Raw genomic sequence first — 144,179 nt, 5'->3', positions numbered from 1 at the left:
AGACGCATATCATGTATCTTTTGAGGGTGCAGGCTGATTTGGACACCCTGGCAGTTTCGGACCAAAATTATTCTGCCCAATTTACTGTCTAACGGCCAGATTGATTCGAATCATATTTCGGGAGAATCGGACCATGTGAAATATTATTAAGTTTCGTCTTCGACTTCATGCGGCATTTATAAATAATTAAAATATGATATTTCACATTATTTCTCATATTCGTTAAAAGTTATAAAAAAAAACTGTGCTCAAGGAAACAAAACCCTGGTTTAAGTGGAGTAATATAAATAAAATGTCTTGCACTGGCAATTAAATATAGAAATATTTTCAGAGCAACCCAATCATCTTTCCGCAAAATTATAAATAGTAAGAGAATTAGTAACAATGAAAAAATTCGTGTAAAGCCGTCCATACGGTAACTGTTATGTATATTATTTAATTGTCTGTTAGTTTTACATTTTTTATTCCATTACATGCTATTGTAAAGTAACATTGTATGATGGACTTGACCTTGTCTAAAACGGTGTTCATTTCTGCTTGACCTGATTTACTTTTTTATTTCATTTATGTAAACAACTTATAACAGCTTCATTATTCTCTACGTGTATGAGTTTTTTTATCGGATTATTATTCAGGTAAGCAAGAAGGAGTAAATATGTTGATCAGGGTCAGGGGTTTCGAGATTCCTAAGTGAATTTTGTAGGTTAGTGTATTGTAAATAAACATCGCTCGTTAGATTATTCTATAAGGTTATTTTCCATTAGGTAATGGTTCTTTTTAGAAAATGCTAATTGTGACCTGAGCTCAAGCAGAGAACTTTATTATCTTGTGACCCTGAGGATTCAAGGGATTATTTTCTTTGGAAATACAAAAGTGCTCTGATAAATTCTTGGATAAAGACATTCACTGAAGTTATTACTGAATTCAAACCTGGAATAATATTTGTGTGATTCAACAAGAGACTGTTAACACATTCTCGCCTTCAATTTTGGATCTCTTGGGACTTGAACTGAGTTTTATTCAGGACTTTTTATTACCAGGTCATGTGTCTTTAATTCTTGGATTATTTTTGGATTTAATTCGCATTACCGTAAGTTCTTTTTTCTCATTTTTTTACTTTGTATTCCTGGGAAATAAATAATTTGTTAAATTTTACCAAGCTTGTTGTCTTCACTCTTTTCTGTTACTTATTTTAAGAACACAGACTCGTAACAGTAACATTTAGTTGACACACACACACACACACACACACACATACCTTACTATGCGTGTAAAAGCAGTAATAACTACTAAAAGAAATCAGGTGTGTGTGTGTGTGTGTGTGTGTGTGTTGTTACATGTTTAGACTCTTACAAAACGTAACAAGAAAAAAGTGAAGACAACAAGCTTTCTAAAATTTAACATATAATTTATTGCCCTAGAAAAACCAGAATTAAAAAATAGAAGTCCTAGAAACAAAGAGTCCTAATGAAACTGAGTTCACATCCCGATGAAATCCAAAATGGAAGGCAATGACGTATGTTGTGGTCAGCGTCGTACTGATGTGTTAACAGCTCTTTGTTGAATCACAGAAAATAATATTCCAGTGTTTGAATTCTTTGTAAATTTCGATAACTGTCATTGTTCAAGAATTAATTTAGAGCAATAGTATTTCCAGGGAAAACAAAATTGTTATCCAAATAAATTAAATTAAACATAATAGTCAGCCCAAAAATGGTCACAATATAAAACACTTTAAATTCTCAAGTGTTAAGGCACTAATGACTATTCTTTCTCAAAACATTAATAATAAATTTAGCTACAACCAACGCAAAACAGATCCTATGAATCTGACTCTGATAAAGAATTTTAATTTTGTTGTTTTACAAAAGTTGTTTACTACAACTCTTACTGGTTCTGAATCAATGTCAGGAACTAGGTCAGCATCAGATACAGTGTCTCTATAAAGTTGTTTACATCAAAAATTAAAAATAAAAACAGAACTGAACAATATCAAATCCAGTAAATAAAGTTACATTACAATAGCATCTAATAGAATAAAAAAATTAAAACTAACAAACAATTGAATTAAATCAAATATAAATTAAATCAAATATACATAATTCTCTCTCTCTCTCTCTCTCTCTCTCTCTCTCTCTCTCTCTCTCTGTGTTCCAGTGTTTTCCTTATAATATAGCTTCCCATGGGTTGGTGGTTCTTCCCGGGGACTTTCCAGGTTCTTCCTCCACCAAACCTTCTGGCCGTCATGCATAGCCTATCGTGTACTGAACTGCAATAACTTTAAAATGCGATTTTAAGAACACCTTATATTTGAATTCCAGTACAGTTTATGTCATTCTTGCCAGAGTTGACCTTTTAACCAAACTCATTCTTACAGTGTATCCGCCATAATGTGTTACATCTCAATTTGTCCCGCGCTCTGTCAGTTCATCTGTGGAAAAATCCACCCCTATTGTCCCTCAGGTAAATAATGCCAGTTTATCTTTGACCATTTTACAATCATTTTAGTTCTCTTTGATCTCAGAAGAACGGTTAAAGTACAATATTGCCAACCAGATTTGAATAGTTCAGGCCTACTATAATATTTGTCCATGTAAACAAACAAGGCAATTGCAACGAAAAAGACTTATTATGACATTTAAAACAAGAATAGTATGCTAACTTGGCATTAGTCATGATTTTGCCAGATCTAATTGAACTCAGCCCTGGCGCCAATAATGACCGCTGCAAATTATGCTCAAAACAGGTCAGAAAAAAAGGATGTGTTCAGTTAGTGTGACGATTGCCAAAGAAGAAATCCTTCCGGCTGCGTGGGTATCAACATAAATGAGTACGAATATTACAATATATTTCTCTGGTTCCTTTTTTAAAATGAAAAACATAACAACCCACAAATTAAAAATAAAATTATGTTTAATATCCTAAATAAGGAAGGAAGTAGTAACACCTCATACAAACGATAATACACCAACAATAAACTGAATAGCAAAAATCTTGAGTCAGTATCAATGAACACAAATATCATTAGGGGTACGAAGTTGAAGTTACTTTCGTTTATTGATCAAAACCTAGACATTGTTGCTATCAACGAAACTAAAACTGATAATTCAGTCACCACCTTATAGTTATTTCCAGAGGAATGTAATTAAAATGTATGTATGAATGATAGTATTATTACTAATTAAGTATTTACACAGATGCCACAGACTGAATTGGACAGTGGGTCAGAATCTCTGTGGGCTAAAATCGCGGTGAACGGACAATACCACTGCACAGTGTACAATGCAAGCTGAAATTAAAGAAAATGTTAAAAATTCACAAATCAGCTACATGAACAACACGATTAGAAACAAGCTCAATCATGGGGGAGGGGGGAGGAGCAGGGAGAGCCATATGACCCAGGCATCAACCTCTAAGGGTCCTTGTTTTTTACCAGTTATTTTTGTATCTCTTACATACTCTTGTTGTGTACTTAGTTGTCTTTTAAATCATTATACAGAAAATTATATGGACCCGTTTTGGCATTCGATTCATTTCCAAAGTTCAACATAAACAGAGTCTTGGGGCCCCAAACCTTCTAAGTGGCCCAGACTGAAGGGGTCTGGTTGGAGACTTAACAACAGATTTGAAATCGTTCTGCAAATGCATCAACAATAAAAATATAAAAGAACAAAAATAAGACTCTTGAGTCGTTCCGCCACTTAAGACAAATACCAGATTAGTAGAACAGACATTGAGAAGGTGGAAACATTGAACACACGATTCTTTGAACATGTGATTATTTCGTGTTTTAGCCACTTCAGTGAGATAGTTCTATCATGTAATTCCAAAAAGTACCCAAAACAAATCATATAGTAGTAACATGTTTAGAGGTTCAAAGTTGCTATATGGTTTAAACCCATCAGAAACTCATGGTCCGGATGATATGCATCCAAATTAGGGCCAGATCAGGTCCAATGTTGGGGAGAGGGGTTTCCAAAATTTCAAAAGAGCCCCGACTTTTCCTCGAAAGGGTACCAAAGCAAAAGTCTATTTGACTATTTACTTAAAGTGTACACACTACCTAATAAACGCGCGCAAGAATAAAACGATGGTCAGATTTCAAGTGATGAGTGACTACGTTTGTATGTGTACGTTTTTGGTGGGACTTTTTAGTCGGAGAGTCCGTACCCCACCCACACCCCCCGATCCGGCTCTGGAAATATTAAGGAACTATCTTCTGGGTTGGCTCCAGCAGTGACACGCCGTTTTCAACAATCTTTGGACATTTGCAACATCCCAAATGTTTAGTCTCTAGGAAATATATGCCCACTGTTCAAAACAGGTGCTCGCAATGACTAGTTATCACCACCGAATCTCACTTACCAGTGTTCCGTGTAAAGAGCTTGGGCATGTCGGTTATTCAAACATGAAGCATTTGGGTAACTATCACTGCATCACGAATGGTATCCACATCTGTAGCGCAGTGAATTTTCAGGTTAACATCATTAAATGTAAGTAATAGTTAACTAATTTGATTCGCGCACGAAGTATTTCAAACCGTTCGAATCGGCATTGAGCGGAACACATCTCAAAGAATACGCGCTAAAACAGCGTGGTCTATTTGTATCAAATTTTCCTATGCCGCCATTGCGTATGGAAAATTCGATTTATTTTAGAAGTGATCATCTTTCGTATTCGGCCGCGATGTATTTGCCTCCATTTGATTTCTTTGCAGTATCGAGAATGGACTCTTAATGAAGAACATAGCGAATTACATGTACATAGACCAGTCTTTTTCAGCATGTATCAAATGATGGTGTATGTCAATATGAATTATGCTTAAATCATTCGTGCAAGAAACGAATTTGGTACTTTTAACTACAAAATGAGAAAGAATTACTAACCAGAGGTTAGATAGACCATTTTTACAAAATTTTGTTTTACGATTTATGAACAAAGCAAATATACCCTGCCGAAACTTAATCAAACCAAAACGAACCAATAGAAATAAACATGAATATAATTATATCATACTTATGCAAGAACTGATGGTTAGAAATTTAGCATTTTCCCATTAACAGCCAAATACTGCAATTCATCACCCCAAAACTACGGAATCCTCAGAAAATCAGACTGAAAAATTACTAAAATAATACGGTCACATTTTTTTCAAAAATAAGTTCTGTTGTAAAGGTTGACGTTGCGCGGTACAAAAATATATGATGTAGCACCGTACTATAAGATCAAGATAAAAATCAACCAAACATGATAAATCAATGGTTCTCCAGCAGTGGAGGACTTTATTGAACAAAAGAGACGGAATTGACCAATCAACTTTTGCCGAGTAGAAAATTGAAACCGGAAGTGTTAGATCTGTCATTTGTTGCTGACGAAATTAATAATGAAAGAGAAGCAACATGTCTTAGAGTTTTGGATATGACTGCAGAAAAATGGAAGACTCAGTTAGACACGAGAATGTTCAGACCACCGTTTTTGGCTTTGATCATTCTCTCAGGAGTAACTGTGGCATATTTGATGTCCTACCAACTTCCATTTTTGCTTTCGTTTCTTAGCGCCAAACGTCAACTGCGGGCTTTATCTGTAGGCGATACCTCAGTAATACTACGTGTACGGCAGAAAAATATTCCAGCAAATTTAGGTACACATTTGTCAGTACGTTTATTTAGAAACTGCGTACGTCATTCTTTATGAGGAGTGGGAAATATCATTTCAAAATCACTGATGGGAGTCTTGTATTGTAACTTCGTCGACCCTGATATTTGTAATGCTCAAAGTATTTTGAAATATGCATATTTTTAAGGGGTAATATTTACTATATTTGATTTAAATGGGTCTCATTATTACATATTTATGCCCACCCCACCCCCACATAAACCTTAAGATATTACGCCAGTAGCTGATCAAAAGTTGAAATCTGAAATTGGCATGTAGTCATAATTTCCGACATATCGAGATCAGCATTTGTCTCGTCAACAGATAGAAATTTGGAAACATGTCAAAAATTTAAACATTTTTTGTAGCACCTTGAACTAAAAAGACGTTGTGATATCCCTACATTTCCTCAAGTGATTGGGGGTAGATTGTCCCCATTTGTATATTAGAACTCATCTTACACTGATTTACTCCAAAATAAAAATAAAAAAACATTATCCAAGTGAATCAAAGAATATAAATGCATGTTATTATTCATTGTTTTAGTTGTATGCATTCTTGTGTCTGAAAACTGAATAGTAAAAATAAAAAGTTGAGACAATACTTGAAAAAACTCCTTAAGAATGTGAAGGGGATACTCCATGTTTATAAGTCCATAGGTTGGCGACAACGAATGCCAAAGGAACAGCCCAGAAGTGTTGTACCATTTAAGCTGATGATCAGACATATTTAAATTACATATCAGTTTATTGAACAGTTATGAATTTGTTATATGGTGTACTGATTTTGGTCCAGAAGTTGACATACTTTAGCAGTGTAACTGATTTTTAAGCCTTTAGAATGACATCACTAACTATATTAGTCCTACAATGTAAGACATAGCACATGTTGTTTTTGTTTTAGTGCTGTGTCTTACTATCCAAATAACAGCCTTGTATAGCGTGTTCCGATGTCGTTGACATTGGAATAAGTAATCAAAGGTTCAGGAACATCTCACACACTTGGCAGCCTTTACCGACACTCTTCCACTAATTTATGTGTAATTAATATACTTACTCTGCTGTCTTTATCCTGGCGGAATGAAAATATACTAGCAAATGAACGCATTTTCATGTTTGCTGACATACATTTTAGTTTTTTGCAATGCGACAGTAGTTGAAGTATGCTGAAGTAACTTCAAGTAGGTACATGTTGGGGATATGTTTCTTGAACAAAACGAACCATTTCTTACAGTTCCAATAGGCATAATATATTTTTATTTGTTTTGTTAAAGAATAATATGACAACTTAACCCGATTTCGGCATTCCTGGCTTTCATTGCTTTCCAGCCAACTGAAATGTAGACCAACGAATCTTGAAAACAGGTCCATTTCTTTTGTGAGAATTTGAATTTTTTGGAAAAAAGACATCAGAGTATGTTAGGTCTGACTTAAACATAATGACTTTACTTTGTAGAAAAGCGTCGTTATTTTAGTTGTCAGTTGTGTGAAATATTCCTGAAAATTTGACTTCCGTAACTGTGTTAATCGACTTCAAACCATGCTATGCAGCGCCAATAGTTAGTCTGTAAGACCTTGATGCCCACAACATAAATATCAGCATCAAGGTCTTACATGTAGAACTATAACTATAGGTACTGCTTCCACCATGTTGGCAATGCATCTTCCAGCTTGGATTAAATGCCTGACCCACTTAATTAAAAACTCAGTTTGAGGAAAGAACATCAGTTAAAATTGTTAAAAATATCTTTTAAAAAGGGTGAAACTGTTGCTCTTTCTAAAATGTATATGTTGAGCACATATTTGGCAGAATAAGAGGATCAAATGCAATACATGTATTAACATTTTGTCATGCCTTTATTAAACTTAAAATGTGCACTAACATTATAAAGCTAGATATCTAGTTATGCAAGATCTGAGGTTTATGCTTTTCATAAAAACCAGTAATTCCATGCAAGACATTACAATGTGAGCACAGAGTATGGTGCAAAAAGAGATGTTCGCTGGGTATAATTTTAATTTCCAAAAACTGCTTAGAGTTAACCTCCCCTCTTTTTTTGCTGAGTTTAGCTACCGATGTTTATTATGGGAATGGGCAAAATCTTACTGCTAGCACAAGATGTGCGGTGTAGCCCATTCCATGGCCAGTTAACCTGACAACATAAAGCCAAATTTAAGAATATCATGCATACTTGGCAGCCGATATTGACACTGCTATGTGGCTTAAAGTATAACTGCTTTAGTAGGATTTGAGAAAAAAGATATTGGAGTTAGTATAGTCCAACTAAACACTATTACTTCTAGCAATAAGATGTAGCCCCTTCCCATCATAAGTACCAGGGTCAATGTCTTGTACTGTAGCACTACATTGATGGTTGTGTAAATTATAGCACTTTGGCATTAATGGAGAAATTCTTGAGCAGCTACTTCTGTTTCTCACCAGATGAGACATGTATGTGAGACATGTATGTTATAGTTGATTGCTAATAAGTAATCATTGTTTATAGTGTACCAAATGGAACCCTGTGCTTATTTCCATTGGCATTGAAGTTATGTTTTTAATTAACTGTTTTGTATTTTTTTTTAAATCAAAAGGGGATACTTTTTGCATGGTGGGAGTCTGGGTTGTGAATGCTAAATCCATGTTAGATCAAAGGAGAGAAGTTATGTTGGCAACTACTCTTAGTGAATATGAATACTCTTGTGGATCTGCCTTGTTTTCCCTGTCAGTCCCCATATCTGTCAGAAATTCCATAATATTAAGGCCAAATTTACAATGTGCAACACCCACTGAAATCCTTATTATGGTTCAGACTTAGATCTTTGTTCATTCTGTGGTTGTGAAAATGCAGAAACTGATTATGCTCTAAGAAATCAATACAAAACGGTTTTACCAATCTGTTTGGATTGGAAAAGCTCCCATCACTCAAAGACCTTTCAGAAAACAAATAATGTACACTATACACTCATCAAGGACTGTATGCAGTATGTCCTGACATTGTCTGTCCATAAACATTTTTGTTTCACCACCTCCTAAACAACAAATACTTTCTTCACCAAACTTGGTTGGCATGTTAACCACAAAGTGGAGTTATGCATAATGGCAAAGATATTCAGCTCCCAACTAATTTTGCATGAGGTATGGTTTTGTACTAAATATGGATATGAAGGTATCATTATGTGTCTCCTACTTCTTCTAGACAACAACAGATGCTGTACTGATCAAACTTGGTAGACATTTGGCAAGGAGATTTAAGTCAGATTAATTTTGTATGAGTTAGTCAGTCATTTTTATTGTATTTAGACTATATGGATATAATTTTGTGTTGTCTTATTCTTCTAGATGACTAATGCTATCTTGATAGTACTTAGTATACCACAATGAATGTCTTTTGTGATTCCTTTTGTAAAATAATATCTTCAAACTTGGCTATTTTATAAAGTTCAGCTTCAAAAAGTGGTATATACTCCACTCCAGTTCTTATTCAGAAGTCAACAGCACTGTATGTATTAATTATAACATGTATAGAAGAGAATGTTTTGCCCCATTAGGCAGCTCTCTTGTTATTCCATGGCAGATATAGATTTGTTTTTCCATGTTAAATGTTTACATTAAAACAAATGGCCAGCAAATTAAAACATATAAAACAGATAATGGTGTTGTTTGTGAGTTGTCACCATAAATCCAGAGGTCTAAATCCATTTGAGCCTGTTTGTGAGAAAATTGCCATTTGTTTGCAGAAGGTTCTTGGTTCTACACTTGAAAATGGACTGAAGAGCACCTGGGGTCTTCTTCCATCAACAAAACTTGCTGCCGAGGGTACATAAATACATAAATATGCTTCTTAAGGCAGAATGTTTACTCGCGGTGAACCTTATTTATAATACACATACCTGTATTCATAAATAAAAAAAAGCCTAACGACCTACCCTACTTATTTTGGTTATGTTAACCTGAACCACACATATAATATTTTTTGGCTTCATCCCAGTGGGGTGTTTTTTTAAGCATCAGGGATATTGTAATACTATTATTTTTGTCCTTTTCACATGTTTACTACACTTGGTAATTTACTCATTCTGTCACTATGTGCAAAGGAAGTGTTTGGCTCCCTTTCTGGGGTCCACTGGATGTGATCAGAAGGTCATATTACAAAAATTTAAATCAGAGCAGTAATTTGTAATGTTTTTGGGACCAAATATTGGATTCATTGCAGAAAGATATATGTAACTGATTTTAAATCAAAACCCATGAATCATAGTTGTGGTATGGAGATAGGATGTAAAAGGTCTACAGTAATATTATTCCAAATCAGGCAGTATGTCAAAAGAACCTGGATTTGCAGAACCAAATCATTGAACTTACTCATGTTTGTTTACTGCTGTGATTGGGTAGAAATCACTGACAGAAACTTTCGTAACTTTTACGTTTCCTTGGGTCAACAGAATTTTTAAATTTATTTTCAGATTTACAAAAAGAAGCATTGACAGCCATGAACCTAGCATTGGATATGGATTTACAAGGGAAGCACAACAAAGCTTTTAAACTCTTTCAGCATGCTTTGAATCTGGACCCTCTGCATGCTGACATCCTGACCTACTACGGAGAATTTCTAGAAAAACATGAAAAAGATGTAACAAAGGCAGAACACTTTTACAGGAAGGCTTTGTTCGTGTCTCCAAATCATAGTAGAGCATTGATCAATAGAGAAAGAGTTTTGCCCATAGTAGATGAAATTGACCAAGCAATGTATAACCAAATTGACAAAAAGCTGAACCTTTTGTATAAAGTACCCCCAAACCACCCTGGCCTTCGGAGGATGAAAAAAGAGGCATACTTTCTACATATATATCACACCAATGCAATTGAGGGTAATACACTCACATTGTCTCAAACACGAGCTATTGTGGAAACTAGAATTGCGGTTGGCGGTAAAAGTTTAGTTGAGCAAAATGAAGTGCTTGGTTTAGATGCAGCACTGAGTTATATAAATAGCACGTTGTTAGGAAAAGTTGGGTCTTTAGCTTTGCAAGATATTCTAGAAATCCACAGACGTGTATTAGGTTTTGTTGATTTAATTGAAGCAGGGAGAATAAGGACTACACAAGTTTTTGTTGGTGACTTTACACCCCCAACATCAAAGGAAGTTCCACAACTCATGGATGATTTTATAGACTGGTTGAATAGCAGGGAAGCCCTTCAGCTTCATCCAATAGAATATGCTGCTCTAGCTCATTATAAGCTAGTTGTAATCCATCCTTTTTATGATGGCAATGGCCGAACATCAAGACTTCTCATGAATCTCATTCTCATGCAGGCAGGCTTTCCGCCAGTAACAATAAAAGTAGAGGATCGTCATATTTATTACGATGTGCTCCAGCAAGCCAATGAGGGAGACATTCGCCCATTTATTAGATTTATTGCTGAATGTACAGAATCTACATTAGATGAATTTTTAATGGCAAGTTTAGACAATGCTGCATCAGTTATACCACAATTATCCATCAATAAAACTCAGTCAAAGAGAATAATTCATATAGAAAATACAGAAAATGGTAATGAAACATGATGGATCATAGGGTAAACTGATAATGAAATGGATGCAATTGAGGTCAAGCTTTCTCGGCTTGTTATTAAAGCAAGGTTTGAAATTAGTGGAAACTGAGTCACCTTGGGCTAGACAATTTTGTCATTTTACTTCTGCCTAGGAAAATAAAATTGTTGATACTAATTCTTGTATTTACTAATAATATGCTATTGCAACTAAATGTGCAAGTTTTCATTTTGAACAAGAAATTGATATGAAGAGGCACAAATTGAGGCTACCAAAATATTATTGCAACATTCAAACTTACGATCTACTTGTAACAAAAGATTTCTTTTTGTAGTGTCATAAGAGAAGTCTGTTATTTTGCAATTCCGGCAGTCATCAATTTTGGCATGTTCAGATAAGACCATGCTGTAAAAATTGATTGTACAGAACAAATTTGATTACTGATACCTGTAACTTTTATTTGGTGACAGATGACAACAACCATCAAGTGTTCTACATGTTAAGTCCAAAATTAAAAAACTTAGTCCGTTGTATAAGGTGTCATGTTCCTATCTTATGATATTACTCATTTTATATTTGATGAAAACATGCATAATGCTTAACTCGGTATTGCGTTCATTATATGGTCAGTTTACTTGACAAAATATTTATAACAAAGATCCGTAGAATTCCTGCTGGTGGTTTTAATACCAGATGTAATTTGTTACATTTTTAAAAAGTCAGTAGAATCCATGCTGGCAGTGGTAATACTGGATGTAATTTGTTACGTTTCTCAAAAATCAGTAGATTCTCTGCTGGTAGTTGTAATGCTGTAAGTAATTCGTTACATTTCTCAAATATCAGTAGAATCCAGCTTGCAGATTTAATACTGGATGTAATTTGTTACATTTCTCAAAAATCAGTGGAATCTCCGCTGGCAGTTGTAAGACTGAAATGTAATTTGTTCCATTTCAAAGGCAGTTGTTATCTGAAATGTAATTTGTCACATTTCTTTAAAATCTGTAGAATTCCTGCTGGCGGCTGAATGTGGCTTGTTACATGTCTCAAAAGTCTGTAGAATTCCTGCTAGTGGCTAAATGTAATTTGTTACATTTTGTCATAACATTCATTTTAAGAAAGCCTCTTAGATCTCTTAATTTTTGGTGCTTTGTCAGTCTTTGAAGTACTGTATCGTGTAGTTACAAGCTTCTGTTAATTAAACAAATATACAAGAACTTCTGGGTTTTAGATGTTTTCAGTCACTTTTCCAATGTAGCACAGATTTTGACATAACAAAATTTGTATGATTTATGTTCATTATTTGAATGAGGCACTATCAAATTAAAGTGAATTTCATATCCTTGTATTTCCATGCAGAATGTTACTGTGAAATTGAATGAGTCTCCATTAAGCTAATGTACAGGGAAGGCCCTTTAAAAAAAATATATTCCAGGGTACTCGTATTACCCCAAAAGATCATATGAAAACAATACAGAATACTAAATTGTATATTTGGGTGACTATTCTACATAAATAGTGCTTTCACTGGGTCCCATGACAATTTTCTGGAACATCCCTCAATGGGATAAAGGTGATATATGTGAAAGGTTGGTCCAGGATATTTTTCTTCATTAAAACACAAAATATGAGATGCAGGTCATAATGCTGTGGTAATCATGGAGAAAAGTGCCTATTGCTTTTGTTTTGGGGGTTTTCGTTTGTTTTTGAGCTGTAATGAGAGACCACCTGTCTTGAAAGACCATAATTTATGGGGCAAAAGGTGTGGCCTTTAAAGATGGGTTCTACTGTACCTAACTTATTCAGTTTCCACTCAGGCCAGCCCAAAAACCTGTTTTTGGGAATGATGTTTATTTCCCATTTCTATGGCATGATAAAGCCAATAATGTGTTGAAAGTGGCATTTAAAAAAAAGACAACTGAAAGTCAGAAGCCTTGCAATTGGTTAGTCAAAGTAGGGGTTTCTTCCCATTTTTGTTCTTTGCACATATGTAGCCTAACTGTAATGTATGATTAAATCTTAAGTGCAACTGCCTGAGTTTTGGAAGGAGTGCAATTCCCTTTTGGACTTCCAGAATTCAGCATATGACAAAATCTTGAACTTGTAGTCTCGCATTTTTTTTAACGGATCACCATGAAACTCGATATAAAATGATATGATATTCATCTGAAGATGTGCATATTGGTGAATCACTTTACTACAAATTACTTTACTCCTGTAACGTTAGAGTTACTGCCCTATTGTGTGACAGGATCTTGTGAATGTAACCTGTCTTGCAGCTTATGATATATCATGATTGAACTTAGTCATCATGAAGATGCATCTTTTTTAGCTAAAGGTCATCGATCCATATTGTTCCACATCAACCCCTGATATGTAGCTAGCCAGAACTGATTTGAACAAGTGCCTTCTTGCAGATTAAATTGCAAGCAAAATCAATTAATCAGTGAGAGGGCTACTTATAATACCTAGGTGATTTCCACAATGTCAAGAGACATTTGCGCTAAATTAAAATTTGTTTGAAATATTTAAATTAGAGAAACTTGCATATGACATGTTGAGTATTGAGGCTGCTGTGATTATATCTGTCTCCCATGGTAAATTTAACAAAGGCGCTGTTCTATTAGTTTCTTTGCACCGCATGCAATCAGGTAATGGAGCAGCAGATACCATTTCAGTTTGATGTATATACCAAGGGTTAATGTGGAATAAAGTGGATAAAAAATCCTTGGATAGTGAAAAACTGCTCAAGAATGGCATATTGACAAAATACTGTGTCCTGCAATTTTGTTTGATATTGTATATTGCTTTTTTTGACAAGGAGCCTGATGTTGTGCACATAACTAGTCTTTCAGATTTCTTGGGTTCACCATGAAATTTTATTCATGTGTTTGGTCATCCTTTGAAGATGGACATATGGACAAATTACAGAATTCCAGGATTTCTGATTGTTTTGGCCCAGTTTGACTTGGAGCTGGTTTTAGTATGGCAGCATCATGTGAGCTCAACTAGTTTAGCAGTTTTCAGTGGATCACAAAACAATTTTCTACACGTTAGGACCATAAGGCCAAATAAAAAATGTGGTTCTGGTTACATTGAACAAATTAGGGTCAGTAGGTTGGTATGAACATTCTTTTTGTGTGGTTTTATGTTGTCAACATTTGTATATAAATGAAAGTTTTGCTTGAAAATAAGCATCATTTGCATCCTGAATTCAAAGATCTTTACATCAATTTTTTAAAATTTTAAATCTTCTTTTTTCAAATTTTTTTGAAAAGAATACATTTAAGTTTGGCAGGAAATAGGTTGGTCAGGTAACCAGAACCAAACATACATTTGTTTATACTTAATCTGAAGATATTCTGATTGACAAATCTCTGCTCATGCAGTTTTTGTTAGAGTTATTGCCCTTTTTACCCAGCAACTGAATGCAGTATAAGATATAATCTTGTGAACACAGCTAGAACTTAAAAAATTCACTTGGTAACTTGTCCTGTGGGGAAAATGGCATGGAACTTGTCGTGTATCAGTTTTACTCATCATACATTATATTTAAATCAATTTAATTCATAGAGTTGGTAGCCACTAATTTCATTAATGCAGAGTGTTTCCTTTAATTGTGACACATCCACAGTACAATCACTTGAACTATTTATGAGCTTGAAGCTTCCGTTTTTATTGATATGTATGGTATATTTGTAAAAAAAAAAGATGGAAATCTCTATAACACAATTTCTGTTCTCAATTTTAATTGCAAAAAATGTATATTTTTTGGAGCACTAAGAAAACAAAATCCAAGGCCACTGAATGCTGATCTATACATATAAATTGTGATGAAATAGAAACCGTACATCAGCCTGAAGGCAAGCAATCAGAAATCACAAGAGCAGACTTGTATACCACAATCCAGAATTTACCAACAAAGCATGAAGAGATTGTGAAATTGTTGGAAACCGTATTGATTGTGGGAATCTATCCAGCAGAATGTGAACAAGGTGTTCAGTAACCAATATCACAAGTATCAGGAATTTCAAAAAAATTTTAGATTGTGTGAATGGGTCAAATCATGGTAACAAATAGCCCTTCTTTGGCAGGTGAATTTAATGTTGGGGCATGTCATTTTAAAAAAAAAATAGATTTGTGTTGAAAACCTATTTTAGCACTGGAGCAGTTAAACAGTGGTTGACATCAGGACCTGGAGGAAAACATTGCTTTTTGTTATATATATATTGAGAAGTAAATAAACATACAAGTCAATTTAATATGATGTTTGTTTGTTTCTTTTCATATTTAAAGTACAGCAATTTTACAGTTGTGACAAAGTTAGACTAAAGAAATATGACCCTTTCAGGCACATGGAAAAGAAGTCAGGGCTAGTGGAATTTGAGTAAGTGCTTGTATACAAACCTCAGCATACTCATCATCATTTATGGAATAGTGGAGGAATGTAAACCTTTGCCAAATCATCACAATTTTATAGCTGAAAATAATCTTCCATTTCTGGTACCAGATCATTCTCTAGATCTAGTCAAAATAAGGTTCTCTCTTTTTTTTTTTTTTCTTCACAAAAGTTCTCATTTAAATGACATAGTAAGTCACATAGTAACTATTTTAATGTTTCTAAGAAATCATAATCTTAATTGTATCAATACTAATAATAAAAATTGTCATAATCATCATCATCAGAATTTTTTTTATAACTCATTGTCATGAATTACCGTCAGTAGAACGTAACCAGCGACCACAGATTGTAGGCAAAATGTGTATTCAAATTTGCTATGAATGGCTGCAGCTCGAAAACTGATAAACACCACTGACCTTGATTTATTCCATTGTGAACATGAATGTAAACCACAATAAGGTACATGTCACTGTTATTGTAATCAGTAATGCCTGGGAATAATGGGGTCTTTGTCTTCATCTTTAATACTAGTAAGTTTTAATCATTTTCTGGATTTGAATATCATTATTAAAGAGTGGTGATAGTAGTAATAATGATGACAGCAAAGGTGTCAGCAAATTAGGCTTAAAGGTACGATGTTTGTGGTGGTATAATGTAATTGACTTTGCTCTACGTGAATCTTGAGCAGTTCTGGTGGGCAGTCAGCAGTCAGAATCTACCCACAGGCAGGAAACAATTTAAACCTCATGATGGACCCACCGAGTTGTACTGACATTGCTACATTCAAATGCAGACACTGAAAAGAATATTTTTCATTTTGAAGAAAATTTGGGCCGACACTAGAATAAATAGGGATCAAGTAACAGTACATCTAAGTGTGAAGATCAACGTTAATGAGGACTGTCACCTCTATACAGTAATCCAGCAATGATCTAAGGAATGCTAAAAATATGTATAGTACATATAAGATGAGTATTACTGAAGTTACTGTGAAAGAACTGATTGAATGAGATATTTGTTTTAATATTTAAAAAAATATAAATTTGTTCAGTACTTTTAATGTTTGACCATTTGCTTGCTAAGATCGAGTTGATGATATTCCTCCCTCATTTGAGATAAAAACTTGTGACCAAAATTGGAAATTTTCATGACATGACCTGTCTTTGACATCACATGCTATGTATATGTAGTTTGCATCGTTTATTGGCTTTTCTCCATGATTGTATATTATATATATATATTGTGTGATTGACTTTGGTCAGTAATCAAATTAAGGGTCTACCTGATTAGAGACATTTATTTTGTAAACAAGAATAGCAAGCTAATAATTCTCTTGAGTTATAGATTAAATGTTTAGATCATTATTAATGGAGATATACACGTTTACTTGAGTTTGAATTGAGGACATTGGTGTTCCCTCTAGGAATTCCTGGTGAACGTGCTGTTTTACATGTTCTTCACTAAATTTTTATAAGAGATCTGACCTTTACAACATGGAATATTTTGGAAATTTTGGAGAAAATGACCCACATCCTGGTTCTTAAATTGTGTCTTAGGTTTTTGTATTAAGATTGATTATATTGTTAATTCCTACTTTAACATCCAGAGTAGAACCAGTGTTACTGATTTGTTCATTTTTTAAGTTGGAAGGATTTATTTATTTAAATTACTCACTGCAGCTACAATGTGCTCATTAATAGTTCTTGGACTAAATCATTTTTTGGAATTACTGTCAATTTGTTCAAGGACATTTTGCATTATATCATTGTCATACATTGATACTATGAACACATAAGCACTGTTGAAGCTATTGGTACGTCAGCAAATTCAGTATTGGAATTTATTTGGAACACCACTGGAATTCATATGGAACTCTATACATTTTGACAAGTGAAAGAACTTTTAGGACTATTTGGGATTTAATTCACAGTAGTTCTTTTAAATGTTCACTTTGTAGTCTGGGAAAATAAATTATTTCTTGAATGTTACAAAACTTGTTGGTTTTCACTCTTTTCTGTTACTTTAGACCAAAGAGGCGTAACACACATGCTTGCACAAAGAAACTTCCTATCCCTCTGTAAGTTAGTTCCAAGGAGCTTCCTATCCCTTAGGAGGGTAGTCCCTATCAGCTTTTTATCCTTCAGTAGCTTAATCCAAAGGAACTTGCTATCCTTCAGTAGGTTAGTCCCAACGATCTTCCTATCCCTCAGTAGGTTAGTCCCAAATATCTTCCTGTTGCGACATTTCCAGTGGCCTAGTGGTTAGAGCGTCCGCCCCGGATGCTGGAGGGCGTGTTTTTTTTAAAACCCGACTGAGTCATACCAAAGACTTATAAAAATGGTACTAATAGCTGCCTTGTTATGCACCCAGCACTAAGAGGTTAGTTTCTGGATTGGTCAGCGTGGTGTCAGGATAATGCGACTGTTTGGGACATCATGCTACATGTCTGTGGCATGATGCCCCAGTTATAGACATCACTATAAACTACCACACTGCATACATCGTAGCAACATGACTGAAAAATTGTTTAAGCTTTGTTAAAAATCCAAATCACACACACACACACACACACACACACTTACTTCCTATTGCTCAGTATGTTAGTCCAAGGGAAAATCCTATCCCTCAGCAGGTTAGTCCCAGGGAACTTCCTATCCTTTGGTAGGTTAGTTCCAAGGAACCTTCTATTCATCAGTATAGTATATTAGCCCTAGGGAACTTTTTATCCCTGTGTAGGTTAGTCCCAAGGAACGTCCTATCTGTCAGTAGGTTAGTCACAAGAAACTTCCTATCTCTCAGTAGGTTAGTCAAAGGGAATTTCCTAATGCTAGTAGGTTAGTCCCAGGAAGCTTTCTGTCCCTCAGTGGGTTAGTCCCAGGGAACGTCCTTCCCCTCACAAGGTTCTAAGGAACTTGCTTTCCGTTATTAAGTTAGTCACTATGAGCGTGATGTCTGTCAGAAGGTTAGTCCCTGGGAAGTTCCTATTCTTCTGTAGGTTATTCCTAAAGAACTTACTATCTAATAGTAGGTTGGTCCCAAGGATATTCCTATCCCTAGTTGGTTAGTCCCAAATAACTTCCTACAGCTCAGTAGGTTAGTTTCAGGGAACTTCTATCCCTTTGTAGGTTAGTCCCTGTGTACTTGACTATCCTTCAGTAGATTAGTCGAGGGAACTTCTTATGCCTCTGTAGGTTAGTCCCAAGGACCTTCCAATCCCTCAACAGTTTAGTTCCTCGGAACTTCCTATTCATTAGTAGGATAGTTCCAAGGTACTTCCTATCCTTCGGTAGGTTAGTCCCAGAGAACCTCCTATCTCTCAGTAGATTAGTCCCAAGGAACTTCCTATCCCTCATTAGGTTAGTCCCAGGGAACATCATAATCCTCACTATGTTAGTCGCAAGGAACTTCCTATAGTTCAGTAGGTTAGTTCCAAGGATCTTCGTATTGATCAGTAGGTTACACCTGATGAAGGGGCCCCGAGTGGTCTAAAGCGCTCACCGTTCCGGATCACTGCCATCTCACCTCTGTCTGCGTGGGTTCGAGTCCAAGGCTCGGCTAGCGTGGGTACGTGGGAAAGCCTGCCAGTAGCTTCTCGTGGGTCGGTGGTTCTTCCCTGGGTTTTCCAGGGTTCTTCCTCCACCATTTATACTGGCCGCCATGTATAGCCTATCTTGTGCTGAAAAATAGCGTTAAACCCTAGAACAACAACAACAACAAGAAGACCCGATGAATTTCCTATCCCTCTTTATGTTAGTCTCAGGGAACCTCCTGTTCCTCAGTAGGTTAGTCGCAAGGATCTTCGTATTGATCAGTAGGTTAGACCCGAGGAATTTCCTATCCCTCTTTATGTTAGTGTCAGGGAACCTCCTGTTCCTCAGTAGGTTAGTCCCAAGGATCCTCATATTCCTCAGTAGGTTAGTGACAGTCCCAAGGAACTTCCTATCCCTCAGTAGATTAGTCCCAAGGAACATTCTAGCCTCCAGTTAGTGCCTAGGAACTTCTTGTCCCTCTGTAGGTTAGACCCAATGAATAGCAAGATATTCAGAAATACTGTCGAAAAAAACCGACAATGCATACTCCGATACAGAAAATTTGAACTAAATCACATCCAACGACGGCAGTTCACTAAATAGTAAAATACCATTGGAGTCGACATGGTGTACATCATCATATCGTCTTCGAGGCACACTGGTCAGCCTTTGCCGCCTGCTTCGAAAACCTCTTCTGGCGCCAATGTGATTCATTTCATTCCATATTCAATGGGGAAAAATAACGTCTGTCGTTTTGGGTTCATCACATATATATGCAATCAGAGAAAGAACAGGCAGACCTGAAATTATAAATAGAATATTGTTGAATATTCCTAACGTGAATTATAAATTACATAAACTATCTAGTTTTCATTGACCTTTTTGGAACTTAGGTGTATATGACAATACATATTTGCTAACAAGTACTTAGATTTGGATTTTAAATTAGATTATAATAATATTAATAAAAACACATTTCATAATTAAAATGTTAAATGGCTGTACATTATTCTGAAATAAATGATTTTTCACAGAATAAATATAAATTAAAACATCACACTAACTTGCCAGGTAGATTCTTGTAGCCATATTTAAAACAACGACTGCAGAAATCCTTTGGAAGAATCGGACCTTTAAATGCTGTTCCTTAATAAATTATTACGTGCTTTCTTTGCGATCTTATTGTGCATAAATTTAAAAAATATGAGCAACCCGTGCACATGGCCGCCCTACTGAATTGCCTTATATATCCAAAAATGTTCAAATCGTATTTTGAATTGTATACATACACATATGAGTAGCAACGAATTATTTTTATTTTAAACTGTTAATATCTACGACGCAAACAAAAGGAAATTTCTTTTTATATAAAGAAAATAATAATCTATGGCGTTTACCACTACTGCCGCCTGCCAATACTGATTCCACTTTACGTTTATCCAGTATCTTCTAGCCTTGAATCGAGGAAACACAAAAATTTAACTTTTGCAAAAACGAAAGAATACATTTACTGCAACATCTGTATATGATAACTTAAAAGCAGTCATAATGTGTGTATGTTTATGTTGTGTTTTAACATAGCTTAAACAATCTGAGTCATATCGCTACGATGTCCCCAGTGTGGCAGTCTATAGTGATGTCTAGCACTGGGGCATCATGCCACAGACATGTGGCATCATGTCCTACCTAGTCACATTATCCTGACACCAGGCCAACCAGTCTTAACACTAAGCTCTTAACACATTAACCCCCTAGCGACGAGTTAACGTGGCAGGAGGTAGTAGCCTACTGCCGAGCTCTGTAGCGTCATGGTCATGCATGATACACTAAAGTGGGTGGTATTATAGAAAGGTAGACAGATTTAGCTCTATAATGATACCAAATAAACTGGAATTTCTAGTTGCACTTCAAAGTACAGAGGGAAAAACCTCAATTTTTGGAATCGATTTTTTCTATCCAAAATTAGCCCGTGGTCGGGATACAGGTTTGTGTCCGGATTTTAGACTTTTTGGTCTCAGATCTAAGGCAAACCGGTATGAACTGCAAACAGACAGATGAACCTTTGCAAAAGTAGGATAAGATGGGCATTTGGAATAAAGAGTGGTCTCGATACGAAAATAATGGGTCCGTTAAGCCAAAAAAACAACAAAAAAAAACACCTCAACTTTTACCTTTCTGCTCATGCGCGAGCGAAATAGCCAATGAGAAACGATGTTTCTAACACAACTAGGCAGGATGTTATTGAAAGATCACCTGGGATTTGGTGTTTTCAGGTGCATTTAGAAATAGCTTTCGAAATGTGTTTCCTACTCGAATTTCAGGCCAAAACGACAAAAACCTCCAGGGTTTAATGTGTTAATGCTGAGCGCCAAGCGAGGCAGCTGCATGCACCATTTTGATAAGTCTTTGGTATGACTCGGCCGGGGTTCGAACCCGTGATCTCCCGCATCCGATTTGGGTACTAACTATTTGGGTCATAGGAGGAGTAGCAATCGTTTTAACAATTGCTCTCGGTGAAGTTGGTGACTTTGAATTATAGTCGTGTGAGGCCATACTGTAATTAAAAAAAAAAATGTTTTCCTTGTATTCTAGGGAAATAAGCTATTTGTTGTCGTTTACAAATTTATTGGTTTTGGCTCTTTTCTTTTACTTAGTTTTAAGACCATAGAATTGTAACACTTTCCATGCTATGATTAATTAGGTGTGAGATGTGTAAGGACGTGAGAGTTCATGGTACAAACAAATCAGCTTGTCTATATGGAATTCACCCGAAAACTCTGAAAATGTCGGCTTTATCAATCTCAGAGTCGTTCAAAGAAATAATCAACTGTAGTATCACTTCCTGTAAATTCCCGGAATGATTGAAGTTAGCAAAAGTGTTCGCAATATATAAGGGAAATTAAAAGAATGACCCATCCAACTATTTACCGATATCTGTTCTATCTGTACTTTCAAAAAGTATTGAAAAACATGTCAGCAAGCATATTTTCAGATATCTTGACAAATACCAACTCCTGTATAAATCACAATCAGGTTTTCGACAGAATCATTCATGTCAAACTGCGTTGACAAAACTTATAGACCAATGCCTACTAGTAGTAGACTCAGGCGAGTTTACTGGCGCAATCTTCATTGATTTAAAAAAAAAAAAAAAAAGCATTCGATTTGTATGACCATTCGGTGCTCATTAAAAAAAAATTCAGCCTACAAGTTTTCTTCAAACTCAGTTGCCTGGTTCACGTCGTATCTCACTAACAGACGCCAGGTTGTTTACACAGGTAAATATATATCCTAACCAAGTCATATCTTAAGTGGTGCTCCTCAAGGATCTATATTGGGGCCTCTTTTTCTGCTAATTATCAATGACGTAGCCTTGTATCCAGCGCACTCCAACACAGATCTTTTTCGTTGAAGACTCTACATTGCATTTATCCGGAAAATCTCTAGACGCCTTTAAAAATAAACTTCAAATCGACCTCAACAATATCTCAGTTTGGTGTCAACAAAATAGGATGCATCTTAAAATCCCTAAAACGAAGTGTATGACAATCGAACCAGGCAGCGTCTATATACTAATATGGATTTACTTCTTACTCAAAATAGCTTAGACGTATATATTGTCAAAAAAATATAAAAAAACTACTTGGTATCTACATTGATCAACATCTCAGCTGGAATGCACATATCGATCACCTATGTGCCATGGTAGTCAAAAGAATAACTCTGTTACAATTACTCTCCAGTCACTTGAACTTTATTTTTCGGGATATGTACTACCACTGATAGATTAAGGCTGTATTTTTCGGGATATATACTACCACTGATAGATTAAGGCTGTATTTTTCGGGATATATACTACCACTGATAGATTAAGGCTGTATTTTTCGGGATATGTACTACCACTGATAGATTAAGGCTGTATTTTTCGGGATATGTACTACCACTGATAGATTAAGGCTGTACCATATGGGGAAATACATCCAGTTATAATCTGTCCAGATTTGATAAACTCCACAAAATATTTTGTATATAGAATATTGTTCATATGTGTATTTGTTTCCCAGTATAGTCATACATAGTCATTCATGTTAAACATGTATGAATGAGTGTGCGACGATACCTGAATATTTGCATGGTCTTGTATTTTTTTTAGCATAGCCAATTACAAAAACTGAGAAGGACCACATGGCAGATGGGTCAGTCATGGCCAAATGTGTTATCCTCGTTAAAGAAGTTTATTATTATTATTATTATTATTATTATTGTATGGCCCTGTGCATCGTCCATCGTGCGTATGTCGACAATTGCTAATGTGACTTAATGTCAATTTCTCCAAAACCAAATTAGTCAATTTCAACAACACTTGTAAACTATTAAGGTTTGGAAATATGATCCTTTTTTTAAAAATGTGATACATGTGGCAAAAAAACAGCGCAATCGAAAATGCCGGAGTTAAAATACGCACTCCATGCGAATTTGTATCGACCACAAAACCAGAAAGGAAATATGAAGTGCACCGAAAATGGTAACACCTGAACAACAAAACGGCAAACTTGATGAAGTGACTACAATGTGGGCAATGTCCTACAAAGGTAATAAATGACACCACATGAGAAATGAGAAGAGGTTGGCCGTCAAAAACATTAAGTTCATTCACCAGCATTAAAAAATAGCTAAAAATAACAAAGGTGTAAATGATCATAAGTTATTCGAGGAGATTTGATAAAAGGTAATGAAAATCACTTAGATGTCGGTGTAATTATGATGACATTTAAACTTCTTTCAAATTTCATTAAAATAAGCTATTATAGCGGTACAAATAATTACTCAATCAGCTATGCTTTTGTCAAATACAAATTTTTAGATTGAACAATTTTAACGAATCTATAAAACATTCCATTTCAAAGAGCAACACAAATTAACAAAACAATCGGCTATTTTGAGTTGGGAAGAATCTTTCCACCATTGCGAGGAAGTAAACACAATTATATTTTAACAATATGTACGTAGAATAGTGGGGCTGTATAGGGACTATGGAAAACCCAGTCAAAAGGGTCGTGGGGCTGTATAGGGACAAGATTTATAGGGACAAGGGAAATCCCAATGAAAAAGGTCATGGGGCTGTATTGGGATATTGGGACTTACCATTAATATAGGGACAATAGGAATGGAACAGGTAAGGTGACGTCACGGTACTGAAGATTGGTAACAATGTAGCAAGGGGCTGACCTCAATTTGACCAAACACGGGGGGGGGGGGGGAGGAGAGGAATCTACGTAGAACGCTTGGCGGGACATAGACATATATAACACTTACAACATACAACATACAGACATTTAAGAGTTTAATTTTTTTTTCTGAGTTTATCGTGGTATAAACTGTCAGTTGTCGACTCACACAACAAATAGGGCGTTATGTAAGCTGTGTGAGTCGGCAACTGACAGTTTATACCACGATAAACTCCGGGGAAAAAAAAAACGTTAAACTCATATAATGGAAATTTAAATTATTCGTTATTTTATTTTGTTTGCATCATTAAAAAACAGAAATCTTAATTGATCGTAGTAATACATGTTTGGGTTTTTTTATTATGTAGCTATTTATAGTACCTGGTATTGTCCTGCTTTATCGTAATACGGTCATCCTAATATCAGTCCTTCAACCAGTGGAAGCCAAATTTGTTCAATTATATTTTTTTTTAAATTGTAAGAATGTTTTTTTTCCTTTAATGCTTGTTTATCTTATGCTGTACACGTGACTGTTTATAGAAGTGGGTATTCTTAGAAAAGTAGTTCTCCTTACACTTCATACAGAAATAAACGTAATTCATTTTGATCACGTGGTAACATTCTGACCAATGGAAATGTTACTTTCCTTTACCAGCTACTGCCATTGCAATTATAGATGGATGAACTATCTATCACACAAACAACTATACTACCGACTTTAAAAAAAATTAGGCAAGAAAGCAAATCTTTTTGAGGCATATCAGTGGCCCTGAAAAGGGCTTAGGGTTCTTCTTCTTCTTTCTTTTTCTCCACTTCTTCCACCATCTTCTCACTTTCTCAATGATTCCCTTCTTCTTTTCCTTCTCTGGTATCCAGTCAGGGTGTCCCATTGATCTAAACCTTTCCTGAATTTTGATCCAGTTTTCACACAAATTGGCAACTTGAGTAGTCTCTTTTCTTGAGATTTGGTTAGCCCTGAAAAGGGATGTTTTTTAACTTCAGATGCACCTCTTAATGCGTGCACCTTCCAGGTATGGCCCCACACACGCAACGTCTAGTACAGTCCTGCTCCCAGTTCAGTCTTGCTCTTGGGAGCGCAGAGACTGCTTGATTGGCTTCAGCACCCCATCTTCCGTTTGTGGGATTCTGAAGACTTATTCTTGTCTCCTTCTTCTATTCCACACCCGTGGATGATGTGGTCTATTTACGATCTGCTGACAGAGCTCCTCCCAGTTTTCTGTCTGTGCTGATGGTAGTGGTTGTGGATGAATGAAATAGTGGCTGTATTGGTGGTAGTAGTGGTGTTACCAGTGGCTTCACCTCGCACACTGACCTAATCATCAGATGAGGTGAAATCCTATCTTCCTTCTCTATCTTATTTCTCTTCTCCTCTTCATCAAGTCTGGCTTCCTCCTGTATTGCCTCCATAGCCAGGTCATCCAGGAGCCGCCTGGTACACTCCAGGTGCATGTGAAATTCTATCAATTTTGCAATTCTGCGCATGTTAACGAGTGAAATGATGAACACTTTCGCTTTATATCTGTGAAGCGCGGACGTGAAGGAAAACATCCCCCTTGATGCCGTTCACAGTTTGGTGTAGAGATTTTGCAAACTGAAGTTCCACACGCAGTTGACCAGATTGTATAGGGTGGAAATGTCCCTCGTCACTGACTTGGTCTGGAGTGAAATCAAAGGCCCACAAAGTGTAACCTCCTGCATAATCGTAGTACGAAATGCCTTGACTGGTGGTGGTCCCTAACTGTCCCGTGGCTTCGTACAGGGACAAGTACGACCTCAAGTAATTCTTCTGGGCAAAGTTAGGATTGTTGCACGTGTTGAATTTTGTCGACGACTTTGGAAGGTGTCAGTTCTGCCGGGATGCTAAACTCGATCCAAACGGGGGGACTTCAAACTGTCGTGATGACTGGAAAGTCTCAAGCGATCGTCTTCTTTAGCTTCACATTGCTGTTTCAGTGTGGTTAACAAAGAATCCCACAGCTCAGTGATAAACCCCTCTGCTTTTTCTAATGGTATTCTCGGACTTGAAATCTTTAAACTTCACCGTGTACGTGTAAGCTGTGGTTCTATATTTTCTAGAAAAGCGCCTTTCCTTTAGTGAACCTTGGTTGGGTGTAGAATCTCTGGGTCTGGATTCTGGCTCACTCATGTCATCTTCAAAATACTGGCATGAATTTGTGCTAAGACTTCAGCTACTTTGCGAGGTGATAAGTCACTTTACTGCCTCTTACTTTCTACTTCTTTCTCCATGACATGATGCGACCGTTTCATTTTTACAGTAGTCAAATTACTACATATTAAACGCCATGGTCCCTTATATATTCACGTCAGACTAGTGTCTTCCCTAAATAAAGGTCAGTGTCTTCCCTATAAAAAGGTAAGTGTCTTACTTTCCAGTATTTATTTCACTCTCAAACTGACCAGAACGTGGGAAGAGCCCACACAGATCGAACTTCTGATCAGGTCTTTGCGATGTGTCATACGAAAGTTTTCTTCAGACAAGCCGACGGACTACTCCCCCTTCTTTCCAGATAAAAGTCAAGATACTTCTTATATCTGTAATAAGAAAGGACGTTGGTCTTCAGAGTGTCCAGACCGTCAAAAAAGCAAACCAGGTGTCAGAAGAAACAAAAGTCAAAATACCTGTTATCATTGTCAAGAGAGAGGACATTGGTCTTCAGAATGCCCTAAGAAACAACAGGAGCAAGAGGAAGAGAGGAGGAAAAAGAGGTACCTTACCCAAAGAAAGAACTCAGACACGTCCAGAAAGAGAAAAAAGTGAAGATAAGAAGACGAGGAGAAAGTGAGGAAAAAGAGGAGGAAAACCCGTGAAAGTGAAGAAATTAAAAAACATAGAGAGTGAAAAAAGACACAGAAGAAGTCTATGAACTTTATAAAGTGTTGTGTTGTGAATTGGATTGTAAAATTGGTAAAAGAATAGACCAGACAGAAAACGTAAGAGTCTCATGCTTTTGACTTTTTAGAATAAGAACCTACACTCGCGCATTCACACACGTACATCAGGGGCAAAAAAGGGAATTTTAGTTTTAATTGATTTTGGAAAAATGAATGCTATCACTTTTCGAGTGGAGTGGGTGGCCCTGAAAAGGACTGATGGATGTTTGTTTTTTTATATATAAAAAATCAGGAACGGGACGTGATCCGCTTAAAGTGCATTAAGCCTTTGCCACGGCCAAGGCCTACTTCTGGACTTGCTCCTGTCAATGATTTGGTAGAAATCACTAGGGGTGGTATCTCAGGTGGAGCAACAGGACTGGACTGTTTGGCTTGGGAAGGTCTTTTTGGGTTCGCATTAAAGAAGTCTGATACATTTGTTTCTGACTCCTTAACTCTGCCAAAATGTCTAAGAGTACCGTCACCGTTTGACTTTCACTGACCTCCTTCTCTCCTAGACCATGTTTCTTCTCTGCTGCTGCTTCTTCTTCCTATCTTTTCCTTCTTCTTGCTTCTTCTTCTTTCTGTTGCTGTTGAAGGAGAAAAGCTTGTTCTGCTTCCTTCTGCTGCTGTAAAAACTTCTCCAATTCTTCCTTCTGTCTCTGTTTAAAATCCTCGACGTGTAGTAAAGAATGAGAAGGTGGCGAAAGTACTGGTATCGGAATAAATTCTTGCGAAGAGAGAAAATCGACTAAATCCCAATTAAAATCGGTCTCTTCTGGAAGTAAGACTGTGTTGAATTTGGTAGCCGCTGCTTTGCCATCGCTTCTCGTCTCCAAGGCCGCTGCACCCTAATTTAGTGTCTTCTTAGTTTCCGTCATGTTTGAAAACTCTGTCGCATTGATTCACTGCGCACAGACGCTAACGCATTTATATAGGGAATGTGACGTCACTGTCAGCTCTCTTCGGATTGGAAGACAGATTCACTGTAACTTAATTTTGTTACTCGTATTTGAATATTTGAATTGGTGAATAAACTCAATCCTTTTCGATTAGCTCTTCCTCTATTATTAACCCCGTTCACTGCATTCCCTTCAACTGTCCTCGTCACAAGATGCGGGCTAATGTTGAATCGTCTACTCTCGTATCGTCGATGCTGTTCCGTACGGACACACTTACCAAAGTATGTGAAATCATCGTGGACAATTATCAGGATCACCGATACGAGCGTTTGGAAAAGAAGAATTTATGTGGAGAGCGAGTTCTCGTCTACGGTCCAGAAGTCAAAAGAAGTTTGAGGAAGAGAAGAAGACCTATGCGATACCCTCTATGTTAACGGAATAATGTTAGCAAAACACCAAAGGCCCTTTTCAGGGCTACTCATATACCTCGAAAAGATTTGATTTCTTGCCTAACATTTTTTTAGTCGGTAGTATAGTTCTTTATGTGATAGACTGATGTTTATTCATCTATGTCTTTATGTTGTATGTTGTATGTGTTATATATGGCTATGTCCCACCAAGCATCCTAGTGTTTTTTCCGTTGTTTGGTCAAATTGAAATCAGCCCCTTGCTATATTGTTAACAATATTCAGTATCGTGACGTCACCTTACCTGTTCCATTCCTATTGTCCCTATATTAATGGTAAGTCCCAATATCCCTACACAGCCCCATGACCTTTTTCACTGCGATTTCCCTTGTTCCTATAAATCTTATCCCTGTACAGCCCCACGACCTTTTTGACTGCGTTTTCCATGATTCCTATACACTCACCTACTTACGTAGATACGCAGATTTTAAGTATACAGTATTCACATAATTTAATTGTATATCTAGCGGTAATTAAACCACTGAAATTAACCGTACAATCAACATTAGATGTTAGCAAATCACATTTCTTGTATAATGTTACACATTTAACAAAACGACTTAGAGGAACTGGAAAAACGAAATAACAAATGCCAGAGATGCAAACATTGTGTTCCTGCAAAAGAAACAGGATAAAGCTGGTAATATAATGAAAGATATCAAACTATTATAAGGACAAGAAATAATAGAAAATTGCTTGTGAGTGTGTAAAAATAGAAAACAGTATCATTGTCTTTGTACGACAAAAGCCAGTTGCACACTAATTGTTTAGTTAGATAAAGCTGAAACTATATTATCGATAAGGGGATTTCAGATTAATAAAACTAACATGTACATAATCGTACTATTATCCGCAACTCAGTTCAATGCATTCAATCGATTAGAGCAATTTAACTAAATTAGCAGATCAATCTCACTTAAAGGGAAAAAATTATTTTGTGACTATGTGTTTGTTTATAGCACGAGGGTCTGCAAGGCTGAGGAAACAGATAATTGAATTAAGAATGACACTGCAAGGTGAGTGTCAATAGAGTTCAAAATTGGGGAAGCAAAAGTAACATATTCCATCATTGCTGCTGCAGGTTACTTTTAGTGACTTTAATAAAAATTGCATATAGAAATAAAACAGAATTCAAATGGTATAAAAATGCATATCAAAGTTACTGCTATAATGGCATTGCTTCTCTATGCACACTTCATACATTCATTAACCTTACTTTGCATACTTAATGAAGCTAAAGTGCTTGGATTTGTGGGCTCCGACCGCCACAACACAGAGAAGGCTCAGACACATACAGCGCTCTGTGTTGCCCAAAATGAAGAAGACCTGCAGCAATCAAGCAAGGCAAACTAGCATGGAACAAAAGAAGAACAATTAGATGCTGCCGAGCTGTGCACACAAAATCCAGAAGTGTTGGTATTCCCTGTCGCAGAACGCACCTGGAAGAATGGTGTGTTGTAAGATGGTCACGTCTTCAATGAACCCATTTGTAGTGGATTGTCCGTATAATGTGGAAGGCTGTATCGGTCTGTGTACCCACAAGACTTGGAAGATGAAAAATTAGAAAGCAAAACCAGGCAGTAGGAAGTGCTGTGGTGATGTGTAAAACGACCGAAGTCAGTACTGAATTACAAACTGGAAATTCTATTGCTCATGCGAATTCTTAAAGGCATCTGACTGCCACCTACCTAAGACCCAAAAATGACTGTCTGATAGACCCTGATTAGCACACTCTGTTGCTACACCAATCCTAAAACTATGAGTCTTGAATAATTTAGGATTAAAATCGCATAGCAGGAGCGATATGCGCAATGCTTGGTTGAACTATTGCTTAGTTATGGCAACCCTCCAGAGATAAGGAAACGTGGTCCCAAATGAGAACCCCGCAGTTGTAAATATCGACGTAGCCCATGGACAGGGCACTGGTCTTGTCCTTTTTGGGGCATAACACTTAGGCGAAAAGGGTACCCTTGAAGTGTATGTAATGTGTAAACTCGACAACTAAACCATTGTCACTGATCTGAACCGGAGAGAACTGAAGTAAGTTTGGATTTCTGTAACCAGGTTGTCTAACTGTCATTTCCCCTACCCGCAGAAATGCATGAAATACCATAAAGCCGCACGAAAGGCATTGTGAGTGAATCTAAGCAGGACTATGACGAGTTTTTGTAGAACACATTTATCAATTGGTAGTGTGGCATTTGTGTGCAGTATACGTTTATGAAGCGTTTGCATATTTTTGTGAATGAGAAAGAAATTTGGTTGGATTATGGATATTGTTCAGTTTGTGCACAAAAATAATAGCCGAAACAGGGGTAGATATGGTAGATGGCACAGTGTTTTTCAAACAGTTATGAAATGAGAAGTTTCAAATTCGTACTTGAAACAATGAAAGTGCTGTGGAGTTTTAAAGCGGTTGAAAAATATATGTAGTTTTTCCAACCTCTCCTGTAAGTCTTGACCTCAGATGGAGAAAGAGCACTTTTGACTAATATGGAAAATATTACTCCCAGTCTGTTAGTGTCAGTTGTTCCGGGACCGGGTGACTGAATTTACATCAGTAGAAATACAGTTTTCGGTGGGTTTGGATAAAATGGTAAAAATGAATTTTGAAAATAAACCAGAAATGAATAAGCATTGTTTATAACACTGGGAAATGCGATCCTTAACACCACTGGGGAAAATTACAGTATTGTAAACCTTAATTATTCTAAAGCTTAATTATTTGTTCATCTCAAAACCAAATCCTCCACAATTTTTGTTCTCAGGAAATTAAATTAATTCTTTTTCACATTTATATGGAAATCAAAAGTAGACAAAGCTAAAAGAGCGGTTATGATTCAAACGCTTCTAAAGGTGGCTTGGCAATGATAGATATTGATATTAGCTTTGGAAATAACATGGATACTTAGTTCTTCTCCCTCAAAGAAAATTTGTCAGTTTCTTTTAATAAAAAATATGCGAGATTAAGTACCTGTTCTTATTAGGAGATGAAAATTTAATGACCTTATCCAAAAAGACAAAATAAATGTTTCTTGGCGTTATGTTTTACTGGCTTAGAAACTGTTCACAGAGAAAAATACACCCCCGACAGGCGATCTTTTGAAAACAAGTTTATGCTTGAACTCCCTTCTAAGAGTGCACAGGGTACTCATTTTCTATACGAAATGGTTTGAACATAATGTAATCTATATTAGTGATATGCTTACACATCAGGGAACTATTATTGACTTTGATAGCTATAAAGCTGGTTATGGTCTCAGTATGAATATCCTTGCCATTCACGGTATAATTCAATGTGCAAAGTCCTTATGTAAAAGGTTTCAGTTAGATATAACGATACTAGTCAGACCATTTATACCCTTTCCATTTAGACAGTGAATTTTATAGCGATAATGGATGGAGAGACTATAACAATTCACATTTAAATAAGGATATGAAACAAACTAGTGAAAATAAATGGAACGAAATTTTCAATTTCAATATAAATATGTTACCCAACATGCATGCTAAAGTTTTGAAAATAATAAGAAACTCAAAATTACAATAGTTTCAATTTCGTGTTACTCCTAAAATTTTACTAATGGATTCATTTTTATATCAAATTAAAATTGCCCAATACTGAAAAATGTACTTGTCGAAAAAATGCCCTTGAAACAATAATGCATTGGTTAGGGAATGTAATGTGATAGTCAGGCTGTGGAATGATGTGTCCCACTGATTCGGAATAAAGTGAACATAGATATTGTGCCAAATGCAACAGCTGTTATATTGAGATACCACATCTATATATGTAAAATGAAAGGGGATATGTCTAGATTAGATGTGTTGAAAGTTTTTCTTAAAGGCCACAATTATCTGGAAAAAAAATTTCGTAACTAAATCTGAATAGAAAGAATCATTTATGTTGATTTGGGAACAGTGGGAACCATTATTCCACCAGTCACTAAGAATGATTATTTATAATTCAAAAGCATGTTTAATAGCATCATGTTATAGTGTATAATGTATTATTTTGTTTGTATTACAAGCTAAAAGCTAAAAAAAATATTTCATTGAGTCTTATTTGATGGTGAACAGGAATAAAGGGCTATAATATCATAAAGTCTATGTCACCTAGACGCTGTATATTTGTATTTTTCCATCTAAAAAGAGATTGTGTACTATATAAATGCGTGCACGGTTGTTCTTGCATTTGTGTGTGTGTGTTATTTTTTCCTACATTACATTTATTGTTCCTAGTTTATGTGAGATTGTAGGGTCACTTTGGGATGGTTCCCCGACCCAATGGTCAACCTATTATAGGGGCAACACATTATTTTTTTCTAAGGTACAAACTGAAAAATATAAGAGGAACTTCTAGTATTTTAAATTAAATCCCAAATAATCTTAAATGGTCTATCACAAGTCCAAACGTACAGATTGCTCCAAGTGAATTACAATATCCTTTCCTCTAATGTGCCTAATGCCAATATTGTATTGCTGCAATATCAAACTCAATCTCAACAATCTCTGATATTTGCTTTTTATTTTATTAATGAAAGTAAGAGTCCAGGAATATTGTTGAAATGTTGTGTCAAGGTCAAATAAATTGCAATACACATTGTTTTTGTATAAAGCATTTCTACAGGGTATCTAAATATTATACTAATATTATAGGAAAGATATTTGGAGAAAGTATTGAAAAGTTACAGTATAATTTCATATATATACATACATACATACATACATACATACATATACACACATACACACATACATACACACACACGTACATACATACATACATACATACATACATATCCGTCATTATTAGAAATATCAACAAATAGTCAATGATGCATTGGTTCAAGCTACCTATAACATGAAAACTTCATTGGATTTAATTTTAGTGCTTTAATGATATGCTTACAAAGTACAATGATGATAATTTCATACGTTTAATAAACTTGCAATAAACATAAATAAGTTTCAGAGATCCTAAGTCTCAAAACTTAAACATCTGGTATTTTTAAGTTTTTAATCAGGTTGTAATAGCATATAAACATTACTTAACTTCGATATAATGCTTACTCTGTTAAGGCATGATAATATAAAATATAAATTACTAGAAACATTTAAGAAATCCATAATGTGGAACTTGTACAAACGCTTGCAGAGTAGTGTCATGTCTAAGTATTACCAAAATTGTCTAACGTAATATTGAAATATTCACTGTAAGGATTACTTGGAAAAGTCGCATATGAAAATTATACAAAATGTCTTGCATCTGATCATTTCCAACAGGCTTTTTAGTGCTGGCTGGGCATCACTGTCCAAAGGAAGAAGAGCACCTTCGCCTTCTTTCCATCCCTAATTAATCTGGTTTAATTTATCATTACCTTGCCAGACTTGAACTCGATAGAAGACACGGAATAATTGGAACTTGGTTGAAGCAGATGTTAGAGGCGGTGATCTTAATTGAACAAATATTGAGGCATTCTTCACCTTATCACAGAGACGCTTATAGCAAAACCCATCTAAGAAGGTAACAGTTGATCTACCACTGTAATGAACCATGGCTTTTCTCCAGCCAAAGCCACGTCATCAGCAATAGCATAATTGGAGTTGTTGAAGACCTCTGCATGCTCCTGAAGCTGCCTGATCTTCATAAGTCCAACAGCTTTTCGAATTCCATGAAGTTGGGATGTCGTATTGCAACCTAGCAGAGCGTGAATGAAGATAATTTTTTTTTGCAGGAATCCATGCCTAAGGAAGTCTTGGTGGTTTTGACTTTCCAAGAAGTACGCTTGGGTTCTGATTGAAATACTATTCTCTGCTGTCCATGCTGGAATGATAACAATAATAAAAAATCACAAGTATGTCAGTGTCATCAGCTACAACTTTTACATCTCTTCCAGTCGCTTAAACAAGTACAGTCTGCACTATAAGAACATCTGCATCTCCAGGTGCATATATTGTGTCGCATCCGGTTTTTGCAAGACTTTCTCCTAGTATGTATATAAAACGTCGTTGTTCTCTTTGTTTATCAAGAACACATTGTTGACAGTGGCGCTGTTCTTGAATGCAGTGAAGCGATATAGTTGTGCCTGTTGTTGCTCATCTCCTCATGTGTGACATCTTTCACTGATGCAGCCTTTTTGTAACCGTCAAACACCACTGAACATCCCCCCCCCCATACTTTATTGCCACGTAGTAAACATACGAATTGCACATGTCTTGAAATGTTGAGCCCTTATTCCATGGCAAACGATGCAGTAAAGATCCCCATCTAAGACATACAGTGGAAGACAAATGGAAGCTGTTGTATTTTGACTGTCTTAACTTCCTTCAATAATGCATCAGCAAGTAGTACCTTGTTTGCCTGCCTCATCTAATCTGATATCTTAAACAAGGTGACAGGATAGCTCTAAAGTTCATACTTAAATAGTTCTTCCATGTCTGTATTTTTGATTGTGCCAACTAATGCAAGAGAAGTTCAGGGTCAAATGTGGATGGCTTCATGATCAACTTTAACTGTTATATTGCTACCTAAAGTGATTGTCAGTTGGTTCTTCTTGATGGAATATTTGTAGATGTCCTGGTCTTTCAAAGATTCTTTTATATTATGTCCAACGGCTAATGCAGTGTCCACCTTGACCGATTCCTCTGCCAGTGTTCCTGAGATTATTCTGAGCAGAGACAGATCTTCACAACTGAATACGTTCTTGCCTTCAAGGCCTGTACCAGTTGGTCAGTGTCTTTGCAGTCTCTCTCCTTCCTTGCATGAGATATTTGCTTGTGTTGGTCACTGGTTTGGAAGATTTGTTTTGCAAATTCATGCATGGCATGGTTGAATTCTATGCAAGCTGGCACTGAATGACCCAGACAAGCCTCTGAAGTTCTGATATACTTCTACTTCTGGTAAGTCCTCAAGTGGTCTTAATGCTTTGCATTAGCACTTTCTCAATTATGAGGTCAGTGGAAAGGCCTCCCCAGATTCTGTCATAACGTCTTACAGCATAGTGTCCTTTTTTCAAGGCTTCATGCACACTTTCCTGATTTGTTTCAAGATTTTTGATTTCTTGAAGATAAACAAGAAACTTATCTGCATCTAGAATATTCCCTGCTACATCAAAATAAGGAAGCAGGCAGTTCTTCATCCTCTTAGGAAACTCTTTAGAATGTCAATCATGTCCATGTGCTGCATCCATAATAGGCTTGTTCTGCTGAAAGTGATCTGCTTTTTTTGCACTCTTCAAGTTGCTTGATATAGCTAGGGTTGTTTCCATATTTTCTTCTTTCACATCACTGCTTGGTTTCATACCTGCATGATTATTTTTTCAGCTACAGGCATCAAAATTGTTGATTTCTCCTTCTCTAGGTACAAATTGAGAGTCATCTGCTGTCACTACTTCCTCATTTAAAGATTCGCAAGTTTCCCCTTCAGACACTTTGATCAATTTCCAAGGTTTTGATAACAGCAAAGTTTATTCCAAGAAAATATTATTCACTGCAGCGTCTACAAAGAAAGTGAACCCTGCTAGCTCTTACAATTGTTTTTCCAGTCAACATGTGTGTAACGACATTGCTGCCATATACAATTTCAAGTATCTCTCGAAGACCAGAGCCATCCATCAGATGTTCAACATAACCTAGAAAGTTCATTTCAGCGTGAAGTCCAGCACGTTGTAGTAAGACTGACTTCAAGTGGCTGCCATTTCGCGTGTTGCCTATGATAGTATGAGCTTATCACCACAGTGGCTGGTCAAAAGTTACCACTGGTATCAGATTATTATTTCTAGTTTGATTTGTCACAAAAATCAGTGAGATAGATACATGACATATCACTTGGGTCTAAACCAATCTTTGGTAAGAATGTGATTCATGCTTTCCTACATGATTCCCTCGATGAATCATTGGCATAATTCCAGACCAACATGGGTGTGGTTCCCCTTACTCTTTAGCTTAGTTTTATACTTAAAATCAATAACAGAGTTAATCATTAGCGCTGGGTAGAATAAATAATTCATAGATTCAAAATAGTTTACTAAATTAAACAGGTTATGAGGAAGAGATTTAAAAACGTTGGTTGGACATTATTAAAAAAAGCACGTTCCATGCGAAAATGTATGCCTACAAATTATGAAAATTTCTAATCCACCAACTATATTTTCCTATAGGTTTAGTATGTTGATTGCGCAAAAATAATTCTTATTTCATATTTATTTTTTTGACGTTGCAGTTTATTTTTCTTGGACTTAAAGGGGGTTGTGTTCACTGAATACAATAATCGGAGAATGAGCTGAACTAATATACACTTCAAAGTGTTGGAAGGCCAATATGAAAACCAAACATTCCATCTCGTACGTGGAATAATTTCTATGATGCTTGTTTTTAGTTGTTTTTTTTTTTAATACACCGATTGATCCACGACATTTTTTCTTCTTTAGTCAATACTTCACCAACCCCTACATCAATTGCATCAACATTCTAAATAACTGAAATCTGGAGCTGAAAAACCTGGTGCACTCTTAAATATGGCCTTTAATTTGTCAGCCGATTCAGGACACTTGTCAGTCCAATGAAACTTGGATCTGCGACTCAACAAACTGGTCAGGGGTTCAGCAGTTATAGAGTAATTTGAGCAAAATTTCCGATAATATTCATCCATAACTAGAATTCACATCAGTTGCATTTTTCTAACAGGCACTTAGAATTCAAGAATAGCCTTGACCTTAACTTCTACATGTTTAATTTATTGGTGTGGTCCCTCTCAGACTCCATCATAGAGAGGATCCCTTAGTGCCGAAATTTTAATTATTTTATGTGTCTTGTTGCTCCCATAGTATATGCAGTGCGTGTATATTCAAATAGAATTTTGACAGATTTATTAATTTGGATTAGAGTTTTGAACACCGTATGTAGGTATTAGTTCAGGAAATTCCAGCTATGACAATTAAAGTAAATCGGGTGAAATCAGAGTAGCAAATATGTATTTTAGGAGTAATTTCGAGACAAGTCTAATGTAATTCGGGCAGTTTTGAGAGTAATTCTTTTGTACAAATAAATAAATAAATAATGTAACTAATAGTGTGTATGTTTGTTTGGTGTTTGCATGTTTGTGATTGGTAGAGAAATAGTAAGAATTCTGGCAAATTGCCTGCTTGTGGAGTAGTCCATTTATTTTGTATTCCGTAATCAAGAATGTCCATTTGTAGTTAATAAATTGTAGCCATTTCGTAATCAAACGATTTTGTAATCCGTTTCGTAATCATACAATTTTGTAGTCCGCTATTGTAAATTTTCCATAAATTGTATTGTAAGTATTGTCTTGAATCTGAAGTCAGTATTCGTTCCATTTCATGATTAAGTAAGGTATTAAGTCCGTTGTCTTAAATCGAAATCCGTATTCGTTCCTTTTGGTGAATTGGTGGTCATTTTTTTCTGGCAAATTGCCTGTTTGTGGTGTAGTCCATTTGTGTTGTATTCCGTAACCAACAATGAGTAGACCGCTCAATGACAAGACGTTCCGTAATGTTTAACTTGACCGTGTCCGTCAATGTCCTAAAGACGTGGCAGAAACACGGCAAAACTCACTTTTACTTAACTTAATTGTCAGATTTACTTCACTGAGTCAATCAAAGTATTCCGGAATGGTGTCTAGTAAAATTTCCAACCAAAAGTCGGGTAATCAAATATGATTTGAACAATTTTGGATACATAAAGTAATTCAGTACGTGGACGATGTGCACGGGTTGCTGTTATTTTTGCATTTATGCACATAAAGCACATGGAGTGAGTGAGTAGTACGTTCCTTATAAAGCCCATGCTTTTACAACTAAAGGCCTGATTCGTGAAAATTATTTATGCAGTAGTTTTTACATAGTTAAAAGAGTCCACCTGGCAGGTTAGTGTGATGTTTTATTTTATATTTATCTATATGAATGTTTTGGAATTTAGAATGATGTACAACTATTTAACTTTATAATGATGAAATGTGTTTTTAATATTGTTCTAATTTCAAATTCATATCCAGCGAATATGTATTGTCAGATTGAATATAAACTACAATATGTAATAGAGAAACTAGATAATGTATGTAATTTGTATGTAATTCACTTTAGGCCTAAATCGAACATTTTCAGTTTGTATTTTCCGGTCCGCATCGATCTGTCTTTCTTTATATGGTTACAGATATATGGCATGGACTCATAACGACAGATGTTATGTTTTCCCCCGAATACGGAAGGAATTAAACCCTCTGTGTGTGTGTGTGTGTGTGTGTGTGTGTGTTGTTATGTATATTTTATTTGTATTATTGTTGGCTATTAATGAATGATTATATGTTGTGTATTTTGTACTTGAACTTGCATAGAATCAAGTTTAAGCTGTATCTGACCAGTAACATTTATTTTGTAAACAACAGAATACAAAGCCAAAACTTTCTCTGTAATTGTAGATTAACTATTCAGATCATTATTAATGGTAAACCATGTTCATAGTCTTGATTTTGACCCTAGAAACGTCTCGAATGGAAGTTTCCATTAAACGGGCATACCCAAGTAGTGAAGTGGGATACCCTACGGACAATGGAAATTCCAGTCAAAACACCCCTGGGACACTCTACGGACAATGGAAATTTAACATGGCGAAAAATCGTGGGACACTCTACGGACAAGGGGAATTAACATGGGAATAAATCGTGGGACACTCTACGGACAAGGGGAATTTAACATGGGAATAAATCGTGGGACACTCTACGGACAAGGGGAATTTAACATGGGATTTTTTTTTTAAAAAAAATTTTTTTAAAAAAGGGGTAGGCAATTCAAAGACTATCTCTTTTCGAGAAATATGGCTGGCCCTGAAAAGGGCCTTTGGGTTTTCTTCTTCTAATTTCTTCTTTTCCTCCACCAAGTTCTTATTTTATCTCCTACACTCTTCTTCTCTTTCTTTTTTTTCTTCTCCTCTTCTTTCTTCTCTTCCTCCTCTTCTTTCTTCTTCTTTTCATTTTCTTCTTCTTTTTCAATTTTTTCGTTCCAATTGCGTATTCTTATTCTTTCCTCTTCATCCTCCTTCTCCTCCTTGATCTCTTTCATGACACCACTAATTTTGTCCTTTGCTTTCCTTAAGTTATTAATTTCCATCTTCACACGATGGGGACTATAGGAATAATGGTCTTCAACCAGTCTTAATAGCATCTGTTCCATTATTCCTAAGTTGTCTAAAACGTCTTGCAAGGTTTGTAATTTGTCCATTTGGTTTGACGCCATCTTCTTTGTATTCTTTGCAGAATGGTTTGAACAACTAATACTGTTGGTTCTTATACGAAAAGCGCGAACGTGAAGGAAAACATCCCCCTAAAAACATAAAATGGATCTTACCTAGATGATGACCAAACATCGCGTGGACGTGAAGGAAAACATCCCCCTACTTTCTCATTTCATATAATATAACCCTAACTATACTCTCCACATTTGCTAAAAAACCCATAATCTACTATTTACACTAACATACCTGAGCTCTTACAAACACACAAACACATACACTTCCACTATTAATAAAGAGTTAGTGTTTATTTTCACACTACTCTACCTACTCACATTGGCAAATTAATAGTTATTTCTTTTCTAGACTATTGGGTAGCCCTGAAAAGGGCTGTTTTTTTTTAAACTCCAGATGCACCTATCTAATGGTTGCACCTTCCTGGCCTGGCGCCGCACACGCATCTTCTTCCCCAGTCTTCTTTCACCTTTCTTCTGGGGAGCGCAGAGGGAGGATGATTCGCTTCAGCACCCCAATCCTCTGTTTCAGGAATATTAAACGACATCATCTCTTCTCTTTTCTTTTCCTCCTCTTCCCTCTGTCTTCTCTCCTCTTCTTCCTTCTTTATTCTTGCTTCTTCTACGATAGCCTCCGCTGATAGTTCGTTTACTATCCGCCTGGCATATTCCAGGTGCATCTGGAGTTCTAACAGTTTCACTATTCTGCTAGTCATTCTTCTGGCTGTGTTGATCAATCAACAAGGGTAGCTGGACTGCCGAACGAGTTTCAATTTATACTGAAAGCGCGTACGTGAAGGAAAACATCCCCCTAAAAACATAAAATTCATCTTACCTAGATCATGACCAAAAAAAACAACAACAACGCGCGGACCTAAAAGAAACACTTGCTCACTTTTTTATGCTACCCATCACTTCAATAGACTATCCACATACTCAAAGCAATCCAATCTAACCCCAAATATACACCTCAAGCAGCCCAAAAAAACAAACAAACAAACATCATTTTAATCTACTATCCACACCAACCTACTTTATCACTTACAAACACAAACACACCAACACATACCCTCAAAATTTTTAAGAAAGAGTTAGTGTTTATTTTCACACTACTCTACCTACACACATTGGCAAATGGATCATTACTTCTTTTCTAGAGTATTGGGGTAGACCTGAAAAGGGCTGTTTTTTGTTTTGCTATGGCATTCTTTTTTAGTTTCTAAGAATGCGATGTCCTCTGAGGATAGACTTTCTGGCAATAGGTCTGCTTCTTCGGAAAGAGAAGAAGAACTCTTTGGTGTCGATACGGCAATCGACAAAGCCTCTGTCAGGTTCAGGTTGCTGCTGCTGCTGCTGCTGCTGCTGCTGTTCTTGTTGTTGCTGTTGCTGCTGTTTTTGAAGTCTGTACTTCTCTGTCCATTCTTCTTTTTCCCTGTTCACTTCTTCTCTGAAGAGCTCTTCTATTAGGTCTTCAGTGATTTTTAACATTCTCACATTCTCTATTTCTTCTGGCTTCGGTATCAGACTGTGTCTGACCCTATGCAAATTCACGTAGGCTTCGTTGAGCTTAGCTAGTTTGGAGCACATCTTCTTAGGAGGATGAGTCGACAATGGATGGTTAGACTGGAAACAACCCCGGTTATTATAGTGAAAGCGCGGACGTGAAGGAAAACATCCCCCACACGGTTTGTTCGAGCCGCAACGTTCATGAGAGGGATAGTAAGAAATGAAAGAGCATCAATTCAACATTCTTATAGCTAAACAAAAGACAAAGGCATTTTTTCAAAACACAACATTTTTTATTCAAAAATCACTTAACACTAAACAACAACTCTAACATTTTTTAACAATAATATAACACTATAACATCTAACATTTTTTTCTCAATTAACAATCTACTTAGAACAGGGCTGACAACGTTGTGAATGAAATTGTGATTTCCACTGTTGGAAATCATTAGGCCATTGATGGACACTACGTTTCCTAGCTTGAGACAAAAGATAAGCATAATGGTCACAAAACCATCTATCTACTTTCACATCGTTTCTAGCAGAAGAACGAGGATCGAAATGAGTCACTAAATGTTCTAAGGAATAGCCCAGGCTGCGATGATGCAGAAAATACACACAATATTGTCCACACACCAAGGAATCTGTGCCTTGTAATTTCACATTATTGAATCGGGTGGTTTGAGCATTTCTTCTCATAAAGTCAATGATATCGTCTTCCAAAGGGGGCAATCCGTACGAATCGAAATATTCCACACATCCTTCTTGAGGAAAGTAGACGGCTACCCAGTGGGTTCCTGGGAGATGACTGTCGTCCGTGTTGATCACGTAAGCTTGATGGTCTTTAGGTTTGCGATGAGGGAGTTCATCTTTAGCACAGACGACAGGATTCCAAGAAGCTGTATACGAACTGTGGTTCAAAAGGTAATAAAGTTCCCAGGTATCCATTGATTTCTGTGTTGTTTTTTTCTTCTTCTTCACAGGTAATAATAAGTTGTCAATTCGATCCTGACTTTTTGCTTGAAAATGTCTGACGAATAAACGGTTATTCGTTCTGTTTCCTCACTCTGATTTAGGAGAGCTTCGATACGATGGATCTCTTGAGTGGTTAATGGTGGACAAGAATGTTCACGCAAGTCTTTATACCACTGGTGCAACACGTCTTTGTTCGAGATGAGACTCCAAGCTTCGTCCAGATACTCGTCCAATTTTTCTTCTTGACTCAACATCAGGCATTTATCGTGTTGAATTTGACTGGGATGATCGTTTTGACATCCATAACAATTTTTCTTGATCAATTCCGTCATTTTGTCGACCAAGTGTTTGGCAAAACAGGAGACTAAATGGGCTTCTTGTTCTGGCCATCGGGACTTCATCATGATCACTTCTTCTTCTTTTTCCACGGTCTCCTTACATTCCATGTCCAAAGTTTCTCCACTAGGTAAAGAGGGATAAGTCTTCCATGGTTTCTAGTAATCTAGAATCACTTCTCTCAAACTGTTGATTTCTATGGTATTATCGAATTCTGCATACAGGATGACGTTCACTGTCTTGTTCAGTGGCTTTGCAAACTGAAGTTCCACACGAATCTGGCCAGATTTTATAGGGTGGAAATGTCCCTCGTCGCTGCCCTGGTCAGGAGTGAAATCGAAAGCCCACAAAGCATAGCCTTTTGCATAATCCTCGTAATCAATGCCGTGACTGGTGTTGGTTCCTAACTGACCCGTGGCTTCGTACAGGGACAAGTACGATCTCAAGTAATTCTTCTCGTCACCAAACTTAGGTTCAAAGGGTCGGGTACACAAGGTCTTGCCATCGCGACTGACTTCGATCTTGGACACGTTGAAATGTTGAAAGTTGAAAGGATTTTTATCGACAGCTCCGTTGAAGGCTTCATTCTCGACCATACCAAGGATTAAACGCTTGGGTAACTGCCCTTGGAACAGATGATCTTCGATCATGGATCGCTGGTTAGCGGGAATGGTGAACGTTTTCACTTCTACGCGTCGGATGGGATACTTGGCAGTCGTTCTGCTCAACGTCTGACTGATTTCGTTTGCCACTTTAGGTAACACTTCTACGCGTCGTACGTAGAGTTTGGCTTCTTGGATTATGCTTTTAGGAGCCTTAGCAAGATCAGCAGCCTGCAAATGGAAAGTGGTACTGCTACGATTCAGTCTCAAGCGAACATTCACCCCGTTCAGCAAATATTTCTCTTGCAACCACATGTCCAAATGCAAACGATCCATCAGTTCTAAACTCTTCTTGTTTAAGATTTTCTCTTCTCTTGCATCAAAGCCTTCATTGCTTTTATCTACTACGTCGAACTTTTCTGGTGTGTCATCTACCCACAGCACACAGGCATTGAGATGACTTGTCTTGGCATCTGTTCCGTACGTCAAGAGATTTTCTAGGTAGGCACGGTAAGGGTAAGTATCCATGCTGCTGCTGACCAGTTTGTTATTCAAGTACAAATCCACTGAGCTGAACAAGTAATGCATGAAATTGTTGACGGGAGCTATATCGTCATCGTCTTCTACTCCTTTATCATCTTTTTTAAGAACTTGGACTTTCAAGTACAAGTAACTGCTATTCAGATCGATGTAATCTTCGGGCTGTCCCTTGATTTCGAACTCGATGGGAGCGGAATCGGTCAATGAGGAGATGGGATGAAATTCCACCCATTGGGATTCTTGCATCGTCATCATGGTGGGGGGCATGGCAAACAGATCCAGTTCCGTCTTGGAACAGGCGCAAGACTCTCGGTGCATCATTTTTTGTTGTTGCTGTGTTTCAATAATCGAAAACGTCTAAGTCTCGAACGGTTCTTCTTTTCTTGGCCTTTCTCGCTTGAAGTCTGGTGAAAGGGTGTTTTCTTCTTCGTCGTCTCTTTCTGCCTTGTCCTTGCTGAATGCTTGACTCGGTAGCGTGCAGGGCATTTATAGGTGTGTCTCGTCGGCCTAAAATGTCTTTGCCCGTTTGTAGCAAAACATTTTTGCCTGCCCTCATGAAGGCTTCTTTAGGGTTTTGTTTGTCGATGATGACATTTTGGAGAAATTCTTTGCCTTGTGTCAGTGCCGCATCTTTCAAGGCGTGCAATCCGCGTGTCACCATCGGTTTCAACACCGGGGCCACCGAACGAAAGGCCGATTTTAACATGTCTCCTAAACCGTGTCCTCGCTGTCGAGCCACCCCTCGGTACACTGGATACATGACTTACTTACGAGTCGTGAGAGAACCGTTTTCGAAAATGGAGTTTCACCGTGACTTTTCCTTTGGTGAATGGAATATTTTGTCCCAAATCTCCTTTTATAGTAATGTTGACCGTGTCCAAATACGACTTGCTGACCGGCAAATAGTGAGGATGGACAAATTCGCGGTGGACGTGGTAAGTGTTTCCACCTTCCTCGTCAGCGTTCGTGGCAGAATCCACTTTGAAAGGAATGACACGCAGTAACGGTACGGAGGTGTGTCCCACCACGTTGTATTCCACTACATCGGAGTACACAAAGATCAAATTCAGTCCTTGGTTCAGTTCTACCGGGGTACGAAAATACTGGCCAAAAGTCACGTTGTCGTAAATGATGGGTAATTCGGTTGGTGTTTTTTGTTCTAATTTCTTCCTCATCTCCATGTCACCGCCCAACATGTCAAACAATTCAGGACAAAATTCAATGGAGACGATTTTACTTCGCTCAAATTTCATCAAGAAGCGACGAGCTACTTTGTGGTACTCCATGGTGACACTTTTGTTCCTGAAATTGTCCTTCTTAAAAACTTCCCCAAACACACCATTAAACTTGGAGGCTATGGCGCTGACCAAATGATGACCACTGAAATAATAGCCTGGGAGAATGGACAAGTTGTAGGTCCACGTTTTAGTTTTCTCATCATAGGTTCTATTGGTATATGTGCCAATCTTATCCAACTCCTCTTGCAATGGTTTGTCATGAACTTCCACCTTAAAAGTATTTTGATTGGGAATGACATTGAGGACTTGGGTCGGGTGAATCATTTCCACTAAAGCCACTTCCCAATGGGCTTCGTGATCTAAGGGGATGGCTTGAGGTAATTTGGCCGTGTAACAGCACAACGTGTTGTTGGGAAACACCTCCATGGAACTGTCACTGGGTAAGGTTAAGTAAAATTGGTTTTCGTGACTCATAATTCCAGAGTTCTGTGGCTGTCCGAGGGGATATTACTGGATGTCAGAGGCGTGTCTCCGCCCAAAATGGGGTTCTGGTTGTGGATGTTGGAGTGGTGACTGGCACTGGCACTGGACACAACGTTCCCGTTCGAGGAGAATTTCAGGGAGGGATTGGGAAGCAGGTAACCGATGCAACTGCTCAATAAAATGGTCCACAATTGTTTGTCTCCGTGTTGCAAACTCAAATTGGCGATGGCTGCCCCGATGACACAATACACCACGAAGATTTGGCAGAAAAAGACGATTTGCGTTTTAGGCACACGTTCTCCACACCACACCCACAAGGGTTGTTTTTGTAAATCTTGCACAGAAGAACTAGGGGAAGAAGGACTGGTCGACGTAGCTGCGTCTGATGTGTGAAAGGGCATGATGGTCACTTCTTCTTTTTATAGTCGATGACTTGCGAAGCGTCGATCCAAGAATCGAAACTGGGTGGATATCCTTTCCAACGTACTTTGACTTCTTTGACACGTCGTTTGCCCACTTTACGGGTTCTGCGTTCGAGAATGCTTTCGATGTCGTACACGTCGTCTTCTTTTTTGGTGACACGTTGTAACTCGGGCAAATAAAACGTTCCTTTGAGTACTTCTCCGTTCATGTCTTCCAATTTATAGACGGCAGGATGACGGCCATGTACTCGTCCAGTGACGCGAAACAGTTCGGTCGTCCAGTTAGGTAAGTAACCTTTGTCGAAAGTGCGTTTGGTTTTGCCAATGCGCACCCAATCTCCTACGGTCAACTCTCCACTTTTCTTGGGGACAGCCCTCGTCGGGGACGTACCGAACAGGCGCTCGAACACCAGCACTTCGTTGTCGGGAGTCACGTCTTGCGGGGCACGTCCGATGCTTCGATGGTAAGATTGGTTGTACGCTTGCACCAGGTGCGGTAAGATGTCGATGTACTTCAGAGTGTGGTGATGCGTAAAATATTTCCACATGCGTTCTTTCAAAGTGCGTTGAAAACGTTCCACGATGCTGGCTTTGGTTTCGGGATTCTCGGTGGTAAAAAAATGAATGTCACGTTTCTTTAATTCTTTTTGGAAAGCTTGGTTCAGAAATTCGGTGCCTTTGTCCGTTTGCCATCGAAGAGGGTGACGACCGCTTTGTTTCAACACCCGTTGCAGGGCTCGCACTAACTCGCTGCTCGATTTGGAAGTCAAGGGTACGACCCAGGCAAATTTAGAAAAGACGTCGATGACACAAAACAAATATTTGTAACCACGATTGTAGCTGGCCAAATGAGAGACATCGGCTAAATCGGCTTGCCATTGATGATCGATGCCTTCCACTCGGGTGCGACTTCTGGCAAACTTGCGTCGAATGGGTTTGTGTAAAGTGTAGGTAGCTTGTTCTTGTAACCATCGTTGCACTTGAGGTAAACGGAGACTTTTCAGTCGCGTTTTGGCAGCACGATACAATTTTTGAACTCCTGCGTAACCTGCAGGATGCGAGGGATCGTAGTAAATGCTGGCTAAGACTTTTTCCATTTTTTTTGTGTTTGTGTGTTAATAAGGCACCCACTCTTGGAAGAGGCTACTCTTTTTCTCTTGGGGTATTTTCTTGGATTGCAAGGCTTTGCGTGTGCGACCGGCAATAGGTGTCGAAGAGGAGGATGTCTGAGCAGGGGATATCGGTTCTTGTTTCACTTCTGTCTTCACTTTCTTTTTCTCTTGTGATGAAGAAGGTGTGGCCATCATCTTTTTAATCCATCCAATTCTGGAGGTAGGTGGTGTTGTTAACTTGCGTACTTTTTCTGGTGGAGTTTGAAACCCTTCTTCTTCTTCTTCTTTTCCTTTTTCTTTCTTGACCACTGGTACCGGTACTGGTACTGGTACTGGTGATGGTGCTGGACTTTTCATCAAGGTCTTAAAATCTTTCAAAGTGGGTAGAGCTGTTTCGTCTAAAGCTTTCTGGTGAAAGAGTTGCAGTCGTTGCAAGAGTTGACCGTACTTTGGCGATTTTTCTGTTTCGGACAAATCTTGGCGATCCATCAAGGACTGCAATTCGTGTTGTAACTGGGACATCTCGCTCAAATTGGGATTGGGAGGTAAATGCGGGGTGCGTTGTTCTTGCCACCGATGGTATTCCATCCATCGTTTGTAAGGCACTAAAGCTAGTTTTCGTCCTTCCATGGGGTTGTCAGGGGTCGATTCTGAGATCTTGGGACTTTCGAAGGCCTTTTTATCTTGCTCCCATCAGTCCTCCCAACATGGTTCCCAAGACTCCTTTCAGTATGGGGCCTAACAAGAGAGGCAAAATGCCTCCACGTTGAACCAACATCTTCTTTTTTTGACGAATGGGAATTTTCTTTTGAACCATTTGGCGAAGAACGTGACGATGTTTGCCTAAGCATTGTTTCTGGTGTTTGGACAAAGGGATCGTGCCTTTCAAAACGTTCAAACAACATTCGCAGACGGTATCGATGACCTCTTTGGAGGCCGTTTGAATGAGTTTTTTTCGTAGGGGCGAAGAAGCTTTGGACAGGACAGATAACATGTCCCCATGTTTGGCTAAACGTGGTGGTAGTCCTTTCCTTTTCTTTCCTTGGGGTTTTCTGGAGGGTGACATTTTTGCTTGTGGGTTCCGGGACATTCACCGAACAGACACTAACGTCGATGACTTAACGCACACCCTTTTATCTTTTTTTGGGACTATCGCTTTGTCATAAAGGTGACAATGTTTTTCCCAAAATCGCCAAGGAATCCTCCCCTTTGTTGACGCCTCTTTTCCTTGGAACGACTGTGTCTTTTCTTAGGGTAATGTCGATGCTTGGCTAAGCGCTTTGTCGGATGACGCGTCTGCCTTTGTCTCTTTCTTTTGTGGCTTCTTGGAGGTGACATCTTTTTTACAAGTTCACTGATACCCCGACTTGGTCACAGGCTCTTTTTATACTGGAACGCGTCGCCACTGATTGTCTTTACGTTTTATCAGTTTGAGGACAGGCATGACACGTCGTGCAGGGGTACGCAACGGACTAAATCGAGCCAGTTCTTGCTTGGACAAATCCAGTAAACTTTGTAACATGCCCGATCTTTCTTGGACTTTGATTTTGGGAGAAGGTACTTTGTGAGCAGCAGCCACTGCCACTAAATTGGAGGGTCCTGCCACTGGGGAAGTTCTTTTGGGGGTCATCAACGGAGATGTTCTTGGTGTGATCAACGTCTCCAAGTACTCTTCAGTTCTGGGTGTCATCAACGGAGAAGTGGATGAACGTGAGGATGCCGGAGACGCAGTCACTGCCGTGGCAGGTCGTGGTTTGCGAGTGTAAGGTTGCGTCCTGGCCGAAGTGCCTCTCTTGCGACTAGTTTTCTTCTGTGGACTTTTCTTTTTCTGGGGACTTTTTCTCTGTTTCTTTTTCTGGGGGCTTCTTTTCTTTTTTCGGGGTGGTGTCTGGTAAGAGGAGGGTCCCGCCACTGGAGAAGTTATTCTTCTTGGGGACCTGGTCTTTTTCTTTTTCTTCTTGGGGCTTCGTTGGACTTTTGTCTTGGGGATAACTTTGGGGGCATTAGGATCCCATCTTAAGAGTGAGCGAATGATGACCCCTCCTAGAGTACCGCTCCCTCCAGGTTTCAAAATGATTTGTTTTTTGGTTTGAGTGTCGATGCGGGGATCGGCCAGTTGGACCAAAGCGACTTTGTTTCGATCGAAAAAGCGTTGGGTTTGATGAGGAATCTGAATGATTCCTTGGAGTAATTGACGTGCCGTCACCGTGAACCATCGTAAGACTTCTTTGAGACTAGCTTCTAAGACACGAGCTCGTGTTTGTGGATCTTTTTCTCGACTGATGCCATACAAGGCACGAAACAATTTGACGGGAAGATGCGACTGAAGGGACGTCATGTTCGCACTGAGAGTGAGACAGACGAAAAAGGGTCTGAGGTTTTTATAGATTTTTTGATGGGGAGTGAAATGAAGTCGAGGACGGAGACGTGTACAGGACAGGCCCTCCGTCTTGGCACCAGTGGTGAAACAAGTGGGTACGAAATCTCAAATCCTCAGGAGTCGTAGGTTTCAAATCGACGAGTAAATAGGCGTGTGGCGTTTGAGTGGCATCGTCGTACGCCTGAGTCAGCCAAGGCGTTCCTAACTGTTTGGCTAAGACTTGCACTTGCGATTTATCTCGAGGGCTTTTAAACAAGACCACGTAATGCGCATTGAGACTGATGGTGCGATGGGCTTTACTTTGTTGAAACAAATTTTGGGTAATGTAAATGACACTGGCATTACGGTGATGCCCTTTGCGCGTGAACCACAGTTTAATTTCTTCTTCGTCTTCTCCTAACATGTCGTCGAAAATGACCAAATGGGTTTGACGGGAGTCAGAGACGATGCCGTCGTCTTCTTTAGGAATGCCTTCCACAAACACGATAGAATCGCCTTGACTTTCTCGCAAAAGGCTGTACGCCGATTGCCACTCTTTGTAACACCACACGATCCGTTGAGGGGGCCGATCGATCAAATGATGTTTATGCTCGATCAAACGTTTGACGAATTCGGTTTTGCCTGAACCGCTAGGTCCAGCAATGAGCATGTTAAAGGGATGGCGAAGATACAAAGCCTCCCAACTGGCACGATCTAAGTGTTCGTCGATGACTTTGACAGTAGAGGAAGAGGGAACAGAGACAGTAGAGGTAGCCATGGTGTCAGAAATGTCACTTGTGACACGAAAACAAACAAGACAAGAGTTTATATACTTTTTCAGAACACGTTTATTGAATGTTTTTTATCAAACATGAATACGAAAGACAAAAATACATAAAAGCCAAAGGCTTAAGTACAAGAATAAGAGGCACATGATAACGATGAACGTGGAATAAACACAAGTGTCTGTACAACAATCACATGTTTTGGGTAATGTTCTAACTAGTTCAACAGGGGGTAAAGTCACAGAAGTGTCCTCCCGAAAGGGTCTTTCAGGTCTGTCCACGACAGTCCTGTCCTGGGTGACGGGTTCTTCTGGCACCGTCACTAACACGGGTTGAAAAGTAACTTTTTTCCTTGAACAACTCTCGTGCATACTGGGCCACTTCTTGGGTCCAAGCCTCAAAATCCCATTCTTTCCAGGCACGGACATCTGTCCAATGGGGATGTAAGTCACAAGCTACACACACATCGTCATACACGTCTTGGGTAGCTAAAAGTTGACGAATCTTTTTTTCCTGTTGAGGTCGAGAAGTATCCAGATGAAAACGCAAGGCTTTGAGCAAAAGGAGTTTTTCGTGACCATTTAAGGCCATGGAGGTGGTAAGTACTGATCGTAAAGAGTCCACAAAGAATCGGCTGGTAAACGAAATCCCAAAAAACAAGTCACTAAGACACACACCACTTGTCGTCCCAAATTGAATGGATACAGTTCTTGCAATAATCGATGGTAATGATCCACGGTTTGAATATGGTCATTGAGTTCCTTCCACGGAATCTGTTGGATGACATGTGACATAAGTCGTGGCATGGCAGCCTGTTTTTATAGTCTCTTTGTTTCGGAAACAATACACGTACTTTCTAGCCAGAGATCTTCGTTCTCCAGTAGGGAATCTAAATCTTGCATACTGTAACCGAAACTTCAGAGTTCGTTTAGAAGTTTCCTCTTCCTCTAAGTAGATTCCACGTAAAATATGTTGATAATCCTTTAACTTGTCTTCCTCAATGTATTGCTGTAGGTGAATCTCGAAGTAACCAAAATCATGAACATTTCGATCATTCACTAACTCAAAGTGTTGAACAAGGTCTGACCACTGAAACAATTTCTGACGAATCAGTTCTCTTATACCATTCAGGTACCAGTGGTTAAAGATCTGGTGACGTAACGGATGCAATTGTTCTTTACGTTTGACTTGTATTTTCACCAGCTCTCGGTAAATGCGTTCTCTCAAGTCCACAGGCAAAGCACGAATGTTCTCTAGCAAAGTATCCATGAATAGGTCATACTAAATCCTCTTTGGTCTGACACAATAAATGTACTCTTTGCACAAACATGGTTTCACTTCAGTGTCGAATTTAAATCGTTGAGTCACTAATCTACACATTACAATTCGTTCAGAAGTTTCCTCTTTCACTAAGTTGACATTGCGTTCAAGATGTTGGTAATTCGTTAACTCTTCCTCTGGAATTTGATGCAGTACGTTTACAATGATGTAGGTAGAATCGTCCATAACAAACCAATCCTTTTGAAAACTAGAGGATCGTTGATCAATGTCTGTCCGATGGAACACTTTCAATTGAATCAGTCCTTGTATAGCCTTCAGGTACCAGTGGTTCAAACACCGGTGACGTATCGGATGCAATTGTTCTTTACGTTTCACTTGTATTTTGACCAGCTCTCGGTAAATGCGTTCTCTCAACTCCACAGGCAAAGCACGAATGTTCTCTTGTAAAGTATCCATGAACAGATTATTATGGTAAGAAGTTACTTCAATGTCTCGGTCCCACTAAGGGTAAGTAATGACAATTCGGTGACCATCGAGCATGTTCTACGTAGGCCGAATCTTGCGGTTCCCAGTGGTGAAGTGTCACATCGCAACTGAAGCACCTGACTTTATCTCCTTCGCCCAAGTAGAAAAATCCGGCTCTGGCTAATTCTTCGGGGGTCGGTCCTCCCAGATACTTTGGCCATTTTCCTTTGAACGATTGAAGACGATTTTCAAAGTCGCAGTATTCCGACAAACGCACAGGAAAAGAATATTCGTTTTTCACAGGTTCGTTTCGATGAGGGTTGAGTGACATGGGTAGGAGTTTGCTCAGGGCTGGATGACATCCGTAGGGGGGTAGACGTGAAGGTGAACATTCCCCTTTAAAACGAAACCCAGTAAAATGTCCAAGAGGACGATCAGCATCGCTTTCGCATCCCACAGGTTTGACACGCACAGCATCACTTTCCATGATAGGGGTAGGGGCACTAAAGTTCCCATGATGCTTTACGGCATCGCTCAGGTCACAAGGTACAGCATCGTATCCATCGCAAGGCTCACAATCGCACTCGTCTGCAAACTCCGTTACGCAATTACAATGGTAACCACATGGACAATCGCAGTTTCCTTCCGGACATTTTCCGTCGCAATGCATGGGTCTTATCCATCCAATATTAGTCACACTAGAGGAAGATACAACTTTTTTACAATCCCCAAACTGGAACGATGCCTCTTTCAAAGTATTCATCTTGTTCGCTCGGTCTTGGTAGTCACAATGAACTATCGATCTTGCCTAGGGTTCCTTTTTTATATACAGACCAATACCGACGTGACCGTAAGGTAAGGTGAAATGATTGGGAAGTCGAACTCGCTTCTGGTATACAATTTGATAGACTTTTTCCAAGGGTCGACTGACGATGTGGTGAGTGGGTAAACGTACAATCTTGTTCGGTTGATAGGTGGTCACTTTAAAGTTTCCATCCTCTCCCGATTGCAAGGCTTCTTTCAATACCCCAAAGTTGACCACACGACTGGTACGATAATTCAGAGTCAGTCCTTTCACTTTGCACGTCGTGTGCACTTCTCCTTGTTTGTCACGGTATTCGTAGCCGTAATTTTTGGGACCGCCACTGACGAAACTTAGAATCTTGTCGTCGGGATGCTCGTCTGTCCAGGCTCCTAGACGGTCTCCTTCGATGTCAGGGTGATGTTGAATCGGGTGATGGATGTAAATGCAGCTGTCCGTGTCAAAGTACAGGACGCGTTCCCCTAACAGTTCTAAAGCTTCGTACAATTTTAGGCGAGCATGAGCTGTCACGTAAGCCGCAATGATGACATTTCCAAAAGGGTCGTCTTGTACAAAGTCCAGATCTTCTTCGTAATTGACCAAGATCAAATTCTCTCGAACGACGTCCACGTGTTTCATGTATTTGGTTTTGTCGTGAATCATCTGGAAGTAGCGGGAAGGTTCTGTCAAATATTCCGTCTTGGGTAAACACGGTCGTTGTGCCATTTTACCCCACAAGCAATTTAACATCACTTTGGCAAACGATCGCCTGCCTTCGTTTTTCTCGATGTGGTCTAAAGTGATGCCTTCTTGTTCCCGGTATTTCTCTTTGAATTTTATTTGGTCTTCGGGAGTGTGACACCAGGAAGGATAGCCGCTGGCTTCTTGCTTCAGTTTCAAAAAGGCATCCACGTAGTCGGCGAAAATGCCTTTCTGACTGGGATCACCCTTGCGGTACTGTTGTGTCTTGGGAAAGTGGCAAATTTCGTACACTTCTAACAGTTGGTATCCCATGTCCAAAGCTTTGAACAATTCTACGCTAACCCAGGTTCCCGTCAAGGCCCGTTCTTCCTGGCTGTGCTGACAAGGTTGATCTTGGTTGCACGTTTCGGCACAAGTACGGCACAAGGGAAACATCAATTTGCCTTGACAATGGTGAGGTAAGACGGGATGGTATAGGTTCGTGGGAGGCAAAACTTTACACTTGATCAAGCCTTCGTATTGTCGAATGTTTTTCAGGTCGATGTGTTCCGTTAACAATTGCGGGTGCCCTACAGGAAAGCGACAATATTTGCACACGTAGGGATACAGCGAACACACGTCCAAGTATTTGATTTCTTCTCCTATCTCTTCCTCGGCTTGGTACAGCAAACAGGTGGCATTGGTCCTTCCTCCGTACAAACTATCCCTCGGGTTCAGCGGGTCCATGAACAGGTAACTTTCCACGAGGCGTTTAAACTTGGGATCGGTTTTCAAACGGTGATCGTACTCGTGTTCCCACATTTCCACCACTTGGTATCCTTGCTGTTCTAACTTTAGGCGTCGCTGACAAGTGTCCTGGTACAAGTCTTCCATGGTTCGTTGCAAAAACTGATTTTTAGTGCCACGGTCAGGGTAACAGACGGGACATCCGTGAAATAAGCAACCGTTAAACTCGTACACGATCTTGGGGTTTTCTAAGTCCCAGCCATCGACCGAATACGTTCCGATGGTTTTTTCGCCCCCTCCGTTGCGGGCATGCTGAATCCACTTGTCTTCCTTGTCGCACAAGTAATGTAACCAACGTAGGGCTTTGACCGAGTATTGACGCTTGACAAAGTGGGTCGTTTGAGGGCTGATGACAGCCACGGTGTTTTCAGGCATGAATCGTTGTCGATACACTAGGGAACACGCTTTGGCAATGGTGCAAGCTTCTTTCAAAGGATCGACCCCTCCGTGTTCCATGAACAGTTCTCGAAATTTTCCACAGCAACGCCGTAAAATGTCCACGTCGGAACGACAATACTTTAGCATTTCTTCCTGAAAGTCGAAAGGGTCCGAGGCGTGAGCCTGGTACCAAGCGTAGAAAGCTTCTCGTTGTTCGGTACGCATGTTGTCGGGGTCGTAATAGTGAGCCTCAGGCAAATGGGGTAGAACGGCGTGTTGATTGGCTTCCGTATTGAAAAAGTGTGGAAAGTACCCTTTAGCCATTTCTGTCATTCCAAACGTTTTAGGCATTCGACTCAAAGGCATGGCCAAGTAACTCATCGAATCTTTAAACTGTACTTGTCCCACTTGCATGAAAATGATTTTGGCTCCGTTCAAAGTCACTTTAGGACGCTCGGTGCCTTGTTCCGTATAGTATCTGAGAAGAAACTGTCCATCGTATCCGGAAAAATTGTGAGCCATCACCGTGGCATGACGATGACAATCTCCGTAACGTTCGATGTCCTCTTGGCTCCACGTCTTGTCGACGGGGTCTAAGACCCATTGGGCAAAATCGGCTAACGTGTTCGGTCCCCGAAAGATTTTTTCACGTCCTCCAGGAATCTTGCTACAGTGAGGGCAATGACTGAAGATAGGTTCTTGAATGCACTTCTCGCACGCTCGATGAGCCACGCAGAAATTAGGGATGTGAATGCCAGTCTCTTGCATGCATTCGAAATCGAAAAAGATGAAATTGCCTTTCTTCTTGTGACCGTCCTCTTTCTCTGGTGGGGGTTGGTATTTTTGCACGTAACATTGGTGTTCCAAGTCCACGATGTGGTGACAAATGTGACATTTTTTCTTTCCTCGACATACGTGTGCCTTGGCATTGTTGGTAAGTATGCCTTGTCCACACGTAGAGCACAATCTCAGGAGTTGACAAGCACATTTCTTCTGTGAACCTTGTGTTTTCAAATGTTGTTGGTAACAGGTAGGGCTGACAAACGTGCGCAGACAAGTGGAACAAGTCACTGGTTCTTCGCTCAGACAGGGTGGAGAGGCCAAACATCTTGAGCATTTCCATCCACAATGTTTGTGTTGCTCTCGATTATTATAACCATAGTCACATTTCTCACAGTAATAACCGTATCCCAGGAATCCGGTGATACTGGTAATGGTATCGAAATGGTCATCGTGATGATAAACATGAATGTATTTTCCGTCCTTAAAATCTTGGCCTCGAAACAATAGAGGCCCGCGCATTTCTTGAGGGTGCACTTTCAAGGTGTAGCGTGGAGCTAGGGCATCTTGCAATTTTTGCATCTCAGGAATGCCACAGGGTGTGTCTTTGGGCAGTCCGGCTTGTTGTAACAGGAGTTCTGCTTCGTTTCGTTGTTTGGCTCGGTCGGAACGTTGAATAGTGTCCCAGGTTCTTTTCCATTCTACCGTGTCGTTCTTGTTGGCATAGGTTCGTCCCACCACGATGGCACGGGCTAAACACATCTGGTCTTGAGGGTTGTTAATTCGGACGAGACTCGTTTTGGTGTTGCGAAGGTCGTCCACCAATAACATCTTTTTGCGTCCTGTCCCTTGAGGAGGAGAGACGTGGGTCATGTCCAGTGTGGCTTTACCATCGGTGATGTCAAACTGATCATTAGATTGTTGTACGTTTTGAATCTTGTCCATGACTTTGGAAGCAGTCAATTCTGCAGGGGTGCTAAACTCGATCCAAACAGGGGATTTCAAACCGTCGTGTTGTATGGAAAGTCTCAAGCGATCGTCTTCTTTGGGTTGACATTGTCGCTGGAGTGCAGTGAGCAAAGAATCCCACACCTCGGTGATGAACACTTCTGCTTTCTCTAACGGCACTTCAGCCTTGAAATCTTTAAACTTCACCGTGTATTTGTAAGCCGTGGTTCTAAATTTTCTAGAGGAGCGCTTTTCCGTCTCTCGAATGGAATAATACTTTTCAGGGTTGACTAAGGGTGATGAACTTGGTTTAGAGGGTTCGGATTCTGGTTCACTCATGTCCTCTTCAAAATCACTGGCATGAATTTGTGCCAAGATTTCAGCCCTGGTACGAGGCGATAGATCACGTTTCTGCCTCTTACTTTCTTCTTCTTCTTTCTTCTCGAATGAATGGGATCGTTTCATCTTGAAAGCAAAAAGTCAAATGACTCAAGTTCAAACACCATAAACTACTTTATAGTCATAGCAGACCAGCGTATATAAAAGGGTGCGTGTCTTGTCCTTTCACTATTCATTTCACTCTCAAGCCGAGCACAACGATGGAAGAGACTAACCAGATGGAACGTTTCGTCAGAGCTTTGCGAGGGGTCATTAGAAAATTCTCTTCAGACCAGCCTACGGACTACTCTCCTTCCTTTAGAGATAAAAGTCAAGATACTTGCTATATCTGTCAGAAGAAAGGGCATTGGTCTTCAGAGTGTCCAGACCGTCAAAAAAGAACAAAAACAGGGGATAAAAAAGACAAAAGTCAAGATATCTGTTATTATTGTAAAGAAAAAGGACATTGGTCTCCAGATTGCCCCAAAAAGAAACAAGAGGAGTCAGAAGAAAAGAGGAATTCTTCAGAAGAAGAGAGGGATTCTTCAGAGGAAGAAGAGGAAGAAAAAAGACAATTCTATTTAAATGAGGCAAAGAAACACGAGAAGAAAAGAAGAAGGGAAGAAAGCGAGGAGAAAGAAGAAGAGGAAAAGAGTGTGACGGTGAAGAAATTCAAAAAACAGAGAGACTAAAAAAGGAGAAATCAATGAACTTTTTATTAAAGTGTTGTGTTGTGAATTGTGAATTGGATTGTAAAAAATGGAGAAAAGAATAAATGAATGATATAAGGTAAGTGTCTTTGAGTTGTGATTTTAAAATAAGAAGCTACACTCACGCACTCATACACAGACACGTACTATAAGGGTAAAATGGGTAAGATTTTTTTGAGTTATTGGCAAATTGAAATTGTATTTCTTTTCGAGAAATGTGGGTGGCCCTGAAAAGGGCCTTTTTTTCTTTATGGTGTAGGGGTGAGTTTAAGCAATCAACTTTAACTGCCTTAAGCCTTTGCCACGGCCAAGGCCTACTTCTGGACTGCGTAATGTTGATGATGATAATGATTGGGTTGAAATCACTAAGGGTGGTACGGTAGGCTTAGTCACAGGGTTAACGTGTTTAGCTCGGGAAGGTCGTATTCTCTTCGGTCGTGATAAAGAAGTCTGATACATTTGTTTCAGACTTCTTAACTCCGCTAAAATGTCCAACAGTACCGTGACCGTTTGATTTTCATCCTCTTGTTTCTTTGCTGCTACTTCTTCTTGCTGTTGTTTTTTTCTTACCTCTTCTTCTTGCTGTTGCTGTTGCTGTAGGAGAAAAGCCTGTTCCGCTTCCTTTTGTCGTTGTATAAATTTCTCCAATTCTTCTTTCTGTCTCTGTCTAAAATTCTCCACTTGCGGTAATGAAGAAGGTAACGAAGGTTCCGGAACAAATTCTTGCGAGGAGAGAAAATCCACAAAATCCCAATTCACCTCTTCTGAAAGTAAGTCAGGGTTCCCTTGGGCGGTCTCCCCTGCTGGTGCACCCCACTGGATCGTTTTCTGAGTTTCCGTCATGTTGAATCACTGTCGCATAGATTGACTGCACACAAGCGCTAGCGAATCTATATTGACTACGTGACGTCACAGACTGCTCTCTTCGGATTGGATGCGGGCTGACTAAATTCTGTAACGCGTGTTCGGATTGGTGAATGAACTCAATCCGTTTCAATCCTTTCTGTCCCTATAAATAAGCGCCGTTCACTGCATTGATTCACCTATTCTCGGAGCCTCAACATGTAGACCGACGTTGAATCTTCAACCCTTGTGTCAACGATGATGTTCAGGACGGACATGCTCATGTATGTCCGATCCAAGTGGACCGTTGTCTACAGGACCAACAGCAGCCTGTGGATAAGAAGAGTCTATATAGAGAGACAAGGTTGCCTCAAGAGGACTCTGATGTATGGCCCTGCTGTAAGACGAAGTTTGAGGAAAAGAAGATGTCGCAAATGCCCTTTATGTTAAGGGAATATTAACATAAACCAAAGGCCCTTTTCAGGGCCAGCCATATTTCTCGAAAAGAGATAGTCTTTGAATTGCCTACCCCTTTTTTAAAAAAATTTTTTTTTAAAAAAAAATCCCATGTTAAATTCCCCTTGTCCGTAGAGTGTCCCACGATTTATTCCCATGTTAATTCCCCTTGTCCGTAGAGTGTCCCACGATTTTTCGCCATGTTAAATTTCCATTGTCCGTAGAGTGTCCCAGGGGTGTTTTGACTGGAATTTCCATTGTCCGTAGGGTATCCCACTTCACTACTTACCCAGCATAAATTTTCAAAACATAACTTTGCTTTCATTTTCTGTTTGATTCGAAATGTCGACAGGTTTTTAAATTATGTTTATGTTCAGTTTAATAAGTCTGAAAATCTCATTTAAGAACGGCCAAACGTCCACGTACGTTGGGGTTTCCATGTCTAAAAATACAGCTTGACTACGCGAATATAATCACATAACAAATCAAAATAGTAATCTAAGGCGTAAACAGTGTGGGAGTGGTTGTTGATGCTTTCACATTAATTTATGTGATAATGAAAGAATACTGGTGTCCCCAATTGGATGAAATAGTCTGAATGCATAAAAATGTACTTTCCGTTAAGTATGGCAGTTTTAACATGCAGTTTTAGAACAGTAGATTAAACAAGTAGTTGTGTAATGGGATCATAGTTCAAGCTGTACTTGAGTGTTATTGATTGATAGTTTACTTCTCTCTCTCTCTCGTAAAGAATAATAATAAAAGGAAAAGCTGATATATGTTTATTTATGTGGTACACAAGCATACTCATCCCAAATTCATACACAGTACACAGTGCAAGTTTTATGTTAATAAATAAAGCTTTAGATGAGTTTTAACGTGAATAGGTAAGACAGATGGATCCAAAGACAGAGGGTCGAAGTAAATCCAATATAACGCTAGCATAATGGTATGGTATAAACGGAAATATTTTGAACAGGTCGTAACTATGGACTCCTTTCCCAAAAAAAAAAACCCAAAGAGAATTATCAAGGGGTAAACAAAGTATACTTTATAAGAATTAAGTATGGCTTACCAGGCTTAGATTGAAACATTATAAAATGTTGAAAAATTAAAACTAGTTTCTACCTGGTTGATGTAAAAGATGCTTGGTTGCTGTGGATGCATGCAAACATGAACTAAAACATGTCACATTTTAAATTTTTGAACAGTTTGACAACATTAAAAGAAGATATGAAAATTATGTTTCTCACCTGGTTGTCATTGGGACCAAGATGTACCCAGTTCTTTGTAGATTATGGCGTAATAAATAGTTCATCCAATACTTTAATGAAACTGTTACTTGTGTTTTATTTGGGGTGGTTGGGGGGGGGAGAGATGTGAAAACGTGTATTTTCTACATGGTTACTGTGAATTTTCAATGCTTGATATGTAAGCTGTCAAAAATAGAACTGCCTAAAAATACTCCTTGAATGTTTAAACAAATATAATTATTTTAGAGGTGAAAGTGTATTTATAATCCGATTGTAATAAAAACTAAAATTATGTCACTTCATAAGTTCATGCAGGACAGATGATGATGGTGTGTGTGTGTGTGTGAGTGTGTGTACACGCGCTTTTGTAAAAGGTGCGAAACGGGGGCATCAATGTGAATACTCACCAACAGATCGGGGACATACCTCGAAACGGGGACGACCCCGTTTTGTAATGTCGGCTCAAATGGAATGCCAAGGCTTATTTAATGATACAAACCTTAAAATAAGCGTATCTGAGCATGTACCCATTTTTTGTGGTATTTTTTCACATCGTGCTATACACAAGAATACACACGTCCCACTCGACTTAAAACCTCGTGTGTATCAGTCGAAAAACTGCGTTCCCGTTTAGCGGTCAAAATTAACTGTTGTGCTGTCGCGGCTTGCGTACTTTGCTTCCGAATTACTGACTGAAGATGGCACCACGAAGAGCCAACATGATTCAAATCATTTATATAAACATAGACAAATATATATGGTATATTTTCTATTTTAACACAGAGCAATATTGATATGTACGTATTTATTAATGGGTAGTCCATCGTTCATAACACATTTTCGCCAAATTAGATCGGGAACACAAGAAAACTACATAAAAGGTTTCATGCAGATATTATGCACGGTTTTTACGATGGACAAGAGATTCTAGCAATTCATCTGTGCTTGTATATTTTATCTCCTATTTAACTCTTGAGCCGTGCACATTTTGATAAGAAATACACTGGAAAATATCAACATTGATTTTAGTTCATTCAAATGTGGTTAGAAGCGTAATAACGAACAGTATAAATGGTAAACAAAACATAATACCATTTCTTTCCTCCAATTAACCGCATTAGAAGTAAATCTGACAAGTTAAGACTTAGCCAGTAGGAAATAAAAATAACTTGTGTAAGTGCTTGTACACGACACCAGTCACGATGCTCTGAAAATACAAGTTTGTATACTCAAATTTAGTGTTCTCTATGTATCGTATAAATCTGCATGCTGGCTGAAGTATAAACAATGTGAAAGAAAACAGATGCATTTTGTTTGACCCAGAGGTAAATTATCAAATATGTCACATTCTGTTCTCGTTTAGTCAGTACCTTTTATATATTCTCTCTCTCTCTCTCTCTCTCTCTCTCTCCCCCCCCCTCTCTCTCGGCTTCGTTACTTATGTCGTTCTTCTTTCTTGCTAACTTCATTTCTTTCTGGTGGTAAGTCCCTTGTTTTCCCCTTTTTCTTTTTCTAACCGTAACAGTTCTTTAAATTTAGCAATATTAACATCTGGTTATGTAGGTAGCATCCACTACAGTCCCGCACTCTGTTAAATGTCGCCCGTTCAGGTGGCCTAGTGGTTAGAGCGTCCGCCTCAAAAGCGGGAGGTCGTGGGTTCGATCCCCGGCCGAGTCATATCAAAGACCTACAAAAATGGTACTAATAGCTGCCCCGCTAGGCGCTCAGCATTAAGAGGTTAGTGTTATTACTGATCGGCCTGGTGTCAGGATAATGTGACTGGGTGGGGCATCATGCTACATGTCTGAGGCATGATGCCCCAGTGCTATAAACTGCCACACTGCATACATCGTAGCGATATGACTGCAAAATTGTTAAAGCTACGTTAAAAATCATAATCACACACACACTGTTAAATGTCAAAAGGATAAAAGTATATATTTACACCTTCACTCTATACAATAATTTCCAGTAACGATAACTTTATTCGTTATATTGAATGCATATCCATTCATCCATTATTAATATAAAATATCAGTGATTTACTTTTTGCTGCAAGCATCGACTGGAAATTGATACCATCTAGATTCGAAAGCATTAATAAAACAGCCTGTGTAAAAAGGTTCCGAGACGCCCCTCATTCTCTCATATCAACTGAAAGCCATTTTCATAAAAGCTGGAAGCGCCTGGCTCCGTTGTATCTTTTGTTGTTTTCTTTTTCTTCTTCCTTCGTCTTCTTGATTAAAATAATCCACCATGTACAAACAGATTTTCCGCAAAACACATTTCTTCTTCTGAGAATCTTATTGATACATGGAATAATGAGCTTCGTCGGTAAAAGCCGCAGTTGTTAGAATATGTAAACATTATTCCTGTGCGCTATTTACGGCACTCAAAAACTGACGTCGCCATATCTGAAATCTCGAATTTTGACTTATATTGTCTATGTCGGTCCACATGTTTGAAATTTACTTAATGGGGACACAACATTGAAAGTGGCGTTTTCACAAGAGTTTCCTGGAATTATATATTTTTTCATATTATGCAGTAGTGCTTCTTTAAGTGACAGAGTATTTTAAGAAAATGGTAATTGCTATCTAGGTCAAATGGAAGGGTATGTAATCTTGTATACCTAAAAGTTCATTCTTGCCTTAACATTATGAAGCAGAGTCAGTCTTGTTTTGTTCAGTTTTTAAATATATAGTTTTTTTATACAAATTATTATTCACTGGAAATACAAAGTGCTCATAAGTTATATTCTTGGAATGTAACAATATTTTGGAATTATATTGAATTCAGGCAAGAACATTTTGGATTACATTATTGTGATACATCAAAAGACTTAGCACATCATCACACTCCATGCCATCGGCACATGAACACATTCCAGGCTACAGGCACATTCATACATTCAATATCAGAATTCATTTCATAGAGCAATCAACATTTGAACGTCAGTTTTGTTTAAAGAAACACAAGATGACATTTGTGTTATACTGTGAAGTAGGCCAGTATGGCGACGGACATTTAATGGATGATCTAAGAAATAGCTTGTCCTCATTATTCTGTTTGTCTCGGGTGAGCGCAAACGGGATCATGTACCAGATTTGCACGCGAGTCAGATGGTTAGAATGTGTCTTCTGTCACAGTCAAACGTTTTCTTCTCTGCGCTGCTAGGTAATGAAGACTTCGAAGATGAAAAAATCTGGCAATAACTTAGTTTTTGATTGATTACACTTATTGAGGAACAAAATTAAATGTTATTTGGCACTATTTTATTGTATATATATATATATATATATATATATATATATATATATATATATATATATATATATATATATATATATATATATATATATTGTGTGTGTGTGCAGAAGCCATATAGAGGATATAGCATAACCATAAAAAAAAATACTTATAAAAAAACGCAAAAATTTAACAGTATTTTGGGGGCCAGCTTCGACCCTTATCGAACCGTGTCCTTTGAAAGATATTTAACCTTCGCCTTAATTAAATTGCCATTTTAGTACCTTTCAGCTTCCAAAATCTCCTAGACCAGCCTGTATTATTTTCTCTTGTATTGTTTCAGCTTTCAACTTTATATTTCTGATTCCTGTAACTTTTCTTTTATGATGTTATTTATCATCCTTGTGGGGCAAAATTGTACTCACTTTATCACTTTTTTTCTTCTGTACCGTTTTGTTTTTCAGCTGTGATTATTTTCGATGCATTTTATATTTTGACGTGCATGTTTCAGCTTTGATATTTTCTAAACCGACGTTGTGTGAGTTTTGTTTTTGTTTTATCTTTTAATTTTGTTTCGCTTCTATCACTATCTAAAAGCGATTATCTATCTGAACCTAAACGTTTTTAAGCTAGGTTGAAATTGGTTCAGTGGTTTTTTAGAAGTTGAGAATAACAATTGTTGACGGATACATGACAGCCGTTGGACACAGCCATACCATAAGCTCTCGCAGTCTTCACGTCATATAGTCTAATTAATCATAAAGAAAACCACAAGGGCGTTCTAGGAATGGCGCTAGATAAGACGTATTGAGTGACATCCAGAGTTAAAAACCTGATTATAAATTGTCAAATACGGATCTTGTAGTAAACATATTCTTTTCTTCTTGGAAAGTTGGAAGTCTCGACTTTCTACTGTTCAAGGCTAGAAGATACTGGATAAACGTAAAGTGGAATTAGAGTTGGCAGGCGGCAGTACTAGTAGTATATGCGATGTGAGTTTTTATAGCTTTTTTCTTCCTATAAACAAGTCAGAATATGTCTGCATGTAATGTGTTAATATCATTATTTTATTTACAAGTTACCTTATTTATTTGCTATTGTGTAAATGAACATCAGGACGGTCATAACATTATCTATACTCCAATAAAATATCGTATAATGAAATAATTACTTCACAAACCTAACTCTTTAGAGAGAAAGAATTATCGTCAGTGTTAAGTCTTGAATCTGTTATCTGGCATGGTCGGCTGTCGCGAATCTTTTAGTTGCAATTTTTACCTGTGCAGCCGGCTGTTCATTGGGCAATACTTGTATCAGGTTAGAGAAAAAACAAACATCCCTGTCAAATTAAAATTCTTGTCGAATTCTTTCTGTCATGGGGGCGGGGAATGTAACACACCATGATTCTCTCTCTCTCTCTCCATATATATATATATATATAAGTTCTGCAAACACAACGGTTTTTCTGTTTTATTTGTTTGTCTTGTCTGTTTTGTATTTGCCACTGAAAAAGATTAATTAAGAGTCGAAAGCGGTCAGGCTAGTTAGATACTAGTTTTGCACAGTTCGTTGTCAGTTTATTGCATTTACCTTAATCAATCACTGATACACGTGATTCTTTGCTGGATCTGGATCCAGTGCACTTGAAAGGACTGTTATTCGCCATATCATTCGTATTCAATGTATGTATGTATGTATGTATGCATGTATGTATGTATGTATGTATGTGTACATATGTATGTGTGTATGTATGTATATATGTATATGTGTATGTATCTATATATGTATGTATGTGTATGTATCTATATATGTATGTATGTGTATGTATGTATATAATATCCTGTGAGTTTTATATTCGTAATACATTCTGTCAGACTTTAAAATATGTTCATAGTTTACACTGATTTAATCCACTACTCATCGATTATATTACATTTCATTAAAATATATGAAACCTGCTTGTATATATCTCTATACAGGTCTATTTATTTGAAAGGTAAAATGCTTGGAATTGACAACATAAACGAATACTGACAATTCATTGAATTCGAAACTTGGGGATGGAGGAGATTGAAAATTTCGCAACTATTCAATATCCATAAAGAAAACTTTTCCAGATAAAATGTCTTGAAGGATTCGATACGATTGCAACGCAAAAATGTGTTCCTTCTGTCACGTTTGTTCGGCCCCAGTTAGTAAGTCGTGTACAAACTAAGGTATTATTACAAGCCATGGTTTTGATGTCTAAGCATTGCCACAGGCTAGAGTTAATCTCTTACGCAAGGTTACCATAACCAGAGAGAAGACCGACATCTTGAATCGGCACAGGCGTTGGATCGCGCGACTTCCCACCTACGTGTTACAGCTTAGGCCTAAGATCAGAGAAAACCGCGAGGGACTGGGGCGTGTCCTAAATCCGTCCCCACGTGGACAAACGGCGAGAAGGACATTGTCCGCTAAGTTTGATTGGATCGGGTCAAAGCGACACCCAATCGGAATTGAAATAGAGGGCGTGATAAGAATTTCTATCCGAACTAAAACTTCTAACTAGCAAGCGCAAATTTAGTCTCGCCATGGAAGACTGCTGAATAATATAGGATTATTCTGAGGAAGCCACTCGTAATTTGGCGGTAAAAACTTAAAGATTAGATTCTAAGGAAAGACAAAGCTTCGTAAAGGTCAATAAGTTATTTGTTCGATATTTCCAGTATATTACGGTATTGTCATAGTAATTATGTGTAGAATGATACTTAATTACTAGGATCGTTTAGTACGTAGAATTACCTTTGTAGTGTTCATTTACAGGCGTATTGTAGTATTATGTAAAGAATTATGTAGATTGTTAGCTTGTGGTAAGAATTAATATTCTAATTCGCTATTAGGTTACTTCGTAGTAAACTAATGCATTTATTCATTTGATATGTTAGAATTTACACATGCTTGAATTGTGAATTTGGAAAATGGTTGAAGTGTGTCAGATTAGTTAATACGGATGTATGGATATATCAAAGCATGAATATTTGAATGTTTGTGTACTTTGAGATGAGAGGGCTTAGGAAAATATCGTACCGTCCTTGTGTTTTCACAGGAAGCTTATTGGGGGACATAACTTCCGGATCAGTTTAAGTCCAGAGTCTCTAAGAGGGAGACGGAAGTGAGACTAGCAGAGCAGTCGGAGTCGACAAGTCTAGTCTGTGGAGAGAGGCGAGGAGGAGGAGGAGGAGGAGGAGAAAGTGGAGAAGGAGGATGAGTATAGATAAGTCCAGGAGAAGGAACTTGGAGAAAGTCTGGATGAAGAGAAGTAATTGGAGGAACAATAGGAGAGAAGAATACACAGATGAGTAGAATACAAGGACAGGTGGAAAGCTATCTCACACTACTATTCAAATAATGCACTAGGCTATCACAGGGTCGAGCGGAAGGAGAGTACTTGGGAAATTTTAATCATTTGACTATTGAATTGTCATTAAATTGTTATTCGTTAAATTTCACTTTTTTATATATTGAATCATTTAACCATCGGCATTGCTGACTAGGGGCTCGGAGCATTCCATCTATCTTTCACTAATTTAACTTCCAGCCAAAATCGAGCCTGGGTGGGACTTCTATAATAATTTAAATAGAATATTGGGAGCACTCCACCCCAACAATAACATACCTACCACAATGGCGGCATAACAACCCATCACACCACACTTTCTCTTTATTAATTGTTTCTGACATGTCGGCTGAGAAACTCCGTCTGTAATAGTAACGAAATCACTAACATTAATTATCTAATTCAACTCCTGTCTAAATTGATGTCAAACAGACGACTAACATCTAGTGTTAGGGGAAAAAGTGCTATTTAGGCCTGTCATATGTGTCAAACCCTCCAAATGTCACTTTCCTAAGAACAAAGTGTTATTCAGGCCAGTCATATCCGTCACACCCTTCAAGTGTCAGTTTCCTAAGAAGAAAGTGTTCTTTAGGCCAGTCGTGTTTCAAACCCCCAAAATGTCACTTTCCTAAGAAAATATTGTTATTTAGGCCAGTCTATGCATCACACCCTCCAAATGTAAATTTCCTAAGAAAATATTGTTATTTAGGCTGGTCTATGTATCACACCCTCTGTGGCGTTTGGTAGGGTTGGGGAGTTGTGCTCCTAATATATTTAAATTACCATAGAAGTCCCACCCCAGGCTTGATTTCGTAGGGAGTGAAATTAGTGAGAGAGAGGTAAGGCTCAGAGCCCTCAGTCAGCAATGCCGACTGTTAAATTATTAAGAACACAAAAGGTGAAATTCAAATGAATAACAATTTAATACAATTCTATAGTCAAATGATAAGTTTCCCAATCACTCTTCTTCCTCTCGACCAAGTGATAGCTATTGCATCTTTTGATTTATAGTGTGAGATCCCTTTTCGACTTGTCCTCGTTTTCTATTCAACTGTATCTCTCCTATCCCACCAATTTCTTCTCTCCTTCAGACTTCCCTCCTAACTCCTTCTCCTAGACTGCTCCTTCTCCAGTTCCTCCTCCTCTACCCCTTTTCTTTCTCATCCTTGACTCTGCTCTCCAACTAGCTTTCGATTCACAATCGATTTCTCCACTAGTTTCTATTCCGTCGCTCTCCTAGAGACTCGGGACTAAACCAAACCGGAAGTCTGTCCCCTAAAAGCTTCCTGTGAAAACACAAGGACTTTAGCATATTTCCTTAGCCATTTCGTCTCACACTAAACCATCAATCAATCATCAGATAAAGGCTATTACATTTTTTCGGTCACGTATTCGTGCACATCCAAATATCCATACGCTCTTATATGGTAAACAACGACATAATACCAGCACGGTATCAACTACTTATCATACAGACATCAATAAATTGCGTCACATCAGTATATATATTCTTAATCTCATTATACTGAACAATAGCACAGCAATCAGACGCATTTCTGTACATTACACTCCCACAAGTGTACACAAATATTCAAATATCGATATTAACTAATTTTACACACTGCAACCATTTTCGAATGTTACAATTCAATTCAACAGTTGCAAAATCTAGAATGTCACATGAATAAATGCACTAGTTTACTACGAAGTAACCAAACAGCGAATTACAATATTAATTCTAACCACGAGCTAGCAATCTACACAATTCTTTACATAATCATAGCGGGGCCCCGAGTGGCCGAGTGGTCTAAAGCGCTCTTCGTTACGGATCACTACCATCTCACCTCTGTCTGCGGCGGTTCGAGTCTAAGATTCAGCCAATGTGGGCATGTGAGAAAGCTTGCCAGTAGCTTCTCGTGGGTCGGTGGTTCTTTCCGGGGTTTTCCGGGTTCTTCCTCCACCATTAATACTGGCCGCCATGTATAGCCTATCGTGCTGAAAAATGGCGTTAAACCCCACAACAACAACAACATAATCATAGCTCATTTCTCAAATACGCATGTAAATTAAATACTACAAATATAATTCTACGTACTAACGATTCTAGTAATGAAGTATACATACTGCACATAATTACAATTACAATGCCGTAATATTCTGCAACAACCGAGCAAATAACTCATTGACTACAAAGCTTTGTCTTTCCTTAGAATTTCCTAAGTTTTCCCGCCAGTTTACGAGTGGCTTTCCCGGAATTATAGATGCTTCCCGATGAGGCCACTAGCAGACGATATTCTCTCCATTTTACCTGGACGACGGGCAACCTGGCAGTTTCTCCCATAGCCGATTACCAAAATTTATCATTTTTAACAAGGCACACTGAAGCAAGGTCAACTTATAAATCACAAATATAGATACTAGCAGAAAGCCTGATTTGCGTTCTGTATATGTATGTAGTTTTCATAAGTATTAAGAGATTAGTGAAGTTATTTCAACTTCCAAACACCATATAAAGTCAACGGTCAATCTGCCAAATGACCACACATATGGCGGCTGATGACGTCATTCGGAACTATCTATTGCTTTAACTTTCCAGCACGATGTTTCACAATTACTGAAGTTTCTAGTCTAAATTACTCAATTAAATTCGGATTGAAATGGTGACCATACCCTCTCTCAATTCCGACTGGATATCGATTCCACTCTGTTTTATTCAACTTAGCAGACAATGCTCCGGCCGTCTGTCAACGTGGTGAGATTTACGACGCCAATAAAGGTCCTTTGTTCTTGAACAAAGCTTTCAACGTCCACGTGTGATTTTTGACACCCAATAAAGCTGGTTCTCGTAACAATTACGAACAGGACGACTATATCCGCGGAGTCTAACATATATACATGGCTTCTAATAATTCCTTTGTTCTGGACTTACGTAATCGCGGGCAGGCAACGTGACACCCTCCAAATGTCACTTTCCTAAGAAGAAATTGTTATTTATGTCGATCTATGTATCACACCCTCCAAATGTCACTTTCCTACGAAGAAAAGGTTATTTAAGCTGGTCTATGTATCACACACTTCAAATGTAACTTTCCTAAGAAGAAAGTATGTTATCTAGGCCAGCCTATGTATCACACCCTCCAAATGTCGCTTTCATAAGAATGAAGTGTATTACTTAGGCCGGTCCAAGTATAACATAGCCCAAATGCCACTTTTCTAAGAAGAAATTACATTATAAATAACAATTCTTCCTAAGAAAGCGGCATTTGGGCGGTGTGATTCTTAGACCGGCCTATGTAGGCCGGTTTCTGTATCACACACTCCAACTGACACTTTCCTAACAAAGTATTTCTAGGCAGGTCTATGTATCACATCTCCAACTGTCACTTTCCTTAGAAAAAGTTTTACTTGGGCCGGTCTATGTATCACCCTCCATATATCACTTCCTAGGAAGACAACGTGTTATCTATGCAGGTCTAAGTATAATACACTCCAAATGTAAACTTCAGAAAAGAAATTATTTTATTAACGCCAGTCTATGTATCAAATGTATCTTTCCTATGATGAAAGTGTTATTTAGGCTGCGTATTAAGAATCGAATACCTGTGTATGCTTCCAAAATGGACGCTCTTCATACGTTCACACCACCCGGCCTTAGGAACACACGGGACGCAAGCGTTATAATTTTTGTAAAAATAAAAATAGTTTTTACAGGAGATTTGTTATGGTATATGCATAGAAAGAAAAACATTTCAATATGCATTGAAAGAAAGATGCAAAATTTAAATGGCTTTAAGAGTATTAGAAATCTTAAAGTCAGCTGAGAAATAATGTGGCCTCAGCCCTAATTTTAAGTTTTCCAAGCTTTGACTGTGAGTGTGTTGGTTACACAATTGGATCTGGTGCGCTGTAGGTTGCATCCTAGCTCGATAAACCAAACTCCCAAAATATGTGCTGGTACTGATGGAATATGTGTGTTTGTGTGTGCTATCATCTATGCATAAGTAGAGATATTGCCTGAAAGCATGTCCGCAACATATCGGTGTACGATCTAGACAAGTACTTGTCTCCTGAACAACCATCTGCTGAAGGGTCCTTTTTTCAACATGTACATAATATTTCAGGATTAGATCATATTTCTGATTGTGAATCCACGTTGAATAACACAAAGATATATCCTGTGGTCATTTAGTTGCTACATACAGCTCTTACCCAATACTAGTAAGGTTTTAAACTGTACGTGGGTGAGTTCCAAAAAGATTTGTATGCATCAGAAATGCACATTTCACTCAAGAGATTACATTCGACCCGGAATTGTCCGTCCGGTTATAAATACAGATTTGTGGTCTAGTTTATGCAAAGGCTCCGTTGGCCTAGTGGTTAGAGCGTTCGCCTCGGATGCGCAAGGTCGCGGGTTCGAACCCCGGTCGTGTCATACCAAAAACATTTAAAATGGTACTAACAGCTGCCTCGCATGGCGCTCAGCATTAAGAGGTTAGTGTAAGGACTGGTCGGCCTGGTGTCAGGATAATGTGACTGGGCTGGACATCATTCTAAATGTCTGCGGCATGATGCCTCAGTGCTAGTCATCACTATAAACTGCCACATTGCAGACATCGTAGTGATGGGACTGAAAGTTTTTTTTAAAGCTACGTTTAAACTCATAATCACACACACTCTGGTTTGTCAGACTAGTTGCATCATAGGTCAGAAAGATAAACCAGCAGTGAAATTAATCACTTACGGAGGACGCGCGCTCTGATCATTAGAGAAATAGAGGCACGTGTCAGATTACGAATGCTCAGCGCTATGTCCAGCGCAAGTAGAAGGCGCTTAAACTATGGCGTACCGTAAGAGTCAGCTTGATCAGTTCTATCCATCGCGAAGTCACGATGCAAAGTTGGCAAGATGCAACACGAAACTCGTGTAACGAATCGAAGTTGTGATACGAAGATGCGATGTTCCAATGATGGGACGTCCTCCAGCATCATCTATAGACGCATTGTTAGGTACTTCCGTCGATATGGTATATATCGTGCTAACTGCTTGTAGTGTATGGGTGGAAACGATCTTGTCAGAAAGTTCATAGAATGTCACAGGTACAATACTGACCGCATCAGCCACATCGTTATGGGGACTTAACTTGTGTGCATAGATATACGAAAGGGGGAACGAGAGAGAGAGAGATCGTAACAACGTACCCATTCAGTTATTAGTATTAGACCAATTCAAAACGAAGATATTCAATATTTTGCAGACCCGTGGACAATTTTCTTCGTGTACCGGTACACTGGGTATGTTAAGATTAAATATGCCTGTCGTTATTTGTTCATGTTCGCCAATTCTTTATTTGTAAAATGTCTAACTTTGTTTTATAGCTAGAAAAATTATAATTTATATAGTGACTAAAACAAAATTCCCTAAAGTACAAAGTATCCAGTTTTACTCCAGGAAAAAGTTCGTGACAGATTGTAGAAAATGAGAGCCGACTCAGTTTGTGTTATTATACCAGTGCCTCTGTAGAGGGTATACATAAATCGTTAGTGCAACTTGCCCCTCGGGTTTTAATGAATTACTGTGAAGGTTGGAATATGATATGACCATCAACGTAAGTTGCGCATTTTGCCAAATGACTATATTCCTGCAATTTTGATAAGACTTGTTGCCCTTTCCTACTTGCAGATGAATGTAGTGTATGGCAGACTATTGTAGCCGAATGCAGTGTGTGACATAATGTTGTAGCTGAACGCAGTGTGTGACATAATGTTGTAGCTGAATGCAGTCTATGACAGACTAGTGTAGCTGAATGCAGTCTATGACAGACTTGCAGCTGAATACAGTGTGTGACTGACTCATGTAGCTGAATGAAGCGTTTGTTAGAATGTTGTAGCTGAATGAAGCGTATGACAGACTGTTGTAGCGGAATGCAGTGTGTAACACTGTTGTAGCTAAATGCAGTGTATGACAGACTGTTGTAGCTGAATGCAGTATATGACAGACTGTTGTAGCTGAATGCAGTGACAGACATGTTATAGCTGAATGAAGTATATTAAACTTGGGACATTTTATGATTTTGTTCTGAGGATATGCATATCGACAAATGTATGTGTCCCTGCTATATTTGTTAGAGTAATTGCTCCTTCTTTTACTTGTAAACTACTGTTATGTCAATCACACATACCTCAACATTTAGCGTGATCAAGACCTCAAATATGTGGCAGAGGCAGCTTAATTCATTTCTATGAACAAGAACGAACCTTTCATGTACGTGGATCACGTAACGATCTACTAGATCACTGTGTATATGAAAACAAAAGCACTGATTCATTTTAAACAAATAATATTCAAAAGTTATTTGCAGTTAAGAATATATTTCTTTGCTTGAATACGCATTTAATCCATAATGGTTCAGGAAACCGACCGTTTACTGTTTTCCCAAAATTAGAGGATCAATTAACTGGTTTGACTGAAAAGGCAGGGGATTGGATGTAGTGTATGCCATAATCTTGTGAACAAAACTAACGGTATTCTCATTTTTGAATGGATCGCCATTAAACTTATTACATGTTACTGTCGTCATTGGAAGATGCGCATATTGACAAATCAGAGGCATATGACAAGTGTACAACTTGGTGCATGTTATGGCTGTCATCTAAAGACAGATGACAGCTGTGAAACTTCTTGCATCTTATTGCTGTCATCTCGAGACATGTGACAACTATACAACTTGATGCATGTTATGGCTGTCATCTCAAGACACATGGCAGCTGTAAAACTTGATGCATGCTATGGCTGTCAACTCAAGACATAAGACAGCCGTGGAACTTGATTCATGTTATGGCTGTCATCTCAAGACACATGGCAGCTGTAAAACTTGATGCATGCTATGGCTGTCAACTCAAGACATAAGACATCCGTGGAACTTGATGCATGTTATGGCTTTCATCTAAAGACACATTTACAGCTGTGAAACTTTATGCATGATATAGCTGTCATATAACGACACCTTCGTGCTCCTTTGATTTGTGGAAACGTTATTGTTTGTTTCGGATGACATATGGGTGCATTCATTTACAGAATTTTGTAAATGCAGCTACACTTGTAGTGCTTGTAGATTGCTGTGAAACTTAGTACCTATAACTGTCACCGTCAGAAGATATTCAATGTTGACTGATTATTGTATTTGCCCTATTTCAAGAAGAGCTATGCCCATTTTACTGTGGACTTGTTATCTTCAGCAATGCTTGAGAAGGGAATTATATTTACGCAAGCAAAATGCTCACCATTCCATTAGTTTACTTATTTATGTATTACCTATTGATTTTCTTATCTTTCAGTCTTTTTGTGTTTGTTTGTTTCACTGATCAATCGATTTTATTGTTTTTGTTTATTTGCTTGTTAATATATCGTTTACTTTTGTTAGTGTACATGTTCTTATTTCATTACAGCAATATGGCCATCTGGCGAAGGGTTTTAGCGATTGCTGTCATTTGTATGGCAACCTCACATGTTACAGCTGAAAAGTGAGTAAATAAACATATCCTTACAAGTACCTGAACTTGAAAACAACTATTTCGCATCATGTACATAATACGTTTTATCCTTTTCTCTACCTATTTTCACCGAAGGAAAAAAACCCACTTTGAAACGGTTATAACATAAAGATAAATTCAATTGATACCTTAAAAAAATCAACCGTCTGCGGAGTAGCAATCGATATAATCATATAAGCAGCTGCGTACACATTGTTGCCAAAACGTACATGAAAAGAATGTCCCTCTATGGTAATCTCCTATCATACGAATATGTTGTGTATACGCAAGAAATAATGTTGTGTATACGCAAGAAATACCGTACCTTAGCTACTTGTTTTTTCATTAAACATGTAAAGATCGGATACAAAAGCAAGCTTCCGACAAGATATTTCTCATGAATTAAATGTTCTTGTTTTTTAACTTAAGAATATTGTTACATATTTATTTACTTCGCTCTGTTTATTTGACGTTATTAATATATGCTGGTCCGTGTGCGTGATTCTAGCTACGTGTGTGATAGCGGGAGTGGCGTTAATAATGATAGTGTTGTTGTAACACAACAAGAATCGTCATTTCAAAACCAGACCCCCAACGTCATTTGAAGGTTGATTTATGAAAATGTTTTTAGTATAATGCGAGACAGTCATAATTCAAGACATATAGCGGTCACATGTTAGTCAGACGAGAAGACACTGAAACAGTCGGCTGATACATTTTACATTCCAGTTCACCTTGATGTCAGTCACGTTTCTTCATTAATTAGAAGGGAAAAAAAAACATTCCAAGATGTGTGGTATCTATTACTTTGTATAGACTCATTTAGACATAACATGCAATATCAGTGATTATATATATATATATATATATATATATATATATATATATATATATATATATATATATATGTATATGTATATATGTATATATATATATATGTATGTATATATATATATATGTATGTATGTGTATGTATGTATATGTATGTATATATATGTATGTATATATATATATATATATATATATATATATATATATATATATATATATATATATATATATATATATATATATATATATATATGTATACCCGCCCTCCCCAACAAAAATAATTGATATGCTGGAGGGAGCTTCGTACTCGCGACCTGTTGTTTTTCAGTCTGGACACACGGAAAGTCATAGAATCTATGTTGGGGTTTGGACCGAGACAAAGAAACCCCATTTAAGGGATTACATTATATAGAAAGTTTGAACATAAAAATACCCCCACCCCCCCAAAAAATAAAAAAAACTGATATGCTGGAGGGAGTTTCGTAAATGGCCTCCGTGAGTTTGAACTGGCAACCTCTTGTTTGGCAGCCGGATTGCCCGTCGTAAGACGGAAGAAGGAAAGTTTCAACATACAAACAAAATAAGTAAAACAAAAAAAAAAAAAAAAAAAAAAAAAAGTGATGAGCGAGCTTAAAAGAATATTTGAACCTAAAAATAAAAAGTATATAAAATAAACACTTGAGATGCCTCCGCGTGTTTCGAACTCGTGACCTTTTGTTTGGCAAGTGGGATACTTATATACAGAAAGACAAATCCGAGTGTGCGTGTTATATGTATTCTGTGTGTGTATGCGGGTATATATATGTATGTTGTTTGTATGTGTATGGACATTTTTCTCTCCAAAAGATGCCAGGCACCGTCCAGAAAATTAAATGGTCAGTCCTGTTTTAAACATGAACACTGTATTGGAATGTAACATCAGGTATACTAATATCGCATAAATTTTATTATTATTATTATTATTATTATTATTAAAGTTGCACTTGTCTGTCATTCACATCTTCCGAAAATATTACTTGTTTAAACGTTATATCAGTTATTTCATTGTGCAAAATTGGCAAAACAAAAACTTATTAAAAGCATCTGTAATCTAACGATGTGAAACTTTTCAAGGTATCTATGAACTTGTATGATGTGCTTTAATTTGCACATTATATCAAGCTAGGTCATCCAAATTAAAAATCGTTAAGTATGTTTATGAAAATGTCTACTCTACTGAAGAAAAATAATATCAATGTGTACTTTACAAATTAAATACTTCGTGAAATTAGGGTTGCTAGCAAAGTTTAAGATGAAATAATATTGAAAAATTAAAGTTGGTTTAAATCGGAAATGGAACAGGTAGTAAATTGAAATCCTATCCAGAATATAAACGTAAATCGGTTGTACCGAGTGTGTTATCTAAGGTGTACAGTTTTCAACTAACTTGAAGAGAAAAAACAAATACAACTCCCTAATTATCCATAGAATCAGTATGGAAAATAAGAACTTTTTAAGTCATGGGAAGAAAGGGTTATTAACTGCATTTAAGTCTCAAAAAAGCATTTGGGTATCTCTAAAACGAATCATATGTCATTGCCATACCAAATCCATCTAAGCAGAATCATAATGAAATAAATATTTTGCAAGTTTCTATAGCATGGATCAATTGACGAAATCAAAAGGAATGCTATCCTGAGGAATCGTCATGACTAGAAATTAATATAAATCACATAATTTAAGTTTATGAATGCTTTGAAATTTATTCGGCTTGGAAAAGATTTCTGACGAGTATAATCGAAACGTTTGCTACAGTTTCAGTAAAATAAAATGTTGATAATTTTTATATATTTCCGATAGATTTTCATAACTCAGTATAATAAGAACCGCAGTCGTTTTGGGGTGGATGTTTCCGAGTGATTGCTAGAACTAAACAGATCATTTAAAATGGCCACAGCTGATTCATGTTAGAAACATAGATAGCGTTTAATCCTTATATTACAATAGGTGGGGAAACTGTGTATTATAAAACATGGCCTCAAACAGGGATTGAATTTGTTAATGATTTTGTAAAAGAGGAAGGTAATCTATATAATCATAATCAGATAATTTGTTCACAAATTAATTTTGAGTGTCACGCTTTTGATTCATCATGTGCTTTGCTGCTTGTTCTATCTCAGTCTTTTAGTTTTGTTGTTGTAATTTATAAACAGTCATATGAGTTTGGTTTTCTTCCATTTCATGTAACTGGTTCACGTCGTATCTCACTAACATACCCTGTTGTTGTTTGTTTTTTTTGTTCGAGTTAATATAATTTCCTATTCAAATCGTATTATTAGTGCATGAAATGGGTGCTCCAAAAACATTTTCCTTGTAACTCATTGGATACTTAAACAATGGCCCCGAGCGTGACAACCTATCTTGCTATATCGTTTTAACGAATGGTCTGTAAATGTAAGGATGAAACGCTGACCGCCTTTGTTTATAATTTCAAAAGGTTCAGGATAATCCCTAAGACTGATGAAGCTGATTTCACCAAATGCAGAAATGCATGAAAAACATCGACCTGTTATTAACACTGATTCCATTTTGAGAGATAACTTACCCAATTTAAAGGCAATATTCTCGAGTATAGACAATCTTGTATGAAAGGAAGTTTGGTTGTTACAACATGCCTAAAGCAGCGTCTGAATCATAACATACGATATATAGTCGGGATATCTACTAACTTTGTGTCCATAGCCAATTACAGTCTGGATATCTACTAACTTTGTGTCCATAGCCAATTACAGAAACAGTTGGTCAGATTGAAACTAACCTTGTGTCCATAGCCAATTAAAGAAACAGTTGATCAGATTGAAACTGACCTTGTGTCCATAGCCAATTAAAGAAACAGTTGATCAGAAACTGACCTTGTGTCCATAGTCAATTACAGAAACAGTTGATCAGATTTTAAACTGACCTTGTGTCCATAACCAATTACAGAAACAGTTGATCAGATTTGAAACTGACCTTGTGTCCATAGCCAATTAAAGAAACAGTTGATCAGATTGAAACTGACCTTGTGTCCATAGCCAATTACAGAAACAGTTGATGAAACTGACCTTGTGTCCATAGCCAATTACAGAAACAGTTGATCAGATTTGAAACTAACCTTGTGTCCATAGCCAATTACAGAAACAGTTGATCAGATTTGAAACTGACCTTTTGTCCATAGCCAATTACAGAAACAGTTGATCAGATTGAAACTGACCTTGTGTCCATAGCCAATTACAGAATCAGTTGATCAAACTGACCTTGTGTCCATAGCCAATTACAGAAACAGTTGATCAAACTGACCTTGTGTCTATAGCCAATTACAGAAACAGTTGATCAGACTGACCTTGTGTCTATAGCCAATTACAGAAACAGTTGATCAGATTTGAAACTGACCTTGTGTCCATAGCCAATTACAGAAACAGTTGATCAAACTGACCTTGTATCCATAGCCAATTACAGAAACAGTTGATCAGATTTGAAACTGACCTTTGATATGTATGCAATTATGGGACTAGTTTCTAAATCGTTTCAAATTATTAAATAAAATTGAAAAAGGCAAAGCATCGTTGTTACTGGATTTTGTTTTTTCAAAAGGGATTTTCGACAGATAAATGTCCCCATAATATTTGTGTTCCATCATGACAACATTTTGGTTATTAGGATAGATTTATCAGTTGATGTAGGGTATTTCCGAGTAAATCATCTGTTAAAATGACACAATATCGACTTTTGATTGGTTTATTCGAGCAATAACGTTGATGACAACATTTTGGAATAAATATATTTTTCTATTTTCATTCTAGCACATACATGTTCGTACTTCCTCAGACAATAAGGCCAGGGATACCCCTGACTGTGAGGGGAACAATTCTAAAAGCGAATGTTGCCTCAGTTAGCGTCACTGCGTCACTAAAACGCATCCAAGAGAAACCAAATGATCTCCCTACTGTTGTGACAGAGACAAGTCAAATGTTTACCGGTGCTGAGGGTAAATATGCTTCAACATTACTGATTATGTTAGGACTAGTCAAGAGACACGTGCTAAGATTATAAATTAAAAAAATACCCACAAAACAAAATGGAAAATAGTTTAATGTAAAAATTTGTATTCATATAAGAAATTGATATTGTTCTTAAATATAATAATTATTTGCGATGCTAATTAACATAAAGACCTGGTTTATTGGTTTAACTTCTGCACAACAGACGCTTCGAAAGTCCGTTAAACACTGATTCATACCAATAATTATATTTATGCAAACAACGACCATCTGCTGATAAATTTCGATTTTGCAAAATGCACGACTGTTGCAACGGCACAAATGTAATGTTAATATAAGTAGCGAATGAGATCTTATTTTGTACCGCCAGACTAGTTTATTGTATTATAAGATTGTTATTCTACTTTTTTCAGAATCAAGGCTAGATGTAATGGTGAGTTAATAATAATAATAATAATAATAATAATAATAATAATAATAATAATAATAAATTAGTAGTGGTAGTAGTAATAGTAGTGGTATTGTTATTATTATTAATATTATTATTATTATTATTATTGGGACGTCCTATAACAAGATCGAAAGCGAATGGGTACGAATTAAGTGAAAACACGATGAACGTGAAGGAGAGGTTTATGATAATAAAGTTTGCAAGTCTATATATGTGTGTGTGTGTGTGTGTGCGTGTGTGTGTAACGTCGCTCTCTTAGTTAATTGGGTTTGGCTGGCGTTATCTAGAAGATGACCTTCCTCGATATTATAGCCCGGCGGGAGTGAAAGAAGAATGGAATTTCAACTGAACTGAGCGAGAATACTGGGGAGAAATAAGGTAATACGAGCCCCCTTTGACAAGAAAATAACAAATTTAATCAGAACAAATTTATAACGGCAATTCCAATTCAAGTTAGATCATATCAGTAGAATTTAACAGGTGTGTCTAATTCGGATTTATTTCATCATCATAAAATGAGAGGTGAAAAGAGCGCAATGTCCACGATTAATTGCATCACCTTCCTCCCATTTTGCCGTATATCAACGTCTCCTAGTTCATCGTTCCTACGCTCTGTGCTTTTCCCCTTCATGGACTTCATGGTTCTTTTATTCTGACCTCGTCCTTCTTTCCTTCCCCGGACTCTCAGAAAGCTGTTCCTTAAAGGACAAAATTACCCCATAATTCTGTATACCCCACTCTCTAGAGGTACATACGATTCACTTACGTTATTCAGAGCATGTTGCTATCCACACACCGCGTAAATTCTGATTTAGTACGGTAGGACATTGACCTCGCTTCCAATGGCAAGTCTTAAATTACCATGTGAACGTCTACCAAATATTACCATATTATTTTACATATGCTACTGTTCGATACTATTGCATGAAATTCACAAATGTAACTCACAGCAATCATTAACCTACAAGATTATCCAAGCATTACAAAATCAGATATAATTAAGTATTGTTAACTCTTGATTTCTGTATCGTCCTAACAAACAAAGGAAGTTATTTCATATAACCCTATGAAATCCTACACATATGAACATTTGGATCGCATGCAATCAATTCTACCAATGAACTAATAACTGTACAATTAAAAGGTAAATTGCGTAACAATTCTATCATCAACACTTTCAATGAAATTGAATAAACTATATTGCATAACAACTCTAGCATCAACACATTTCCATGAATTGAATAAACGATACATAATATGGAAACCTAGTCATAACAAACAAGTTTGCATAAAACAATCAAATAATAGAATATTATGTGAAACTAAAATTGCGTACCTTATTGCTGTTTTCTTTCAGAACTTGTGCATCCTAGCACTAAACATGTCTTTCTTTTTGTAAGTCGACCACCCGGTCCCTTCCTTGTTTCACGAGGAAAGCACTAAACTCTGTATGCTTCCCACGGAGTCGAGACTAAGTTTCCGCTTCTAGGAAATTTTCAGACTCAAGAATTTTAACTAAGGTCATCACTTTAAAGTCTGATTGTTCTAAAGTGTACGCCCTAATTTATTCTGCCCAATCATAGGTAGCGGTCCCTAATTTTTCCCAAAGAAATAATTCCTTTCATCAGGTTTAGACAGCTCGGTATCCGTGAACGACAGTACCTGACAATTTCCCTTTGAAAAAATGATAAGTGGACATAGGTTCCTACCAAGCGGTTAGGGTTGGTAGCTCAAATGTTTACTTTCTAAGGACCGTGTTAAGATACCCCAGTCAATTTCACTGAGTTGGAATGTTATCCCTTTGAAGTTTACACTGCCATGGGGGGAGATGAACGAATAAAGGTCGAAGTGACCCTTCACAAAGTCTTTTCTTTCTTAAATGCGATAACATTTTAATGCTCAATGCATTCAACTTTAAAATTTTCTTTAATTCAAAATTCGACAATTCAGTGTGTATATATGTGTGTATATGTGTGTGTGTATATGTGTGTGTATATGTGTATATATGTGTATTTATGTTTATTTATGTAAGCTCAGATTCTTTTAAATACTTCTCAAAATTTGCTTAATAGCCTATGACTACTGTAACAATGAAATATATGGGATATAATCTGCATTTACATAAATTTACATAAAATAATGTCATTATGGCTCATCAATTTCTAGGTCAATACAAATATTTTCCAGTATCAGTAACAAGCGGAAATAAACTAGCTGACACATAATAAAGTTAAAAGGTTGAATTCCTGTAGAAACAACCATGTAAAGTTTTGCAAACATAACCGTTTTTCTGTTTTATTTGTTTGTCTTGTCTAGGTTTTGTATTTGCCTTTAAATAAGACTCACATTAGCTGGATACTTGTTTCGCACTGTTCGTTAGTTTATTGCACATATATATATATATATATATATATATATATATATATATATATATATATATATATATGTATGTATGTATGTATGTATGTATGTGTGTGTGTATGTGTGTGTGTGTGTATGTGTGTGTGTGTGTATGTGTGTGTATAATATATGTATGTATATCTGTTTATCTAGCTATATATGTGTGTGAGTGTGTCATGTTGCATTATAATGATTGCACACACATACACACATTCTAATACAACATCAAGTTCTTTTTTTGCACTATTCTGTAACACATCCCTTAATGGAATCTTCTGTATTTCGCCATTTTCTGTAAACTGGCTAAATATTTGAGTACCTCTAAAGTCTTTTTTAATACTAATAGAACCTCTACTGGAAACAAAAACATCTCCCAGAATGTTTTGTTCTAACAGTAGCCTACTTAGCGTTATTTCATAGTATATATTAATTAGCTTTGTATTCAATATATATGCCATCTAGTTTGTATAAAGATCTATATTTATTATTTCAATTATGCATACTTAACAGTATAGGTACCAGCTTACATATGTGTGTGCATACATACATACATACATACATACATACATACATACATACATACATACATACATACATACGTACATATTAAAGAGAGATAGACATTCAGTCGTGAAAAAATCAGAAGAATTTTAAAAATAGCAAAAATAATTAAATCTACTAGAATACAGATTCCAAAAGCATGTTGTTGGATATAAAACAATTAAAACAAACATTTACTGTTCTTCACAGGTACCTCAGGACCTTAGTTCAGGAACGTATGAAATCCACATAGAAGGGAAGGGTGGAGTGTCTTTCAAGAAATCACATAGCATTTCCTATGAGCCAAAGAGTGCTTCAGTATTTATACAAACTGACAAAGCAATATACAAACCAGGACAAACAGGTAAGCCACAAGAAAGCACTTACTCCTTCTTTGGCTGACAGGCAGTAAATAAATAGAAAACTCCATGGTCTTAAAACAAGTAACAAGAAAGAGTGAACCCAACAGTTTAGTATATTTAAAAAAATGTAATTTATTTCTCTGAAATATAAAATGAAAGAATTAAAAATAACTTAACTACATTCTTGCAAACACATTCATAAAGCCCTAAGTACTCTATAGATTCCAAAAGTTTCGATTAATCCGAATATTTTCAAAGGTATTACAAATGATAGTCTGTACTATTATGATTTAGCAACAATAAAGAATCACTGTTATAATTCCAAAATGTCTTGAAATTAATTCACAGTAATTCTGTACAGCTTTAAGTCCAAATGTCCTGAAATGAATTCATGATAATAATGTAAGGCTATTATGTATCCAAATGGTCTTTAAATGAATGTTAGGGCACTGTAATTCCAACAAATGATTAAATTAAAAAAAAGATTATAGTCTCTCAATATAACCCTTTCAAGACTGATAATTACAACTTAGAATGCCTAATTCTACAAATAAATTTTATAGAATACCATGTGTGTTAGAGAGAATGCAATGTGTGGATTGAATTTTGTAACTATCAGTCAATAGAGCAGCTGTTCTAACACTGAATAATCATAAATTAGATCAGCTTGGCCTTTTAGAACTCAAGTTATGGATTTAATGCATGTCATGTTTACCTTAAATTTAAATACCTCTCAACCTTGGAACTTTGTGAATGAATCCATGTGCTTCATACATGACTCATCTTACATTCCAAACTACTATTGATAAAAAATTTAGTATTTAAAATATCTTAAGCTAAATAGCCCTTGCGAACGATAACCATGGATGATGAGATACATAATATAGCAGGTCATGGTCGAAATTCATCTGAGGCAGGTTCAGGTGTGAAGGTGTTGAAAACAGTTCTAACCAATCAAATCACTAATAAAATGCTGTTTGTTTTACTAATGTGACAGAAATCGTGCCTTAAAATTTGAAGATGAATATTGATGTTATTTAATTATTTGTTTCAAGCTAACAAAATGAGGGCTGTATGAAGTTTCAAGGAAAGATTTGTACTGTAACATTGCAAATTTAAATGCTTTATGCAAAACCAGATTTCTGCTCCATGATATGTGGATAGTAATGAAGTCAAGTCTACAGCCACTGCACGATGACTGAATTTTAGGAACGGCACACAAGTAAAATCATACTGTGTTCATTCAACATGAACATTGCAAAAATAAAACTTGCTTTTCAAACTGATCAATAAAAAAAATTTGATATATTATGCCAAAAAGCACAACTGACTGTCAGTGAGAATTGTAATATTTATTATGATACAATTTTTTTTTTAAATTCCCTTTTTGTTGGGCTTTATATGTTGATTTAGACTTTATATGTTGATTTAGACTTAAATTATGATTGTAACTGTATTTTACTCGTGTCTCATTCTTTCCACCTCTCTTCCTCTTTCTCTCTCTCCCGATCTTTCTGTGTTTCACATGCACATACATCCAGAAAAAATTAATAATAGTAATAATTGGCATGGTCTGTTAACTGTTGAGTAAGGAGCACATTAAAAATGTTGACTTTTAAAATGGTGCTGTTTTTTTAAATAAATGTTTTTTATCTTTCTCTACCTCTCTCCCCCTCTCTTCTTTCTCACTCTCTCTGACACCCCTCCAATCTGGAACTGATGCACCCGATTGATATACTTTTGTGTCCATTACTTAATGAAGCAAAACAAACTACGGCATTTCATTTAGAATGTAAGCTGTTAAAAGCTTACCCTGTGAAAGTAATATATATGAACCAAGATGGTGACCTAACGTTAATTTCCCATTTGGGTCTAAACATTATTGACAGTGTTTAAAATGGGGTGATTAGGGGGTTGGGAGTCCTGTTTGGGTCTCAAGTGCTGTCCTACATTAGAATTGTTTGACATTTAAAATCAATTTAAGTTTAATATTTATGTTATATTTTACAGTGCATTTTAGGATCTTGGCGGTTAATCCTGACTTGAAGGTGGTAAAAGGATTGATGGACATAGATTTATATGTAAGTTGTCCACAATGATAAAAAAATATTCCTCTGATCAGGGAGTACATGTGATACAGACTAGTTTATAGGGACAAAATAAAAACTAGTCAACACTTTATTACTGGGGTTGTAAAGCTTACAACTTATGAGGTGTTTAAGAAAAGAACCAGAACATAATGAGCTTGTATGTATTGTATGTTATGATATTTTATGCTGTGTATTGTATGTTATGTATTGTATGCTGTGTATTGTATGTTATGCTATTTTATTCATTGTGCTACTGAATTATTTTAACCATTTAACTGATAAAAAAAAACTTTCATTTCTCCATACGTAGCTTAACTCAGCATTATCTAATACAGATTTTACTTCAAGTAACCATTTATTGTCATAGGAATTGTCACCAATGTGTTTTTTATAAGACAGAATACACACGATAATAACCCACCTAGCCCAATAGTTTATCATGCAACATTTAATGTTGACAATTATGGGGAAACGACCAAGTTTGCCGTACACCATATATAGATGGATACATTTTTTATATTCATCACACGTACATCTTGTGACAATGGTTTCCTGGGGTTATGTACATTCATGTGTGTGTCGGAGATAAATAGAAACCTCAAAGTCTGAGAATTACTGAATGTCTGCTGCCCAAAATGGCGTGTTGCCTCACATGATTAAAGATTATAATGTATAAGAGGTCGATGAGATGGAGCTCTTTTCTCGACTAGGCCAGATGAATTAAATGTAAGTGTATGGTATTCTTGACTAGGCCAGATGAATTAAATGTAAGTGTATGGTATTCTTGACTAGGCCAGATGAATTAAATGTAAGTGTATGGTATTCTTGACTAGGCCAGATGAATTAAATGTAAGTGTATAGTATTCTTGACTAGGCCAGATGAATTAAATGTAAGTGTATGGTATTCTTGACTAGGCCAGATGAATTAAATGTAAGTGTATGGTATTCTTGACTAGGCCAGATGAATTAAATGTAAGTGTACGGTATTCTTGACTAGGCCAGATGAATTAAATGTAAGTGTACGGTATTCTCGACTAGGCCAGATGAATTAAATGTAAGTGTATGGTATTCTCGACTAGGCCAGATGAATTAAATGTAAGTGTATGGTATTCTTGACAAGCTTTACAATACGATTCATTACTGCCTTCATTCATCCTTCCATTTTTGCCATAGTTTTCTACTTGAAGTGAGTGTTCTAAATTCTTTCCATCTTGGAATTTTCCAGTGTGAGAACCTAATTGTATTCAGATTGGTACCATTAGTAAACAAGGGGAAAAAAAAAAAAGAAAAAGAAAATGTTACTAGTTTACATTTATTTATTGTCTCTATTTTTCCTTCATGCCCACTGGCAACAGTAAGCATTTGACTTTAATATCCAAGAATTCCCTAAGGTCTGCATTACTTTCTATATGTAGTTTTATATATATTGTCAATACACTGTCTACTTGAAAAAGTTGGTATGGTTCATATACAATTCACTGTTTTCAATACAAGGCCTAGTTGAAAAATTCAGTAGGGTTCATTTTCAATTCACGTTGCTGATATTTTGTTAATATTTAAAAGGTCTAAGGTGATCCTTCTAAATTGTTGACTTTTAGCAATTTGCTGACATTAAGGCTTGTTTCGACCATTTCTTGATTTTGGCGATGGCATTAAATGCACCTGTGACTATTCCTTATTTTCTTCTGATAATAAGGTCTCTAACATGCATATATCTCTTTTTCTGTATTAAGTAAAATATTTGTTAGATATGAAAGAGTGAGGGATATACTTTGTATTGATTGATTATTTGGTGTTGCAACTTTGATTTGTTACACCCATCATTGGCAATGGACCGTAACAGTCAGTATTGGTGAAAAAGCCAGGGTTGGAACAGGATGGTTGAACAAGAGCAGAAAATGCTACTTCCTGCAGATTTAAAGCTTTCATGGTGCTTTGCTTAAGAAATATAATTTGTCTGTTTCTTTTGGTATGCGTTACCTCAAGATATTTTTCAGCTGTACATGATCTGGTTTTTGATATTTCATGCAATAATTTGACTCACACATAAGGCATGAGATGAAATACTTATTACTTTAGCAGCAACACCAAAAATGACAAAATAGAGATTTTCATCACATGCGTAAATAAATTATCGGATAGGACATCACAAGAAGTTTGCACATGAACCTACAATATCGAGTGAATAAAAAATGGCATACATGTCACGATTATTTAAATAGATTTTAACTAATACATCATTTCACACACATTAAAGAAAACCCGTTTTCAATGGAAATTTAGAAACTAGTTAATTGATTAATTTACTTAGATATAAATGGTGCCCTGTCCTTAAATAAAATTAGAAACCACAATCCTACATTTACTTCACTAAAAATACTGCCATGCTCTTGAATACAATAAAAAATACAGTCCCATATTTATTTAGCTATAAATGCTGCCCTGTCCTTGAATAAAACAGTCCTACATTGTTTGTGATTTTAATTCAAGTGACTTACTCATCACTGAATCTTTCTAAATGCCCCCCACCAAAAGAAAAGTTAGCCAGAAAGTAGATTCTAAGTTTTATTCAAACGTTTCATTGTGATAACAATCTAGTCAATGTGTCCTTGTTTCGAGGACCCTAAAAATTTATTCAATCTATTTTTGTTTCGAGGACCCCAACAACCCAATCAATCATTTCTTTTATCTAGGACCCTAGCGGCAACAAGATAAACCAGTGGAAAGGAGTTGAGGATCCAAGTGGTGTATTTCAGGGCCAGCAAATCATGTCAGATCAGCCCATTCTGGGAGAGTGGAAAATAACCGTGGTCATGAATGTAAGCTCATCCACATCATCAACATTATTATTGTTACTATGGTCATTTTTTTCGCAGCCTTTGTGCTGGTACCTTAATCTGGTTTTTTTTATCTTAATGTTGGTCAGCTTCCTGTTTGAATCATTATTATTATTATTTTTATTGATATTATTATTAGTGTTGTTGTTGCTGCTGCTGTAAATTGCTAGTTTTGTTGACACATAAATATCAAGATATGGCTGACTGTAAGGTTTCGTAATATTGTTTTTAACTAGAGACAATTCCAGACAAAATGTAGAGATCTTGCAATTACTGTGTACAGAGACATGACTGTTATGATGAACTATATTTTGGAAGAATATCTATTTTGTCAGCTAGGTCAGAAAAGATATCATATAAGAACATTAAATATACCTATATTTGAAGTCATTTTCTTTAAAATATAAGCAGATTTTTAGATGCTGTTTATAACTGATATTTTAATACCACAAATTAACTCTTTGATATTATTGCAGAAAATGAAAGCTGAAAAAACATTCACCGTTGATGAATACGGTAAGATTGAGAATGAAGACTCTTATAGCGGTATCTTCATTAAAACGTAATTTTTATACCAGAAAGGTAACTCATCTTCGAATTATTTCCCAAGCTCATAAAACATAATTTCCATGCAGCTTCCATTTATTTCTCTAGCTCACAAAAATAAATTCTTTCAAAGAAGGACTCAAAGTAGGAAGTGGCTGCTATGTGGTTAATGAACGAAAAATATTTTCATGAATCCAAATCATTTCAGGCCATGTTTTGTTCTTTTTCTTTGACCTGGACCTAATGCCTTCTTTTGCTATAAGAGTCGCATACTAATCAGGATGCATGCAACCATCTAGTTGATTCTGACATAAACAGTGCTTGGTGAACATGAAATATAAGTCAGTCACCTACTTCTGTGAAGAGGTTTAGTACTCATCAAGATGCATCCCCTCTTAAAGTTTCATGAATATATTTATATTTATATGTGTATGTGTGTATGTATGTGTGTATATGTGTATATATGTGTATATATGTGTGTATGTGTGTATATATGTGTATATATGTGTGTATGTGTGTGTGTATATATATATATATATATATATATATATATATATATATATATATATATATATATATATATATATATATGTGTATATATATATATATATATATATATGTGTATATATATATATATATATATATATATATATATATATATATATATATATATATATATATATATATATATATATATATATATATATATATATGCGGGGGCAGTACAATAGCTTTTATTTCTGCGGACATTGGTGGTGGTACAATAGCTTTTATCTGTGTGGACGCTGATGTAATACAGTAGCTTTTCACTTTTCTCCGTGCAGATGCTGATGGTTATGCTAGGGTAATACAATAGCTTTTTTCCATGCGGATGCTGACGGTCACACTAGGGGTAGTACAATAGCTTTTATCTATGAGGATGCTATGGAGTAGTATAATATCTTCCATCTGTGAGGACGCTGACAGACACTCTGGGTAGTACAATATCTTCTATAAGTACAGATGCTAACAGACACACTGGGAGTAGTACAATATCTTCTATCTGAGAGGACGTTGATGGACATGCGGGGGGTAGTACAATATTTTTATATTTGTGAGCACTAACGGACATGGTGGGGTAGTACAATAACTTGTATCTGCTTCGCAGAGGTGAACCAAAACCCAAGAAGAATATTATATTTTAACAGCCATAATCATCAACAAGTTTGTGTTTATTTATTGCTGTGGTACTTAATGCGATCATAGATACACCCTTTAGTTTCTTCCTTCCTTCCTGACTGCTCACTCATTTTTTTCATGTACTTATTCACTCACACTTACTTAATCATTTGCGAAACTGCTTTCATACCCAATAAAATTTCTTACTCAACTTTTGGAATGAACATTTCCTTTCCAGTTCTTCCGAAGTTTGAGGTTACAGTGGATTTACCATCATTTGGACTGACAACAGACAAAATTTTTAAAGGATCCATCACAGCAAAGTACATTTCTCTCTCTCTCTCTCTCTCTCTCTCTCTCTCTCTCTCTTTCTGGATGTTCAGTTTTATTTAAAGCAATAATCTCGTACAGAACTTAGATTTTCAGCTGTTATTATTATCACTGTTATCATCATCATAATCTTTGGGATCATGTTCATCATTGACATCAACAATATCAATCCTTCTTTTTCTTCACTATCTTATAGATCATAATGAGTAAGACAATCATCATCACTTCTAAATCCATATGCTTCCCTTGACATAAATAGAAATGACTATTTTTACTATTCCTTCGGAAATAAAATTATTATTATTACTATAATTATTATTATTATTATTACAGGTATACATTTGGAAAACCTGTGAAGGGAAAGGTAAATCTGAGAATAAAAAGCAAGTACAGTAACAACATCTGGAGAAATGGTCAGATGCTTCCTGCTCCAGTTACAGAAAAGACATTTCCTGTGAGTAACTCCTTTTTTGTTAAAAGTAATGAAAGATTTTATTAAAGCACTGAAATGAATTGACGGTCTGAAGTATAATTAAGTCTTTTAATAAAGGACAATCATCTACACCCACCTAATCTACATTATATACATATGTATATATAATGGTAGAGGGGGGCAAAATGCCCCATTTAAATCTACACCCACCTAGCCTACATTATATTTATATATGTATATGGCATTCATTATACAGCCTTACTGTGGTTCAAGTCCTTCTTGGTCAACAGGACACAAATTATATCTGCAAATGGAATACACTCCAGCCCAGTTGATCTATGTTGTGGTGTTCCACGGGGGTCTGTTCTTGGACCTGTTCTCTTCATTCTGTACAGTCGCTCTCAAGTGTCATAGATCATCATCCAGTGTCTCACCGATTGTATGCTGATGACACCCAAATATACAAATCTAGCCACTCGACTGAAGTTGATGCTACCATCCAAGGTGGAGAGAGGTGCATTTCTGATGTGAAATCATGGATGACATGTAATAAGCTGCACATGAATGATGATAAAGCTGAGACCATTCTGATCACAACACAAAGACTTTCTCATTCACATCCTTTACCGCAAACAATAAATATCAGCAATGCCAACATTAAATTCACACAATCAGTACGAAACCTAGGTGTTACTCTAGAAAGTGCTCACATTGCACCAATATGTCATATATGTCAATATGTATATGTATTTGTATGTATATGTATATATGTATGTATATATATGTATATATGTGTATATATGTGCAAGGCTGCATATCTTGAACTCAGACGCATCAGCTCAATTCACAAATATCTTTCAGCTGATGCCACTAAAACACTTGTGTGTTCATTAGTACTTTCAAGACTGGACTATTGTAACTCAATTCTGTCTGGTTCATCTCAATATCTACTCCAGAAACTTCAAAAAGTTCAAAACACAGCTGCTTGGATCATGCTTAGAGTACCACGATCAGAGCACACTTCCCTGCTGCTCTGTACCCTACACTGGCTATCCATTCGATCCAGAATCAAGCACAAAATTTGTTCTCTGTGCTACATTTCACTGTCGGACTCTAGTCCAACATACCTATCTGACCTCACCCATGTGTACACACCAGCAAGATACTTATGCTCCTCTTCTGACAATCGTATACTCATTATTCCCACTATGAAAACAAAGTCATATGGACAGCGTTCTTTTGCATACCAGGGCCCAGCAACATGGAATGAATTGCCCACTGAACTTAGACACAAAGACACAGTGATCCCATTCAAGAGTGCTCTTAAAACTCACTTATTTTGACTGCAAGAACAAACTTAAAGCCGTAATGTTTCCTACCTGAAATATTCTCAGCATTTTTTTTATTTTTTCATGTTTTTCCTAATTTCATGGTGTTTGATTTTGTATTAATATTATTATATGCTTTTTATCTTATAGGTGTTGTCTAATGTTGTACAGCGCTTAGAGCATCTAAAGATTAGGTGCTATACAAAGTCCTCATTATTTATATATATGCATATGTGTATAACATGTATATATGTGTATATATGTGTATAGATGTGTAAATATATATATGTATATGTATATATGTACATGTATATATGTGTATATATGTATATATATATGTATATATGTATGTATACATGTATTTGACCGCTCTGGTGGCCTAGTGGTTAGATCATCCACCTCGGATGCGGGAGGTCATGGGTTTGATCCCCGGCTGAGTCATACCAAAGACTTACAAAAATGGTACTAACAGCTACCTCGCTTGGCGCTCAGCATTAAGAGGTTAGTGTTAGGACTGGTCGGCCTGGTGTCAGGATAATGTGACTGGGTGGGACATCATGCTACATGTCTGTGGCATGGTACCCCAGAGCTAGACATCACTATAAACTGTCACACTGCAGACATCGTAGCAATATGACTGAAATTGTTTTAAAGCGATGTTAAAAATCCAAATTACACACACACACACATGTATGTATATATATATATATATATATATATATATATATATATATATATATATATATATATATATATATATATATATATATATATATATATATATATATATATATGTATATATATGGTAGAGGGGGGCAAAACGCCCCATTTAACAAGTTTTGGTAATTTAAGGCATGATTTACATGATTTTGTTCGAAATGGACAATTTATTTAAAGTATGCATTAGGTCTAACATAATGGAATGATGTTTTGTTACAATGAAGAAACTATTTACAAGAAAAATGAAAAATAATAAAACTTTATAAAGGGACATTGTGGAACAACACACCCCCTCCAGGGCATTTTGCCCCACAATGCATTCAACATCTGTAAAAGTCTGTAAAACTACAGGGATACTATTGAACTGTAAAATCAAGTATTATTCCTAAATGGACATTTTATATATGGCAAAGATGCTAAAACTACATTGCTGCATCATTAAAATTAGCACAACAAGGCGGATAAGCAAGCAGCTACAACAATGCTGAAGTCTAAATAGTCCCAAAATTCCACCGTTAATGAAGAAAAAGACAAAGCCCAAATGTCATGAATGTTCCTGGTAAATTCTTTATTACTCACACTTAGCACAGCAAAATTGCATATTGAGGGTGGTGCCACAGGATTCATGGCACCGCCTGGAAAATTCCTTGCACTGCGACCAGGTATCTTCTATTAAGGGATCATCACTTCCTCCATATTCAAATTCAATTTCCATAAATGTTGTCTTTATTATGTGTTGTGTCTGCTGACAAGGCAAGATCATGTTTAGCAGCTGACTTTGGAGCTGAAGCCTATTTTCCCTTTTCATGGTCCTCTATACAAGTTGTCTTCGTATTCTTAGATGGTTTTCTATCTATCTTCTTTGTCCTCCTTACATGTCTGCTTCTTTTTCTTCTGCATTTCTTTCTGTTTTGAAACTTTGGTTTCATTCCATTTGCTCCCACTTGCCTGTACAGTCCTATCACATTTGCCTGTTGTATTTGTTATTGTCTTTCTTGCTTTTCAATGAGCATCATTTTATGCGGTGATGATAAGTTCATGGCTGATTCTGCCTTTTGCTTTCTTGTGCGCTGACTGAATATTCTAGGCCTTGGTGAAAGTTTAAGCAATGTGTTCATAAATGCTGAATCATTTGCATTTTTGCATCCGTTATGTGATACCCCCAAGGTAGCACTTTCCGTTCTTCCAGCAAGAATACCTTGATCAAGCATTTTCTGATTGCCTGTCTCCTCGATGGCAATGGCAGAGTGATGTGTTTGTTGATTATCAGGTGACTGAGTATAAATTGTTTTGTCTGTCTATGGATTACCTGACCCATCCACAGTGGCTGTAGAACTACCAGTTAGCAGAAATTCAACTGTTTTGCTTGATTCAGTCAATGTTTCTGCAATGTCAGAAGTGGTCATAACGTTACTAAGCGATTGATCATCAACTGACCTATTTCCATCATTCGATGTTTCTGTATCGCCTGCATACCAACTGATTGTCAGCTGTCTTGTCCTCTTGAACAGATGTTTCTGCATCCCCCGACCCTTCTGGCATATCTATGCAGCCAGTAACTGAAAGGTGATCAGCTGCCTTATTTGATTCAAGAATGCTTGATGACATATCTGATATTGGTTGAGGTTCATTAGTTACCATAGAAGGAGCAAAATCATCACCTGTGTACTTATTTGAATCAAAACCAGTGACAGCTTTCTGAAACTGGCAGATCAGTTATATGCTGCAGAAAAAATTGTAGCAACTTTAAATGCACTTATTCGTTTACCTGGATTGCTTGTCATCCACTTTCCAGACTCCAAACTGAAATAAATTTTTAGTGCCTTGAAAAATGTGACATCAAGAGGGTGGAGCCAATGTGTGCAATGGGGAGAAAAGGTTATAAACACAGTCCCTTTCTCACATGCATAGAGAACAGCTGCCAACATTTTATGGCTATGGTGCCCATCAAGAAGAAGAATGTGTGGAGAGTCCTTCATACATTTCACAAAAGAAGTGAAATGTTCCAGCCAATGCAAGAAAATATGACTGTCTGTCCACCCATATGGGCTACACAAGCCCAGTGATCTGGCTGGTGCACCATTCATCAGTGATGGAACCATTCCTTTATGTGGGTAGATAAATGCTGGCGGTGCAAAGGTACCGGCCGCTTATATGGCACATATTATATAGCTTGACCATGTTCACCGCTTGTAACTTTACCAACTGATCTAACACCTTTTGATGCAATGTTTACTGGCTTGTGGACAGTACTAATGCTTGTTTCTTCCATGTTCCATATTTTGAGACCATCAACAAGTGTTGCGTCAAGAGATTCCTTATATACTTGGCAAAAATTGACTACCTGTGGCCGGTTAGAGCCCATGGTTCTGCTGACACTAGTTGCCTCTGGAGCTTTAATGGCTAGATTTGGATGCCTTTTCATAAAGCCTTTCAACCAATCAATACCTGCTGCATTGCCTTGAAATGAATGATTTTTAATATTCAGATGAACTGCTAAGTCATATGCCAAATGCTGTAGGTAAATAGTGGTAAGTCCAAATAATGCCTTTTCCATGGACTGGGTGTGCTCAACTAGAAGCAACTCATAATCAGGCCTGAAAACAACAGTCTTACTTCCCAGTTTTGACACTCCAGCTTGCGAAACCTTCAAATCTCTATGTCTGTGCAAAGTTTTTAGTTGGAATTCCATAATTCCTTGCAGCAGCTTTCAGTGAAGTTCCAGAATGAATTGCTTCAAGAGCCGCTTTTAGAGCTGATGTCCCATAATTTCCTCAACAAGTTTTCCTTCTGTAAGTTCGCACCATCTGCAAAAAAGTATAGAATAATTTTCGGCATATGAACCATTAGTTCAAGTGTACAACATTTAAACAGTTATGGAGCAGTTATCATACAGCATTGACAATTTAACAATAGGCAGAATTAACAACTGCTGTGAATCATGAAATATTATGCATAATGCATCTCTATACTATGTTGTTTAAAAACATACATACCTGGTTTTCCTTAGGTAGTTCCAGTCGAAAATACTGCAAACAAATGGATTGAACACTTTTACAGGAAGATGCCAAAAAGTAATATTCTTGCATAAAAACCAGGGGTGTCAGGATGGCTTGGGGGGCATTTTGCCCCCCTCTACCCTATATATATATATATATGCATTGACACATCACTCGCAATGTTGCTTTCTAGGCATTGAAAAAGATAAAAGGTAAGTTTCAGAGTAAAACTATATATAGACGGAATTGTGACAGTTAAATGTGTAAATAATATAGGTTTTAGGTTTGTTATACAATGGTTTATGTATGCTGAAAGTTGAGATCCAATAGATGTTTGCATGTCTATTTTTATTTTTAAAAGGTTTATGATAAATATGAATGAACACCCCATTGAGCATACTGTCATTCTACCCAGAATGACCCATGTACCTATTTGCATTAGCCCCCATTTAACAACAAACAGGTTTGGTCTCATTTGTGTCTTGTTTACAAAAGTTGTACTGTAGTATATATTGATTATCATATGTCACATTGTATTGGAATTTTGTGGATCCTTTCATTTGAATTATCAATATCAGAATGAAAATGCTCAGAAAAATTATACAAATTATGCAGAGCCAGAATAAGTTAAAGTCTCATAAATTTGCACTGAAAGAGAAATTCAGATGTAATTAAGGATTACTCTAACTCAGTGATTTTCCTTTTTGCAGATTGAAGGTAAAGCATCATTTGAAGTCACCATGAAAGAACTTACCGATATAGATTCCAGCCTTGATTCCTCCTATATCACATTTGAAGTGAATGTAACAGAAACGTTGACTGGCATAACTCAGTCTGGATCAGGGGAAGTACAATTTTTCGATGTACCAATTAAAATGGAGTTTCCTGAATCTTTGCCTAAGGTCTTCAAACCTGGAATGATCTACAAAGCTTTTGTAAGTGTTATGTTCTTAGTTTTCTATATAAATGTCCATTATGAGAGTAGTTTTAATTCCAGAAATTGTAACAAATACAAATAGTTTAATATATAGTTTTAGATTTATTGCTGTCTTATGCCATATATTTATTAAAATTACATTCTTTCATTTTACTATAAAAACGTTTCCTAATGCTCATTTTCCCCAATCCTAGATTGCCATCAGTGATGCCACGGCTCACTTACCTACACTTTACCTGTTTTAAACAGGTAAGAGAGATAAGAAGCCCATGGGACTGGCAACCAGTCTGTGTGCATTTTAATTTCTCTGAAGTTTTCATTCTGAATCTGAAATATGAAGTGTAGAAATTTGAGACAAATTTCATATATTTGGTAAAACACTGTTTTAATAAATGTACTGGTAATATTATTTTTATGATTAGATGAATATCATTAATTAAGAAGTATATGGCATCCATGCAATTACACTCAATTAAACCTAAAAGCGAAGACAATTGTTATGCATATTTTTGGGACCCACTGTCCTAGAACTTTATAGTGTCAAAATACTCGTCTGAAACTCAAATACATGTACAATGATAAAGCAAATGTATACTCTGAGCTTTTTATCGATATAAATACAATGACACCATTTTTATTCTGAAATTACAGCTTAAAGTGTCTCAGAGAGATGGACTTCCACCCGTGAACCCACTAGGCAAAGTCAGTGTGACTGTAACCTACTACACCCCAAGACCCAAACAAATCACAGAGCCACCCTTTGAGCCCTTCTGGAGAAGACGGATCATTTGGCCCTCAGATGATGATGAAAAGAAACTTCAACCACTGTTGCTTGATATCCCGATGGATGGCGTTATCTCTTTTCCATTAGATATACCAGTTAATGTTAAAAGAGTCAGTATACAGGTAAACTAACCTACCATGAAATAAATAAGGCCTTTTTGGCTGACATTTTGGTGTGACTGCCCTAAATGAAATTTGGACTGAAGGCAAGCCGTTTAAACATTTTTTTCTTCACACTTGTAAAATACTTTTATTGGACATTATTCTTACATATGTCAACATGTTTGACTTCATATCACATTTGAAAAAATGTCACATCTGTAAAATACTATTTTACAGATGTGAAATAAATTGTACTTTGTTTTTTGTGTAAAGTAAAATTCTATAACAATTCGAAATGTCTAATTTAGTGCCATGTAAAATTATATATAAATTTGAAATGTCTAATTGAGAGAAATTACAGATGTGAAATAAGTTATTTATTATGCAAGTTCTTTTTCACGTATGTGAAAATATGACTTTATGCTAATACGCCTTGTGATATGAAAAGATTTTGTACAGAAATTTCAAATGAGATTTAAATTCTATGAAATCTTAAAAAATTCCACTATAGATGAGAGAGAGAGAGAGGGAGGGGGGCATATAACATCAGTCAAAGCTGTATAATTATTTTCATCATTGTTACGCATTTAGAACCTGTGCACATGATTTTATGTGTGACTTTTTACTGGTCTGTGGGAAATTGAACACTACCCTGTCTATCAAAAAGGTACTGAAATAAGAAGGCTCTGGTGCAAAGAGTATTGGGCATATGACAAAGTCGCACAAGTTCTGATAATGTAATTTTACATTAAAACCATTCATATACAAATTTAGATATAAATGCAGTACATCTCATGCCATCTTGAAATGATCAGTGTTTGTTTTCTCTTGCTTTATCAACATTTCATTTAAACTATTTTTGATTCTACCGAAGTGAACACTCCCAACAATGTTTTTGGCCTGCTGATATTGTGTCGTTATTTATTGCATACTAGTTTGATATCGCTGACCTGCATTAAATAGTGAATTTATAAGACAACGGTGAACAATTCTGTTCATAATAAACTAGCAACAAATGCTGCTGCTAATATATTTTTAGATCTATGCCCTCAAGCTATCATAGATTATATTTTTCGATTATTATATATATTTAATTTGTATGGTTTGTCTTTTGTCCGGAATTGATTTTAGGAGTTTGGACCTTCCTGAATAATGGATCTTTTTTAAAAAGATCTTTATTTGAATTTGAATTCAAGACTGAACCTTGCTTATGACCTTAAAAGGTTCTGGAAGTGAACTTGTTTAGTTTGGTGTAATATTTTGTTAAGATGATTTGAGTTTTCTTCAGAAAATGCTACTGTGAAATAGGTTAAGTAGGGATGTATATTAAAGAGGTTTTGTTAACAAAGTCCTCATTCCTATTCTAATATCAGTTTGGAATCATTAATTGTTGTGCTGAGATATATTTTGAGGAATCCTTTATTTAAATTATTCATTGGAATTACAATGTGCTAAATTACAATGTACTTTTGTACTAAAACACTATTTTTGGATTATTGTGAATTCATTGAAAGATAGTCTGGATTATATCATTGTGACACATAAAAACTTAGTACATACACCAATTCAAAAAATATTGGTACATCAGCACATTCAAGACTTAGAATTAATTTGAAATATTCAGTACTTTTAGAAAGTGTAAGATTAATTGGAATTTAATTCACAATATAAGTTCCTTTTCAAATTTTCACTTTGTGTTCCAGGGAAATAAATTTTTTATAAAATTTGATAAACTTGTTGGTTTGGCTTCTTTCTATTTCTTAGGTTAAGACCACAGAATCCTAACAAGATGAATAGGCTGAAAAATTTCTAAACTGGCTTATCAACATTGATGGCAACTAGGAAATACACATGGGAAATAAAATATTGGCTCACAAATAAGCGTGCATAATCAGAACTATTGTTTGATAAATATTGGTGTACATTTTGAATTCATTTTTCTATATTCTAATTTACTTACAGGCAAACTATGATAAAGCCAGTGCATACCTTTCACTACAAAAGAGCCATTCTCCAAGCAACAACTACATTCAAGTTCGTCTTCTGGACAGTGATCTGACGGTTAGTGCATTAACCTCTTCATTTACAAATTTTACTTTTTCAAAATAAACAATCGTTTGATTTAAAACAGATAGTTTCAGGTAGGATCAAATCTCTAATTTTAATCAATTTGGTAAGTACTAACCATGTAGAGATAGATAAATAGACAGTCAAATATTAAAGAAAGGATAAATCATTGTATTTAATTTGCAGAAGAGAATGCTCAGTTGTGGTGATAGCAGATTGTTCTGTGAAAGGTTAGTTTACTTGCATCATATTTATTAAATACAAAAATATAGAACTTTGTAAGTATAACCTCATTCTTTCATTCTTTCTATTTTTCAGGCAGGTGATACAGCAAACTTTGAAATTAAAGCAACGGAAAACCCAAACAAATTTCAATACCAGGTAAAACCTTAGATGCTTTTTGAAAAACAACTTCAGCGATATCATACAGAAAAGCTAATTTTCCAGATTTTAATCAAACATGCCAAGATGAATCAGAATTTGAATTCTGAGGATAAATAATTGTAATATAGCAATTATATGCCAGATCTTAGGGATAAATAATATACAACTGTATTCCAAATGTTAGGGATAAATTATTGTAATGTATTAATTATATGCCAAATATTAGGGAGAAGTTATTGTACGCTAGTAATTGTATGCCAAATCTTACAGATAAATTATTGTATTAGAGCAATTGTACGTAAAATATTAGAAACTGCGCAATCGCAAACATGATCGGCTATACAGGAAACTTTCAGATGTGTTGTATAATGTTTAAATGTTCAATGACATACAAGCATTAAATTTAAGGAGTTAATTAACTGAGTCTGTCAGGTCGCTATTTTATGAACTTTTGTTGTCATAGATACTTTCAAAAGGCAGTATCATCAGAAGTGGGACAAAATCATTCTCTCAAGGACAGCATATGGAAGTCCTCCTGGATTCATCCATGGCTCCAAAGGCAAAGCTCATTGTGTACTATATCAGACCAGATGGAGAAATTGTTGCCGATGGTATAAATTTCAACGTGAAAGGAATTTTTAGCAATAGGGTACAGTACCTTCTTTGATCCACAAATATTTCTTGTCAGTTATGTGCTTGATCTGGTATTGTTTGTTCTGCATGTTTTAGATGTATCTGCATCTAAATATATGTTTAGCGCTTGTTTGTATTTGCAAGGTTTTAAATATATACCATATTGTCTCACTTGTCTTTATTAAATGTTTTAAATGTTAGTTTGATTATAACCTTCTTAGAAATCAAAGTTAGAGTTTCCATGAATGCCAGATGTAAGATGATTCTAGAAATGTATGTATGAAAGTTTAATTTAATGGCCATCAAAATTAATTTTAACTTTCTTTGCTGAACAAAAGAAGAATCAAGAATTACAGCGATAAAGTGTTAACTAGCATGAGATTAAATAACAATACAATAAACCCTAACAAGGAAATACATCACCTACATGAAATGCATGTTTTTATTTTGTTCTTTTTTGGTGGTGAGGGTGGGTTGTGAGTAGTGTGTTAGTAAACATTGATCATTTTGACCTCTCCTCAGATTAGACCAAATATTTTATTGGAGGTATAGAGCTTTCTTACAATCAAATTTACCTTGAGGATTCTATTTATATTCTCAGATATTAAAATTAAAATTGCTAATTAACTTTCACTTTTACAACGAAAGTTCAGATTTTTCGCTATTTTCTGTTCACATTAAATAAGTGTCCATGATGGAGTGCCCATGATATGAAACCATATAAATATTAACTTGAAAGTTTCTTTTACTATTGTCATTTGTTTGTTTTCTCCCATAGGTTTCAGTCAAGTTTGATAAATTGACGGCGCAACCTCAGGATAGTTTGACTCTTCAGTTAACAGCAGATCCGGGGTCAAAGGTTAATGTTCTGGCAGTAGATAAGAGTGTTCTGTTGCTCAAGTCCGGTAACGATATTACGCCTGATGAGGTGAGAAAAGCGGATTGGTTACAAATTATGAGGAAATAGCCATTAATGTATAAATTTGACATAAATAAAAAATGAATTCATCATCCCTCGTGTCAGTTTTAAGAACTGATGTACATGGTTTTCGCAGATATGTCATTAGTAGAATTGTTGAAGTAATATATTCAATGCAACCATTTATTTGTGGTCACTCAAAAGAAAATCATGCTTCTGTTACCGGTTCCTGCAGAATTGTCATTAGTGTCACTGGCGCAGTATTCCAAATAACCTTTAATTTGTGGGCATTCAAAAGAAAATCATGATTCTGTTATGAATATGTTATATGCAGGTATTACATTCCTTTTCATAAAGGCGATACATGAAAAATACAAATTTCATCATCAAAATGAGTTACTGTTTCTTGTATTTTGCATGTTACTTGCATTTATGCTTTAAGTATGTATCATTGTTTCATTAAAACATAAATTGTGTTTTGGAACGTACAACCTTACAAGCAAGAGTGTGATCGATTTTCGGTACTCAGCATATGTTTTACACTGTCGTAAAAGAAGGATGTGTGAAGCCAAGTGGGTGAGCTATGGTCACTTGCACTTTTAACAAACTATGAAACAATATTTTAAATACTACCTTTTACGGATGATTAAAATCATAGCGTGTACTGCATGCATTCTTTTAAGAGGGACAAAACTCATTTAAAATCTTCATTTACTTGATATTTGTGCAAAAGGTAAAGAAGGAGTTACTATCATACGACTCCTCCACTGGTGGAAAAAACGAACCTGTTCCATTCTGGCTGTGGCGCTGGCCAATTCCTTCTGGTGGAAATGATGCCAGTGAAGTATTTGATGTACGCTTTTATTATACCCTCACTCTCTCTCTCTCTCTCTCTCATCCACTTGTGAGGCAAGGAATACATTGTGTTATACTTGAAAAAGTACAGACTAGTAAACAGCCCAGCAGTCATTTCATTTATCAGTCGAGTGTTTAACTTACATAGCGGGAAGGGCAAGGCAAAAACAAAGACATGGACTTCAATACAACTACAATTTTCTCAGGGAACCATCTGATTTCCATCTTACACTAGAATATGTTTCTGAAAAAGATTTATTTGCTATGTTTCAAAACCGGTTCTTGTTATGTTTTTATATGCTATTTCTGTATATCTTAATATCATGCTGGGTTACTGGTTGTCCCAATGCTCAAATTTCTGTGGAAATTATTTCAAAAGTTTTGTTTCTTATTAAACAACCTTTCAGTTAGATCTAAACACTGATAGGGCTATGAAAGACAGTCTAAAATATTTTATATTTACAGAAAGCTGGTTTGACTGTCATAACGGATGCTAATCTTTACAAGTACACTGAGCGTAAGTACAATTTTCAAGCACCTTTCATATTAAAATCTCTTAACCTTGTCATCATAAATGTGTCACATGCATGGTTTGAGCCTGAATCATGTATACAAGGGAAGTGTAGGAAGTCACATAGAAAATGGTACTTTGTTTTTTGTGTAAAGGAAAATTCTAGAACTAATCAAAATGTCTAATTTAGTGCAAGGTAAAATTATATATAAATTTGAAATGTCTCATTTAGAGAAATTATGGATTACATATTAATGGTTCTTTTGTTGCCTGTAAAAATATTGAATATACCTGCTTTTAAATTAGATCTACCACTGAAGTCGTGTTAAATGGCAGACAGATAGAATTGAAATGTGGTTAATTGTATGTGTTCTCAGTTGAATAACGAGAAGCAAAACAGTAGTATGAGACCAAGGGCACAATGGAACATTCTTAATCACAATGAAAGGACCTTTTGTTTGAAAAACCTTTGAAAATTTAGGCTACATATCTGCCTTTGATACTGATGGCGATATCCAAACTGTAAGGTTTGACAAAGTATCTCTTGTAAAGATGAGCAGGTCTCTATTTATTTTAATCTATTTCATGTCTTGTGCAGTCCATTTTGCTTTGATTTGATGAACAATTTTTGTAAGAGAGGAGCACCTCAATAAGTTTTGTAAAGTTGTGATCAGATCTATTGTTTGTTTGTGATTGAATGCAATAGCACTGATGAAACAAATCTAGTGAAACAAGACCAGGATTGCACAAGAACATTAAAACTGAACTGATTTTGAGATGAACATGTATTATGGAATTGATATCCTGATAAGGTGTGTGTCTGTGTGTAACCATATTGTTATGTGCATTTTTTTGTTAGATTTTTTTAATTCATTATATGCTATGGGTAATTGTATTTTGAACATGTCATGGTCAAAAATTATTTTCTAACATGACCTGGATCATTAATTTTAGTTTTGTAAACATGTTTATCTCATCCGAGTCCAAAGCATTTGAAATTCCTCATGAAATTCCAGATCTACATGTTGTTTACCACATCTGTATTATAATTTTAGTAACAAGCCTTCTACTTATAGCAAAGATTTTATCTTGCAAACATTTGGAATCTTTCAGAATGAAATTTTTCATTTAGTAATATTTTCTTTTAGAAAATGCTGAGGTCAGGTAAAGAACTACATAATTTTGTAATCTGGAAATTATTCTTTCATGTTGTAAGATCTGAGTAGAATCAGTTGTATTATTGTTGTGTCCAGTATGCTATTTGGGCTATAATAATAATAATAATAATAATAATAAAGACTTTATTTAGAGAAGGTAACTCAATTAGTTACAGAACTAATCTACCTTGAGGCCTTCTATCTGTTATGTACAATATATACAGTATATACAACATGATGTGAAGTCTGGCTTGACACTAAATAATTAAGTAATTTTAAAATTCAAAGTATCAAGCCTGGAACACATTCACAGGCATCAGTGAAAACATAAACATATATAAAACATAAAATATAATCCTGCATTGAAATATTCAGCTATGAAAATGATGTGAAATTACAGAAAAGCAGGAAGTATTTTTTGTACAAGAACTGTTCAATTTTCTTAAGATTTCATCCATTTAAGTCATTGATTGTGAAACGATGAAATGCTAGGAGCCTGCCTTATGTCACTGGGAATGTTGTTGCATAACAGTGGACCAGTATATTGAAAACTTTTTTTAAACAATTCCTTCTTTGGCCTTGGTATAATGTAATTTTTTCTTCTTATAGACCTTAAATTTGGAGTGCCATCAGCATCTCTTTGGTGAAAGATATTGCTCAGATAGACAGGAATGTCTTTTCTGGATACTTTATACATCAATTTGGCCTTCCTAAGAAATATTCTTTCATGTATTGTTAAAATCTTTATATTATTCATTGCATCCTGAAAATTGTCTATACTTTGATCTAGAATTAAATGGCAAGCCCTCTTTAGGAGTCTTAAAAGTGTGTTTATGTTTGAATTAGAGGTATTACCCCAAATTACATTACAGTAGTCCAGATATGGCTGTATATAACTTTTATAAAAGATGACCCTATACTGAAGAGGAATGTATGTTTTGATTTTCCTCAGTAGCCAAAGATAACAGTTAACCTTTTTTGAAATATGTTTAATGTGAACAGACCAAGTAAGGTTGTTATCCACGAATACACCAAGAATTCTATCGTGAGAGGTCAAATTGAGGCTCACATTGTCAAATAGAACCTGGAGTTTGTCGCTATCTAGCCTTGCTCATTTTTGCTGTGTTGTAACTTGTAGGGCTTTCGTTTTTCTGTATTTATGATCATACTGTTTTCCTTGCACCATATTTGAAGTCTGTTGAGAGCATCTTCTATGTTATTTTCAAGTACTGTTTTGGTTTTACCAATCTCAGACAGTGTAGTATCATCTGCATAAAGGTCAGTGGAAGAAATTGAAGTTTCAACCTTAAGAGGTAAATCGTTGATAAATAGTATGAATAAGAGAGGCCCAAGGATAGAGCCTTGTGGTACTCCACAATTAATATTTTTACTTTCAGAAAGTTGACCATTTAAAGATACTTTTTGCACTCTATCAGTTAAGTAAGAAGTAAACCAGTTTAGGGAGTTTTCACTGCAGGATAGATTTTTAGTTTTTCAAGCAAAATGTCATGGTCTACAAGATCAAAAGTTTTACGAAAATCAACCATAATAGTGCCTACCATTTCTCCTTGATCTAATGCTTTCAGCCATTTATCAATCAAAGATACAAGTGCAGTTTCACAGGAGTGATTCTGGCGAAAGCCAGACTGATTATCATGAATAAGATCATAAGTGTTTAAATAGTTGAGAAAAGAATCATGTACATGTTTTTCTAGTTATTTGGAGAGACAAGGAAGGATAGAGATGGGTCTGTAGTTATTTACATCATCTTTTGTTCCTGCCTTATGCAGTGGTATAACCTTGGCAGTTTTCCATGTTTGTGGAAATTTATTAGACCTAATACTTTCATTGCAAATGAAAACTATACTCTCTACAATTGCAGGTGCAGCTACCTTTAGTAGCCTTGGTCCAGCCATATCAAGTCCTGTAGCTTTACAATCATCCATTTTTGTTATATATTTCAACACAAATTCAGGACTCATTTCAGGAATTTCAAACTTTTTATTGTTTGGTAGTTTTTTAGCACAAAAATGTTTGAGTTTCAGATGATCAGATGAAGTTCTGGGTTCTTTAAGTTTTTCAGCAATTTGAACAAAAATGTTGTTAAAAATATTTGAGATGTCAGCTGGATTATCAGTGTAAATGCCCTCATGATTGAGGGATAAAATTTCAGCTTTACTCTTACATTTGCCTGCACCAAACCCTGTAAACACTTTCCAGATAGCTTTGGGATTATTTTGGTTTTCATCCAGCACATTTTTATAGTGTGCTTGTTTGGCTTGATGTATCATTTTATTAACTTTATTCCTTCAAACTCTATACATGTATTCAGTTTGATTTTCCTACTGATTTTAGTTGGTCTCTTTGCTTTATTGCTTCTAAAATTTCTGGGGAGATCCAGCCTCGCTGTGGTCTTTCTTTATCCTGTGTGTTTTTAAAGGGGCATGCTTGTTCACTATACAGATGAACAGATCTGTCCAAGTATCTAAATCATCAATATCTTCAAAGATTTGGACTGTATTCCATGGAATCTGTTTCAGATCTTCTAGGAATTTAACAGGATCAAAGTTTTGAAAGGATCTATAAGTAATGGATTTATGGATATTATTTTTTGTTGATTTGCCATTGACTTTACATGTTAGAAAAATTGCAAAGTGGTCACTTATACAATTTATTTATTCAAATTATTTAAGTTTTCTTCTCTGGAAATATAAAAGTGCCTGCCAATAACATTCTTGGAAATATAGATCTGGCTTATACTGAATTTAAAATAAGGATTTATTCTTGGATTGTATTCTTGTGATTCAAGAAAAAAAACTGTTGGCACATCACAATGACATGGACCACTACTTCCAGCATTGGGTTTATTTTGGAATACCACTAAAGTTTATTCAGAACTTTAATCCTTTGGACTTGTGTTATAGGATTATTTGGGATTTAATTCGTAATACCATTAGTTATTTTTACATTTTTTTTGATACTTTGTATTCTAGAGAAATAAATTATTTCTTGAATTTTACAAAACTTGTCTTTTATATTATTTAGTAAAGACCATAGAGTCATAATAGAAAATTGGGGGCTAGTCCAAGATACAAATTTGTCTAAAATATTTAAGAAATCTTTGTTTTGAAATAAAATTATCTTTGTTTAGGAATTTTCTATGTTCCAGGTATTATTTCACATTTTAGAAATCTTCAGTAAAACCAACCATCATTTAGAATGTCATCTACAGAACTTTATGTAGAATCCTACTCAGGAACGGTTAGACTCCTTGAAAAATAATAAATTGTTTCAGATTGCCAGAAAATATGATCTTTTTGAAGCAAAGGCTTCTTTAACGAAGCAAGACATAAAATATATTTTGGTCCAATATTTGATGGAAAAGAATGTTTTGGATAAATGTGCTTTGTATTTCATTTCTCCACCTGGCTCTAACTTGAAGTGACAAACGACAGTCACTTCTCATGGAACAGAAACAAGATCCAGAAAGCTCCTATTTGTTTCAGAGATCTATTAACAAAACTGAAGCCACAGAAGTACTTGTTTGTTATTTTTATAAAAATGTGGTCCTTGTGAGAAAATGGATACCACCTGAAGTACCTGCTGGTGATGATTGGTTGGTGAACTATCAGATTTTAGATCTAAATTCCTATAGACAGGAAATTCTTAGTCTAGCCCATGAAACTCGTTTGGCTGGTCATTTAGGTTTCAATACGACTTGCCACACGATCTTGAATAGTTATTACTGGACAAAAATTAAAAGTTATGTTTGTAAATACTGCAGATCTTGTCCCAATCAGAAAATACCTAAGGCTCATATGCAACCTATTCCTGAATTTGATGAACCATTTAGCAAAATAATGGTAGACTATGTCGATCCCTTACCTAAGACAAAGTTAGAAAGCCAATACTAGTTGACCATAATGTGTGCATCAACAAGGTTCCCAGAGGCAATTCCTTTGAAGAATATTAAAACTTAAAACAATAGCAAAAGCTTTGATAAAGTTTTTTTACTCATTTTTGTCTTCCCAAATCTGAACAAGAGTCAACTTTTATGTACGGAATATTGCATCAAGTTATGGAAGAATTTGTCATCTGCAGTTCCAGTCTTCTTCATATCACCCTGAAAGCCAAGGGGCAATAAATATTTCATCAAATTTTTATTTTCTATTGCTTACGACCACAGAATCGTAATATTGTTGTTGTTGCAATTTATTACTGTCTTAGAAAATGCCCTCTAATTATTTAAATCAATGAATATTTAAGTCATTGACAGAATTAGCTCTTCCACCACAAAAATCAAAGATGATATAATATGACAAAGGCAAATCATTGGGTAAACTGGTTAAGTTCATTTACTTTTGAAAGCCATGAGTTGTAGAAAACTACATGATTATATTTAAATATTATGCTGTGTCGAGAAGATTTATTTGTAGGGTATTGCACATTTGCATTAAAGGATAGATTTTGCAATACTTACTGCAATATTGTGGTGGAAACTTTTTTTAAAAAAACCCAAAGAAAACTCAAATGATACTGCAAGATGCATTGCCCAATGTTTGCAACAATGTATTCATTGATAATCAGTAGTTATATTTTTCTTCAGTTGAAGATTACAATAATTATCTGAATAACAGCCATGATGACAAAGTGTGCTCCTTGTTCACTGAAGAACAATGAAGATTTTTTTGACAGTATAAATTAAAGATATTTTGACAGGATGTCATTAAAAATCTTAACATTATGTAAAACTTGGGTCTTATGAGATACACCCCAATCTGAAAAGTCTAGATATTCTGGACTTTCCAAATTCACACAGTGAATAATTTAATCAAAGGAGATCAATAATCTAACATATCAACTTTTGTAAATGGTCGGCTTGCTTTCACTTCTACTGAAAATGCTTTTGGTAGACCTAAATATCACGTATTAAACATGGTCAAATCTGGATCATACTTATTTATCATAACTGGAAGTAATGGCAAATTGGAATATTGTTAAAAATACAGCACATATTGATAAGTCTTTGGGGTGTGTCAACCTTGTTATTTTAGTATTTCATAATTTTTACTAGTATGCAGATGATGGGCTAAATTCTGTAGAATGGACGATAGTCTGTAGCTGTCAGTGAAAGATCAGGATGTCTCCTTGGAGAAATTAGTTTGACCAGAACTATTTATTACCCAGAAATATGATCCATGCTTCTATTGAGAAAGAATATGCATGTTGCAGTTAAATAAATAAACTGAATGAGATTGTGCAATTAAAGATTATTCTCTGACACAAAATAAATGTTTTGTTATATTCTACCTTCAGACGAAATTTACATGGAAACAAACAATTTGCTATAATTCTTAGACTTTCTTTTTGTAGGAACCACATGAAATTTCAATGATGTCCATAGATGTATAAAAATTACACATGACTTTCATTTAAATAAATACTTAACTATTTACTAAACCTATTCAAAGTACATTGGGTTTATATTTTGAATGTTTTCAGGTGGTTTCAAACACTAAAAATAGAAAAAAATTTCAAATGAAAGAAATATACCATATACCTCAAATTAACATCGCTTCTCTCAGGCCAATTTTTTGGTCCTCTATTTTTAATTCTAATTTTTTTTAGAAGATTACATGCAGTTTAGTACTATGGTATTCGATGAAGAATGTCCACATTATCAGTAATTGTGATAAAAAACAACACAAACACCGAAAATTCATTGCAACTAGTTTAGCATTTAATGTATGCTTCTTCAGGCACGAAATGTTTTGAAAGTAACGGATGACGTCTTTTATTTTAAAACAACAATTATGTCATTACGTAATGTCATAAATGATATGCATCATCATAACAATTATATATGACAGGATCTAAAAGATACACAAGTCTCTAATGAAACTTGAATTAGTAAAATAATAAAATAAACTAGAGACAAACAGTCATACATATAATTATATTGTTATAAAGGATATACAATATATCAATTTAAATTATACAATTTTATATAGTGCATTAGCATTAAGTCCATTAGGATATATAGTATTCATAAGTTAGATACTCTGTATCCTAATGGACTTAATGCTAATGCACTATATAAAATTGTATAATTTAAATTGATATATTGTATATCCTTTATAACAATATAATTATATGTATGACTGTTTGTCTCTAGTTTATTTTATTACTTTACACATTATCAGTAAGACATGATACAAAGCTTCTTTTGGACGCTTATGCTGCAATAATAGATTATTCATACAATCTGAAAGTTTAGGCAATACCTTTACTTTAACATTTATCCATACAGCATCCAATCAATTATGACGACATTCACATTTTTATGGAGGTAGACAGGAAGAGTATAATGATGGCTATTACAACGGTAATGGCTGTTTAGAATAGCTCAAATGCAAGCACTAAACCATTAGAAAGAATTATTCACAGAAACCTGCCTATGGCAAAATTTACGTGCAATGTATATTTTGCTTCTCAACATTTTATCTGTATTACATATTTTGAAAGATGGATAAACTATTGGATAATGTGTTTCAAATCACCATGGTCTTCTTTACTTGTACAAAAAGTTTCTTCAATGCTAAAAATATTGGCTATATCATTGCATTTTTTATTCATTGGATATTTTCTTGTGTAAAATCATTAGTGAATTAAACTATTTATTCGTATAATGAATCAAGTTGGGTTAATATTTTATTTCATTTTCATCTACGTCGTGCATATAGAGTCTGCTACTCATGCAGGAAACGACATTATGGATGGATGTCCAGCAGTGGTGAAGATTATTTTGGTATATGGTTTGGCCTTGACATCCACCTAGGCCTCAAGGCATGTCCAGGATATGATCATAGTGTAATAGAAGAGTATTGTGGTAAAATGTATGTATATTAATATAACATATGGGAGGATTGCACATGTAGTATTAAACTGAACATCTCGTATTTTGCCAGCTTTCATTCATCCGAGACCTGTACCAATGTTTGCCATGGCAAGAGGTGCTCTAGGGATGGACTCCCTCTCAGCTGTACAAATGGTTAAGCAAGATGCTGCAGTTGAACTTGCTCCACCTCCTCCTCCGGCAGTGCAAGATCTAAAGCCTGTGCAAAGAATCAGAAAATTGTTTCCTGAAACATGGCTCTGGCAAAATGCCACTGTCAGGTAACAGTTCTCATATTATCAAAGTATTTGACACAACATGGGGGGGGGGGCTTGATGCGTACCATGAGGAATGGGCAGCACAGTTAGAAACCATTCATAGGAATCAATATACATATAGTTTAGTTCAAGAGATATAACGTACTTATTTGTCTTAGTTGCAAACAATCACTGAAGGGTAGTGTTCTTTTCTTAGTTCACTTGAACAAAATATTGACCCTGCATGGCATTTGTACAACCCCAACCTTAGACTCAATGATATCAGTTCCGATGATTGTAGACGCAGTGGTGTTTGTTTTGATGATATGGTGCTTCGGTCTCAGATCTTGTGCTACCAGTGCAATGTTAGAACCATAGATGTATTTAGAAAACTTTCTCTAAACATGGCTTTTTCAGAATATCACCATTAAGAACATCCTTGGATTTTGGTTAATCTTTAAATTTTTGACTCGTATTGTAAGTCTGTTTTCATAATTCACTCTTCTCTCTTCTGTGGAACTCGTGAATTGTTTGGATAAAACCTATTTAACAATTATCAATTAATATTATAAGTTGAAAACTCTGGTATCAGTTTTATCAACTCGTATTTTAAGCTGATAACTATGGTATCAGTTTTGGGATTTCAATGATTTGTCTCTTTAATCTGATTAGCTAATGACAGCAGTTTAATAAAAATTAAGTTTCATTTAGCTTTCTCTCTAATTGGTTCACATAGATGAATTGATAGATAGATTGGAAAACAACATTGTATATTGTTGCTATTCTTTTTTATTCCTCAGCCTCAAAGAAAATCTGACATGTGCTTTGTATAAATCTACTAAGCTGATATTTTTCTATTGCTTTAATATATTGTTTAGTTTCTTAAAACTTCCACGAATGTGATCCAAACTCTCATACAATACAGCAATCCATCTACTTGCCTCTTCTATATGATGGAGTAGTCTAACAATCCTCACATGCAGTCTATTATTTTCATGAGAAAGATGAATTATATAATTTATGCAAATATAGAAAATTATACTTAGATGTGTCATGTTAAATGTTTTAATTGCAAGACTCATTTGGGTGTTATATTAAACTTTAACAGTCCATATTAATAGTTAAATTATTTTGTCATAAACTTTGTTTCTTTAAACCCATGAACTAATTAGTTAATTAGTGACAGCTACCATTAAAATATTGTGAAACATTTCGAGTCAGAGTTGCTGTTTTGAAAAATGTTGAACATACACAAGTACCTTATCCAGTGCTCTATATGAAATTATGTATGATTACATTGTAATTGTTAATATTGACATTCAAATTTCATATAATTCATCATTAAATCTGTAACATTTCATGTACAGTTTACATCCATTTTCAACTGTATTTCTGTAATAATATATTTGAAAGATTCTTGAAGACATCGTATCATATTTCATTCAGTAATGTTGGCACAGCAACCATTAACACAATAGTTCCAGATACGATAACCTCCTGGGTGGCAAGTGCCTTTGCCGTACATCCAAATTCTGGATTTGGAGTAGCTGAGGAGACAGCATCTGTAAGTTAATCATATAATTTTAAATTATACTAAAATATGCTTCATGTTTCCTCAGACCACTCATTCAAAGGGAACTAAAAGTCAGGACTGTTTACATGTTATACTTCTCCTCCTCAGTGTTTGTTTGAGTGGAAATTTTTAATCAAGATGTACCAAAATCTTTGAAATGGAAAATTTATTTGCTCAAATTTACATAATAATGGCTAATACTTGCCATATTTTTGTTTTTACTGAAATGACATCAGAGAGAGTATTCAAATTTTATAACCATCAAAATACTTGATATTTCTAATAACTGCAATATGTCATCTTCATTGTTATCTTCATTGTTATCTTTTTCCATTTGTGATTGATTATGATTATGATTACTACTATTATTATCATTGCAGCTAGAGACATTTATGCCCTTCTTCGTGAGCCTGCAGTTACCATACTCAGTTGTGAGAGGAGAAAAGATCATTTTGCAAGCAAATATTTTCAATTACTTGAGCACGGCCGTATATGTAAGTTCTTAAATTTATAATTTTACATTTTGATGGTAAAACCTTTGTTCACAGATTCTCAAAATAAAACAAATGTTTATACCCATTTAAATATTTACCTCGTATACAGGCATATACGTAAACAAAATGGCACACATATTAAGAAAGGTTTACCCAATAGGTCATTTCAGTCTTTTCCTTGATTTCAAAGCGATTAATTAACATTATTCCAGTTAAGATCATGCATAGAAATGACTTTACTAATAATGAAGATATTTGATAAACTGAAATGTAATAAATTACATCATAGAATATGGTGATACTTTTACCAGAGTTGTCAAAAGTTTTGCCAGAGATATGGAAACATGTATATATTTATTATATATTTCATAATGAGATATTGAAACGTATCAAGTGAACAAATCATCGTGACAGTAGCATATCACTTTTGGAACTACTTTATTTTTCCATTTAGGAAGTATATCTGCCAATTTGTATGTTCTTCAGACCTGTAATTCTGTATTCAGACATATATCCTCAGACATATATCCTTTCTTATTTATATTTCCTTCTCTCTTGCTTGCTGAATAAATGGATCTTCAATGTGTAAAGATTATCGACCCTTCTGCACCATGGGTCGTGTTAAAAATGAACCCTAAAAAGATAAACCGGGCTTCAAGTATTAACTTTTATATAATCAATTGTCCACAGGAATCATGCGAACTTATCAGTGACTTAAACTGCATGACTGCTGCTATTCAGTATTCTGTGTCAGCATGCAGTATGGAATATCTGTGACGCTCATCATCAAATGCAACACTTTTTAAAGAAATGTTCTTGATTACATATTGTAATAAAATTGTATTAGTAGTGAATTCAACTGTCATCACAATCACAATCATAATCATGATTGGAAACAATGGAGAATCTGACATTGATTTAGTGTTGATAGCAAACCGATGTTAAGTGACAATCAAAATTGGATGCAGCCTCTGTTGTAGAAATAGACTGCAAGCTTGCCAGCATGAAAAATTTCACATATGAATGCAGAGAAAAGAAACAAAAATAGAAACCAAAAACCTTTCAATTGAACTCGAATGATTAAACCCAGTTGCTTAATGATGCTATGCTCTACGGCTTTAAAGTCAGATGGATTGTTCTGTCATGTTTCTACCCAAGTAGTGTTCACTGTATCAATTCCCATAAAAAATTTGTTAATGTAAATAAAAAAATATCATTTTCATATGAAAACAGTAATTCGTTTGACAACATTCTCAATCTGAAGCATTATAATTGTACAGTCTAAATTTGTGAAACAATGTATTCTAAAATTATTGTAAAATTTCGAAATTTCTTTATTCGTTGTAGTAATGTAGGTGTTAATCGCCTTGACACAGAATGGAGAAGCAAAACTGCAAATAGACAACTATATGCTAAAAATCTGTTTTTTTTTAATTAGATATAAGGAAATATTTTACTTGTGAATTAGAAACATTTTGTATTGTCACTTGTGGGTTTGTCACCTTTGACAATACAATGTTCCTACTTCATTCATGGCTTTGTCACTAATGATGATACAATATTTCTCCTCACCTGTGAAATGTTTTTTTACATCCATTTAAGAAAGGACAATCTTTACACTGTAAAAACTCCTATGAGTCTAATTAAAAACTTGCTTTTGATCATATGTAAAAGGTTAAAAAGCAAATCTAATAATCTTTGTTTATAATTCTTTATAATAAGAGCATATATCTGAAGATGTATGTAAATGAAGAAAATGTTATGAAATGTAAGTATCATAAACGAGACTGTTATATGACACAAGAACTTGTTATATGACACAAGTACCTGACCAATTTGAACTCAAATTGCCTACCGTACCATTTTCTCTGCCAGGCTTTGGTTACTCTACCAGCATCAGTTGACTACAAGAATGTGATGATATCCGCATCGGGTCGTGAAGAATATTCATCAAATGTATCCAGCTATGTTCATGTAAGTAATTTAATAGACTTATTTCAATTTTATATCATGTCTCTATCTGAGTTCATGATTAACTGTTTTATTCAGTATTATAGTGGGGGCCCTGAATGGCGAGTGGTCTAAAGTGCCCACTGTTATGGATCATTGCCATCTCAATGTGGGTATGCGAGAAAGCATGCCAGTAGCTTCTCATGGGTCAGTGGTTCTTTATGGGGGTTTTCTGGGTTCTTCCTTCACCATTTATACTGGCCACCATGTAAGGCCTATCTTGTGCTGAAAAATGGCGTTGAACCCTACAACAACAACAGTATTATAGCAGTTATAAAGAATTTTGTTTTGTAAATGTGTACCTAAGTCTTAATGTCCATTATTTCCAATTACTGTGGCACTTTACTACATATATTAAATTAACAATTGTATAGCCTTAAATGTGAAAACTGAGGACACACACACACACATAAAGTTCAGAAATTCATTCAGCTATTACATCTATATTTTAATTAATTCCTCATTGTTTAATACACCTCTTCATAAGGGGCCCCGAGTAGCCAAGTGGTCTAAAGCGCTGTTCGTTATGGATCACTGCCATGTCACCTCTGTCTGTGTGGGTTCGAGTCTCGGATTCAGCCAATGTGGGTATGTGAGAAAGCTTGCCAGTAGCTTCTCGTGGGTCGGTGGTACTTTCCGGGGTTTTCCCAGGTTCTTCCTCCACCATTAATACTGGCCGCCATGTATAGCCTATTGTGTGCTGAAAAATGGCTCTAAACCCTACAACAACAACACATCTTCATATTTAGAATTAAAAGTTTCAAATCAAGACATTGTCGAGGGTATTAATGATTTACCAACATAAACTAACAGAAAGGAGTGAAACAAAAAAGGTTTGTCAAATTCAACAAATAATTTATTTCCCTAAATTACAAAGTGAAAATTTAAAAAGAACTTTGTGAATAAAATCCCAAATATCCTAAATGTTTTTTTTTTAAATGTATAAAGTTCCAGCTGAATTCCAGTGGTATCATAAATACACTCCAATATTGAATATGTTGATGTGCTTGTATTATCAAATGTGGTAATGTGCCATTGGCATGAAGGGTGATGATGTGCTAAAAGTCTTTTATTTATCACAATATTATAATCTAAAAATATTCTTGTCTGAATACACTATAATTCCAAATTAATATCCCAGTCCAAGAATATTATGGATGAGCACTTTGTATTTCCATTCAATAATAACTTGAATAAATAATTCCACCCACATTAAATCAATAAGACTGATTCTGGTAAAGATGTTAAGGCAAGAATTAGTAATTTCTCAACATTATATAAAGACAAAATTGCAGAAGCAGGATGAAGGTTAAAAGTTAATTTCTAGAAAAATCTAAGATGTCAACAAGATTAAATCTGTTACTAAAATTATAAAAAATACATGGAAAACATGAAATACACCAGATTTTTCATGGGGACATTCCAATGTCCTAGAGTCAGTTTAAGATAAATGTTTCCGTTAGTAATGACCTCGAAATTTAGTCCACATTCATAGAGAAAATTTTAGATGTGTATCAATTTGTTTACAAAATCAATGTCCCTTTTCAGATAAACAGTGAATGTGTTTTTGGACTATAAGGTCAATTACAAATTACAAATATACATAACATATAATGATTAAGAAAAGCCAATAAATTAATTGAAATTAAACATGCATAACAATTGTTTTAGCCTTTTGTTTTCTTATCACTATCTTTGCTTCAAGTATTCTCAGTTGTATACTATGGATTTTTAGCAAATACTAATGTCTATATAATGACCCATTCCCCATGACTACTATTAGTACCCAAACCCTAGCCCTGGCATCTGTTATATATAGATGACTTCTTACCTTTACTTGAAACACTCCCAGGCATATTCGGTGAGGAAGTCGAAAATAATATAATCTTGTGCATGGCATCCACATACAAAAGATAAATACCATGTTTCGTGAATTTACACCTCATGGCTTATAACCATATGTTGTAAGGAAGAGACGGATGGACAGTCAATCAGCGCCATGAATGACAGATAGATGGACAAATAACATCACCGATACTAAAGCATGTGGATAATAAACAGTTTAAACTAATATCAGAGACTTCATATACAAACAAGAGCACAAAACTACATATAGCACAAACAATGGATAACAATGAGAAGATTCAGGTATGTGACTTCCCTGTTTCGAAAACAGATAATTTATTTACTACATATTTTTTGTTCAGATTAAAGCAGGGGAGGCTGTTCCAGTGTACTTCCCAATAGTTCCCCAGAAACTTGGAAAGATTGATATAGAAGTAAGCGCCAGATCTGAGAATGCAGCTGATGCTGTGCGTAGACAGCTTCTAGTGGAGGTAAACTTAAGTCACGTGTTCATATACTCAGTCATCAGGGTACTCGTCTCCAAAGCCTGCAAAAGGACATACTTCAGTTCAAAGATCGAGTGCTTTATACGTCTCTTTTGCCATGACATGTTATAGAAGCTGACTCACAGAAAATATTTTGTTCTACTAGGACCTTAAAACACAGTCAGCTTGAAGGTTTAAAACTCAAAACATCATCGGCATTGAACTCCTTAACTATACATATGTTAAATTTTCTTTTGTCACATCATCTTTTAGAAAGTAAAAAATCACCTGAAGAACAACCATTCTTTCTATTCTCTTTGTACCAGTTATATGTTGCATTGTTCCATAAATATTGAGGAAATATCATTTATTTTCATTTCCATCAACTTCAACAGGATATTTTTGATCAAGATATTCTAAGGTTTCTTTTGATATTCTTTTACTTTAATTATTGTTTGTATTTTCATTCTCGCCAGCCTGAGGGTATGTTGGTTGAAAGCAACACACCAGTTTTGGTTGATCTGAAGAATGGTGGGAACTTCCGGTTCTCTGTACCCATTGCCTTCCCTAACACAACAGTTGAAGGCTCTAAAAGAATACAAGCACGAATTATTGGTAGGATTTAGCAAAAGAATTTTAATTTAGAAATGTATACCGTTATTTTTATTTTAGCCTGATATTTGCTTTTAAGCACTGGTGTATACAATGCCCTTTTTGGGAAACTCTGATAACTAAGCAATCTGACCATCACGAACACCGATAGGTTTTGAATACACAGGTCAAGCTTTTTATACAGCTTGGATTTGAAGTTTATTATTAATGTAATACACATGCTTGGCATTCCTCCATAAGAATTTGTCAGTGTATCAGCCTGAGGAAAGGACATAATTTTTCAGAAGTTTTCAAATTATTTGACATTTGGCCATCAAACTTATTAATGAGAAACAAATTTATTAGACTCCAATTTCATTTATGGCAAATCTGTTCACTTATGCGCATAAGGTCATGTTGTTTCTTCTACTTATTACTCGTAACAAACTGCCTAGACCCATGTCTACTGGTGCATTATGCGTCTGCTGGTCTGGGTCTATGAAGCGTGGAGTTGGATCTGTTTTATGAGCAAGTATATACACGATGGAAACAAAATCGAAATATTCTTATGTAAAACAATTCCTGTTTCAGGAGATTTGATGGGACCCAGCATAAATGGCCTGGATAGTTTGATACGGATGCCCTACGGATGTGGTGAACAGAACATGTTGAACTTTGCACCAAACATATATGTTACCAAATACTTAGAAGTTACCAATAATCTGTCCCCTGATATAAAAGAAAAGTCCAAAGAATACATGGTTAAAGGTAAAGATGACGTACTTGTTTTTAATGCTAAATGTGTATGCCCCAAAATGCATCATGCATCCTTTCTATCAAAAGCGTAATTGTCGAAAATGGGAGGAGAAAAACATGGTTGTCGATTACATAAAATAATCCCTTTCTACTCAGCAAAACATTTTTATTTAGTGACCATAATTCTGACTTTGTGGTACATGTGTGCATATTACTCAGGCTCCAGTCAAATAGACAGTCTCAGTCATGAGTTCAATGAATCGTTGCCTGGGGCGCAATAATATTTGTGAACAGATTCGCAAGGCCGGCAAAGCTGACTAAGCTACTTTACTCTGATGCGACATTTAAGACATGGTTGAACACCAAGACCAACATGCAGAACTAACAAATGTGATTTACAGTATTCATAATAGCTTGTTGTGTGTGATAGGTCTTGGCTTTTAAGGCATACAAGTTTAGTGATTGCATACTAATAATATTAAACTGTTTATATACATGCAGTATTCATTAATTTGGTAAAACAGTTCCATATGGAGTAAGTTCTTCCTTTATTGTAATCTATAATGCTGTACTGGGGTCTTGTAAATGGACAGGCATGCAGTCAGAAGAATCAGTGATGAACAACAACAAAAATGTGCAAAATGTACCTTGTCATTTTTAGTTTATATCAGCTCAAATGATTTATCATTTAGCATTGCTCTGACCATCGTACTGGAGTTAGCAGCATAAAATCCAAAAATTTTAGACCATATGTCATCTATGGTTTTTGCTTCATTGGAATTGGAAATGGGTTAATAAAATCTCGCTAATTTCGATATTATTATATTTATACCTAAAGTATTTTTCAAAATGAGGTCTTCATTATCACTGGTGGTGTACTCGGTGTGATGGTTGCTAGATTCACTCACTGGTGACTCAGCTAACGTCAAAGGTTTGAAGTATTCTAGCTCAATATAAAAAAATGAGTTAATGTGGTTTATGCAAGCAAAGTACGTCTCAAATATATGCGTATCTTGTATTTGTAATTGGCATCAGACATCATCAGAATGACTCCCATTTTCATGTACAACCAACTCAAGCATCGACGTTTCCTCAAATATTAAAAAAAAAAATTTTTCCCGCTAATGCGAATTGAAATGGTAATATTCTGATCAGCAGTATAATACTGTAACTCTCTTTGGCCATTGCATGCACTTAAAAAGTAAAACAAAACTCAAACTTGTAGTTAAGCTGCTGATGGGGGAAAATGCACACACATCTCCTATAATATAACAATATGAAAGCTATGCCATTTTAAATTACTATTTCTTGACTTCATATCCATACATGGTCCAGTGTAATGGTAAGCATGGAGAGTCTTGGAAAAATAATTCTAGGGCTTTCAAATATTAACTATCCCTTCTGCCAGCCGATAATGAGTTAATTTATATACTGGCGAGTATCATTTTGTCTGGCTCTTGTATAAGCCTGGGTACATTATAATTCACTTTGAGAATCATCACGCCAAAATAATACTTTTCTTGATTAAATCTAATTTTCTTTGATAGATGACACGCGAAGAGCAAAACTTAACACATCCTTATACAAGAGCCAGTCTCACTAAGACACAACATAACCTGTGTTTAAATATTGATTGGTTGGCTAGCACTGCACAAATATTGATTGGTCTGCAGAACTGCAGATTCTACACTCATGTTCAAAGATTGTATCTGTGATACATTTCCACACTAATATGTCCAAAGACTGTGGCCATGCCAATGATTATTGTTCTCAAGCTGTACCCATGTATATGTCTTTCGCATAGACTGATGTGTACATAATTGTTTTGTTGATTACTGATCCAGGTCACAGTCTGCTACCCCACTTGACTTTCATCCCATGGAGGAACCTGTGGGCAACATTTGCGTATGATAAAAGGACAAAGTCATGGGGGGGGTAGAAGACTGACCTAGATTTGTAAGAAAATCTAAATCTGCTGTTATAATACTAATCAGTAATATAAATTGCCTTTTAAAGCTGTGGAAATTCTTTGAATATGCATGATTTTTGTGGTGTGTAAACTTTTAAATATGCTTGATACTGTAATTAAGGTGTAGTGGAACCAAAACTGAAGGTGTAGTGGGCAGTTTGTGTGTGTCCGGGGGGGGGGGGGGGGAGAACAGTGGAGCTGATACCAAGCTGAAGCTGTCCTCTTCATTTTGTTTGACTCTGAGAGAACACTCGAAACTTTAATAATCAGTGTAACATTGGAATGTATAATAACCATTTGTATTGTTTATATTTGAATCGTTTGTCAAACTTTATCTCCATATCAGTGAAGTGATAGATTTAATTCAGCCATCCATTTTTCAGTTTCCAATTTTTTCATCTTTAATTATTGTTTATTTTCTCTAGTTTCAGAATATGTATAATATTAGTGTACAGATGCTCTTGTTGATTCTAAGAAGAAATTTTTGTTCACACGCTTGTATTGGAAAGTTTAGTACTGGGTGATATTGCCCATGCTTATTTATACGTGCTTGGTGCCTGCTTGAAGGTATGTGTGTGTGTGATTTGGATTTTTTAACATAGCTTTAAAATTTTTTCGGTCATATTGCTATATCTCTGCAGTGTGGCAGTTTATAGTGATGTCTAGCACTGGGGCATCATGCCACAGACATGTAGCATGATGTCCCACCTAGTCACGTTATCCTGACACCAGGCCGACCAGTTCTAACACTAACCTCTTAATGCTGAGAGCCAAGCGAGGCAGTTGTTAGTACCATTTTTGTAAGTCTTTGGTATGACTCAGCTGGGGATCAAACCCATGACCTCCCGCATCTAAGGTGGATGTTCTAACCAGTAAGCCATCGAGCAGTATTGAAGGTTTAATATTACCCAACACAGCTATTGCAGTCTCAAAGAATTCAAACTTTCTGGTTTGTCAGCTTTGTAGTGGTTAAAGTGATCCACTCCTGGGGGATATAATTACGGTTTAGGTTATCAGTAACTGAGCAAACAATGAGGGCTTGCTGCTTTGCTATGTACTTTAAATTTGTCCATGAAAATGAGGATTGTGAAGATAAATAATAAACTGGTACTGTATGTCCTAATTTGTTTTGCCCTTAATGGATTCAGTTCTATTAGTTAAAATGAAGTAATTGTCAATGCAACTTTGTAAATGAAACCAGGTATGAATTTCCAACAATTACTGGAAGACCATAATGTTTTAGACTATACCACTGCTAGAATTGTTTAAATGCGTGTTGATATTTCAGGTTACCAACGTGAACTGACATACCAGCATACAGATGGCTCGTTCAGTGCTTTTGGCAATAGTGATCCTTCAGGAAGTACATGGTATGAATTTTCTTATCTATATGAAGAAAGAAATTATTTTATAATTACTTACAATCCTTGTTTGTAACAAATGTAGTTTCTTTTTACTTTTTAATATCACATTTTAATGAATGTTTCAAAGTTTATTTTTCTGACAGTTAAAAGTGACTATATCTCTGCAAGCAAAGTTTTCTATCCTGCATATAAAATGATGTTTGATTGGTCAAACATCAAAATCTGTGGCAATACAATCTGCGATAAACATAAAGTACAAATATATCTTCTAGTAGATAGAATAAACTATCAGGCACTATCCTCACATGTCTCTTTGTTTTAAAATTTTATACATGTTTATTCCAGCAATATGTATTGCCCTTGGACACTCTTCCTATAAAGAGGCATAATGTTAAAAATAAAATTATAAAAAAAAGACAGATTGCAGGGAAAATTGTTTTATTGCTGTGAACAGATTTTTTCTCATAATAAACTTTAAATACGTTGATTTAGTTTATTTCTAATTAAAATTAATTTAGCATTGACCAATGCTGCTGTCGTGTTTGTTGCTAGGCCTTACACTATTCATTTTATACTTGGTTAATGATGTACATGTAAACATTCTGATTTCACAATTAAAAATTTGTCCATTCATCCAGCCAGAGTAACATTTCCATAGATACATAAAGGACATATCAGGTTTTCCCTGTTGATTAGCCTGGTCTCCTAGATGCCTTGCAAGTAAATCCACTATTTGAAAATGGTGGAAAATTGGTTTGCATCTTAATTTTAATTGGTTAAAACCAACATTATGGCGAGAGAACCAGCACAAAATTGCTGTCTATGATAATCAGAATGACTTTTCAAGCATGCCTTGTTCCCAAAATATAAATAAAAATTAATTTTATATTGCCAATTATTTTAATTATTGTAGCAGAAGTCACTTGGCTACACTAGCCTGAGTCTCACTTTCTTGGGTTCTTTAGGATAGGTCTTTATATTAGCATGATACCTTACTCTATTTGTTTGAGATCTGGCACTCCAGAATGTGACAAATTTCTGTCCATGCAGAATATTGTCGCATTCCTGGCTAATCTGGTCACCAACTAAATCGACAACGGTGACACCTTCTTGATTGTAATCTGAATTGATGACTGGGTCGTAGACTGCATCATCAGCTGGGTCATCTTCAGGATTACTGACTAGGTCTAAGTCAACTGAGTCATGGTTTTAGGGTTTTAGGGTCATCATACCCTCAAAACTGACGGATGAATAGGAGGGAAATAATGAAAAGAGAGATCTTAAGTTACTATCTATAGTCTTACAAGGTTGTGATAACAAGAGTCCTGTGCTTCTTGAACGAGTATTTTAGCGCTTCTATTCTAGTCGATGAAAAATTTGGTCCCTATCCTTTTTTGATTCCCTGGTCTTGTCTTTTCCTGTTTGGCAAACTATGTCCAAATGTGCTTGCTCCCACTGGGTGGTTTATACTGCTTCACTTGAAAGGGATATATTCACCCACACTGCATCATACCATACCACTGCTGCAACCAAAGTTGGCCGGTATACATATCCAATAGGCAGACCACACTGCATCATACCATACCACCACTGCAACCAAAGTTGGCCGGTATACATATCCAATAGGCAGACCACACTGCATCATACCATACCACCATTGTATCCAAAGTTCGCCTGTATACATACCCAATAGGCAGACCACACTGCATCATACCATACCACCATTGCAACCAAAGTTGGCCTGTATACATACCCAATAGGCAGACCACACTGCATCATACCATACCACCAGTGCAAGCTGGCCTGTATACATATCCAATAGGCAGACCACACTGCATCATACCATACCACCATTGCAACCAAAGTTGACCTGTATACATATCCAATAGGCAGACCACACTGCATCATACCATACCACCATTGCAACCAAAGTTGGTCTGTATACATACCCAATAGGCAGACCACACTGCATCATACCATACCACCATTGCAACCAAAGTTGGCCTGTATACATATCCAATAGACAGACCACACTGCATCATACCATACCACCATTGCAACCAAAGTTGGCCTGTATACATATCCAATAGGCAGACCACACTGCATCATACCATACCACCACTGCAACCAAAGTTGGCCTGTATACATACTCAATAGGCAGAAGCAGCTGACCCAAAAAAACTAGATGCGTGATGGTGCATGAAAAGCTCGCTAACATTTAAAATCAAAACTTTATTGAAACGAAAATTACTATCCATCTCTTTTCTTGTTACATTATGAAGTATGAAAACAGCATTTGTTACATAGTATGTTTATATTGGATCAACAGTTTAAACTGGGAGCATTTTATGCGTCAACATTTCATTTTTCAATGCATTGATCTACTGATAGTTACATTGTCAGAATGTTTGTAACTGTGGATGCTGCTTACTTATTGGGTGCAATCATTTAAGGTGACTAGTATATCTTCAATCAATATCTTTTATTCTGGTGCTTACACAAGTTCAAGACTTGGCTAAATGGGGCCCGTGGACTGACCCCTCACCGATGTTGCTTGTTTACTTTTGTCCTGAGAGTCTACCCAGCCTTGTCCAAATGAAAGCGTTTGAAAATATATTATCTTTGATTTCACTTGGAATTTACTGGTCTTAACCAGTGACTGCAAATGAGTTAAATCACATTATTCAGTAAAATTATTTCATCAACAAAATTAAATTTCAAAATTATTTGCACATCACCCATTTTCTTATTAGTTCTCTGACATTGTTTTTTTTTTAATAATGGTGAAGGTTGACAAATGTTTGTACCTCTCAAGACTGTCATTACTGTAACTAAAAGAGCCAATGAGGAGCAGTCTGCCTAGTTGTCCATGCACTTGGCTGGTACAAGCCTTAATTGGTACAAGCCTTAATTGGCAAGCTCATGGCATAGGCATGTAACTGGCATTTACAGAATAGAGTGTGTGTGTGTGATTTGGACTTTTAACATAGCTTTAATAATGTTTCATTCATATCACTATGTCTGGAATGTTGCAATTTACAGTGATGTTTAGCACTGGGGTATCATGCTGCAGACATGTAGCATCATGTTCTACCCAGTAACATTATCCTGACACCAGGCCGACCAGTCCTAACACTAACCTCTTAATGCTGAACTATTAGTACAATTTTTATGCCTTTGATATTACTTGACTAGTGATCGAACCCAAGACCTCCTGCATCTGAGGTGAACACTCTAACAGCATGCCTCTGGAGTGGTCTTTGCACGATAGTGAGTCATTTCTATAATGGCTAGTTTAAGAACTCTGACATGAAGAGATTGGTCGGTAGATTGAACCAGCTTGGTGCATAATCTCTGAAAAGTTTTAAATTTCTGAACTTTTTTCCAATGATGGGGGTTGGAGAACTAGTACCAGAAGTTTGATGCAGTTGTCAGCCAATCCGTATTCATTCAACAGACTGCAAGAAATTATGATGCCTTTTTGACATCTTTACTCTCACTGTGACATCATATCAGTTAGGATTATATTGCTGTTTTTTTTTATAGAGAAAATTTCCAAAACTGTTAGAATGTGGAGAGTAGTCTTGGATTTGAGGACTTCAATGGTGAGTTTACTGTCACAAATAGATGTTTACTGACTCTGGTTATGTGTCAATGCAAAAGCTCAATTTGCTATAATAGTAAAACAGCCATTAATAATCTGTTCTCCCCTAAATTCCTAATACAAAAATGATGATGATAGATACAACTACTACTAAAAATAATGTTTTGCAGGCTGACAGCTTTTGTACTGAAGTCCTTTGTTCAAGCCAGACCATACATATATGTTGACGATAATGTCAACCACAAGGCTGTAGACTGGTTACTGACACAACAGAACAAAAATGGGACATTTAATGAACCTGGGAAGGTCCTTCATAAAGAGATGCAGGTATAGTATCTTAAACATAATGAAGACAATCCATCCGTCACACAAGTCAAAGACAATATGAAAAGATCTTGTAACTGAATCATGGCAAGATAGTATAAGTAAAATTTAGAAGCAAAAAGTTGTTTTCTTCTGGGTGGCATAGGAAAATGACACCGCAAAACTTTAAAGACTACCACACCAAGGAAGCAGCACAAAGTATTTTGTCAAATAACTGTCCACTCCAGCCAATCAATATTGCTGATCTGAGGGAGGTAATCAAACCCGCAATGTTATCACAAGTCCTATGCATAACCACTGTAAAAACTACTTTTAAAGACATATACCATGAAATTTCTATTTATTTAGGCAGGAAAATCAACGTATTTTTATTTCTTAATTTGTTCAAATGTTTTCTATTATTCAGTCTCTGACGGTTTATTTTATTATGTGAAACTTAATAAAACTAAACAATATATATTCTCCAAAAGCGCAAAGAGTTCTCAGAGACTGAAGCCGAGTGCAGCAGACTAGTTGCTATGTCCTTTGTGCAATTCCAGAATCGACCATGATGCCACAGAAACTACCAAAGATAACGATCCTTTTGTGTAAGACGATTCTGGAATCATGTTTATTCTGATTATTTCTGATATACATATATTCCCATCTTAATTTTTTATATGTACTTCAAAGTGGGTTAGATCTAAAAATCTCAATCTTTCAATATTGTTTGTAATGCATATTAGTACTATATTAAGACAATTCCTTCTATTTTCTTAGGGTGGATCAACTGCAGGAGCAAGGTCATTAACCGCATTCGTCCTTGCTACACTTTTGGAAGCATCGAAAGTACCCGGTGTAAGTATATTGCTATTATTAAAAAGTACAATATACTGAGACTGGAGCATAGAAAACATACTGAACAATTCAATATATGTAATTCTGTGATTCACTAAAATGTTTCTTGGGAAAGCATTGAAAGTACCCAGTGTAAGCATAACATGCTGCTGTTTAAAAAAGAACAAGAACAAAATAGACTGCATTTTAGAAAACGTATTCTGCTTCACTTAAATGTGTCTTGGGTATGTACAAAGTTTCCATTGTAACCACGTCAAATAAAATTTACCTCAACTTTCCTCGCTTGTTGTTTCACCAATTTTTCTTGTATTATTGTTTGTACATTACAGTTCTTAGATACTGATGATTTCCTTAAAGATTACACAATTATATTGTCTTTCCTATTCATCTATTTGATGAATTTCTTTCTTCCCTATTTACGGAATTTCAGATGGAGGACAAAATACGATCTGCAACAAAGTCTTCTCTTTCCCGTTTGGAACAAGATGTAAACGACCTGACAGATGTGTATGAAGTTGCTATCATTAGTTATGTGTTGATGTTGGCAAATAGCCCACAGGCATCTGTTGCATTAGCTAAACTAAATGCCCTTGCCAAAACAGAAGGTAACCCCAACATTCTAATCAGGAAAAAATAGCCTTATACTGTAAAAAATAAAGAATATAAGTTGTATCTCTTTTTGTGTGTGCAATTAAACATGCCATTCTACTCATATTTCTTCAAGCATAATTTTCTTTTTAAGTACATGTACACTCAATCACTGAATTTTTTCAAGTAACAAAATAACCAACTTATCGTCTTAATATACATTGTAATGAAACCAACATGGTTCGAATTAATAAAGATATCTTGATGGTTTAAATATTATGTTTATAGATTTTTTCCGTACAAGGAATAAGATTAATTTTAACCCACAAATATCCATCGTATTGACAACTATTAGCACTGTATTTGGTGTGTGTGTGTTCAGTCATATCACTACGATGTCTGCAGTGTGACAGTTTATAGTGATGTCTAGCACTGGGGCATCATGCCACAGACCTAACACTAAGCAATCCTAACACTAACCTCTTAATGCTGAGCGCCAAGCGAGGCAGCTGTTAGTACCATTCTTGTAAGTCTTTGGTATGACTCAGCTGGTGACTGAACCCTTGACCTCCCACATCTGAAGTGGATGCTCTAACCACTAAGCCACTAAAGTGGTCACATTGTACTTTGCCTTAATCTCGTGACTCCTTCTGCTGAAAGTGCAGCATGAAATTTTAACAATCGATTTATAAACACCTGATCAAGGTAACTGCCTATTTCTAGAAAGAATATTGTACGAGGTTCTCTCCCCCCATTTAATTCCAGACATGAAGTCTTTAAACGCAGTACATCCATTATAATGTCAAGTTGTATGTCTTGCAGTGGATTTAACATTTTCTGTCTTTCTCATAAACTACAGATGGTCAGAAGTACTGGGTGAAGAAAGATGCTTCACCAACCAAAATTGTTCCAGATTACCCATTAAAGAAGGAAAAAGCCATAAACATTGAAACTACAGCATATGCCCTGATGTCCCTGGCACTTGCAAATGATGCATACAATGGACTTATGGTACTAAAATGGTTGACACGTCAGAGAAATCCATATGGTGGATTTTCCTCAACTCAGGTAACAGTCACTTTTAATTCAAACTGAAGCTTAATTCTTAACCAAATGAGTGCCTAAAGTTTAAGGCAGAGTATATACAAAAGACTTGTTGCTTCAAACATAAACTCCATGTCATGAACAGTAAAAACTGAAGAGGTACAAATACATTGTCAAAGTTAAAGTCTGCGTAGAGGACCAGAGGCTAGTAAAGTGTGGAAAATACAGTAAATCTGAACATTTTTTACAGTAATACTTACCACAGTAATGCATATTTTGTATAAAATGTAGGTTTGCTTGTTGCATAGGTATATAGATCCACTGTTAATAATGAATATCCATGCTCAATAACATAAATTATTTGGTCTCTTATTTTAGATTATTCATTCATACATACCCATCTCCAACATAATTACTTTCTTTGGTATTCTTTTTTTATTTCCTAATATCCAAACTATCGATAATCTGAATCATTGTCTAAGCGAATTCAGATAATCAAGTTTTTTCTTTTTTTCTTGCAGGATACAGTGGTGGCACTTCAAGCACTGGCAGAGATGGCATCTCGTGTGTATTCCAAAGATTTCAACCTCTCAATACAACTAACTGGCACCCCAGGTTCAGGATTCACAGAAAATGCAACAGTCAACTCAGTCAATTCATTGGTTCTACAGTCCTTCGATGTAATAATAATAATAATAATACATGCATGTACACACCCACTTGTCATATTTATTACTTTTATAATATCCTGTTAAAATTAGTTTACACCTTGTACCAGATGATAGGGGAAAAAATAAATTGTGCACGATTGTCTCAATAATTCAAATGTAAATATGAAATAGAAGAAAAAATCTAATTTACAACAAGGGAGTGTTCTCTCTTATATCCTTCTAAAAAATAATGTTTGGCCCCTGTTGTTTCAGACAGAATGCCCTTTTTATGCATTGAAGTCTAGAGCAAGCAGTGATGAGAGATTCATGCCATAAATTCTTATCTTTCATGTCTACCAGACTATTTGGACCACATTTCTTGTACCAAAAGATTACCTGTACTTAACAAGAAATTAGTTTTCAAATGCTAATTGATCCATATGGCATAGAAAACTCACCATCTCAGTGTTGTATGGTTTTATCATCATTTTGGTGAAAAAAGATGCACAAGTTCAGGTAAAACATTCTCAATGTTACTCCATAGTGTTTGCGACAGAGCCTAAATGCAAAACCAATCTGTATACTGTATTTTTTTTAAAAAGCATTCTTTTTGCTATATAGGAATTGCTGGCCTAAAAATCATAAAAGACAGTCCATCTGTAATCCGATTCATTGACATTCATTCTTTCTTGCTTATTAATAGAAAAAGTCATGTATGCAGTTTTAGTTTCAATCACTTGTTGTATAATTTTAACTTTAATTATTATGTTGAAGAATGTTACATTTTAGGATTACATACATAAACAGTTTGAAATGAAGATTAAATCTTCCTTGTAAAAAGTATATGTGCAATTAATATAAATACTGCATACCTGATAGGCAGCATGTGTGGATGTAAATTCTTATGACTGAACTATGAGTGCACCTACAGAAAAATGTTCTCCATTGTTTTAGTTTGCATATTTTATTTATAATCTAAAATTGCGTAGATATTATGTGAAGTTGTTCATTAAAGTTTATTCTCCAGATTTCATTTTAATTTTCCTAGATCCCAAGCAACATTACAGAGGTGACCATTTCAGCAGCTGGAAGAGGATTAGGACTAGTTGAGGTCAGTATATATTAAAATGGGACTATTGCTCCGATTTTCAAGTTCTTTTTATCGATTATTTTCCTAATCTATATATCATTACCATTGACAAATTCATTGTTGTAACTGAGCTTGTATTTAAAATGCCAAACAAAAAATATTGAGTTACACTTTGAGATACTGACGATAAGTTAATCTTTATGTCTTCTGTTCTGATTGAGTTTCTTTAAAAAAGGTGAAATTTTTATCCAATTTTGTTTTTTCAAATTATATTCTCACAGGGGGTTTTCTGGGTTGTGCCACCACCAGATATACTGACCACGGTATATAGCCTAGCGTGTGCAGAAGAAGAAAAAACAACAATTGTTTTAAAATTGTTAAAAAATTGATTTGCCAATGTGGCGGATACATGCTTTTATCAATTCAAACATTTTATAAATGAGGTGTAAACAAAACAATTTTCCAAATGTGAACAGGAAAGGTTGTTATTTAAAAATATATACACCATCGCTGAATGGTTTAAAACATGGGTCTAGATTTAATGCAACCATGGCTTTGAACTCAAGGAGACACACTTCATGTTATTTTGGCTATGGGTGTTCAACCCACTGTCCCAAAAAGGTACCTAGTTATGTACCTCTACAAATTTACATCTGTACTAATTGATGGAATTACTAGAAAACTAGATACTGATATATCTAACTTACCATGACCATATATTGGTAATAATTATGTATAATGTATACATGTGGAAGAGACCGCTCCGGTGGCCTAGTGGTTAGAGTGTCCGCCTCAGATGCGGGAGGTCGTGGGATCGAACCCCAGCCGAGTCATATCAATGACTTAATAAAAAAATGGGTATTAAAAACTGCCTTGCTAGGCGCTCAGCATTAAGATAGTAGCGTACGGACTGCATGATGCCCAGTGCAAGATATTATAAACTGCCACACTGCAGACACTGTAGCATTATGACTGAATTTTTTTTAAAGATATGTCAAAAATCCAAATCACACACACACAATGTGGAAGCAAATGTGCAAAATCAGTAATATTTCATCCAGTGTTTTATTGGAGCCAGGTATCTCTGAAAAACAGATTCTTAACATTGGACCTATTTTTATGCCGCGATCGAAGATCATAATCAAATAGTGTATCTTTAAAATATGCCTACTGATGTGGTGTCAGACTTGAACAATACATCCTATCAGGTCAGTGCCAGTAAAGAAGTTCCAAAGCCCCTTAGAGTTGACACAGTGTTTAAGGTTTTGCTCAATCCTTATTGAAAAACAGAATTTGAACAACAAAAGACCCTGGTTGACACTGACCTGCATGGCCATAGGTAAAAATATACAGCCTGAACTTTTACATTATTTTCCAGATTGCAACATTTTATAACGTAGAATCCCATACTCAGCAACCAAGCTTTGCATTGGAAATAATGCTGCCAAATGAAGACATAAATTCCTATACAGTTAAAGTTTGCGGAAGGTGAGTATATATGAAGTGTAATTTGTCAATTATACACTTGTCTTATGATAGAATGATAGTTTGCTTTCCTGTCAAATACTTGTATTTAGTTGTTCAATTTAAAATAATACAAGTGTATTTAGTGGTCCAATCCCAAATAATACAAGTGTATTAGTTGTCCAATACAAAAAAATAAGTGTTTTGTTGTCCAATACAAAATGCAAGTGTATTTAGTGGTCCAATCCAGAATAATACAATTGTAGTTAATTGTCCAATCCCAATTAATACAAGTATATTTAGTGGTCCAATCCCAAATAGTACAAATGTATTTAGTGGTCCAATCCCAAATAGTACAAGTGTATTTGGTGGTCCAATCGCAATAGTACAAGTGTATTTGGTGGTCCAATCGCTGTCTCTATACTAGTATCAGTACGTGTTCTGCAAAATATGCGTTAATAAAAAGAAAATATCTTGCCCAACTTTTGTTTCATTCACACAAGTCATGCATTTATTATACAAGTGGCATTTCACCCAGGAGTGGGGGTGGGATCTCTGTATTATATAAGTGACTCATATCCGGGTGTGGGGATGAGTGTAGAAGGTTCATGTTTCGTACACATTTATAGGATGTACACAGTGGACAGAAATGATGATTCATTTCAGTATGTGCATCCTATTTATATCACTGTTTTCTTTGTTAGATACCTTAAAAACGGAGTTAGCTCAATGACAGTAATGGAGATTGGTACACCATCTGGCTTTGTTGCAGACAAGTCCTCAATCAAAGACATGCCTTTTATTAAAAAGATTGAAGGGGATAAAAAACTAATACTCTACTTTGATGAGGTCAGTATATAAAGATTTTATAATCACAAATTATACATAAATGGAGACATTTTTCCTTGTTGACTGTGAACCTGGATAAGTTATTATACATTGAATGTTGAAAACTGTTCATGTTTAAGTGCTATTTTTAACAGCATATAGTTATATAAATTTGTCATCATACAATTTAGTGGAAATGGTAACCAGTTTTAACAATGAATCTTCATAATCTCACAGCCAGAACAGACTAGAGCTTGGATTGTGGGTAGGTGAGAGAGGCTTTCCCAGTGAAATTTGTTTGTGTGTGTTTCTGTGATTGGAGTATCTGGTATCACGGTACCAATTGTTTTTCCATATACCTCAATGCTAATGTTTTGTGAAATAAATATACTTTCTGTCCTACTTGGGCATGCATGTCACACACTGTCATATAGAACAATGCTAGATTGTCAATTTGACAATGACATAACCAGGTACTCCACTGCATTTAAGAGAGATAACTCTACTGGAACTAGACAGGGGTAAGAGTTATCTAGTCACAACAAGCACATTTTCAGCCATGTGTACCATATTTTAAAAAAATCATAAAAAATACAAAATATGATCTAGATAGAAATTAACGCAAACTCACATGTTGCCAAGAGGCTCAACATTTTTTTAAGCCAAACAGAAAGTACAACTCTTACATAATGCACCAATCACAGCTAGTGTTGTTCTTTAATTCTGAATACAATGTTCCATACACCTTAAGCTCCGCCCACCTGGACTTGCGCAATTAGTACCGTTATACCTATAGCAAACCTTAATTTTTCCAATAATCTGTGAAATAGTTCGGGACTGTATAAGTAACAAATATACTTAGTCTCACTTGTGAAAAACAATTTGATGAGGTACTAACCTATGTCTTATATGAATGTGTATAGAAATGTCATTGAGCTGTTTGAACTATTGTTTTCATACTTTTGCTTCACCATCAAAATCATCTTTTGAAATAAAATGAATTCTTTCAACTATGACTTGTATCTTATTCCTATCAGCACTTATTGAACTTCACATAGGTGATATGGGATAAATCACATTATGTCATATTATGTAATAACTAGGTCAAAGGTCAATGTACCAAATAGTATGTACCTGTCCTATTTCAAAATGTACAATTCACCTAAAAGAAAGGAATTTATATTTGTTTGGTAGATGCAGAACTTAACATCAGAGACAGGTGGACATGACCCAATCTTATTATAAAGTATAAGCTTTGACCACATTACACTATCTGCAGATACAAGAAGTCACTAACCACCAGTCCTCACACAAAGGTCCACCTACCCATCCTCTTTGTAACACAAATAGTAAGCTTTCCTCCTTTGTAATGTGAATAAAATTGTTTCAATAAGCCAATCAGTCACCAAATATAGTAAATCACAGCTTCTAAGTGGTTATGTTGCATTGGGGGCTGAACTTAGGGGAATAAAATACAGAAAAATGCCAAATATAAACACTAAGTATAGCACATCAAATGGAGTTAAAAACAGGAGGAAAGTGTTTATCTAAAAGGGAGAGGTAGCTTATGATAAAGGAATTAAAGGAGGCAAAATCAGCAATGCTGAAAATGAGAAGTGAAAGTTTGATGACCTTACCTTGGACAAATATATGGGGCAGGGCCCAACAGGTCCAAGGACAGCCCAATGGCAACTGTGCTATAACATCCCTTACAGGTACCCAAATTTCAAGTGAAGTTGTGTTCATTTCCATCTAATATGAAAGGGTGAATAATTTAGATAATATAGATACATATAAAGTATATTTCTTCTACATAAGAATTTAATAATAATTGGCATAAGATAGAGAGAAACTTATCTCAGATCCAAACAGAACATACCTTATCAGTTTTCAAACTTGTAAACTTTACTGTGAGAAATTATTAAATTGCTTCTACTTACATTTGCATCAAGATAGAGGGCTAATATAATACTTCACAAATCTTCTCTTTATTTTCATAACCAGTTACTGAAAATGTGAGATTTCCTTGAAATGTTATGACTAGTGTAAGGGAGATAACTGAATGATATACATAAGGTGTGGTAACCTCTAATACAGTATCCATGTAATATAGATGAGTTCATCAACAACCTGTATTAACTTCATTGCAATTAAATTATCTCAAAATACATTACTGATAAAGTGAGAACCTAACATTTAGACTCCTATATTTAGTGGAGACCTCAAGAGTCATGTAATTTTAATTTCTAAGATGACGCAGCTCTTTCATATCACATAGTTCATATTTTCTACAATGCCAGCATGTAGAGTGCAGCCTTTCATAACCATGCAGATATCATCTCATGCCAATTTGGATTCTTGCGATGAGATGCAAAGTTTCAAGAACAGTGTGGATTTGAATGGAATGAATACGCACTGTGTGACTAAAATGGTTATCATTCTGTAATGTTGAACCAAACATGGAAATTCCACAAGAGCAGCTTGACACAAAGAAATAGGATTAATTGAAAGTCAATAGTAGATTATAATTGGGCTTATACAAGTGCCAATGGGAAATGCTGACTTAAGGAAACTGTTCGTGTTTGTTGGTATTCACTGCTACTTCAACAAAAGGGAATGCAAGAGAACTGAACTAACTACATGAACAATTTCAAAGCAGGAAAGTGTAAAAAAAAAAAAAGACAATTAGAGCAGGCCAATTCAAATCAAAGTGGGAAGAAATACCATATCCTTAAAAAATTACCTAAAAATTACTCATGCCAGAACATCCCACATGGTACAAGTGATCTATCTACAAGTGTACTTAGAGTGTTCTCTATCCTGGTTTATGGCATGCCTTACAAGAACAAGATAGCTGTTTTTGTACACATGATTTTTCATCTTTTGCAGGTAAAATAGCCAATATTTGGCCAAAATCAATTATATTATGTTTACATAACTTATTTTGTTGCATGCATTCCAATCTAGGAGGTAACAGCACATACATAAAGGCATCAGGTAACACAAGCCTATATCTATCATAGCTATAGTTATCAAACGTCCCCATCCAAAGCCAACTTGTGCTATTTTCTGAAGATTTCATACATTTTATTCTTAAAGAACTTTCAATATTTGACCAAAACTGTTCAGTACACATTTGTTTTCCTACATCAAACTAGTATAGTTCATAAATGCCGCCCACATGTATGCGTTTCTATGGATACACTGTGAGGCTATTCTTTCCTTTAGGTATCACGGTACCAATTGTTTTTCCATATACCTCAATGCTAATGTTTTGTGAAATAAATATACTTTCTGTCCTACTTGGGGATGCATGTCACACACTGTCATATAGAACAATGCTAGATTGTCAATTTGACAATGACATAACCAGGTACTCCATTGCATTTAAGAGAGATAACTCTACTGGAACTAGACAGGGGTAAGAGTTATCTAGTCACAACAAGCACATTTTCAGCCATGTGTACCATATTTTAAAAAAATCATAAAAAATACAAAATATGATCTAGATAGAAATTAATGCAAACTCACATGTTGCCAATAGGCTCAACATTTTTTTAAGCCAAACAGAAAGTACAACTCTTACATAATGCACCAATCACAGCTAGTGTTGTTCTTTAATTCTGAATACAATGTTCCATACACCTTAAGCTCCGCCCACCTGGACTTGCGCAATTAGTACCGTTATACCATCTAGGACGTCAGTTCAACTCTGATATTGTGCCTACACTGCCAGTCTAGTAATTTTTCTAGCAATTTCCAGGTCTGCCAAAAAGTGTGGGGAGAAGGACAGGAGGGAAAGTACATATTTTCCTTTCCAGAATGCTCCAATTGTATGTTAAATGAAAGGTGATAATGAAAACAACATATCAATAAAGGTGGTCATTTAAAATTCACTGTAGAAAAATGTTGTGGATAGTGAGGTCACATTTAAGCAGTACATATTTATTATTATTATTTGTGAGATCATACTTGCATAAAACATGCATTATTATTATTATTAGCTTGGTCAAGAAAAGACGTGTGTGAGTACCAATGTACAGAGAGTTGGACTTGTTGCTGGTGCAGCTCTTGTTCCAGTTCGTATATATGATTATTATTCTCCAGGTACGTATTTTGTAGAATTTTCACTTGATTCGAAGTTAAACATGACGTTCATGTACCCAATGTAAAGTTTCAAATTACCTCTTGAAACTATATCAACACTTTCAAGTTTTAATAGTTTTCACAACCAACTTCATTCCTTTTTATTTTCGTTTGCTTATTTTTGATTCGTTCTTTGAGTAAGAAGCTATTCAATCGGGTCAACAAGCATGGTTAGGTCAGGCTAAGCCTGTTACTGGACATCAACATATGGCACCTTTTTGAAAATCCTCCTTGGGGGATCAGACATGCCTATCCCTCCACCCCAGCTGTAATCTGATGAGACAATGGGTGAAGAAAAACTTGATCTCCTATTTGTAGCCAAATCAGTCTGAATTTAACAGAGTAACTTCTCTTCAGTTTGAAACGATTTTAGTCACACAATAAGCATCAAGAAGACACATTTGATGATCCATTCTGCACCTGGAAAGCCTTATTCAGAGCCTACCATAACAGTAAATCACAACCCACGTGGCAGTGAAAAAGTTAATCTATATCACCTATATTGGTTGTACACTGTCACATGCAGTCCACATCAAAGATCAAACTAATCGCTAAAGCATGTGTGGCTTTTGGCAAAGTACATTCAATAACATCAGTCTCAAAACAAAACTGAAGGTCTACAAAGCCATTGTGTTGCCAATCCTGTTGTATGCATGCAAAACCTGGATGGTCGACAGAGGTAATGTGGCTAACATTTCTTTGGATATTGTACTTATGGAAATTGTACATGATCTAAGCACACTGCTAACTAAAATGACTGCTCGTTTGTGCTAAAAAAATTCATCGTAATTAGTCTAAAGTACACCATCTTTAGCACCTATTAAAATTGGGAAAATTTTGCCCAACTAGACAATACCAGCTTCTGAAAGTGCAATGGATGAATTACCAAATATATAAAATGTAAAAAAAAGTTACTGGCTCATTTTTTTACAATTTACCTCTGAAATCCAGGAAGCGAAAATGATCAACTGGAGCTAGCATTTTCAAAGGTGCACAGCTGTATACTCTATAAACCATATTACACCCATCAATCATACACCAAAATAAAGGGAATTAACCAAAATAAAAAGAATTAAAGGTTCTTGGAATAATACCTAAGATATACAATGTCTTTTTAAATAGCCAGTGTAACCAGTGAAGAAACCTGGGGAAATTCTTTTTCTTTAAAATTCTAACCCTATGCAAAATACGAAACGGTAGAGCGCCACCATACTCAAAAAACCCAATCTAGATAGCGATGTTATGGTCATCTTTGAACAAAGAGCACAGGTCTTGCACACAAAAAATCAATGGCTTTGCTTTTTTTAGTAATGTCACTTACAAAAATCGAATGACAGTGTTGTCACTTGGAAAGTGTTAAGAATCACATATGTACAAGCTCTTCAATAATGTGAGCATATTCATGCATGTCATTATTTACTAGAGTATTTTTGCACAGAATTTATGCATTTTATTTAATACTGTCCATATTCTTTTTATGCGATACACTAAAATAATGAACTTATCAATGCTCACAAATGCATTATTTTCCATAGGGATACATTATATATATGTTTTCTATACATTTTGCAGAAGATGAAGTAACTGCTTTCTATGTTCCTGCGGTCCTACGAAACTCTGATGTTTGTGATGTCTGTGGGGCTGAATGTGATTTCTGTAAATGGGATCCTAAGAAATCGGTAGGAAATCTGTTAAGTTGTATGTGTCAGCAATACATACTTCTGACCATTAGATACTTAAAGAGAAATCAGGATTTTGGTATAACTATATTAATCTTCATTCAGTTATTAACTGGTGTTCCAATTTTTAAGTTCTTGTTTAGGAGATAATCCAGATATATGCCACATTACAATTATGACTGGGTCACAACTTGTTGTCTCCATCCAGGTACTCTGACGCTCTGCACTAATGTTAATTTCATGCGGCCACACCATGTTGACCTCATCCAGGTACTCTGACACTCTTCACCATTGTAAATATCACATGGCCACACCATGTTGGCTTAATCACACACTGGCCAATCTAACAATATAGATTCAAACTCTTGGCCCCTTTACTTTGTCATGATGATTTGCTACAGTCAATCCAAGGTATATATTGACTGTAAACTGAGCTAAGTAAAATTCTTTGTAATGCGTGCTTTTGAAAAATATAAAATTGCCCATGATCACTGGAGCATTTCCATTGTCAAATCTTCAGTTTTGGAGATAGCTTTAGCATGTTTTCAAGATCTTCAGTTTCAGAGGCAAGTGAATCTTGCACCTAGTCTGCAATCCCTTAATGCCTAAAAAGAATTCATTAGTTTAAAAACTGAAGAACGCCCTCTCTCTGTGATGATGCACTTGCACATTCGATTTGTGATACTGGCCAGATCGTACACAAATTATCTGAGTCGGCATCGATCAGATTGGTTTTATATACTCAGTTGCTGCACACAATTGTGGTGGGTATTGATTATTAGAACAAATATGGATGCATAGGAATTCTACTTTATATTGCAGCAAATTCTTCACACATAGTTTGTATAGTCACACATTCTTGATAGCATGCGATGTAGCTTTTAGCATCACGAATTAGACAAAATTTATGGATACCAGTTATTCATTCTTTATGTCATGTTTGTTATCTTATAAAACCATGAATCCAATGATCTGTGACTAAAAATGCAGCAAAATCACTTAATCATACACGGCCTTGTTACTGTACACATGTTCACTGCCTCTCTCAATCACACACGTCAGTACGTCGAGTACATTATATCTGAAAGTGCTAACATGGCAATAACAGGAAATGGTGGTGGTTATATGTCACAAATGCAGCACCCTGAATGAGGATCTCCTGTGTTACCAAAATATTGGGCAAATAAAGGCTGATTTTATGATGCATCAACTGAGTACATCATGTACCTTTAGCAAGAATTTTCACTTTAAGCTTCATATCATGTAAAGTCCAATTCCTGTGTTAAATTATGAAAGTTCTAATAAAGAAACACTGTACCATCTGACACATTTCCACTAAAGTAGCTTTTTTTATTATTACAATGATCACTCCATAAATGATCAATAATAGAAAAAAAGCTTTCCACCATGACATCCTACAAAGCAATAAATTATTTTTTGCATGTAGTGTCATTGAAGATACTCCAATGAACACTTTTATCATTGTTGTGTTGTCCCTGGTAAAGAGCAAAAAAAGAAGAAAATAAACCTCTTCATTTGAACAGTTAGTTTACTTGGTAGTCTCAGCTGTGGTTCCCATAACCTAAGTTATAAATAGAATCCTACTATAGCTGTGCTTTGTGTTTTGGAAGGTATTTAAATAGTTATTTCTTCAAATTCTTGAACCCAATTTGATGTCTAAAATACTGCATATACCCAGATCTGCCAGTGGATTATGTGATGGCAGATCTAAATGTTTGCAGTTAGAATCGACTCATAAGTGAGTATATACCATAACTTGATAGTTCACCTACTGGAACTGGATTCTAACCAATGTGACAAGTTATGGGTGCATGCATGCATGCATTCTGTGGAAAAATAATGAAACTGACCTGCAATCAATACTACATCATAACTAGTCAGACACTTTAAAAAAATTCAAGATCTGTGATTTGGCAACATCAAAATTACAAATTGTATACAAAAAAAAAACGTTGATCAAGTAATTTTCATGTGATTTTGTGTTATTCAATTTTGTTTCATTTTTTTAATTTGCAGGTTGCCAGAAAGTAAAGAACGGTTTCACTATAGAAGGGCACAAAACCAAGCCATTCAGTGAATGTTTATAACAAATATTTAGTTTAACATCAAACTGCTTCACTTGTTTACATTTTCTTCCTTCACTGTTCACATAATTTTATACTAAATATGCTTAATAAATCCTTCATAATCAAGCCTGTATTCTTTTTCTTTTATGGGATCCCACATGTTTACCATTTGTCGATTTTGACTAGGATATATCAGTGAATATGACTGAAACGGTTTTAACGTCCCTCCATCTATTTGCTGGACGGTGAGATGACTATATCTAAACTCCACAAATATGTTTTCCTTTCTAACTACCCAATAAACCTTGAGTGTTTACTCATCCTCAATGTACTGCTCAAACAGTACTTGGTAGTGTGCAAATTTTATCAAGACAAACATATATATTTTCTCACTGTTAAAATAACTTATAGATAAGCTCAACCTAAGCTGTGGATAATAAGGTTGTCTTGTGGCAGTTTAATCATTATAAAATGTTATACATTAAATAAACTATTTTAGTTCAGATATGGGATGTAGAACTAATGTTACTGTATTGAAACCATTTTTCAGCCTTCAGTAACAGTGGCATTGGCCTTTTAAGCTCCAAATCTGAGTATATCCAAAAAGCAAACCATCCAGAAAGTTTGGTATTGGTAGATGACAGAGAACTCCAGTAATTCTGCACATACCATTTCTTCCTTCAATCAGAATGATCTTCACCTATGAACATAAAATCAATTGCATTCTTACTTACAACATGTGCAAATTCTGGTAACTGTAGATGGTGATGAACTTGAGTTATTGTGCAGAAACCATTTTTTTTCACAATGACCCTGACCTTTCAGCTCTAGAGTCCAATATCATTATGGTTCTTCCATGCACCAGGTGCAAGCCATCCAAGATGTTTGGTAACTGCGAATGTGGGACATCTCAGTGTATTGTGCAGAAAGCAAATGATTGAAGGATAGCTGGAGAAACATCAGAACATAATACGCTCCACCTTGGCAGATGCATAAAAAAAACTGAAGAAATCATTGTGTTTTGATAGCCTCCAACTATGATGTTGCTAATAGTGATGGCACCTCACGGAATTATGTAAACGAAATTATGATATAATAGCAGCTATGCGCTTGAGTGGACTATTTACAATCAGGGTCTTTCAGGCATATCTAAAACAGCCACATGACCAGTGATTCAGAATTACTAAAGTATTTGTGATATACACAGTGTACCTGGAAGATCTTACCTCAAATTGAGCAAAAGCAAAAAAAAATCCAATTCACTAATTGGTTGAAATATAGCTTCTCAATATTTGGCAAGTATGATGAAATATTTGTAAATATTTGCTCTATTTTTTGAAATTCTAAGCTTTATGTAACACTGTCATTCATTCATACTTTTAACCACTCAGTGTATTAACATGGTGATATCAAGTGCAGTCATGAACGAGATTAAAATCAGATCTCCACTGTCCCATGTGAAGATATGATAGCGACCACTTAAGGGCCATGTTCTCGCAACCCATGTTATTACTAATAATTGATAAGAGTATCAGCCAATCAGATGAAGTCTCATATCATGTTGGAAGACTAAGCAGTACAACTGAAGAGCATCAATGTGTGCCAAACATTTGGTTCACTTTTAAATTCCCGAATGCTGCATTTTCATCAGTTAGTTCAAAGGTTACCAGAACATGATCCTGAAGCAGTCGCTGTAAGATCTTCATGTAGTACAGTGGAAATACAATTTTAATCAGCTTGAGTCATGAAAGCCCTAACTGATAATTTGGTTTCCAAATTCATGGCATTTAATTAACATTAGAAAAACAGTTCACTTTTAGTGGAGTGTGTGTGATTTGGATTTTAAACTTAGCTAAACAATTTTCCAGTCATATCTCTATGATGTCTGTAGTGTGGCAATTTATAGTAATATCTAGCACTGGGGCATCATGCTGCAGACATGTAGCATGATGTCCCACCCAGTCACATTATCCCGACACCAGGCTGACCAGTCCTAACACTAACCTCTTAATGCTGAGTGCCAAGCAAGGCAGCCGCAAGTGCCATTTTTATAAGACTTTGGTATGACTCTGCTGCGGTTCAAACCCACAACCTCCCTCACCACTTAGGCCACTTTTTAGTGGAAGCAAATGCATGTTGGTATGGACATGTTGTTTTAAAAATCCAAAATATTTGAAAGAACTTGTTTATTTTCATGTAAATTTTAGCAATACTGTAGTGTGCTTTAACTTAATCAGGGTAGAAAACTACCTGTATTAGATAAATTACCTTGTGAGGTCATTATGTCTGCTGAGGTGCTGACTTGTAACGTCATCAACCATTGTTCCATTACTAGAAGCAATAAATCCTAGATTTTTCCAGCACGTTGCACAAACTCTTCAGATTATGCACCAAAGATGCATAAGAGGAAAAACCAGAGTAAATACAATGTAAACCAACTGTCATAAAGTGATTAATATGGTTTCCTCCTGGTTGTAACTTGCCACCAAATTTATAGCACTGTGTCAATGGCATTACCTTACCTAGGGGAGGTAACACTGTGGAGTATGATGACCTGATTTGTTGTTGTTCTGGGATTTAATGCTATTTCTCTGCAAAAGATACACTGTATATGGCAGCCAGTATAACCTGGTGAAAGAAGAGCCTGGGGAAAACCCCAGTAAGAGCCACCCAGCCGTGAGTAGCTACTGGCAGCTTTCTCGTATACCCATATTGGCCGAGCCTGAGGATTTAACCCACATGGACAGAAGTGAGAAGGCAGTGATCAGTAAAGATGAGAGCTTGAGATCACTCGGCCCCTGACCTAATTACACTTTCTACAGCATAGCAATTAAAGTGGTCTGGGTGACCCAGGCTAAGACTGGTAATCCTACTGCCAACTTCTGGCATTTAATTAACATTAGAAAAACAGTTCACTTTTTGTGGAAGCAAAGCAAAACCACAAAGGGTCTGATAGAAAACTACTTGTATTAGATACATTACATTGTGACGTCATTAGTAAATTATGTTTGGTCAGGTGCTGACTTATGTCATCAGCCTTAGTGTTCCATCGCTAGAAGCAATAAATCTTAAGTTTATAATATAAACTTTTAAGTGCAATATTATAAACAACTACTGTGACGGTATCATAATTGGTTACCTTTTTTTTTCAGATTGGAACAGCTTTATCTGTATGTTTTCAACTCTACAGTTACAATGAAAGAATTTCAGATTGTTTTTGTTCAATTCTTTTATTTACATCTTTTAATCAGCACTATACAGCCAACATTGGGGGCCCCAAGTGGCTGAGTGGTCTAAAGCACTCTCCGTTATGAATCACTGCCATCTCACCTCTGTCTGCGTATGTTCGAGTCTCGGATTCGGCAAATGTGGGTATGTGAGAAAGCTTGCCAGTAGCTTCTCATGGGTCGGTGGTTCTTTCCGGGGTTTTCCCGGGTTCTTCCTCCACCATTAATACTGGCTGCCATGTATAGCCTATCGTGTGCTGAAAAATGGCGTTAAACCCCACCACAACAACAACAACAACAGCCAACATTGACCTGATGTGTCACGAAACCGGAGTTTAAGGAGTGTGAAGTGTCTAATTTTGAACTGCAGCGAGCTTTAAAGTTGGATGCATTGAGCACTAAAATTTTATCGCATTTAAGCCAGAAAAGTCTTTGTGAAGGGTCACTTCGACCCTTCTTCGTTCATCCCCCCCCCATGTTAGTGTAAACTTCAAAGGGGCAGCATTCCAACTCAGTGAAATTGACCAGGGTATCTTAACACGGTCCTTAGAAAAGTAAACATTTTTAGCTATCAACCCTAACCGCTTGGTAGGAACCTATGTCCACTTACCATTTTTTCAAAGGGAAATTGTCACGCACTGTCGTTCAGATTCTGAACTGTCTAAACCTGATGAAAAGAATTATTTCTTTGGGAAAAATTAAGGACCTCTGCCTACAATTGGTCAGAATAAATTAGGGCATACACTTTAAAGCAATCAGCCTTTAAAGT

General features: G+C 36.2%; 2 protein-coding genes, 1 long non-coding RNA gene and 1 pseudogene across 3 annotated transcripts; 3 read left to right on the top strand and 1 right to left on the bottom strand.

Annotated features, from left to right (window-relative positions):
• Positions 1–5,327: 5,327 nt before the first annotated feature.
• Positions 5,328–15,468, top strand: LOC149807101 (protein adenylyltransferase FICD-like). Its single transcript, XM_089961975.1, has 2 exons — positions 5,328–5,641; positions 10,122–15,468. The coding sequence occupies exons 1-2, from the start codon at positions 5,419–5,421 to the stop codon at positions 11,222–11,224; spliced, it is 1,326 nt and encodes a 441-aa protein (XP_089818101.1). The 5' UTR covers positions 5,328–5,418; the 3' UTR covers positions 11,225–15,468.
• Positions 15,469–33,871: 18,403 nt separating this feature from the next.
• LOC149807100 (uncharacterized) lies at positions 33,872–36,569 on the bottom strand (annotated as a pseudogene).
• Positions 36,570–64,014: 27,445 nt separating this feature from the next.
• On the top strand, positions 64,015–66,789 carry LOC149807099 (uncharacterized). The gene is made up of 2 exons (XR_016421789.1): positions 64,015–64,295; positions 66,392–66,789. It is a non-coding gene; the product is annotated as an uncharacterized LOC149807099 (long non-coding RNA).
• Positions 66,790–71,897: 5,108 nt separating this feature from the next.
• On the top strand, positions 71,898–140,309 carry LOC149807098 (CD109 antigen-like). Its single transcript, XM_089961954.1, has 37 exons — positions 71,898–71,973; positions 74,128–74,202; positions 78,864–79,048; positions 79,475–79,494; positions 82,663–82,816; positions 84,825–84,895; positions 87,598–87,723; positions 88,218–88,257; positions 89,684–89,768; positions 90,109–90,229; positions 95,966–96,190; positions 96,844–97,098; positions 99,040–99,138; positions 99,463–99,525; positions 99,992–100,177; positions 100,940–101,089; positions 101,814–101,933; positions 102,401–102,452; positions 110,572–110,779; positions 112,202–112,319; positions 112,709–112,822; positions 114,698–114,796; positions 117,040–117,168; positions 117,639–117,777; positions 118,345–118,521; positions 121,767–121,848; positions 125,617–125,773; positions 126,530–126,607; positions 127,038–127,212; positions 128,055–128,263; positions 128,761–128,919; positions 129,938–130,000; positions 131,358–131,467; positions 132,148–132,292; positions 136,276–136,378; positions 137,990–138,096; positions 140,134–140,309. The coding sequence occupies exons 2-37, from the start codon at positions 74,132–74,134 to the stop codon at positions 140,146–140,148; spliced, it is 4,410 nt and encodes a 1,469-aa protein (XP_089818080.1). The 5' UTR covers positions 71,898–71,973; positions 74,128–74,131; the 3' UTR covers positions 140,149–140,309.
• The last annotated feature ends 3,870 nt before the right edge of the window (positions 140,310–144,179 follow it).

Source organism: Sinohyriopsis cumingii, chromosome 1 (genome assembly GCF_028554795.1).
Source record: "Sinohyriopsis cumingii isolate HCF-2022 chromosome 1, ASM2855479v2, whole genome shotgun sequence".
Classification (NCBI taxonomy): domain Eukaryota; kingdom Metazoa; phylum Mollusca; class Bivalvia; order Unionida; family Unionidae; genus Sinohyriopsis; species Sinohyriopsis cumingii.
The sequence above is the reverse complement of the archived record's forward strand: the minus strand, read 5'-3'. Positions and strand labels throughout refer to the sequence as shown.

Coding starts and splice junctions, on each gene's coding strand:
- LOC149807101 (XM_089961975.1), top strand. CDS start 5,419: ATGACTGCAGAAAAATGGAAGACTCAGTTAGACACGAGAATGTTCAGA. Junction 5,642..10,121: donor AAATATTCCAGCAAATTTAG/GTACACATTTGT, acceptor ATTTATTTTCAG/ATTTACAAAAAGAAGCATTG.
- LOC149807098 (XM_089961954.1), top strand. CDS start 74,132: ATGGCCATCTGGCGAAGGGTTTTAGCGATTGCTGTCATTTGTATGGCA. Junction 88,258..89,683: donor ATTCACCGTTGATGAATACG/GTAAGATTGAGA, acceptor TTTCCTTTCCAG/TTCTTCCGAAGTTTGAGGTT. Junction 100,178..100,939: donor AAGGAATTTTTAGCAATAGG/GTACAGTACCTT, acceptor TTTCTCCCATAG/GTTTCAGTCAAGTTTGATAA.